At 34.1% G+C, this 144,179-nt stretch overlaps 2 long non-coding RNA genes across 7 annotated transcripts; one reads left to right on the forward strand and one right to left on the reverse strand.

The window, feature by feature from the left end:
• Positions 1–71,580: 71,580 nt before the first annotated feature.
• LOC107904457 (uncharacterized) lies at positions 71,581–101,795 on the reverse strand. 5 transcript variants are annotated; one of them, XR_001686262.2, is made up of 7 exons: positions 101,494–101,786; positions 101,202–101,312; positions 99,444–99,572; positions 99,273–99,331; positions 98,664–98,771; positions 98,111–98,191; positions 71,581–71,933 (listed from the first exon to the last, which is right to left on the reverse strand). It is a non-coding gene; the product is annotated as an uncharacterized lncRNA (long non-coding RNA). The 5 variants fall into 5 exon arrangements; XR_005899744.1 differs by lacking the exon at positions 71,581–71,933 and having other exon boundaries at positions 97,986–98,191; positions 101,494–101,795; XR_005899745.1 differs by lacking the exon at positions 71,581–71,933 and having other exon boundaries at positions 97,986–98,191; positions 101,202–101,279.
• Positions 101,796–115,432: 13,637 nt separating this feature from the next.
• On the forward strand, positions 115,433–121,588 carry LOC107904758 (uncharacterized). 2 transcript variants are annotated; one of them, XR_001686329.2, is made up of 4 exons: positions 115,433–115,673; positions 115,965–116,120; positions 116,238–116,969; positions 120,985–121,588. It is a non-coding gene; the product is annotated as an uncharacterized lncRNA (long non-coding RNA). The 2 variants fall into 2 exon arrangements; XR_001686347.2 differs by lacking the exon at positions 120,985–121,588 and having other exon boundaries at positions 115,951–116,120; positions 116,238–116,753.
• The last annotated feature ends 22,591 nt before the right edge of the window (positions 121,589–144,179 follow it).

Genomic DNA, 144,179 nt, shown 5'->3' on the forward strand with positions numbered 1-144,179 from the left:
CAGAAAGGAGTCTTCGGGACATCTGACTCTTTAAATCGCAACTGATAATATCCGGATCTCAAATCTATGTTGGAGAACACAGTGGCTCCTTTCAATTGATCAAATAAATCATCAATTCTAGGCAGTGGATACTTATTCTTTACTGTTATCTTGTTAAGCTACAGATAATCTATGCACAACTCATCGATTCGTCTTTATTTTTCACAAATAGCACTGGTGCACCCCATGGTGAACTACTAGGTCTTGCAAAGTCTTTACCTGTTAATTCCTACAACTGAGCTTTCAATTCTTTCAATTCCAATGGGGCCATTCTATAAGGAGTAGTAGAAATGGTTGTGGTACCTGGAATCAACTCAATACCAAACTCAACTTTTCTAACAGGAGGCAAACCTAGTAGTTCTTCCGGAAACATATCGGTAAACTCACATACCACAGGAACTGATTCAATTTTCAATTCTAGATCTTTAGTGTTCAACAAAAAACAAAGATAAGCTTCATACCCTTTTCTCAAACATTTCTGAGCAGACATAACAAAAATCACAACAAATGAACTATTTGACTCTTCTGAATTAACCTGAAGAGTTTCACCATTTTCACATTTCAACTCAATGAATTTCTTTCCACAATTCACTATCACATCATGTGTAGTCAACCAATTCATACCAAGAATCACATCAAATTCATCAAATGACAATAGCATGAGATCGATCGGGAAATAGTGACCTCTAATCATCAAAGGGCAATTTCTACATACTTTATCTACTAATACATGCTTGCCTAATGGATTCGATACTTTAATCACAAATTCTGTAGATTCTATAGGCATACTCATACTAGGCATCAATTTCATGCAAACATATGAATGGGTCGAACCCGGATCAATCAAAGCAATAACTCTAGTATCATGGAGAGAAAATGTACCCGTAATCACATCGGGGAGGATGCCTCTTCGCGAGCACGGATAGCATAGGTCCTCGCAGGTGCTCTAACATCTGGCCTCACTGCTGAATCTCTAGATGCACCTCTATTACTTACCCCAGCTCCCAGATTTCTCAGTGGTCTACCTCTGACAGGAGCATTGCCTGATCTTACACTCGGTATTGCTTCTCTTTTAATCATCTCGGGACACTCCCAAATAAAATGGTCTAGTGCACCACATGGGAAACAACCTGTCTCAGTTGCTCGACACTAACCTGAGTGATGATGACCACATCGGGGACACTCTAGTCTGTCAGGCTAAACACTGCCAACACTTGCAACTGAAGTGGTTTGAGCTTTCGGACTCATAAATCTTCTGCCTCTATTTCGGCTAGAATATCTAGCTGAAAAATTAGATATAGTGGAGAACTCTCTAGGCCTCTTAGATGTAGACTGAAATGACTTGCTCATTAGTCTTTTCTTCGTGTCTTGCGTCTCAATTTCAACTTTTCCCTTTCTTTTTAACAGCTCCTCTGCCTTACAGGCTCTCTCAACTAGGACAACAAACTCTTTTATTTCTAGGACACTAATCGACAATCAGATATCATCATTAAGCCCATCCTCAAATATTTTGCACATAATAGCCTCTGTAGACACACACTCTCGAGCATAATTGCTGAGTCTAACAAACTTGCGCTCATATTCAGTCACTGTCATATTGCCTTGTTTTAACTCTAGAAACTCTTTTCTTTTCTGGTCAACAAACCTCTGACTGATGTACTTTTTACGAAATTCCTCCTGAAAGAAATCCCAAGTGACTCTCTCTTTTGGTACAACTGATACAAGTGTCTACCACCAATGGTAGGCTGAATCTCTAAGAAGTGATACAACACATTTCATACATTCCTCAGGTGTGCATGATAACTAATCAAAGACTCTGATATTATTCTCGAGCCAAAATTCTACCTTTTCTGCATCATCATCTTTTGTAGCTCGAAAATCTTCGGCTCTTTGTTTTCTGATTTTATCAACTGGTGGCTTTGCTCTTATAGTCGTACCTATGACTGAGGGAGCTACATGGGTGGTCTGATGATCATGAGGGGGTGGAGGTCTAACAGTTGGATTCGTACGAACGAACTCGGCAAACCATTCATTCATAGCTTGGAAGAAGGATTCTCAAGCCCCTTCTCCCTGACTAACTGTTACGGGCCTTTCACTACTATCTGGTGGCACCGTCCCTTCTGCGAGAGCCGACGCGTTACTCTCTACATCATCTGCACCAGGTTGTTCAAGATCCATAACTGTAAAAGAAAACATTTTAAAATCGTCAGGAGTCGTCACACTATCAACATATAAGTATGGCATGTATAGATAGACTCTTACTCATGCTAAATATTTTGAGAACTGACTAAAATTTTGCTCTGATACCAATAAATGTAACACCCCTACCCGAGGCCGTCGCCGGAGTCGAGCACGAGACGTTACCAGACTTAACTTACTAATTCGGGGAATAAAAAATTGCTTTTAAAATTAATATAGTTTCATTCATCCATTATGTCCCTAAAAAGGGTCCTCGAGACCCTAAAACATGAAATTGAAATGGTTCAAGAACAAACAAGAATCAATAAAAATTTTCCGATCACTTAAACAAATCAAAATAATTTATTTCATCTTTCATAAATAAACTGTCCATCTGCGTCATAGTCACTGAATAAATCATAACTCGAGTTACAAAACTTGAAATTCATATCCATAAATTTTATCTGAAAATAGACTTGTATATCTTTTTACTAGTTTTTTTCCAGAATTTTTGGTCTAGCCAATTAGTACAGTTTATTAGTTAAATTTTCCCCTGTTTCAGTGTTCGGCTGCTCTGACCTCTGTTCACTACAAATTAATCTTCTCCCTATAAAGAATTCAAATAACCATGCCTTTTATTTCTATTAAAAGTAGACTCAATTAAGAATCTATACATATAAATTATAACTCCTAATTATTTTTGTACAATTTTTAGTGAATTTCTAAATTCAGAACAAAGGATTTAGAAATCACTCTGACCTTGTCTTACCAAAATTTAAATATCTCATAAAATAAAACTTCTTTATTTACTCTGTTTCTTTCATATGAAAATAGACACAATAATATTTAATTATATATCTCATTCACTATGTAAATCCATTTCTAATATTTTTAGTGATTTTTGAAATTCACGTCATTACTGCTGTCCGATACTGTTTTAAAGCTAATTTCACCCTTTTCATGATTTCCATGGAATAACTAGCATTTAGGCATACATTGTAACACCCCGAATTTGGGCCTAGAAGTATTGGGCCTTGGGTGCGGGTCCGTAAGGAGGATGTATATAGGTATTTAATTGTGCAATGAAATAACACAATTAAATGTTTGCTTTAGTGGTTAATGGCTTTGAGAGGTGTTGGAGAAATCTTGGGTTCAAACTTGGGCTTTAGCAAAAATTTTGGTATTAAGTGAAAAAAAACCTGGATGCTTAGATGAGGGCCTTTTAAATTATTATGGTAAATAAATGACACAAGGAAGCATATAGTTTAGTGGTTGTGGCGTCATTAAGGTTGTATGGGAGCCTGGGTTCAAGCCTTGGCTCTTGCAATTTATTTTGGTTTTTTTAAGGGAACCTGGACTTTGGCCTTTAGACCCTATAATTAATTAGGGATAAAATATGACACAAAAAGCCTTGGGGCTTAGTGGCAAGTAGCGTGTGGAGCATCTGAGGGGAGGCAGGGGTTCGAATCCCATGGCAAGCAAGGAGCATTTATTTTGCTAACAGGGGGCGGCAAGAGTTGGTGTTGAATTTAAACTCTGATGTTGGAGGGATCCCACATCGGGAAGCTAACATAAGAGTGGATGCGAAGCTGGCTTTAAATAGAGGGAACCATGAGGAGAGTAAGGGTACCTTTCTTGGCTGATCCCTTTCGCTGTATGGCGTGCTCGTTTGGGTTGGGCGTCGGCTAAGGGTGCTCGGAGCGTGGATTAACTCCAGTCGCCAATCAGGTGTGTATTTCTCACTACTCTAGCTGTAGGATGGCTACTTCGGCCCGCGATAGGCCAAAAGGGGCTATGTGGGCCCAATGGGACTACGAGCCCAATTGGATAAGTTGTTTGATTGTGTAGTAAATATTGGACTAGGCTAGGTGAATATCATATTTGTGGCTAGATTTGGGCTAAAAGGGCCACACGAGCGTGTGGGCCCATTTCGGCCGAGAATGGGCTTTAGGACCATTTGTATTGTTATCTCTGTTTAGAATACTTTAGTTTACCAATTATTAAAATGCCCTCGATTTATAGAATTACTGTTTTACCCTCAATTTACAAAATTATCGTTTTACCCTCGATTTCTAGAATTACTATTTTACCCTCGATTTATAGAATTACTGTTTTACCCTTGATTTACAGAATTATCGTTTTACCCTCGATTTACAAAATTACCAAAATACCCTCGATTAGGAAAATTACCAAAATACCCTTAGTTTGTAAAATTACCAAAATACCCCTATTTTGTAAAATTACCGAAATACCACTGGTTTGTGAAATTACCGAAATACCCTCAATTTGTAAAATTACCAAAATACCCCTGATTTACAAAATTACAGAAGTACCCTTACTTTCTAAAAATTATAGAAATACCATTGGTTTACAAAATTACTGAAATACCCTTGGTTTGTAGATTTACCAAAACACCCTTGCAGGATGAAATGACTAAAATAGCCCTAATAGGTAAAAAAACCGTAAAGCCCCTGTAGGGTAAAGTGACCGTAATACCCTTGTATGGTAAAATGACGAATATGCCCTTATGTTCCGTATGACTGATGTGCTTAGGATTTACATGTATTGATATTGGATTAGTTAAGTTTGAGTGACAGGTGGTGGTTATCGTAGGTGATTGATTATGGAAACGTTTCAACTTCAACCCATAACAGGTGTGTACTAACCCTCGTAGTAGCTTAGATTAATATCTGCTGAGAAGCCGAAATGCTAAAATACCGGCATTTCGGGAACTTGTAATGTTGCGTGTGGGTATAGATGCGATAAATACGATAAGATCGGTGTTTGGATCGATGGAACGGGTAAGAACTCAATTTTGTGCATGATGGTAAGTTGGGCCTCAATGGGCAGGAATTGGGCCAAATGGGCTTTTGGGCCCATTTGGGTAAAATTGATAGAAAATGGAATTTGGAAAAGTTGCATGTTAACACGGTTAGTATTGTTGTAAAATTTGGGTTAAGTAGGCTTAGTGGGCTAAATCAGCATTCGTAGGGCCCATTAGGGGTTTTGGGCGCAAAAGCCCGAATTTGATAAGTGGGTTAAAGATCATTGTTTAAACACTCGAAATATTAAAAATTGTAATGAGCATGGAAAACCCTGATTTTTGGTAAAATTACGAAAATACCCTTATAATATGAAAAATGACTATTTTGCCGTTGTGGGCAAGTGACTGACTTGGACTGTGTGGTTGACGGATTTGATTGTGAATATATGTTGGTGATATGAATGACTTGACTGTGATTGTTTGATTCAAATATGGGCATGACATTCTGCATACATGACATGTTGCATGGGATATGGGTTATTTTGATGGAGGAAGTGCTAAAAGGGCTCTGCCCCAGTTTACCGAAAAGGGCTTTGCCGCAGTTTATCAGAAAGGGCTTTGCCCCAATTATTAAAAGAGGCTAGGCCTCCAGTTATATGATAAAGCAGCTATGCTGCCAGTGGAGAGTTTGGTTGGGTGGGTTGAGTTATTCCCCACATGGAGAGCTTGGTTGGTATGGGTGGAGAGTAGCGGCTGGTAGGTCGAGTAGTCTCCCCAAATGGGCTTGCATACATTCATTGACATTACATGTGATATTGAAATGGGCTTGCATACATTCACTGACATTACATGTGATATTGAAATGGGCCTAAGGGCCATACCGTTTACAGTAAAGGCTTCGGCCCAGTGATATGATTTATGAAAAGGCTTCGGCCCAGTGATATGATTTATGAAAAGGCTTCGGCCCAGTGTATGTCAAGACTAAATAGGGCTTTGGCCCAGATTGTACTGATACCGTGTTATTTACTGTTTGTTTGTTATTGGGGTTACACACTGAGTTTTCGTAAACTCACCTCGTTTCTAATTGTGCAGGTAATCCCTAAGCTTAGATGGTTTGGAGCTGCGAGGGACTCGGAGATGGCCACACTACTGTTTCTGTTTCTTTTAATTGCAATTAGATTTCATTTTGGGTTTTTAATTTATGTAATAAGGCCATTGGTGGGTTTTAAGTTTTAATTTGGATTGTGATTTCTTATACTAAACTGCTAGTCTAGGAAAACTCGAGATTTCAAAATGGCACGATTTTTTAAGGAATACGAGCTTCCAACAACAAAGTTTTCAAAATGCTTCCGCGATTTTAAATAAGGTAATATACCAAAGGCAAACAAATTGGTAAACGTTTTGATGGGAACTGTGGTTTAATAATAAATTTAGATTCAGTAATGGATTTTCTCCGGAAAAATCAAATTTGAAAAATGGTTTGATGTGACGCACCAGATTCGACCATAACGTCTAGGTCGGGTTTGGGGTGTTACATACATAACACCAAACATGTCCTTGATTAGCCATTCCAATAGCTAATCATTATCAAGCATTTACATGCCATTCATTAGCCATATCATAAGATCATACACACAAAATGGATACGATGCTATACAAGCCATACTCAAAATGAAACGTCTAGCTATACCAAAATAATCCTTGTGATAGTGTGCCCGGACCTCCAACGTACTTTACGATCCCTGAGTTAGTTTCAAAAAACTATAAAAAGAAGGAAAATAAAGAGGGTAAGAATTAAGCTTAGTAAGTTTGCATGCCAATAAATAACAACATTCATTAGAATTATCTTACTACTTGGCATGGTACTACTTAATGTAACTTCATTAATTGTCATAGACATATTTTAAACTTCTTCACTTACTCACTTACTTAAATACTTACTTACTTAATCAAATTTATTAATACATTTTACTTACCTTTTTCCTTATCAAGCATACATGAACATTATATACTTACCTTTGCTCTTCTAGCATGAACTTGTTTTACCCTTTTTAGTATAACTTGTCTTACCTTACCTTAACTTGACATTCTCTTTAAATTTTCCCTTTGAACCACTTGGAATACTAAGGATACACGGGTACCTTACCATTGCCATGACTTGTCATGGTCTTACGTGGTATCCTTTTGAAACTTACCATTGCCATGTCTCAACATGGTCTTACATGGTATCCTTGCCTTATGAACTCACCAATGCCATGCCTTGGCATGGTCTTACATGGGACCTTTGCCTTATAGAAACTTATCAATGCCATGTATTGACATGGTCTTACATGATATCCTTGCCTTAGAAACCTTACCAATTTCCATGCCTTGGCATGGTCTTACATGGTATCCTTAAATCCTAATGTCATGACATTTGTATCCTACACATTCCTAAGGTTGAACCGGGACTTTCTGAAATTACTTCTCTGTCAATTAATGCTTGAGTCTTCTTTGAATAATTTCATAAAATAAAAATACACATGCTGGAAATTAACAACATTAACATAAAATAATAGAATATTGCATTTATTTACCGCAAACTTACCTCGAAACAAAATATGATCAACTATATCGATTTAGTCCATTATCTTTTTTTTCCCAGTCTAACTATAGATTTCATTCTTCTTGATCTATAATAACAAATTGAGCTTATTTAATACATACATTTATTAAAACAGTCCTTGACTCAAACTTTGGCAAAATTATATTTTTGCCCCTAAACTTGTACATATTTACACTTTCTCCTCAAGGCTCAGAAATTAAAATTAATCCTATTTTCTTATGTTTTATGACATGATGATCATTTTTCCCTTGTATGGCAACATCAAATTCTCACTCTAACATGTACTTATGAACATTAGGTATTTTTACCGATTATGTCATTTTACTCGTTTTCATGTAAAATCGCTTAGAAAAAGTTGTTTAACACAATTTCAAGCTTCATATTTTGCCATAAAACATCAAGAAAAACACATTTCACCTCTGGGTATTTTTCCAAATATAAACCCTAGGTTAAATTATTGCTAGAATAAGCTTAATTAAGTTACCGGGACTCCAAAAACGTAAAGAACATTAAAAACGGGGCTAAAACGGACTTACAATCGAGCTTGGAAGCTTGAAAAACCCTAGCTATGTCTTCCTCATGTGAAATTCGGCCAAGGGGTTGAAGATGGACAAAAATTGGGTTTTAATTTTATTTTTAATTCATTTTAATAACTAAATGACCAAAATGCCCTTAATTAAAAACTATGGTGTTTTATCTTCCTTTAGGTATTTTTGTCCAAACTAGTATAATGGTATAATTACTATCCAAGGAACTCCACTTTAAAAACCCATTACTCACAAGTACTTAGTACCTTTGTGAACTAGAACACACATTTTACAACTTTTGCAATTTAGTCCTAAATATCAAATTGGACCCTCTATCGATAAAATTTCTAATCGAAATTTTCACACAAACATGCAATCATGCCATAGAAGTTAAAATAATAATAAAAAAATTTTTATACCTCGAATTTGTGGTTTCACAACTACTGTTCTGTTTAGGCCTTATTTTGGGAGGTTACAGGGCCAGAGTTGAGTACTGGTTAGAAAACACACAGATAGTTCTAGATAAAATGTTGTGTTTTTCTAAAGATTATTTGAGATGTGCTGTGTCACTGTAATAAGAGGAGGCTTTTCACTGGTAGTTGACTTTAACTACTGTAGTATCGAAAGAATGGGCTAATTGGATTTTTTTCGAATTGAATTGCAAAAGAAATATGTCAGCAAATGAAATCTTGATAAGAAGAAAAAGGAATTCCTCAAGTTGAAGTAGGAAATTGAATCAGTTATGGAATAGGAGCTGGAGTTTATTCAGCTCAGTAAATATGTTCATAAGATGAAGCCAATTGAAAATGAATTATGCATTCGTTTAGAAAATGGATTGAATAATGAGATTAAATGTTTGTGAGTGTAACGAAATCCCATTGGCTCGTAATTTTATTTGATCGGGCTTAGAAAATGGAAGACATTTGTTACGATAAGAAATAGAGTGAGACAAAGGTTTGAGACTTCAATAAAAGAAATGTATCTAGAACGTTTTCTACTTCCTTGCCAAAGAAAATAAAAGAACCGAGTTGTAATAGCCTGATTTAGACCCTAACTGAAACGGTGGTTTCGGGACCACGAATCCGAGTCAAAAAAATATTTAAAAATTATTTAATGTGTTTATTTTGTGTGAATTGATATCTGTGAAATTTTCGTGATTTAATTTTGTCGTTTAGGTGTCCGATTAAATAAAAGGACTTAATCGCGTAAAATGAAAATTTGGTGGTTAATTCTAAATCGGGTCGAATAGTAATTTTTCTTTTAATATGGAGGTTTTATGTTGCAATTAAACCATTTACATATATAGTGGACGGTAATAGCCAAGTTTATAATGGTTTTATATTATATTATAAAGGTTAAATATGTAAATTAGTTAATAAACTTTATTAATTTAAAATCAAAGTTATTATATTCATTATTTGTCTTTGTTCATAAACCGAATAAGAAAAAAAGAAAAGAAACCTAGTTCGGCCATCTTCCAAGCTAAAATCAAGGTTCGTTCCTAGTCGGTTTTTGATAATTTCTACGTTTTTGAGATCGTTGCTTCGAGTACTACAAAACCCATGCTTTAATTTTTTATTTTGATTAATATTTTGAGTTGTGCCATTGTTGAGCTTGTGATTTTTTTTGTTTGATGATGAAATATGAAAGATATGTTTTAGATTAACATGTTTTGTATTGGAGTTTTTGATGATTTTGGGTAATTAGGACTTAATTGCAAAAATAATAACTTGAGGGACTAAAATGTGAAATTAATGAAATATATTGGCTTGTATAGGTATGGCTACCATTTGGCCTAACATGGGTACTTTGAAATTTTGTGTATTTTGTGTTTTGTGCAATAAGGACTAAATTGTAAAAATTGTAAATGTCAGCGGTAAAATGGTAATTTTCCCATTTATGTGTTTTTGTACTAAATTTGATGAAAATATGTTTGAATGAGCTTAATTTGAATATGTTTAGATCAAGAACCAAAGAAATCAGATTTGGATCGTGGAAAAACGAAAGTTGTCGACTAGCAGCCCCGTCTCTTTTTAGAACGTTCGAGGTAAGTTTATAAGCAAATAGACGTATTTAATTGTAGCTAAATGTTAATATTATATGCTGGTATGAATTGTATGAACATATATAAACTATAGCTGAATATGATCAAGCTTGGCTACTATATCTCCGAATTGGTTTCGACCGAGTTACGATGTCCAAAAACCCCGTATGAACCTTAGGAATAGTTACGATACATATGTCATAACATATGATTTTGATACATGTGTGCGAGTAAGACCATGGCATCGATATATGATTCCGATATGTGTTTAATAGTAAAAGCCTGTCTGGGATAGTGGCATCGATATGTGACTACATGTAAGACCACGTCTGGGATGTTGGCATTGTACGATTTGTGTAATTATTCGAGTGTCTTATCCAATTCCGAATGGTTCATCGGGCAAAGGTAAATCGCGACCGAATGCATAAATAAGTTAAAAAGCCAGTATGGTTTAGCTTGTTAGCTATTGTTAATAAGGTATGTGTGAGACTTGAAATTTGTAAGTTTTATGTGATGCAAAGGACAAACATATATGAAATAAACAAGTATATTTGATATGAACAAATGTTATGAATATTATGGAACTAATTTTGGATATATATATGTATATATGTAATCATATATGTGTTCGGCCATACTAGTAGTAAATGTACATGATATTATTAGTTGAATTCTTGATCTTATGCGAATAATTATATACATGTGTTTGATTGTATGGGGATATTTTAACCTAGAAAGTTGATTTTACATTTGGTTAATATGGTTGTGATAGCATTCGGCTATGGTAATATTATGCATAAGAATGCAATCATTTATTTCACTTGTAAGTTTAAAGTTAAGATTGGCATCGTTAATACAATTCAGCTTAACTTGAAATGAAGCAATTATATCTTGGAATTGTTTATTTGCTTTAAACTTACTAAGCTATGCTAGCTTACTTTGTGTATATGATTCTTTGTTTTATAGATTTTGGATTCAAGTTACAAGCTCGGGGATCCTCAGCAAAGTCTATCACACTATCTACAACTTTGTATTTAAATAATCAAACTCGTATTATGGCATGTATAGGCGGGATTTTGTTTTGAAATAATGAACTTTGGTTATGTATAAGGCCATAAGAAAATGGCTTAATTTTATGCTAGATTTTTGGTTTTGGCATATTTGTGGTTTAAGTTTATTTGGTTATTTTCCTATGTGCTATGAATGAATATCCCATGTGTTATGTGATTGTACATAGAAGTTGATTAATGATTTTAGTTGAAGCTTGAAGAAATCTATCATAAGTATGGTTGATTACCTTGGTTATGTTCATTCTAATATGAATTAGAAAGGTGAGGTTGATTACTATGTTTAGCCTCAATTTGTTATGTCTTTAAATGAAACATATTGATAAGCTTGATTGTTGATAAAATGATAATAGAAGTCTTGTATACTTGAGTAATTTATAGTAATGAGGTTCGGTTATGATAGTATGTTTTATGTATACTTAAGTGATAATTAGTGATGGATGAAAGTACACTAGTTAAATAGGTTTGATTATTAAGTGTTAAATGATGCATGTGGTTCATGATTAATTTAATCGACTATTTGGTATGTATTTATTGCTTTAATGTTAAGTGTGGCTTTGGCATATGGGTAACTGCGCACCATGTATGTATATGTGATGATTCAGTTATAAATAAATGTTTGGTTTTACATTGAGTCTATATCAAGGGTGTAGTCATAATACATACATTTATCATGATGATATGTACACTCAGTCATATGGTTCTTTATGAATGTCATTGAGTTAATACAAATTATGAATTTAGTAGGTGTTCATTTATGAATTAAGTCATACACACTTGACATTTGGATTTGTTTTATTAATTAAGTTTCTACGTGTCTTGAATGCATGCAAGGTGTCCATATTTATGAGTGCTATTTATCTTAGTATGTGGCTAAATAAATCTATTAACTAGGTGTAAGTTAAGAATGTGTATAATGATATACATGTATTGACCGATTAAACCAAGAAATATAGTGAGTTGGTTTATAACCTAGTAATTGCTTTTAATAGTAATAAATTGTAAATCATGTGAGATATGTATAGATTACTATGTTAATACCGCATATTTGAAATTGTTGACGCAAATTATATTTTATACTGTTACTTGTGAACGTATGTCTATTTATTTTTACATATGATATGCAATGTCCAAATTTAAAAGTTGTATTAGTTTATGTAAATGATTTGATTTAACTTTCGAGACTTGATTATATGAATAATTATATATATAATTATGTATTTAATTGTTTGGAATTATGTTTTATTCTATAATGCCTTATGACTCTATTCCAGCTACGGATACGAGTTAGAGGTGTTACACGAGTAGCCTTTTTCAGTGCCCTCAAGGTTTCACGTCAGAAATAGAATGAAATAGAGTAATATGAGACCACTGATAAATTTAGTGACCATTGTAGGTATTGTTAGAAATTTAAATAGACCTGAATACAACCATTGCGATCGAAATCACTTTAGAGTGTGTAGTTTGAAAGATGAATTCTGTTTTATTTGTGGATTTCCCTATCAATTTAAGAAAGATTTCCCAAATCGAACTCATTTAAATAGAGGCCAGAATGCAAAAACTTGTTGTTATTTCTTCTAGAGGCAGACGACCAGAAAACAGTGGTACTGCAGGAGTTAGTAGAAGTAAGACTGAGACATAGCAGTTCGATCTGATGCTTAGGCTCCTGAAAGAACTTATACAATCCGTATACACGAGGAGGCCTCAGCTCCTAATGATATTGCTGGTTTTCTATTTTCATATTGCAATATATGCATTAATTGATTCTAGGTTGAGACATCTATATATATATGTACTATGTTAATAACCGAGAGGAGTTTACTGGTTGAGTTAATTGATAGACAATTTGATTTCCTAATAGTGTCTACTAAAAATTTAGGATTATGACTTTCCTAATAATTTGATGTTACTGCATTTTAATGATTTTGACGTTATTCTAGGAATGAATTGGTTGACTGTGCATGATGCTATAGTGAATTATTGATGAAAATGAATTGATTTCTATTGAATCTGCTAAGTTTGATTGTGTTTTGAGTACGATTTCAGTGATACTTGTATAAAAATTGATCTGAAAAGGCTGTGATGCATTTTTATGCGTAGTCCTTGATTCCAGAGTATCTGAAATGAAAATTGATCAAGTATCATCAGTTTGCGAGTTTATAGATGTTTCTCTTTAGGAATTGTCGAGTTCAAAACTAGAATAAGAAGTAAAGTTTGCTATAGAATTAGTGTTAGGGACTGCTCTGATCTTGATTGCTCCGTACGGAATGATTCCAACCAAATTAAAAGAACTAAAAGCTCAGTTGCAAGAATTAATTGATGAATGTTTTATTCGATAGAGTATAACATTTTCGAGCACACTTGTACTATTTTGTGAAAAATAAAGACGGATTGATGAGTTTGTATATAGATTACTAGTAGTTGAATAAAGTCACGATAAATAATAAACCTCCATTACTTTGTATTGAAGACCTATCTGATTAGTTGAAAAGTGCTACAGTGTTCTTGAATACAGATTACTAATCTGGTTATTATCAGTTGTGAGTTACAGATGTGGATGTGCCGAAAACAACGTTTAGAATCTGTTATGGATGTTATGAGTTTTAGTGAAGCTTTACTAATTAACTAATACCTTTACAGCATTTATGAATTTGATGATATGATTTTTTAGCCATATCTCGAGAGACGATTCATTAGGAATTTCTCGATAATTGTACAACTGAAGATGAAGCTATTATAGGAAATCGTTGAATTTGTTTAGTTAAGTCAGACAAACTATTTCAACCTAAGTTCAGAGAGGAATTCATTATTTACTGTAATACTTCACTCTAATGACCTTGAATTATGTTGGTTGATTAATATAGAATAGAGGATCAAACCGTTAATTCTCCAGAGAATTTATGAGATGCAAAGAAAAATATTTGAAAGTGTGTATGAACAATTCTGAGGTTTTATAGGACATCTTACACGAGGTTCATAGCATCATCTATTTGATCTAAACTAGATAGCAGCAAAATGTATAATGACTTGAGATAGAGTTACTGTGCGCAGGGATAAAACGTGAAATTTTAGAGTCTAATATGTCACTAGGTAAAAGCTAAATATTGAAACAACCCGTTTTTGGTCAAATCAGAACAGTGGTTTCAGGACCACAAGTCTGAAGTCAAAATATTTATTTTAATATTATTTTAATATTTTGAGCATGATAAAATGATTGTGTGAAAATTTCGTTAAAAATTTTTATCGTTTAATTGGTCAATTTGATAAAAAGGACTAAATTGCGTAAAGTGCAAAAGTTCTTTTCTATTAGTTAAAGGTGTCAAATAGCTATAGAACCTTAAAGTAAAGGTCCTTATTTGATTATTAACCCATTTGTGAGATAGTGGTTGTAAGTGGAGTGGTATTTGGTGTAGTTCTTAAATATTTTTAAGGTTAAAATTGGTATTTAGTAATTAATGAATAATTTAATAAAATAAATGAAATTATTCTTTCATTCATCTTCTTGAAGCCGAAAACTAGGGTTAAGGGAAGCAATTTTTGGTGTTCAAGCATTTGGCCACTTTATTGCTTAATTGTAAGTTCGTTTTTGTCCCGTTTTTAATGATTTCTATGTTTTTGAGATTGTTGCAGCTAATCTAGCTAGCCCAGGGACTAATTTGAAAAAATGTTAAAGATTTTAGATGTTTCCATTAATGAATAAGCATGTATTTTTAAGTTTCTTGATATATTATGAATGCTTGTTGATAGATATACAAGTTTTGTTAAGTGGTTTTTGAGAAAAATGCAAAATAAGGATTAAATTGAGAAATGTTGGAAACTTTATGGTTAAAATGTGAAATAAATGAAAAATATAGGTTGCTAGGGGTATAATAGTAATTTGGATAGCATGGGTTAATATTTAATTTCATTAATTTGTGATTTTATGAAATAAGGACTAAATTGTAAAAAATGTAAAATATTAGGGGTAAAAGTGTAAATGTTCTGTAAAGTGTGTTTTGGACTAAATTGAATAGAGATATGATTAAATAATTTAATTTTTATTTTATTTAGATCAAGAAAAATGAAATTTGGATTTAGATCGAGGGAAAAATAAAGTTTCGAATTAATCGGTCTATTCATCGTTTTTACGTCCCAGGTAAGTTCGTATATCATAAGTTTTAATATAAATGTATTTCATATGCTTTGATATTGTATAAATTGTGAATACGAGACTATGAATATGATCGATAGTGATTCGACGAAGATTTGACATTCGAAATCCCGGTTAAACCTTAGGAATAGTTTAGGATACTAGTGACATGTCATTAGAGGATACATTGAGTTGGCTTTGGACCATGATAGTAGCACTTCGGGTGCGAGTTATACTGATTTGGCTTTGGGCCATGAATATCGGTTGATTTGGCTTCGGGCCATGATATCAGTACTTCAAATATAAGCTACCTTGATTTGGCTTCGGGCCATGGTATAGGTACTTGTTGTGCTAGGTTCTTGAGTATTCGACTTCTATTCCGAATGGTTCAACGGGTAAACGAAAGATGTGATTGAGTATGAGTGATATAAGATGGTACAGGTACGTACGTGACATGTATAAGCTTTGGTTCGAAGAAAACTTGTAAAGAATGTGATTAATATCATAATTGTGTATATGAAAGGTTTGTTAGCTACTATATGCTAAATGTTGATATATTTAAATTGTTGAATTATAATCTTGAGATTGAATTGAGTTCATTTCATACGAGCTTACTAAGCTTTATAACTTACTTTATTTATTTTCCCGTATTTTATAGTGTTATCAAGCTAGCTCGGATTCGGGGATCGTCGGAGATCGCTTCACACTATCCACCTATCACTTGGTACCTATGAATTTTGGTATTTTAAGTATATGGCATGTATAGGGACTTTGGTCATATTGTTATGTTTTGGTTATGATTTTGGCCATTTCATTTGGCTTGTAAATGTCTAAGGTTTGGTTTGTATATTTGGCCATGTGAGTTGGGTTATTTTGGTTGATTTTGGTTATATTTATATGTATAAAAATGACTTATGTTGTGTGATTGACGATGGATTCATGATGCTTATTGTTAATAGGTAATTTGAATGTCAATTGGTTGATAATTGGGAAGTTATATGCTTGTGAATTGGTGAATGATGATGCATGTTTGGAAAGGTTTAATTAGTTGATTTGAATATGTGAAGTTGGTATGATTGAATGAGTAAAACATGAGATAATAAGCATGTTAAGTTGGTATTGAAATGGTATGTTTTAGCCTTGATAGAGGTTGAATTGGATGTCCATTTATGCTATGAATGAGTACCATTTGAATTGTGTAGGTGTGCAGAAATTTGGGTGGGAAATTGGCTTGGTAAATAGCCTATTTTTGTCCACACATGCAGAGACACGGGCGTGTGTCTCAGCCGTGTGTGACACACAGTTATGTTCCACAGCCTTGTGTCCCCTGATGTTGAAATTGAAATCAAGTCAGTATGCTCCACACGGCCTCACACACGGGCGTGTGACTTGGCTGTGTGGGATAAGTTAGTATTCCCGACAGGTTTGGCATGGCCTAGCATACGACCTGGTACACAGACGTGTATGACCATTTTTAGGGCACACCGGCTAGCCATACGGGTGTGTGTGTTGGCCGTGTGACCCAAGTCAGAGAGTTACACGGGGTCAGACACGGGCTGGGACATGGGCGTGTCTGTTGACCATGTGAGACACACAGCGGGGCCACACGGGCATGTGTCCCCTGTTTTTGAGAAAATTTCTTAAGTGTTCAGAAAGTTGCCAAAGTTATCTGTTTAGTCCCGAACCACTCGCAATGTATGTTTAGGGCCTCGTAGGCTCGTATTAGGGACGGAATGCTTAATTGTGATTGAATTGTTTATGAATTGATTAATTTTATGTGAATTGAATGTTTAAATGGTATATAAGTTCGGCAATGCTCTGTAAACCTATTCCAGCGTTGAATATGGGTGAGGGGTGTTACGAATATCAAGTTGTTTTTTTTTTTGAATTATTACAATATGTTATGATTTCTAAATGGGAACAAGAGTGAGTCACTGTAGCTTTTGAATCAAATTACCTTTGAAGATGAGAAAGGAAGACGCGAAATAACTTGTTATTATCAGGCTGATGAAATTAGCTCATTTTATTCTGGTCTGAACAAATTACTCACTTGAAAAGCTAGTTGAGTTGTATGTATATGAGTTTTACTTCTAGATTCCAGAGTAAATTTCACGAAGCTATGACGCAAGTAAATGGTTAGTCAGAACGAGAAATTCAGATTCTTGAAGGCATAATACAGTGTTATATCATCAAGTTCAAAGGCAATTGGGAAAATGTTTATCGTTGGTTGGATTCGTTTATAATAACAACTATCAATCTTGTATTAAAATGATACCATTTAAAGCTTTTCATGGACGGAAATGTAGAACTTCATTATACTGATCAGAATGGAGCGAAAAAAAGTTTGTTGGGAAAGATTTGATTTGGACAATCGAAGAGTCTTTCAGAACACAGTGACCGAAACTATTTTCAGGTGAGAAATTTTGAGGACGAAATTTTCGTAGGGGGAGAGTTGTAACAACCCATTTTCAGTAGTGTCGAAAATAGTGGTTTCAGGACCACAAAATCTAACGAAAAAGTTTGTAAATATTATTAATTAATATTTATTAGTCAAGTATAATATTATTTAAATTTTGATTTAATAAATTGATTGGTCGTATAGTCAAGTTCAAGTGGTTAATCCCTTAAGTCAAGTGGTTTTGGAAAATGAGGTATCGAGACATTGTTTCTATAAAACAAGCCTGCAAATATTTTTATTAAATACTTACAGAATGATTATATAGGTATATTGAAATTTTAATCCGGAATTTTAATGTTTAGATAGTTAATTGAGTAAAAAGGACTAAACCGTAAAAGATGAAAAAGTTCATATCTATAGGTTTATTTGCATTAAATTGATTTAACACAAGACTTAAGGGTTCAAATTGGTAAAGTTGCCAAGTTAAAATATAGTGGACGATTGTGGCTTGGTTTTTGGTGAAATTTTTTATTATTTTTAAAGGTTATTTTTGTAAATTGGTAAATTAGTAATTAAAACAAAAGATGACAAAACCTATTATTATCATCTTCTTCCTTTTCTTTTTATTTTGGAACTGAAAAGCCTTGGTTAAACCTAAGGAACATTCGTCCAAGCTATATTGGTGTGCATGTAAGTCATTTTAGCTTAATCTAGCTAGCGTAGGGGTCAATTTGTAAAACTGTTAAAAGTATAGGGATTTGATATGAATGAGTTTAAAGTGTTTTTTAATTTTAATTAATAGATTATTAAATTTTGTAGTTAAATAAAAGTATTCTGTTAAGTGATTTTTAATGATTTTAATGTTTAGGGATTAAATTATTGAAATAGTAAAATTTAATGTAAATTGTGTGAAATGAGAAAAAATATTGGCTGTTATAAGACTAAGGGAGAATCTGCTAGCATGAATTTTCATGAAAATTGGTTAAATTGCAAATTTCAGGTTTAGGGACTAAATTACAAAAAAGGTAAAACATTGGGATATTGCAACTTAATTAAAACATGGCCTAGACGTTATGGCTGAATTCGGAGGTGTCACATGAAATGGGTTGGAAAATCATTACCGTTAAGTTAAAATCTTTCCAGTTCATTAACATTATCGCTCTTATTAATTTCAAAGCTCTCTTCTATTTGGTCATTTCAATATAAAACGTGTTTTTAGGGAAAGCTTATAAAATCGTTAAGTTTAGGAAAAACCGTTCGATATTTTTAGAAAACATGTCTTTAGGTAAAACCGACAAAGTAAATATGAAAAGCCAAAACCAAAGCCAAATAGTTAAAACAGTCCAGATAGTTCGAGAAAATACAAACTTTCAAATCTTAGGGCCAAACTCAAATAAAAACTAAAACAAGTAAAACAGTTTTGGCGAGTGGTCACCGTCAAGTCCTCCGCTGCACTGACCCGCCTAACTCTATGGATTACCTGTACAGAATATTAGAAAAGGGTGAGTTTACGTAAACTCAGTGTGTAACCCTACAGAATTAAGCATGCATACAACAGACAATCAGAATCAATCAGATACAGATTCAGGCTTAAGCCCATTACAGGTACAGATACATATATGCATATCAGAATCAGAAATCAGAATCCTACCCCAATCCTCTACACACCATCTCTGACCATCCCTACATACCATGTGGGGTTTAAAACACCAACGGAGCTGTGCTGCTAGATATTAGGCATAATCTTCCTTTCAGAACACTTCCTCTAATATATATATCATCCCACCCCAATCACAGTAACAGTACATGCTTACAGAATTAACAAAAAAATCATGCTTAACATGCTTTCATTAACAGATAAGAGATAAACAATATAGGCATGCTTATAACAGTACATCAGTCTAGCAGAACACATAGTTTTAGGTTTTAGTAAGCCTTTACCGACCCCACGGCAGGCCCACAATCGATTAGGATGACCCGTGCGACCCTATGAAAAATTTCAGTATAATAGGCCCACATGCCCATGGGGCCTACCCGTGTGGGCCCACACGCCCAGATTGGCCCTACCCGTGTGGATTACACAGCCTGACCCAGTTACCACACGCCTGTGTGGCGTGCCCGTGTGGGCCCACACGCCTATCTAGCCCACACATCCAATTTGGCCTAGATCGTGTGGCTCACACGGCCACACTCTGGCCTTCACATGGCCTTGTCCTCTGTATGACCTGACCTTTGTCGATCACACGTTCATGTCGTTGCACACGGCCTATAACACGGCCGTGTGGCATCGACAGAGGGGTTTTCCAGCTTTTGCCGAATCCTTTTTTTTGCGTTTCGGGTACAGACACCTGGTATCGGTTTGATGTGAAAGCACCTCCGAGATCACTAGGACTAAAATTCAGCAATTAAACCCCAGATTAATCTCTTAAACCGATATTAAAGCAAACATATCATAAAAGACACCCTTTTAATATACCAAAACCTTACCTTAGCACGAAAAATGATGCTTACGGAAAATTAAGGCGCTGATTGAACCCCTCTAGCCCCTTGACTTCTCTTGAACAAAAAACAAACTCCATCATCAAAAGTTCATCAACCAAAGAAAGAATCGCACTCACCCTACTTACCGATGACGCACCAAAATGCCAGAATAATGAGACGTGAAAAATTGGTAAAAGGTAGGAAGAAGAAAAATAGAATCTGTGACAAAGAAGTGAGGGTGGAGACGGCAGAGATTAGGAGCAGAAGGTTTCACGTCAGATTCTTGGGAATTTTGGAGATGAGAGAAAAAAATTGGGAAAGAATAAAAAAATAAAGTAGGATATCCCCAATCCCTCAAATTTCTCCCACTAAACCCACTACATCTTAACCAACACAAAATTTCGGTTGAACTAGAACTTTCACGGATAACAGAGAAAAAAGAAACTCCCTTGCCCGCATAGGGATTCGAACACAGAACCTTTAGCAAACCCACACTCCATCTAACCACCAGACCAGCAGGCCCATTCTGGCATGGTTTGAAAAATGATTAACTATATGCCCACAGAATAGAGATAGGGCTTAATTCAAAAAATATACAGAATTTGTTAAAGCTAGGGTTTGAACTTAGGACTTTCCACACTCACCCAGAACACTTAGCCACTGAAGCAGACACACAGTTGTGTCAAACAGTTACAAAAACCAAAAAAAAATATTAGGGTGTTACAACTCTACCCCTAAAAGAAATTTCGACCTCGATATTTACCTGATTAGAACAGATAAGGATACTGCTAATGCATCTAGTCCTTAGGATCCCACGTGGCCTCCTCAGAACTATGATTCTGCCACAGTACCTTCACTAACGGAATAGACTTCCTCCACAGAACCTTAAAATCTCGCTCCAGAATCTGAAACGGTTCCTCCTTAAAGGTTAAATTTGGCCTAACCTCGATATCCTCAACGGAGACTATGTAAGGTGGATCAGATCGGTACCGTCTCAACATCGAGAAGTGAAACACATCATGAATACAGTCTAGTCAGGGGGTAACTCCAACTGATAGGCAACTGGTTCCACACATTTCAGAATCTGGTACAGCCCAATAAATTTAGGGTTTAGCTTGCCCTTACGACCAAACCTCAATATCCTCTTCCATGGAGAAACCTTAAGAAACAAGAAGTCTCCCACAGAATACTCAATCTCATGCCTCTTCAGATCTGCATACAATTTCTATCTGTAAGAAGCCACTTTTAGATGATGCCTAATCAGTCTAACCTTATCCTCAGTCTCGAAAACCAATTCAAGACCCAAAACTCGACATTCGCCCAACTCAGTCCAACATAAAAGAGTACGACACTTACGACCATACAGAGCCTCATAAGGCGCCATTTGAATACTAGCTTGAAAACTGTTATTGTATGCGAACTCCGCTAGAGGCAGATAATCCTTCCAACTACCTCAGAAATCAATCACGCAACTCCGAAGCATATCCTCCAGTATCTAAATCACCCTTTCAGATTGACCATCAGTCTGAGGATGGAATGCAATACTAAAATTCCAACCTTGAACACAGAGCCTCGTGTAATTTCTTCCAGAATCGAGAAGTGAAGTAAGGATCTCTATCAGAAATGATCGAGACAGGAACACCATGTAGTCTTACTATCTCAGAGATGTACAACTTCACTAGCTTCTGCAGAGTGAAATCAGTTCGAACTAGAATAAATTGTACAGACTTGGTCAATCAACCCACAATGACCTAGACAGAATCCTTCTTAGTGGGTGTTAAAGGCAACCCACTAACGAAGTCCATCGTTACTCACTCCCATTTCCACAAGGAGTCTTAACTGGCTGCAACAAACCTGAAGGCAACTGATGCTCAGCCTTAACCTGTTGACAAGTCAAACATCAAGCAACAAAATCGGTAACTTCACACTTCAAGCCTGGCCACCTGTACAACTCACAGAGGTCACGATACATCTTATTATCGCCAGGATGTATAGCATAAGGGCTATTATGCGCCTCCCTAAAAATAGATTCCCTCAAATCCCCATCGTTTGGTACACAAATCCGACCATGAAAACAGAGTATCTCATCATTATTTAGTCCAAAATCCAAAGTGCTGCCACTCTCAACCTGACAGAACCATAAACCCAATAACTCATCCCTCAACTGTTTATCTCGAATCTGATCAATCCAAGTCGACTTAATCAACAACTCGGCCAATAAACTCCTGTCATCAAATAAACTAAGGCGAGCAAACATTGCCCTCAGATCAGTCATTGCCCTACGAATCAGAGCATCGACGACTACATTGGCTTTACCTAGATGATACTCTATTGTGTAATCGTAGTCCTTAAGCAGTTCAATCCATCGATGCTGTCTAAGATTGAACTCCTTCTGAGTAAGGAGATACTTGAGGCTCTTGTGATCAGTGTAGATGATACACCTCTCACCATACAAATAATGCTTCTAGATTTTCAATGCAAAGACTACCCTAGCTAACTCAAGATCATTAGTCGAATAGTTTGCTTCATGCATCTTAACCTGAATGGATGTATAAGCCACAACCTTACCATCCTGCATCAGAGCGCAACCCAATCAAACATGTGATGCGTCACTATATATTACAAACTCCTTTCCCGATTCAGGCTGTATTAGAATAGGAGCCTGAGTCAAAACAGACTTGAGCTTCTCAAATCTCTCTTGCTGTGCATCAGTCCAGACAAAAGATACACCCTACACAAAAGCTTAGTCAATGGCGCCATAATCAAAGAGAATCCCTTAACAAACCGCCAATAATATCCCACCAAACCTAGAAAGCTACGGATCTCAGATACGTTCCTAGGCTGTTTCCAGTCCAGAACAGCCTCAATCTTTCGAGGATCCACAAGAATCCCCCCAGCAGAAACCATGTGCCCCAGAAAAGTCACTTCACGTAGCCAGAACTCACACTTGCTGAATTTCACATAAAGCTGCTTCTCACGTAGAATCTGAAGCACTACTCTTAGAGTATACCAGAATATCATCGATGAAGACCACGATAAACTGATCCAAATAGGGCTAAAATACTCGGTTCATCAAGTCTATATATGCGGCCGGTGCATTCGTTAACCCGAAAGGCATAACTAGGAACTCATAATGTCCATAATGAGTCCTAAATACTGTCTTATGCACATCCACCTCCTTAACCCTCAACTGATGATACCCTGAACGAAGATTGATCTTAGAGAACATAGAAGCCCCTCGAAACTAGTCAAATAAGTCATTTATCCTTGGAAGTGGATACTTATTCTTAATGGTCAGCTCTTTCAACTGCCGATAGTCTATGCACATTCTCATGGTCCCATCATTCTTCTTAATAAATAGTATTGGTTCTCCCCAATGAGACACATTAGGATGAATGAAACCACGGTCCAAAAGTTCTTGCAGTTGAGCCTTAACCTTTGCAAGCTCCTTCGGTGCCATACGGTAGGGAACGATGGACACTAGAGCTGTACCTAGAAGAAGCTCAATCCTAAATTCCACTTCCCGATTTGGTGGTAATCTCAGTAACTCCTCAGGAAATACATCCAGAAAGTCCTTTACTATTCTGATGTTCCCAACAGAAGAGTCCCTAAAATCTGAAACACTTACATAGGCCAAGTACGCCTCACATCCTTTCCGGACCAGTTTCTCAGCTACTAAGACGGAGATCACATGTGACAGATAGTCTCGACGCTCACCAATCATAACCACCTCTGCATCATCCTTGGTCTTCAGAACGACCCTCTTAGAGGCACAGTCCAAACTAACTCGGTGCTCCACGAACCAATCCATGCTCAGAATAAGGTCGAATTCTCCAAACGGAAACTCCATCAAATCAGCCAGAAATATCTCCTTACACCTCTAACAGGACATCCTTATACAGTTCACTAACCTGAACAGACTACCCCAATGGACTTAGTATAGTGACCTCACTCATAGTTCTCTCGATAGAAATTCGTAAAGTCTCAGATACTTTACTAGCTATGTATGAGTGAGTAGACCCTATGTCTATCAAAACCAAATATGGTACGTTAAATATAAATAACATACCAATAATGACATCAGGAGCATCACTGTCCTCTTGACGATGTGCAGTGTAAACCAAGTAGGCTGCCTCGCCCAGGTCTGACCAGCACCTCTGCCCGATGCTCTCTGTCCTTGACCCAAACTACTACCACCCCTAGCCTGCCCATGGCCCCTAGGTGGCTGCTAAACTGCTCTCTAAGGCTGTACAGTACCCAGAGCTGGAGCTTGCATATGATCTGTACGCTGTGGACACTCCCTAATATGGTGCTCAAGAGACCCACAGCTCAAGCACACCCCAGTCCTCCTCCAGCACTCGCTTGGATGATGTCTCCCACAATCACCATAAGGTTGCAACCTAGTAGGAGTAATACAAGCAACAGCAGCCCCCACTCTAATTGGCCCATCAGATCTGACCTTTTTTTTAGGCCTCAGAACAAAACTAGAGGGCTCCAAATCCCTCTTATTCTTACCTCTCTCCTTGTCTCTATTCTGGCGCTAAGCACGTTTAGCATTTTCGGCGATCTTCACCTTCTCCGCCAGTATAGAAAACTCACGCTCCCTGTGCGGAGCAATCAAAACCCTCAAATTATCTCTCAGCCCGTCCTCAAACCAAACACACCTCTTATATTCTAATGCCACCATACCTGGAGCATAGCGGCTCAGCCTCTGAAATTCGGTCTCATACTCGGCCATAGATTGGTCACCTTGCGTGAGGTTTAGAAACTCACGCCTGTGAGCATCTACATAGTTGGCTCCCACATATTTGCTCTAAAATGTAGTCTTAAAGAACTCCTAAGTCAAACGGCTAGGCTGAGTGCCCTCATTAACTGTCAACCACCATTGATATGCTTCGTCGCAAAGTAAGGAGACTGCACCCTTTATTTTCTGGTCAGCGGTACAGTCAAGATCATCCATAATCCTCTCGGTGGCCTCCAACCAGTACTCAGCCACATTAGGGGTGACTTTTGTGACACCCCTAAACAACTCTTCTCCATTAGACCGGAGTCACTCAGTTACTGACCCTTGGCCTTCAAATTCAGAATGGGGTCCAACGACCCTCTTTAATATCCTCAGCATCGCTTGGGACAGTGAGTCGTTCCCAACTGAATGACTCTCAAACCCCGTCTCAATAGCAGGTGACACAGGTGTCTCACTAGTGTCCAGATTCGGCATGCTGCCTAGAGATGAGGACTCAGCTCGAGCCCCCTACGGCCTCTACCTCGGCCTCGAGTACCACATTCTCGGATACCTTGTGCGCTCATTATGATTTAGAAGTTTTATCTACATTAACAATTTTATGCATCAGTTTTGATATTTATTAATAGATATTTTATGCATAAAGAATTAGAAGTTCAAAGTTGTTTTCGCAAGTTTTAGTCTCTATCAGTTTTACTACAGTTTCAGAATGTACTAACTATAGTGTTTCTAAGTAGACTATCAGCAATGCTTTCAAATTTTTTTATCAAAAATCAGAAATACTTACAGGATCGACGCTAAAGACTCGGTGTACCATGTGCTTAATCAAAATATTTTTAAACCATTTCAAAACCAATTCTTTAAAACATATTTTGGAACCCAAAATTCACAGCGAGTTTTGCAACCTGGCTCAAATACCACTAAATGTAACACCCCAAACCTAACCTAGACGTTATGGCCGAATCCAGAGGTGTCACATGAAATGGTTTGGAAAATCGTTGCCATTAAGTTAAAATTTTTCTAGTTCATTAACATTATCGCTCTTATTAATTTCAAAGCTCTCTTCTATTTGGTCATTTCGAGATAAAATGTGTTTTTAGGGAAAGCTTATAAAATTGTTAAGTTTAGGAAAAACCGTTTGATTTTTTTAGAAAACATGTCTTTAGGTAAAATCGACAAAGTAAATATGAAAGCCCAAAACCAAAGCCAAATAGTTAAAACAGTCTGGAGAGTCCCAGGAAATACAAACTCTCAAATCTTAGTGCCAAACTCAAATAAAAACTAAAACTGACCTGCCTAACTCTGTGGATTACCTGTATAGAATAATAGAAAAGGGTGAGTTTACGTAAACTCAGTGTGTAACCCCATAGAATTAAGCATGTATACAGAAGACAATTGGAATCAATCAGATATGGATTTGGGCTTAAGCCCATTACAGGTACAGATATAGATATGCATAACAAAATCAAAAATCAGAATCTTACCCCTATCCTCTACACACCATCTCTGACCATCCCTACACACCATGAGGGGTTGAAAACAGCCACCCAGCTCTACACAGCATATATCAGATATAATGCAGCTGTGCTGCCAGATATTAGGCATAATCTACTTTTTAGAATTCTTCCTCTAATATATATATCATCACGCCCCAATCACCGTAATAGTACATGCTTACAGAATTAACAAATAATCATGCTTAACATGCATTCATTAACAGTTAACAGATAAACAATATAGGTATGCTTATAACAGTACATCAGTCAAGCAGAACATAAAGTTTTAGGGTTTAGTAAGCCTTTACTGGCCCCATGGTAGGCCCATAGTTGATTAGGATGACCCGTGCGACCCTATGAAAAATTTTAGTATAATAGGCCCACATGCCTGTGGGGCCTGCCCGTGTGGGTCCATAGGCCCAGATTGGCCCTGACCGTGTGGATCACACAGTCTGACCCATTTACCACACGCCCGTGTTGCTTGCCCGTGTGGGCCCACACGCCCATGTGGCCCACACGTCCAATTTGGCCAAGCCGTGTGGCTCACACGGCTACACTCTGGCCTTCACATAGCTGTGTCCTGTGCACGGCCTAGCCTTTGTCGATCACACGGGTGTGTCATCGCACACGGCCTACCACATATCCTACAACGCACCCGTGTAGCGTCGACAGAGGGGTTTTTCAGCTTTCGTCGAATCTTATTTTTCTGTGTTTTGGGTACACACACCTGGTATCGGTTTGATGTGAAAGCACCCCCGGGATCACCAAGACCCAAAATTGACCAATTAAACCCCGAATTAATCTCTTAAACCAATATTAAAGTAAACTATCTCATAAAAGACACCACTTTAATTTACCAAAACCTTACCTTAGCACAAACAATGGCACTTACGGAAAATTAAGGCGCTGATTGAACCTCTCTAGCCCCTTGAACTTCTCCTTAACACAAAACAAACTCCATCAACCAAAAGTTCATCCACCAAAGAAATAATTGCACTCACCCTACTTATTGATGATGAACCAAAATGCCAGAATAAGGAGATTTGAAAAATTGGTAAAAGGAAAAAAGAAGAAAAACAAAACCGGTGACAAAGAAGTGAGGGTGGAGACGACAGAGATTAGAAGCAGAAGGTTTCACGTCAAATTCTTGGGAATTTTGGAGATAAGAGAAAATTTTTGAGAAAGAATAAAAAAAATAAAATAAAATAGGACATCCCCCAATCCCTTAAATTTCTCCAACTAAACCTACTACATCTTAACCAACACAGACTTTCGGTTCAACCAGAACTGTCACTGATAACAAAGAAAAAATAAACTCCCTTGCCTACACAGGGATTCAAACACAGAACTTCAAGCAAACCCATATTCCACCTAATCACCAGACCAGCAGGCCCATTCTGACATAATTTAACTAATGATTAACTATATGCCCACAGAATAGAGATAGGGCTTAATTTCAAAAATATACAAAATTTGTTAAAGCTAGGGTTTGGACTTAGGACTTCCCACACTCACCCAGAATAGATAACCACTGAAGCAAACACACAGTTGTGTCAAACAGTTACAGAAATAGAAATAAAAAAAATATTGAGGCGTTACAATAATTTTGTAAGTTTCCCATTAATAATGGTTATAATTTGAATTAATTATATTAAGTTATTTGAATGGTTTGAGCTGAATGAAAATTATTATTTAGATCAAGAAATGAACCAAACAGATTTAAACTGAGGAAAAGCTAAAGTGTTAGATTAGTTGTCGACTTTGTTTTTGCAACTGGTTTTGTTGAGGTAAGTTCGTATAAGTATTAAACCTTTTAATGGATGTTTTGATTGTATGTTAATTAATGTTAAGCTAGGTATAATACAAATTGATAATAACACCATGTTTTGGATATTGGATGGTTTAATAGTCCCGTTTGAACCTTGTGAATACCTAGGATACAAATGACATGTCATTAGGGATTATACAGTTTTGGGTGCTGGTCTTGGATGTCCTACCGATGGCTAAGGTCCTGCATTTGTTGTAGATTCTTGACAACTCGTGTGAGCAACATCGTGTAGATAACATACTGACCCACAGCTCGTGTGAGCATTATGGAGACGGTTACAATTACATGTAAAAGCATACATTGTGTGAGCATTTCCCAAGTGTCCGATGTTATTCTATTTGGTTCACTAGGCAATTAAGGTTTAAAACGAAAAGGTACGTATATTAAATTAGCTATGTTATTGAGAAAATGGAATGGAAAATGTAATATGTGTAATTGGATTGAAAAGGTAACAATTGGATCATTTGATGGATGATTTATATATTGAAATCTTTTTCATGATATGAGCCATGTTTCATTAGTTGATATGTTCTTAAATCTATCTACTAACTATGTGAAGTGTTGTGGATAGGAAAGAAAAAATATCCATATGATCTAACAAGAAATGTTTGAATGGTTTAATCGTTTTATGTTTGGTAAGTTTAAGTTTCCTTTATACGAGCTTACTAAGAACTAGTTACTTATATAGTTGTTTTTTATTATTTTGTTGATCATCAGAAGCTTAATCAGTTGGAATCGCGTCAGAGCATGACCACATTATCTAATCATCATTTTGGTAGTTTTTGGTATGTAATAGGGCTTGATTGTTAACTTGGCAATTTGGTATGTTCGTGTGGTGCCAAGCTTGTGTATGCCTTAATGTTTTTAATTTATGGTTTGTAAATAATGGTAAATAGGTGTGTTGTTGAACACTTATGCAGGCCCATGTGATGATAGGTAAGTTATGGTTGAATGATATATATGTTTGAAATGGTTTGATTTAAGTAGAGTGAATGATCTTGAGAGCTTGAATTGGATTAAGTTTGATATGTGAATTGTGGTGCCTTTGTTAGCATATTGGTTAGGTCTTATAGGATGGTTGATTTGGTATGTTTTTGAGTGTGTTTGAATGTGTTTTGGTTATATGAATGCATTAGGGAATAGTGTGTCTTGATGTGTTAGAATTTGTGCTTGATTTAGCTTGTTTTAGGGGCAACTTATGTTGCACACGACCAGGGACACGGGTTTTCACATGGCCGTGTGCCACACGTGGTCACCCCACCTAGCTGTGTGTCAATATTATTTTAGGTGTAGGTTTTATGTAACAGTCCAATTTAGACCCTAATCAGAATGGTGGTTTCGGGACCATGAATTCGAGTCAAAAAAATATTTAAATATTATTTTTCATGTTTATTATATGTGAATTTGCATGTGTGAAAGTTTCGTACGAAATTTTGATTGTTTGTGTGCTTAATTTGATAAAAATGACTTAATTGCGTAAATTGAAAAATTGATAGTTTAAATCATAAAGACTGAATTGTTAATGGCTTTTTAATATAGGGTGTTTATGTTGCAAATTGCCCATGATATTATGCCTTGGACGGTTGTAGCCTTATTAAATTATGGTTTATTATTTGATTATAAAGGTTACTAAAGTAATTATGAAATATTTTGTACATTAAATAAAACAAACATAATATAGCCATGCATTTTAGTTCATTTTAACCGAAACTAAAAGAAAAATAAAGCTTTAGAAAGTTTCAAGCATTCGACACTTTGGAAGCTTGATTAAAGGTTAGTTTTTGTTCGGTTTTTGATAATTTTTACGTTTTTGAGATTGTTACTTCGAATACTACCTGACCCATGCTTGAATTTTTTATTTCGGTGAATATTTTGAGTTATGCCATTGATGAATATTTGTGCTTTGTGATGTTTGATGATGAAATATCAAAAATATGTTTTAGATTAACATGTTTTGTATTGGAGTCTTTGATGATTTTGAGTTATTAGGACTAAATTGCAAAAATAATAAATTGAAGGCCTAAAATGCAAAATAAATGAAATATATGGACTAGTATGAGGATAAGGAAGATTTGGCCTAACTATGATGTGGTGAGATTTTGTGTCTTTTGTGTTTTATGCAATTAAGACTAATTTGTAAAAGTATAAAATATCAGGGGTAAAATGGTAATTTGCCCATTTATGTGTTGTTGGATTAATTTGAATGAATTTTTGTTTAAATGAGGTTAGTTTGAAATTATATAGATCAAGAACAAATGAAATCGGACTTGGATCGGGGAAAAGCAAAAATAGTCGATTAGCCGATTTATAGCGTTCGTCAATATCCGAGGTAAGTCCTGAAGCAATTAAACACCATTTATTTCGAATATAAAATGATTTACTATGATGATTCGAATTTTGTAGTTGTATAGTTTGTATGAGCTGCATGGAATATTTGTATGATTCGATATATGAACTATTTATGGAATGACTTTATAATAGTGATATTCAGGCTTTGAGCCTAGCAAGCCTTGTGCTGGTGAATTTGATCGGGCTTTGTGCCTAGCAGACTTATTGCCGGTGAATAAATAAGAATCAGACCTTGAGTCTAGCAGGCCTTGTGCCGATGTGTGATTCAGGCTTATGCCTAGCAGGTTTTACGCCGGTGATTTATTTTCAAGCCTATGTATATAAGACTTCACATTGATGTGGAAATTGAACAAGTAAGTTGATCTAAATGACCTTGTATACTTGGCTACATGTGATGTTTTATTGAACTTGTATATTCGGCCATATATGATGATTTATTGAACTTGTATATTCGGCAATATGTGATGATATAATGAACCTTGTGTATTTGGCCATACAAGTAAGTATTTATGAGATGATATGTATTGGATCTTGTATATTCGGTTTTATAGGTAAGTATTTACGTGGTGTTATAATTGACCTTGAATATTCGGCCAAATAGGTGTGTATAAACATGCGATATTATATTTGAATGTAAGCATAATTAAGATAGTATTATTTTGGAAACGTAAAGTTGAATAATATTATGCTAAATGAGAAATATTAGCATTCGGCCAAGGTAACTTATTTGTGTTAAAGTATAACATTAATGATACAATTTGACTTATTTGAAAGGTTTTGATTATTCATTTGAGTTGTTTAATTTGCTTAAGGCTTACTAAGCTAAGTTAGCTTACTCTATGTGTTTTTGTTACTCTATTTTATAGATTTTGGTTGTAAGTTACGAGCTCGAGGATCGTCATCGAAGTCATCCACAGTATCGTCAACCTTCGGTACTTTTAAAAGTCTATTTTTGAACTTATGGCATGTATACTATTCAAAAATTAACCAAATGAATAGTAACTTTTGTCAATCACTATTATGAACATTATATGTGTTTTATGTGATGCTTAAATGTTTAATTTAATATTAAATGAATACCGAAAATAAAATGATCTTTATCAAATGATTATAAGTATTACATTTCGTGTAATCCATTTGTGTTTGGTTATAGTATGCGACTAAAGTGTAATGAAGTCTGTTTATCTGTATGTACTATGAGTTTAAATTAAAAGTATAATCGGCTATGTGGTAGTAGAGATTAAATTGACTATTGAAATTCAAGTACATGTATGTGATCGTTTTAATTTGTGGTCTTGACTGGTAATACCTCGTAACCCTAATTCAGTGACGGATATGGGTTAGGGGTGTTATATTTTATTAGTATTAGAGCTACGGTTTAATTGATTCTAGGACTAACATAGTGTGTGAGAGTCTAGCTATACATGCCATAATTTATACTGCGATAGTGTGATGACTTCTGACATTTGAAAATGTGCTTTTATATAGTAAATGGATCCAATAGAGCTGTAGCTGATGATGTTGAGAGCGTAGCGCCTGCTCCCGTGTATGGGACAGCGCCAGTTGAATCATGACCTATCTCGAGTAGCCATGAGGGGGAGGCTAAGCAAGCCTTCTATCATAGGATGAACGAATGGTTTACTCAGTATATCCGGACTAATCCGGCTGTACAACAACCTCTACCCTTGAATTATTCATCTCTGATACCTGTGGTACCTCCGATGATTGATCCGAGCATCAAAACAATTTCAAGCACAAAATTTGTTTGGCACATCATATTGTCCCCTATTCTCCCCCTCAATGATCCTTTCCTGCTCACCGCCTTATTTCTCCATGTAGGAAGTGACAACATGATAAAGTAACTTTGATCAACATAGAGTTGTTATGCATTAATGATTGAGTTTTCTAATTTTGTGACATTGTTTTTGAGTCACTTTTTACTTTTCAACATGTCTAACTCACAATGCTTTTTTCATTATTCAAATACTTTTTCTACTTGTTTTGAAGTTTTCTGTAATTTTCTTTTGTTCTGTACATTTTAGCTAGACCTATAATCACCATATCACACTACTCCTTCCTATTTCACTTTAATTTTACAAAACCACCATTATGTCTCTACCTGTCCCTCAGTATGTATGGCCAGATGTCTAAATTCATGCATTTCAGGGACCAAAGAAAAAGGGTAAGTACAAGTTATGTTTTGGCTCGGGTGTTGCACAAAGGTTCATCAGGAAGGGTTTTCTAGCTCAAATATGGGTACTAAAGATTGATGAATAAGGTTGTCTTTTTTGGCTCTAGGTTCTATCAAACAATGCCTTAAGCCATCCATATGTATCTCAATATTCACAAATTTAATCAATCAAGCAATCACAATTCTAACCATTTATCATTCACACTAACATGCTTGTTTCCCTATATCAATTACTTAATGCCTACTTACAATGTAATATATAGAACCTAGTAGTCTAATAATTAAAATTTTAAATTCATTCACTATCATGCCAAATTTACACTAAATACAATCAACCTATATACATGCTCCTAACCAATCACTTGTATTTCGACAATCTCAAGCAAACTTTGGAAAAGAAAAATAAAAAAAAAGAAGCCCAAAAATAAAAATGAAACTTCCTATATTACCCTCCCTACACTTTAGATAGCACATTGTCCCTAATGTACGACCCTTAAGTAGATAAAGAACGAAGTTACTCGATTGATGGTGACATTGTCGTAGTCTTATGGTGGGTGCTACCTTCCTTGTTTATTTACACTTGTAATTTTAGTGCTTTCCTCGTATAGGGTTCCTACATATAAGATTTAGAACAAAAACATATATATATAAACAATTGTTACTCCTACTTTTAATCTAGAACAAGAAAATTAAAAATCATCCTAATTAATTGTTTTACAAATCCAAAAATGAAAAATCGTCTTTTAATCATCAAAATGAGGCGATTTCTCCCTTCCATCGAAGCTTTCCCTCTGTTTGAAATGTGGCCCCAAGAGGAGTTTCCACCTGACAAATGTGCATGTTGAGTTGGGTTGCAGATGATTGGCTCTTTTTGCGTGAATTGTTACTGATGAAATGCCACCTCATAATCATCATCACCTTCTCTTGAGAGTTTTTCTCCATCATGTCTTCCTCCTCATCTTTCTCACTTCCATCATCCTCTTCGCTTCATTGCGTCTCAGATCTATGATTGAAATTCATTGGGCCATATTTGTTTGGTGGAAAAATTGGTATTCGCATACCATTTTGCCTTACAAATTCTTATCCAATGGGACCAATTTCTTGCATCCACCTAATCATCAATTCCATGTCTAGGACGTTTCCCTCTAACTTTTTCTGAGACGTTGGTTTTGCTTTTTTTTTTAGTGACATTGGGACATCCATCTTTTCCTTTCGCCTTTTGTTCAAATCCCTATATTTGTTTTCTTTGAAGCTTCGTATACTGCGCGTATAGTGTATCCCTAATGAGACTCTTGGATAGCTTCATGAACTATTCTATTCTAGTAATTGGAACTCCAACCTTATTTGCACAAGGTTATCACTAAGTGAGGGAAGAAAACCCTTACCTTTTGGCTACTAATGCACCTCTTCATGTAGTGGTAGATCCATGTCCCGACATATACCTGTTTTTTCTGCAAAACAACATATAACAAAACCACTTGGAAAGTATTTACATTAGAAACATTTAAAGTAGGAGCAATTTGGGTGCAGAAAAAATGCATCCACATTTCGCAATAGGAAACATAATTGTTTGATTAAAAGAACTGAGAATGTCAGTGCTGGGGCAATGCTTCCATTTACCCTTACTCTGTGTTAAATAGTTTATAATGTTATCCATATTAATATCCTTCAAATATTCTAAATCATTATTTTCAAAAAAAATCTTACTCATAATATTGAGCATTATAAAATTCACAAATTTCCCTAGGGGTAACATGTATATTTATGCCCCGTATGAGTACCATTTCCCAGATAGCATCGTATGGTCTCCAGAACTCCCTACCCCTGAATGATGCATAAAATTCTTGTACTATCGGGATTATAGCGGGGTCTTTCAGGGTTACGCTAAAATGCCCCCATGTATGGTATCGGACCAATGGCCATATCTCCTTACCCAAGACCATCGATGGTTCGAAACCCCTCTCTTGTGTGAACTTTTTCCCTTGAAGTTCTAAGAAAAAAATTTTTGACGTTCGGGTTTGGAAAGTTAGAAGGATTTGCAACCAGTGGTGCCTCCTATTCATTAGTTCACCTAGCTTTCCTAGGAGATATTTTCAAAGCTATTTGACTAGTGAACTAAAGATTTAAGAAATAAGCAAGCAGTGTAACAGTAAAATTTGAAAAAAACAACTCTTAACCTTGTTACACTAGTTACTCTTTATTCCATTGATGAGTTTGTCATGAATGCAACAATAGAGAAAACAAAAAGGAGAAAGAGGGTTTTTGATGTTGAAGAGTTTGAGAGGTTGTAGGGTTAGAAAAGGTTTTGGAATATATTAGAAGTGTTTTAGTTTTTTTTTTAAAAATGATATTTTTGTTTTGAAATGGGTAAAATAGGGGTTTAGGTCGACGGGCTACGCAACAGGTCGACTCGACCCTGAAAAAATTACAACGGTGTTGCGACATTGGGGTTCGATGTTGTGACACTTTTAAATTGTTAGATTTGGGGCAACTGTCTTTGATGTCGTGACATTGGGTACCCGCGTCGCAACGTCGATTGGATTTTTGAAATATTTTAAGTCTAGAATTGGTATTGTGACACGGAGGGGCCGTGTTGCGACATCGGCCCTATTTTAGCTATTTTTTTTTAATTTCAGGGTATTCAATTCAAATATCCTATCCCCACACTATTTTAAATCCTAATTTATCTTAATTATTCCTACTACTATTCAAATGTATTCAAAATTAACTTTACAAAAATTTAACACAAAATTAATAAAATGTTTGTCAATTATCAAGTGTTGCTGTCGAAATCATCCGTCACCTCCGTTAGCTTGTACATGGACGCGTTTTTTTATTAACTTTATATCTTTGTTGTTCCAATGTCTATCATGCCACTCCACCATGCTCTTCTTTTCTCACTCTCGAAACTTGCCTTTTCTTCCTGCACCAATCATAGAGAATACCCTTCTCAAATCAAGGTAGTTAGGGAAATATACAGATATTTTATAACATGTTTTCCTAGGACTTTCCTCTATTACCCTTATTTTGTTGGTGTCCACATTTAAGTAGTTCAGTCTCACCATTGATTTTCATGATTAATTCATTATTTTCTATGTCAATAGTGGACCTAGATGTGGCTAGAGATGGTCTCCCTAACATGATACGTAACAGCCCGTTTTTTAGTGGTGTTGGAAACAGTAGTTTCGGGGCCACAAAATTTGACGAGAAAGTTCATAAGTATTATTATTTAATATTTATGATTCAAACATGATTTTAAAAAGGTTTTTGATATTGTAACAACTCATTTTTGGTCAAAACAGAACAGTTATTTTGTGACCATAAATCTGAAGTTAAAATATTTATTTTATTATTATTTTAAGGTCTACAACATGATAGTACGTGTGTGTGAAATTTTCGTTAATAAATTTTATCATTTGAATGCTTAATTTGATAAAAAGGACTAAATCGCGTAAAGTGTAAAATTTATGTTCTATTAGTTAAAGGTATCTAAAAGCTATGGAATATTAAAGTAGAGGTCCTTATGTTGTAATTAGACCATTAATAAGGTGGGTGGACATTTATGTACATGGTTTATATGAATTTTTAATGTTTTAATAAAGGTTAAATTAGTAAATTATAAAATAACTTAAGTTAAAATAATAAAAACATGGTATCATCTTTACCATTAAGCTTTCACCACCGAAATTTAGGGCTTGAAATACCATTAAAGATTTTGAAGCATTCGGCCATGGAGTTTTGAATGCATGGTATGATTTTTGACTCAATTTTTAATGATTTCTATGCTTTTGTGATCATTGTAGCATAGTCTAGCTAGCCTAGGGACTATTTTGCAAAATTTTTAAAGATTTAGGAAGTTTCCATTGATGAATATGTATGAGCTTTAATGATTGATGATAGATTATGAATGTTTGATTATAGTTATACAAGTTTTGTTAAGTGATTTTTAATGAAAATGCAAAATAGGGATTTAATTGAGAAATATGAAAAATTTGTGGGCAAATTGTGAAATAATGAAAATTATGGGCTGATATGTGTACTAGGAAAATTTGGCTAGCATGAATGAATTTGTGTTTTTTATGAAATAAGGACTAAATCTAAAAGTTGTCAAATACTTGGGGCAAAAGTGTAAATGTGCTTTAATGAGTGTTTTGGATTAAATTGAATAAAAAGAATATTAAATAAGATAAATTGGATTACATATAGATCAAGAAAAGTGAAATTCAGATCTAGATCGGAGGAAAAATAAAGTACTTGACTAATTGACCTATTTCATTTTTTTTGAACCGAGGTAAGTTTGTATGATTAATAAGCTTATTGTATATGTTTTTATATGCTTAAATATGATAACTGTGATATTACAACACTACGGAACCTATCGACAAAGCATTAACACAGTGAGAATCCCATTTGAACCTTAGGAATAGATAGGATACTAGTGACATGTCATTAGGGGTTATTGTGATCATGTGATCTGGATGCTGGTCTTGTATGTCCTACTGGTGGCTGAATATACCGGCATGTGTTGTGATTACTTGATAGCTTGTGTGAGCAACACTGTGTAGCTATGTCTTGACTGACAGCTTGTGTGCGGAGGTCCGTTGATAGCTTGAGAGTGAGCATATATGTGATATGAGATTGAGATAGCATTGGCTATGTATGTGGCACTTCGATGTGAAATTCCCAAGTATCCGATATTATTTTGAATGGTTCAACGGGAAAAGATGATGGTACGAGGATGTAAAAAATGATACGGATCAGTTCAGGTACTCGTGATAAGTTTGGCAAGTAAGTGATAATTGATAAGTTTATATGGAAAGTAAATGAAAGTTGATGAATTTATACATGATACCAATAATTATGGCAATGTGCAAATTGTTGAATTGAATGGATTACTTATGTTCTTTAAATTGTGAATGAGTTAGCAATTATACTTATTATTCATATGAACTTACTAAGCTATAAAGCTTATTTTGTTTATTTTTCCGTGTTTTTAGTGATTTCAAAGCTAACTTGGATTTGGGGATCGTCGGAGACTTCATTACACTATCAAGCTATCGATTTGGTACTTTTGAATCTATGTTTTTGGAATATATGGCATGTATAGGAAATTTGGTCATTTTGGTATATAAATTGATGATGAATTTAGCCATTAGAATTGACTTGTAAATGTTTAAAGTTTGGTCTTGTATATAGCCATGAAAGTTGGCTTAAGTTGGTTGGTTTGGTTGTGTATATATATATGTGTGCATATGGCTTATGTTTTGTGATTGAGGTTGGCTTTGTTATGATTATTGTTAGTAGGTATTGTGGTTGTCAAATGGTTAATATTAGAGAAAATATATGCTTGTAAATTTGAGCATAATGATGCATGTTTGGAAATGTTTACTTAGTTGAATTGTATATGTGAATTAGGTATAATGTAATGACCCATTTTGTGACTTGTGTATATTATGGATAATGGAATTGGGTTGGCATGAGGTAGGCTTGATTTAGTTGGTTTGAATGCCTATATATGCTATGTTTTGGTGCCATTTGGTTTGGTGTAGGTGCATACAAATTTGGGTGGCAAAGTAGCTTGGTAAATAGCCTATTTTTGTCCACACGGGCATGTGTCTTAGCCGTGTGTGATACACGGTCATGTTAGAAGGCCATGTGTCCCCTAGTGTTGAAATAGAAATCAAGTTAGTATGCTCCACATGGCCTAGGACACGGGCGTGTGATTGGTCGTGTGGTTTAAGTTAGTATACCCAACAAGTTTGGCATGGCCTAGCACACGACCTGGTACACGGGCGTGTGTGGCCATTTTTAGGGCACACCGGCTAGTCACACGGGCACGTGTGTTGGCCGTGTGACCCAAGTTAGAAACTTACATGGGGTCGGACACGGGCTAGGACATGGCCATGTATTTCCATTTTGAATGCCCACACGGCCTGTGACACGGGCGTGTCTTTGGCCGTGTGAGACACACGGCCCGGCCAAATGGGCGTGTGTCCCTTATTTTTGGAAAAAAATTTTATGAGTTTCAAAAGTTATTGGTTTAGTCCCGAACCTTCTTGAATGCATGTTTTGAGCCCATAGGCTCGTGACGGTGTGAATGATTTTGATTGATGATTAATTGAATTTAAGAAATGTACGTGAAATGTATGTGTAATTGTATAATATGTTCAGTAAAACTCCGTAACCCTATTTCGACGTTGAATACGGGTGAGGGTGTTACAGATATAGTGATTTTGTTATATAAATGATTTAATAAGTTCAAGTGGTAAGACCCTAAGGTCAAGTGGGTTTAGAAAATGAGGTATTGGTACCTCGTTTTTATAAACCAAGCCATAAATTATTTACGGAGTGTCATTAAGGTGGTATTAAATTATTGTTGAAAAATTATAATGCTTCTGTAATACCCCTAACCCGTATCTGTTGCCGGAATAGGGTTACGGGGCATTACTGAACAAAAACAAAAATACCAAACATTCACATATTCATACAAGTCATACTCATAAATATATTAAGCACATGGCTAATTAAATATTAAACATACTTTATTTATCATATTGCATTTACAAATCATACCTCAAAATTCAACCTAATCTATACCTTTCAAATAATCACATTTTCATGAAAAAATATAAACGTATGCATATACTTTCATTATATACCCAAACCATTATTCAAATTAACAATCAAAGTATATGTATATACGTACACATAATTATTAATTTTGCAAAAATGCATATAATGCTCATGGTGTACTATTACATAAAATCACTATTCAAATGGTCATTTATCAATGTCTCACTTACAAGCATTATTAAACAATATAATCTCAATAATTCACCATTAATAAACTTATAACTAATTATAGTACTTATACATTTTTCCATGCAAACCGAACTAAACTAATCTTTGCATATTCGAATATAGGCATGCCTCATATCATGCATTTCTAATATACATAAAACATGCTAACACCTGAGCTCATGTTTATAAATGAAAAAACATACATCAAAATTAAATTATTAAACCATATTTATTTCTATTTATACATATCAAAACCAAGTGACCAATCACAGCCAATTCCACCTATCATCATTTTCCTTTAAATTTTAATTCATCACAAACAAATATACATTCGTACATGAAAACATATATAAACATCTTATAAGTTACATTTTCTAAACTCATTATCCAAATATATTTTACCCAAACCAAAAACCTAAACCGAAACAAATAATTATATCATAAAATTTATATATATATGATAATCATTACATCAATCCACTTTCAATTTTACTAACATTAACAAACCATTATCAAACATACCACATATATCACATACTTCATTCAATTATAATTTATAACACATCAACTAAAACTAAGCTCAAACCATATCCAAGTATGAACGAATCTATCATGGAAATTAAGCCATTTTCGCATGGCTAAAGTTATACATATTGAAAGTCGAACAAAATACGTATTAGCCTAACATGCCAAAAGTTTGAAAATAAACTTTTAAAAGTACTGAAAGTTGACGATAGTGTGGATGACTTCGATAACAATCCCCGAGCTCGTAACTTACAACCAAAATCTATAAAACATAGTAACAAAAACACACAGAGTAAGCTAACTTAGCTTAGTAAGCCTTAAGCAAATTAAACAACTCAATGAATAATCAAAACATTTAAACTAAACAAATTGTATCAATAATATTATACTTTTACACAATAAGATACCTTGGCTGAATGTTCAATATCAAATACATATCACCACATAATTATTTCCTATATAACCGATTATACAACATCAAATATATTATCACATAGATACTTACATGTATGGCCGAATATAGAAGTTAAATAAAACATCACATGTAACCTATAATTCAACTTCAGTAGAACATCACAATGGCCGAATATGCACATTCAAAATAACTTCACATAAAACCGAATATATAAGTTCAATATAATTCACATGTAATCGAATAATCAAGTTCAATATAAGCTTACATATACTTACCTATGTGGCCGAACATAGACAATGTCATTTAGCTCAATTACACTTGCTCAATATCCACAATAACCTAAACTCTTATAATCATGGACTTGAAAGCAAATCACTGGTATAAAACCTGCTAGGTATAAACCTGAATTTCACATCGACACAAGGCTTGCTAGACTCAAAGTTTGATATTTATTCACCGGCACTAAGCCTGCTAGGCACAAAGCCTAATCAAAGTCACCAGCACAAGGCTTTCTAGGCTCAAGGCCTGAATATCACAAACATAAAATCATTCCATAACATTTCATATATCGAATCATATAATATTCCATGTAACACATACACACTTTCAGAAATTTTGATATCATTCAAATACAACTCAATCACATTAATTCATTGAAAATTCTCATTTGGTTAACATACTAATACATTATAAAATTTGAACCATCATAGTAAATCATTATATGTTCAAATTAAACCATATTTAATTACTTAAAAACTTACCTCGGATATCGACGGACATTACAAATCGGCTATTTGACTATTTTTGTTTTTCCCCAATCCAAGTCCCATTTCCTTTGTTCTTGATCTATATAATTTCAAATTAACCTCATTTAAATATAATTTCATTCAATTTAATCCAACAACACATAAATGGGAAAATTACCATTTTACCCTTGATATTTCATACTTTTACAATTTAGTCCTAATTGCACAAAACACAAAATACACCAAATCTCACAACAACATAGTTGGGCTAAATTTTCAAAATACTCATACTAGTCCATATATTTCATTTATTTTTCATTTTAGCCCTTCAATTTATTATTTTTGCAATTTAGTCCTATTAACTCAAAATCATCAAAAACTCCAATACAAAACATGTTAATCTAAAACATATTTTTAATATTTCATCATCAAACAACAAAAATCACAAGCTCTCATCAATGACATAACTCAAAATATTCATCAAAATAAAAAATTTAAGCATGGGTTGGATAGTACTCGAAGCAACGATCTCAAAAACGTAAAAATTATCAAAAACCGAAACCAAACTAACCTTGAATTTAGATCAACAATGGCCGAATATCATGTGCTTTCTCTTTTTCTTTTCTTTTACTAGTTTCGGTCAAATAAAAATTACTACATGCATGTTTTCTTTTTATGTTTTATTATATTATAACATATTATTCCATTTACAATTTTTAACCTTTTAATTTTAATATAAAATCATTATAATCTAAAGCCATTACCGTCCACTACTCATAAATTTGGTCTAATTGCATTATAAATGCCTCCACTTATAAAGACAACAACAATTAAGCACTTTCACATTTAACCACCAACTTTTCCTTTTACGCAATTAAGTCCTTTTATTTAATCGGACACTCAAACAATAAAATTAAATCACGAAAAGTTCACAGATATTAATTCACACATAATGAACACAGAAAATAATTTTTAAATATTTTTCTGACTTGGATTCGTGGTCCTAAAACCACCGTTCCGAGTAGGGTCTAAATTGGGCTGTTACAGTTTCGGTAGTTAATTAATTAAAAAGGATTAAATTGTAAAAGATGTAAATTTGATCACTATTTGATTTGAGTGACTAAATGGCTTATTGAATAAAGGAAAAGGAACTTAAATGGTAATTAGACCATTTAAGGAGTTAGTGGACAATTATGGGCATGAAATTGGTGTTTTGATTATTTATTAACTAAGGTTAAAATGGTAATTTCATTTATTAAATTAAAATAAAATAAAAACAAAAGGTTAATTGGTTGTCATCTTTTTAGTTTCTTCCTTAAAGAACTGAATGTCCATGAAGGTTTTAAGTTAGGTTCGGCCATGGTGGTTTTCTATTGCATGGTATGTGATTTTGGCTCCATTTTTAATAATTTTTATGTTTTTGAGATTGTTGCAACTAGGTCCAGCTAACCCGTACCATCGGTTTTGAAATTGTTAAAGATTTTGAATGTTATCATTGTTGAACCTTGTGATTTTAGATGTTAAATGATGAATTTGAAATATTAGTTCTTATTTAAAAGTATTTTATTAAGTAATTTTTAATGAATTTATCGATTAGGGACTTAATTATTAAAATAGTAAAAATACACAAATTTTTTGTGAAATTGTTGCAAGAATGGGTTGCATTGGATAGTATAACTATTTGACTGGACTCAATTTTGGGTAAAAATGGTTAATTTGCATGTTTTAGGCTTAGGGATTAAATTGAATAAAAGTAAAACTTTAGGGGTAACTTTGTAAAAATTTCAAAAATAACTAAATTGCACAAAATACATTTTTTTTACTGTCTAAATGAATATATTGAATGAAATTATTAATTTAGATCAAGAGCGGGTAGAAAATTGAGGAGAATAGAAAATTACCAAAAAAACCTTGTACTTTGACATTTCTTTAATTTAGCTAGGTAAGCTTGTAGGTATAGAATTGTACATACCTATAAATATAAATAATGTTAATGCTGATTCATGAATGTATATACTTATATATGATGTTTAAAATGTGAGCTGAAACTCGAAATATTATAACTAAATATAACGTGAGAAAGGATTTATTAGAAAACTATTGAATATTTATGAGATATGATATATATGTGATTTCAACATGATTATGAATTGTTACAGCATATGTATCGAGAAATATGAAAGTGATTAATAGATGATGTTAATCTTTGTGATGGCATATTAACAGTATGAATATATGTATTGATGTTATATCATGTGTATGGAAACCATGAAGTGCCCTTAAATGATAAATATGTTTAAAGGAAATGATTACATGAAATACCCAGTTGAATGCAGTAATCCCTAGGATACGATTGGTGTAACACCCCTAACCCGTATCCGACGCCAAAATAGGGTTACAAGGCATTACTGGATAACACATCTCATTCACATGCATTTAAGCAATCATAATCAAAATCAATTCATATGAATCACGTTGTCCCTTATAACGCTCTACGAGACCTTAAAACATGCTTAAAAGTGGTTCGGGTCTAAACCGATAACATTTACAAACTTTGGGAGACTTAGAAAATTTTCAAACATTTAAGGGTCACACGCCCGTATGAATAGGTCGTGTGCCTCACACGGCTATCAGACACGCTCGTGTTGTAGGCCATGTGAAAACAGGGCATACATACTGACTTGTACCACACGGTCGACCACACGCCCGTGTGTCAAACCCATGTACCTTTCGAAAAGGTCACACACACCTATGTGCCAAGGTTGTGTGATTCACACGACAACCAAACACGTCCGTGTATCTAGGCCGTGCTCAAGACTGACTTGAATCCCTAATTATTTCCCAGGGGACATATGGCCGTGTAGCATGACTGTGTGTCACACACGGCTGAGATTCACACCCGTGTCTCTGCCCGTGTGGGCAAAAATATTCGAAAAGCCAATTTGCCGCCCTACTCTCATACACACCTAGCCATCAAAATGGTATCATTTCAACACATATATAGGTAGCCAAAATATGCCAATTCAATCAGATATCATGCTATCTATCATCAACCAATTCAGATACTAAATTCTATATTCAAACATACCAAATCAACATGCCACAATCATCAAACTCACGTAACTCTTACATGAATTTTCTCACCTTTCTATCAATCAATTCATGCTTTTTAAACATATCAATTCATCATCCTCAAATCACAGCAAAATATACCAAATTCCAAGCAATAATACCACAACATATAACTATCCAAAAGAGCATCGATACAACCATCCTAAACAAGCCAACACTTAGGACATTATATACATCACATAAATATGTCATTTATCAAACATATAATTCAAGCCAACTTAAATGGACATATTCCAACATTGACAAGCCAAATATCATGGCTATAATCACAACTCAAAACATACCAAGATGACACTAGTCTATACATGCCATATACCATATATACAAAGCTTCAAAAGTACCAACGAGATGATCGATAGTATGATGACATTTCCTGACGATCCCCGAGTTTGAGTTAGCTTCAAAAATCTATAAAATAGGGAAATAATACATAAAATAAGCTTTTAAAGCTTAGTAAGTTCGTATGATATAAACTTATCTAAACTTATCTAATCACCAATATATCATTCATTAATCTAAGCATAATAACATGTAACTCATGATTATTAACAAACCTTTCACATTCTTGTACTTATGCTATATGTAAAATTCATGATTTCTTCTTTTTGAATTTCATGCTTTATACGTACATACCTGTACAAATTCATAGCAAACTCATACCTTCTCGTGATATTGTCGAATACTCGATATCTCGCACACAAAGTGCCAAAGCATACCCGAAGCTATTATAATCTCGCACACTAAGTGCCTTTCATAGTCATAGCTATTTCAATCTCCCACACTAAATTCCAAATATAGCCAAAGCTATTCTAATTCACACACTAAGTGCTTTATATAATCGAAGCTATACTGATTCGCACACTAAGTGTTTTATATAGCCGAAGCTATACCGATTAGCACACTAAGTGTTTTACATAATCGATTCATCGTCGTATGAAACCATCACTTCATATATATATTCTGCAATATTAAAGCATTAAAACATAATTGTAACAACTTTTAACACATACGAACTTACCTCGGACGTAAAAACGATGAAACTAGTCGATTAGTCGAGTACTTTGTTCTTGCCTCGATCTAAGTCTGATTTCTTTCGTTCTTGATCTATATATATTAAAAATCAATCCATTTAATCACCAAATCAATAAATTTCATCCACAAACACATATTTAAGCTAATTTACACTTTGGCCCTAAACTTTCACATTTCTTACAATTTAGTCCTTATTTCATAAATACACCAAATTCACAAAATTCAATAAAACCCATGCTGAGCCAAATTCTCCATAGGTCCCTAACAGCCCATAATTTTCATTTATTTCACATTTCAACCCTTCAATTTACACTTTTCACAATTTAATCCCTATTTGACATTTTTGTAAAAAATCATTTAACAAAACTTTAATATCTATCATCAAGCTTTCAAAATTCATCAAAAATCATTCAAAAGCTCAAGAATTCATCAATTTCAACTCACAAATTCATCAAAAATTTTGAAAATTAAAGTACGGGCTAGCTAGAACAAGAAAACGATCACAAAAACATAAAAACATCGAAAACGGAACAAAAACGAACCTTCAATTGATCACCAATATGGCCGAACCCTAAAACTTCATTTTTTTTCTTTCTCTTTTAATTTCAGTGATGATGATGATGATTTAGGCATATTATAACTTTGTTTTATTTATTATAACTTTATTAACCAAATTACTATTTTAACCTTAATTAAAACATTAACAAAACATTTAATGGTTGGCCATTTATATCAAATAACACTAATCATGGTCTAATTACATCATAAGGGCCTCACATTTAATAAGCCATGGCAATTAAGCCCTTTTAACATATAGAATGCAACTTTTGCATTTTACGCGATTAAGTCTTTTTTTTCTCAAATTAAGCTATTAAACGATAAAATTAGCTCACGAAATTTTCACACATATAAATTCACATGCTGTAAGCACCAAAAATAATATGAAAATAATTTTCTGACCTCGAATTTATGGTTCCAAAATAACTGTTTCGATTTAGCTAAAATCGGGCTATTACAATTGGCATGCCAGTAGGGTTAGAATGCACACTTGTAGGAGATTTGCACTTCGATGCCCTGTTTGCACTTCGGTGCCCTTGTATACACTTCCGTGTCTCTATTCAAACTGCGGTGCCTCTATTTGCAGATTTGTGCCCCTGTCTGCATTTTTTGCCCCTGTTATGCATCTGTGATGCCTTTGGTGTGGTGTAGTTACCCGAGTATCTGAGTCAAGTTACTAGTTCATCGGGCTAATTGTGAATGGAAATTATAAAATTATTTTAATGTTAAAGGCTAATGTATAGTTAAGATATTAGAAAATTTTAAATGTTAAATGTCCAATGAATTACTTGATCATATGTGAGTATCATTATATTGATGATTATTCGGTTAAATATTTATGTTTATATACATATATAAATGAGTTTGGGTTGAATTATTATAGTACAGGAAGCATACGATGAACCATTTTCAATACTAAGCTTATAAGTGCTTCATAAACGTATAACAGGTATGATTAATTTATTCATTTAGCTTTAATCTTTTTTAGTGAAAGTAAGAGATTCCTGAATAACATGTTTGTAGGAAAGCTTGAGACAAATGATGAATTATAGAATGATTATTAGTTAAATGTGAAAGAGTTAAGTTAAAATGCACTAGCTTGTGGTTATGGTTGATGTTTATGCTTATGTCTTGTGAGTTATGCAAATGAAACGAGTAAGAATAGATATTGAAATGATAAATTCATAGATGTGAATAAATATGATGAAATAAAAAGAATTGTTGAGTTAAGGACTTATTTGTAAGGAAGGAATTTACTTATGTTGGGAATAGATACATTAATTTGCGAATTGATAACGTAATTAAGCTTATGCTAAGTAAATGGATGATTAGTAAGTAAATGAAATGATTCACCGTTTTAAGAAAAGGTTGATGATTATGTAATTCAGCTTAGAAAACCATATTACGTTATAAATGGAAAGTGTTTGGGATGTTAATGAACATATTCATTTGTGAGATGATAGTTATATAGTTGGATAAATCTTGAAGCATTGGTATAGTTTTATTTATGACTTATAAAGTTCATATTTAAAATGAAATATTATGTTTAAGTTTATTTGAGCTTACTAAGCATTCATTGCTTATGTGGTTGTCTTTCTCTTACTTTACAGATTATCGGATGCTCAATTGGGTTGGAAGCTAGTCAGAGATCCATCACACTATCCATCGACTATATCGATAGATTTTCATGATTTTGAGTCATGGTTATAATGGCATGTATAGGTGTCTTTATTTGATGAAATTAACCATTATGTTTGGCTTGTAAATATGATATTTTAAGTGATGAAATAGTTGTTATGTTGACATGTATGTATGGTACTTTAATGGTTGTTAGTTTGGTATCTAAGTACTTAAATGATGATAGTTGAAATGATGAATATAAAGGTATGCTATGAAATGTTGGTGTGGTATGGAATGAGATACTGCATTGAGTTGTTAAATGGCTATTTTTGCTAGCTTTAGTTGTGTTGGTTTATGGCTAAGTTGCTAAGGTATTGATTGATTTGTGTGAATGGTCATATTGGTGGTCATGAGTGTGAAAATGATATGTGAACATTATGGTAAATGTAGTATATAAGTTGTTCAATTGGTTGATTGATTTATGGCTAAATTTAGCAAATGTTTAGTCAAATTTGATTGTGGTGTTTGAGGTGCCTTTAAGGCATATTGGTTGTATGGATAGATGTCATTTTGATTTAACTACATTATGAATGCTTTAGGTATTTTTTTGAATGTTTGAAATAGGTATGAATGGTTTGTATGTGTGAGCATATTTAGGTGAATGAAATGGCTTGAAAATGGCCAGATTCATCACACGGCCTAAGACACGGGCATGTGTCTTAGCCGTGTGTGGCATTGTAATACCCCTAACCCATATCCGACTCCGAAACAGGTTATGAGGCAATACTAGACTTACAAATTAACAATCAAACATTTCAGGTTCATTTCTCATTCAAATCAAAATCCATTCATAACAATCATATAGTCCCTAATATGAGCTCTCGAGGCCATAAAAAACATTAAAAGTGGTTTGGGACTAAACTGAGTACTCAAGGAATTTTTAGGAAAACATTGAAAATTTTCAAACTGCAGGGGACATGCCAGGAGACATGCCCGTGTCTCAGGCCGTGTTGGCATTCGAATGGAGACACAGGGCCGTGTTCCAGCCCATGTCAGACCCCGTATAACTCACTGACTTGGGTCACACAGCCAAGCCATACGCCCGTGTGCCAGGCCGTGTACCTTCGAAATGGCCTCACACGCCCGTGTGCTAGGCTTTGTGCTAGGCCGTGTGAAGCTACTGACTTGATTTGTATAGAAGTATCAGGGGACACACGCCCCTGTCACCTGGCCATATGTCATACACGGCTGAGACACATGCCCGTGTCTTTGCCCGTGTGGACAAAAATAGGTCATTTTCCAAGCCATATTTCTCACCCAATTTGGTAGCAACCTAAACACCAAAATTTGCATATAACCATGACATATATAGGCATTCAGAACCAACCAATATCAAGCATATAACATGATATAACATCATATACAACCATGACACCTATAGACACCTCAATTAGCCATTTAAACTTATAAATATGCCACCAAAGTCTATCTAAAAGATAAAACACATATATGCAATCTTTGTGCTTATAACTTAACATGTATTCCACATAAATCTCCACTAATTGGTACCAAAAATATCAATTCACAAAACAAGGCATTCACATGACATTCATTCAACTCATACCATGGGCTATTTACATATATACAACAAAATAGATGCCCACATTTCAAGCCAATTCAAATGGCTAAAACACAAAAAAACTTGTAGGCTATCATTAGCCAAAATCACCTATACATGTCATTATAACCAAAATTTATAAAAACCATAAGTACCAAAATAGTTGATAGATATTGTGATGAAATCTTTGACAACTTCCAAACCAAACTAGCTTCCGATACCTAGGTACACAAAGAAATTAACACAAAGTAAGCATGAAATGCTTAGTAAGTTTGTAACTCAAAAATAAAGTTTACCACTTCAATTTATAAGTGTAATCCATTTAAGTCAATCCAACGTGTCTTGGCCTTAGCCTAAAAAAATAACCTTTTAATGTTAAATATCACAATAATTAGCCAATTTATCTCAAAATATCAAGACATAAATACACACTACTTATGTGCATTTATAATTCATACATATGGCTAAACATATTTCAATTATTCATAAACTCATACCTTTCCATACTTCCATAGCAATTCTAATTGAAGCATTTGCCAATCTTTCATACTTCACATACCCATTTAACCATAAATGAAGTAAGTGGAACAAAGTATGTCACAACTCAATTAGGCCCATAAGCCTAACATATAATCATCAATCAAGATAGCCATGTATTCGTATAAAACCAAAAATCACTCTTTCATGATTACAAGTATATTTCCATTTAAGCTTAACGTGGTATGATCCAACCACAACTTAACCAAAGTCTAAGCACATATACACCAACCATACTAGTCAATTAAATTCACCTATGAATCAATAATCATGGATGAACTCAACGATTAATTAAATTTCTATATACATGTAACATCCATATCATGTATCAATACATCATGTAAAATCATTTCCATGTATTTCCTGTAAATACCTGTACTAGTTTGTATCAAACTCATATAAATTCATAATAGAATTGTGTATGAATTTAACAATTATTAAGTTTCATGTACATGTAACATATATACCGTATATTTGTATATCATATATATATACCATTTCCATGTAAATACCTGTACTAGTTCGTATCGGACTTGTATAATCTTTTAATAACACTATGCCCGTTGAACCACTTAGAATATCCTTACATACGCGGGTGGTACACATGAGGTGCACTGAACTGTAATCCACCAATTCTTATACATGTATACTCCTAAGAGTGATAAACGGTAAGCTCTTCTGAGCTAAATATCGGAAAGTTCATATGAGCTGAGTATTAGTAACCTCTCACGAGCTATAAATCGGTAAGCTCATACGAGCTGTGGTGAGTCCGCAACAAATGCAGGACCTCAACCAAAATGGTAACCCTAATGACATGTCATTTGTATCCTACGATATCCTAAGGTTCAATCGAGGCTCGGTATTCTTTGTACGCCATCGGTTATGCTCTCGATAATTATGTATAATAATTAAATCATTCACATAGATAAATTTCCATTAAAGGTTATAAATAAAAATCTAATTATATGAACTTACCTCGAACTCTTACGACGAAAAATGATCGTTTAATTGAAACTTTGTCTTTCCCTCGATCTAATTCTGTACGTTGCTTTTCTTGATCAATTGAGCTTTAAAGATGTCAAACCTTAAGGAGAAAAAATGGCTTCTTTTTCTCGTTTACAATCGGTTGGAGAAGAAACAATAAAAGATGATACCTTTTAATGTTTTATTTATTTTATCATTTATTATTTGTTTACAAAATTAACCTTTACAACATTTAATAATTACACAATTTCCAAGCTAACATCTTCCGCTATCCCATTAATGGGCTATTCACCAAATAATGATTTCCACATTAAAGTTTTATAACTATTTAATACCTTTAGCTATTAGAACTCAACTTTCGCACTTTACGCGATTGAGTCCTTTTTATCAAATTAAACATGCAAACGGTAAAATTTTCTAACAAAATTTTTATACGGTAATACTATCATGTTGTAGATCACATAATAATATTAAAATAAAATTTTGACTTCAAAATTGTGGTCCTGAAACCACTGTTCTGATTTCACTAAAAATAGGCTGTTACAGACACACGGTCATGCAGCACGGCCGGGTGTCCCCTGTAGGTTTTTATAAGTTGCATTTCGAGAGTTACACGACTTGGTATATGGACATGTGGCTTGGTTGTGTGACCCAAGTCAAAGAGTTACACGGGCACGGATAGAGGCTGGGACACGTTTGTCTGTCCCTACTTCGAATACCCATATGGCTGTGTGACCCATGTAGTATGAATTTTTCTATCTTTTGCCATGTAGTTCTGAATGTTTTTGATTTAGTTCTGAATCATTTCTAAAGTGTTTCTAAGGCCTCGAAGGCTAAAAAAATGGACGTTATGCATTTGTTTGAATGGAATATAATGTGTTTTTATAAATGATTGTAATTGAATGTTTCAAGTTAAAAGTTTCTGCTAATGCTCCGTAACCCTATTCCAGTGACGGATACAAGCTAAGGATGTTACACGATAAGGAATTCACGGTCTTCTTCGAAGTCTAGAAATATGAAATCTACCGCGGCTATAAAATTGTGCACTTTAACCAACATATCTTCAAGTACCCCTTTTTGTTGTATCGAAGATCTGTCAACAAACTGTATTGTGATATCTGTATTTCTAAGTTCCCCTAACCTGAGTTCTTTTATAAATTGGAAGAGGCATTAAATTAATACTGGCTCCTAGGTCACATAGGGCCTTACTAAAATGAATGTCCCCTATATCTATTGGAAGAGTGAATCTCCCCAGGTCTTTTAACTTTAAGGGTATCTATTTTGTAATAATCACACTACAGGATGCATCTATAATTAACTTGCTCTCTTGTTTTAATTGCCCTACACCTAGCCACTATTTCTTTTAAATATTTCACGTATTTAGGAACTTTTTCTGTAACACCCCTCACCCATATTCAACGCTGGAATAGGGTTACGGAGTATTACCAAACATATTATACACTTAAACATATATTTCATATACATTTTCATTTCCATACAAATATCATCCACAACAACCATATTGTCCCTTATACGAGCCTACGAGGCCCAAAACATGCATTCGGGGTGGTTCGGGACTAAACCAATAACTTACGAAATTTCTGGAAAACTTAAATTTTTTTTCAAATTACAAGGGACACATGCTCGTGGGCCCGGCCATGTGTCTCACACGGCCAAAGACACGCCCGTATCACAGGCTGTGTGGACATTCGAAATGGGATCACATGGCCGTGTCCTAGCCCATGTCCCAGCCTGTGTCCTACCCCGTGTAATTCTTTGACTTGGGTCACACAACCAGCCCACATGCCCATCTGCCAGGCCATGTGCTAGGCCGTGCCAAATTTGTAGGGTATACCGACTTAGGCCACACACCCTTGTGCTGGACTGTGTGGAGCATATTGACTTAATTTTTATTTCAACACTAGGGGACACACGGTCGTGTAACTTGACTGTGTGTCACACACGGCTGAGACACATGCCCGTGTCTCTGCCTGTGTGGACAAAAATAGGCTATTTACCAAGCCATTTTACCACCCAAATTTGCATACACCTACACCAAACCAAATGACACCAAAACATGGGATAACTAGCATTCAAACCAACTAAATCAAGTGTAATTCATGCTAGTCCTATACCATCATCCACAATACACACAAGTAACAAAATAGGCCATTCCATTTACACCAAATTCACATTCACAGTTCAACTAAATGGACACTTTCAAACATGTATCATTTTCCCCAAACTTACAAGCATATAACTTCTCAAATATCAACCATTCACCACAAGCATTGATATAGCAATTATCAACACAAGACAAAGGCCATTTGCATATATATTTTCATAACCAAATCAACCAAAATAAGCCAACTCTCTTGGCTATACACAAAACCAAATACCTAACATTTACAAGCCATTTCAAATGACCAAATTCATTACCAAACTATATATTAAAATGACCATAATCTAATAAATGCCATATATCCATAAACTTAGATTCAAAAGTATCAAAGTGATAGTTGAATAGTGTAATAAAGTCTCCGACGATTCTCGAATCCGAGCTAGCTTTTGTTTCACTATAAAACACGAGAAAATAAACAAAGTAAGCTATAAAGCTTAGAAAGCTCATATGAAATAAACTTAATTAATCATAAATATACAATTCAATCAATTGAATATATCAACACATAATTCATAACCAACCTTCCATATATTCAAAAATAAAATTAGATGTGAAATTCACAAGTTTCTTCAATTCAAAACTTATATGGTTTATGTACATACTTGTACCACCTCTTGTTAGTCTCATACTCAACCATGTCTTTGATATACCTGTTGAACCCTTCAGAATATTATCGGATACCCGAGAAACTCGCATCCCAAGTGCCACATATATAATCAAAGCTATCTTAATCTCATATCGCATATAATGCTCACTCTCAAGCTATCAATGGGTCTGCTCACACAAGCTTACGGTCATGATGAAGCTACACGGTGCTGGTCAACAAGCTGATGAGTAGCTGCGACACATGCTTGATATCTCAGCCACCGGTAGGATGTATAGACTAGCACCCAAATCAAATAATCCCTAATGACATGTCATTTGTATCCTAATCTATTCCTAAGGTTCTACTAGGATTTTACACTTGCCGAATCGTCGTCGAATAGTTTCGCAAGGTCTTATTCACAATTTATGCAATATCAAAGCATTTAAAACAAAATATAATAATGTTTTGTTACATACGAACTTACCTCGAATGTAAAAACGATGAAACGAGTCGATTAGTCCAAAACCTTGTTCTCTCCCCAATCTAAATCCATATTTCACTTTTCTTGATCTAAATGTAAACAAAATTAAATTATTTAATTATCACTCTATTCAATTTAGTCCAAAATACACATTAAGGCAACTTTACACTTTTGCCCCTAATATTTCACATTTTTACAATTTAGTCCTTATTTCATAAAAATAAAAATTCATGCAATTCAACCTAAACCCTGCTAGCTGAATTTTAGTTAGATCCCTAACAGCCCATATTTTTCGTTTATTTCACAATTTAACCATGAGTTTTATACATTTCACAATCTAATCCCTATTTGGACATTTTACTAAAAATCACTTAACAAATGTTGTTTATCTAACAACAACAATACATTTTATATCGTCAACATCAAAATACAACTATATCCATCAACGAAAAAACCTTAAACCTTTAACAATTTTGCAAAATAGTCCTTGGGCTAGCTAGACTAAGTTTCAACGATCACAAAACCATAGAAATCATTAAAAACGGGACGAAACCACACTTACATGCATAGATGATAGATAGCCGAACCTTGAAACTACTTTAATGGCTTTTTCCTCTTCAATAATTGGTTAGAAAGATGATGAATAGATTAAATGGCCTTTTATTTTATTAATTATCATTTAAATTATCTAATTACTAAATTAACCTTAACATTAACCTTTAAAACTATTAAAAAGATATCCATCTTTGTCCACTCATATTAATAATGGTATAATTATCATAGAAGGACCTCCAGTTTAATATTTCATAGCTATTAAACACCTTTAGCTATTATAACATCACTTTTACACTTTATGCGATTTAGTCCTTTTTATCAAATTAAACATTCAAACGATAAAATTTCTTAACGAAACTTTCACACAATCATACTATTCTGTTGTAAATACTAAAATAATAATAAAATAATTATTTTGACATCGAATTTATGGTTTCGAAACCACTGTTAAAATTTGACTAAAACTGGTTGTTACAACTCTTCCCCCTTAAGAATTTTCGTCCCCGAAAAGCTTACTAGAAAAGAGGTTAGGGTGCTATTTTCTCATAGCTTCCTCAGGTTCCCACGTTGCTTCTTCAACCCCATGACGTTGCCACAACACTTTCACCAAAACTATGCTCTTATTTCTCAATTCTTTAACCTTTCGAGCTAAAATTCTGATTGGTTCTTTGTTATACATCATATCAGGTTGAATTTCAACCTATGTAAGAGAAATTACATGTGATGGAGCTGATCGATATCGTCATAACATCGAAACATGAAATACATTGTGGATCTTTTCTAATTTTGAAGGTAAAGTTAGCCGGTATGCCACTGGCCCTATTCTTTCGATGATCTCATACGGCCTGATAAATCATGGACTCAATTTTCCTTTGCAACCAAATCGAAGAATCTTCTTCCACGGAGATACTTTCAAGAATACTCTTTCACCAACTTGAAATGCTATGTCTTTATGTTTCAAATCTGTCTAAGACTCCTGTTGCGAATTATTTTCACTTTATCTTTAGTGTCTCTGATCAAATCAACCCCTTGAATCTTTTTCTCATTTAATTCAGTCTAGTACAACGGAGTTTGACATTTACAACCATACAAAGCTTCATACGGTGCCATCTTTATGCTTGATTAAAAATTGTTGTTATACGTGAATTCAACCAATGGTAAATATTTCTCCCAGTTACCTTCAAATTCTAAAACACAGCAATGAAGCATATCTTCGAGAATCTAAATTACTCTCTCAGACTGACCGTCGGTTTATGGATGAAATCAGTACTAAAGTGCAACCGCGTACCTAAAGCTTCTTGTAATTTCTTCCAAAATCACGATGTAAACCTCGGGTCTCTATCTGAAATAATAGAAACTGGCATCCCGTGCAATCTAACAATCTTAGAGACGTACAACTCAACCAATCTATCAAGTGAATAGTCTGTACGTATCAAAATCAAATGTTTAGACTTCATCAGTCGATCAACGACAACCCAAACAACATCTTTCTTTTTTGGAGACAATGGTAACCCCGATACAAAATCCATTGTAACTCTATCCCATTTCCACTCTGGTATCATCACAGGTTGTAGTAATCCCGAACGCACATGATGTTTGGCTTTAACTTGTTGACAAACCAAACATCTCGACACAAACTCTAAAATGTCTCGTCTCATGCCCGACCATCGATACAACTATTTCAGATCATTATGCATTTTAGTACTTCCCTGGTGAACAGATAAACTACCACTGTGCACTTTGTGTAGAATTTTCTGAATAAGCTCGAAATTCTTTGGTACAAAAATTCTATCTCGAAACGTTAAACAATCATTGCATTCGATCTGATAGTCTAGATCATTATTTAACTCGCATTGCACCCTTTTAACTTGCAACTCGTTGTCACACTTTTGAGCTTCATAAATTTGTCAAAGAAATGTTGGTTTAGCTTTTAATTCAACCAAAATCGAACTAGTAGCAAACAAGGTTAGCTATGTGTTCATCGCTCGCAAAGCAAATAATGCTTTTTTACTCAAAGCATCCGCGACTACATTCACTTTCTCCGGATAATAATCAATCACTAACTCATAGTCGTTCAATAGCTTGAGCCATCTTCGTAGTCGCAAATTCAAATCTTTTTAAGTCATTATATACTTCAAGCTCTTGTGATCGGTAAAGATGTGGCACTTTTCATCATATAAATGATGTCACCAAATTTTCAATACGAAAACAATAGCAGCCAATTCTAAATCGTATGTCAGATAATTCTTTTCGTGCGGTTTCAACTGTCTGGAGGTATAAGCTATCACTTTACCCTCTTGCATCAAAACACAACCCAAATCATTCAATGGCACGTCGTTGAAAATCACAAACTCTTTACCCGCCTCAGGTTGAACCAAAACTCTCAGTTAACAATGCTTTCAACTATTCAAAACTCTATTGACATTTCTCAGACCACTCGAATTTCACATCTTTCTGCAGTAATCTAGTCATCTGTGTAGCAATCATCGAGAATCCTTTAAGAAAATGTCGATAGTAGCCAGCTAATCCTAGAAAGCTTCAGACTTCTAACACATTTCTTGGTGGTTTCCAGTCAACAACTGCGGAAATCTTACTCGGATCAACACAAATACCTTCCATTGAAACAATATGTCCCAAAAATCCAATCTCTCAAAGCCAAAACTCACATTTGCTGAATTTAGCTAACAGTTGCTTGTCTCTTAAAGTTTGTAGCACAATTCTCAAATGCTAGTCATGTTCAGACTCATCTCGTGAATAGATCAGAATGTCATCAATGAATACAACAACAAATCTGTCTAAATACGGTCTAAAGATTCGATTCATCAAATCCATAAAAATTGCAGGAACATTAGTTAATTTGAAAGGCATAACAAGAAATTCATAATGCCCGTACCTTTTTTTGAACGCAGTTTTCAGCACATCTGAATCTTTTACTCTCAACTGATAATAACCAAACCATAGATCAATATTTGAAAACATTGTTGCTCCTTTCAACTAGTTGAACAAATCATCAATTCTCGGCATAGGATACTTGTTCTTTATCATAACCTTGTTGAGCTGACGATAATAAATACAAAGTCTCATTGATCTATCTTTCTTCTTTACAAACAACACTGGCGCACCCTAGGATGAAGAACTAGGTCATACAAAACCTTTATCCATTAACTCTTACAACTGAGATTTTAGCTCTTTCAATTTTGTCAGAGGCATTCTGTATAGAGCTATAAATATCAGTGATGTTTCCGGTATCAATTCAATGGCAAACTCAACCTCTCGGATTGGTGGCAACCCCGGTAACTCTTCTGGAAACACATCCAGATACTCACAGACTACTGGCACTGATTCAATCCTCAATTCAAACACTTTGGTATCCAAAAAATATGCTAGGTAAGCATCATAACCTTCTCTTACATATTTCTGAGCCGATATCGACGAAATCAAAACAGGTAATCCACTTGACTCATCAGATTCAATTTGAAGAATTTTACTATCTTGACATTTTAATTCAATAGTCTTTCATCTACAATTCACAACAGCATCATGCAGAGTCAACCAATCCATACTCAGAATTATATCAAATTCCTCAAACGATAATAACATCAAATTTGTCAGAAAAAAGTAACCTCGAGTCATTAAAGGACAGTTCCTACAAACTTTATCAACTAGGACATTTTTGCATAAGGGGTTCGATACTTTAATCACAAACCCAGTAGACTCAACAGGAAAACTCTTACTAGACACTAAGTTCATATAGATATATGAATGAGTCAATCCAGGATCAATTAATGCAACTACATTAGTGTCATAGAGAGAAAATGTACTGGTGATAACATCTGGTGATGACGCATCTTTACTAGAGCGAATAGCGTAAGCTCTAGCAAGTGCTCTAGCCTCGGATCTCACAACTGAATCTTTTGTCACACCTTTACTACAGGTTACATTTCCTGCATTTTTATATGGTCTCCCTCTAGAAGCTGTGTTGCTCGATCTTGCATTCTGAAATTTATCTTTCTTAGCTAACACAGGGCAGTCTCAAATGAAATGATCTTGTGAGCCACACTTAAAACAACCTCTATTATTCAGCCAGCATTCTCTAAAATGTCATCAACCACACTGTTGGTACTCGGGTTTATTGTTTTTGACACTGCCAACACTTGATACAGATGTAGCTTGCGCTTTAGGGCTCAAGTATTGCTTTCCACGATCTCTATTTGAATATTCCACTGGAGCATTCAGATGACTAAATGAATCTCGTGATTTCTTTGACGATGACTGATATGGTTTACTCATCGATCTCTTTCTCGAATCTCTAGCCTCGAAATATGCCTTTCTCTTTTCTTTGCCAAGTTCTTCGACTTTACGAGCTCTGTCAACTAGCTTTCAACTTTAGAATCCCGACTAGTAACCTGATATCTTCGTTCAACACATCTTCAAATCTTTTACACATAATTGCCTCAGTTGAAACACATTCTCGAGCATACTTACTGAGCCTCACAAACTCACTCGTACTCAGTCACAGACATACGACCCTGTTTCAGCTCCAGAAACTCATTTCATTTTTAGCCGATAAATTTTTGGCTGATATATTTCTTTCTGAACTCAGCTTGAAAGAATTCCTAGGTGACCCTTTCTCTCGGTATTCCATCACTGATACACAGTGTCTTTTATAAGTGAAACGACACATTTTACACATTCAGATGGTGTGCAGGAAAGCTTATCAAATACTCGAATCATTTTTTCAAGCCAAAACTTGACTTCCTCAGGATCATCATCAACAGTAGCTCTGCACTCTTCTGCACCATTTTTTTGGATCATATCAACAGACGATTTATGCAATCATAAAAGTTCCACACCTTGAGGAGGTACAGGACCTGGTTGGGGATTGGGTCGGGTGGAGGTTGCTGAACAGCTAGATTTGTTCGAACAAACTCCGTAAACCACTTATTCATCATCTGGAAAAGGCTTATTTGGCCTCTCCTCCCTGACTACCTGATACGGGTCTCGACTCTGATTGTGCTACCCTGTTAACGAAGGCTAGCGCATTACTTTTAACATCATCAGCTACAGCTCGATTGGGATCCATTCACTATATGAAAACACGATTTAAAATTGTCAAGAGATATCACACTATCACAGGTTATATATGGCATGTATAGCTAGACTCTCACATACACTATGTTAGTCTGAGAATCAACTAAACCATACCTCTGATCCCAATAAATGTAACACCCCTCACCCGTATTCAATGCCCAAATAGGGTTATGGAGCATTATCAAACCTATTATACAATTAAACATACATTTCATATACATTTTTATTTCCATACAAATATCATTCCCAACAATCAGATTGTCCCTTATATGAGCCTACGAGGCCCAAAACATGCATTCGAGGTGGTTCGGGACTAAACTAATAACTTATGAAATTTCTAGAAAACTTAAAAAGATTTTCAAATCACAGGGGACACATGCTCGTGTGGCTCAGCCGTGTGGACATTCCAAAATGGGATTATATGGTTGTGTCCCAGCCCGTGTCCAACCGCTTGTAACTCTCTGACTTGGGTGACACGGCCAACCCACTCGCCCGTGTGCCCTAAGAAATGGCCATACACGCCCGTGTGTCAGGCCATGTGCTAGGCCGTGCCAAACCTGTAGGGTATACTGACTTATACCTCACATCTAAGTTACACGCCCGTGTGCTGGGTTGTGTGGAGCATACTGACTTAATTTTTTTCAACACTAGGGTACACACGGTCGTGTAACTTGACTGTGTGTCACACACGGCTGAGACACGCCCGTGTCTCTACCCGTGTGGACAAAAATAAGCTATTTACCAAGCCAATTTTCCACCCAAATTTGGATACACCTACACCAAACCAAATGGCACCAAAACATGGGATAAATAGGCATTCAAACCAACTAAATCAAGCCTAATTCATGTTAGCTCTATACCATCATCCACAATACACACAAGTTACAAAATAGGCCATTCCACTTAGGTAATAGCCCAAAATTGGGTCTAGTTGGAGCAGAGGTTTCGGGACCACAAAATCTGAGATATAAATAATTATTTTATGATTATTTTAAGGTCTATGATATGATTGCATGATTGTGTGAAAATTTCGTGAAGAAATTCTATGCATAAAGTGCTCAATTTGAAGTTGGGGACTAAATTGAATAAGTTGCAAAACTTACATTCTAGAAGTTTCTAGTATGAAATTGATTTGAAATATTAATTAGGAGGTCTTAAATAGAAATTTTACCAATTTCTAAGTGATGGACAAAAATTGGACATGGATGGAATTTTTGAAAGTTTAGTAAGGAATCGCATTTTGGTCATTTGGTAATTAAAAGAAATTAAAACGGAAAATAAAGCCAAAATTGACTCAACTTTTTCATGGAGGCCAAAATTAGCATGGGGGAAGCCATGGCTAGGGTTTTCAAGCTTTTCAAGCTCAATAGTAAGTCCGTTCTAACCCCATTTTTCAAGTTCTTTACGTTTTTAGAATCCCGATAATTTGATTAAGCTTATTCTAGCAATAATTTAAGCTAGGGTTCATATTTGGAAAAATACAATAGGTGAAATGTGTTTATTTTGCTGTTTTATGATAGAATATGAGATTTTAAATTATGTTAGAAAACTTGTGCTACTTGGTTTTGAGTGAAAACGAGTAAAAGGGCTTAATTAGTAAAAATACCTAATAGTCATAAGTATATGTTAGAGTGAGAATTTGATGTTGCCATAGAAGGGAAAAGTGATCAGCATTTCATAAAACATAAGAATAAGGGATGAAGTTTAATTCTCGAGCCTAGGGGAAAAAGTGTAAATATGCAAAAGTTTAGGGGCAAAATTGTAATTTTGCCAAAGTTTGAGTTAAGGAATGTTTTGAATATTACATTAATTAAATAAGTAAAATATGATGTTTTAGATCCCGGAAAATGAGATTTGAACCTAGAATGATAGAAAAATCGAAAATTGGGAAAGTTGGTAAAATGGCCGTTTTAGTATCGAAGTAAGTTCATATGTATAATAAGCATTAATTTATGCATGTTTCAATGTAAAATTGATATATTTATTATAATTTCTGAGGTGTTGAAAGTATGTAAGTTGGTATGATAATAATACAACAATAATGCTGTAATTTATATTTGAAAGTTAAATTTAGTGAATTAATTGAATTATGTTAAATTAAATGATTATGGTGCCAAGTTTATGAATTGGTTTAAAAATATGTCTATGGTACATGAAGTGCATTGAATTATCATACATAAATGTGATTTCTATGATTATGGATATTATGGAAATTGTAAGTTCATATGATTTTTAATGTTATTGCCTTGATATTAAATGAGATGTAAGTTTATATGTAAGTAATACATCAATATTACTTGTATTATGATATTTTATAATAATATTGGAAATATGTTTATGGATAATTACTTGATTGGTGAAATTGCTGGAAAAGAGAGAGAAATCCCGGTTGAACATTCGGAAAGATTGAATAATATAGATGGAACGTAGCTAGGTCACATATATGGTGCTGAGTGCACATCATGTGTATAAGAGAGCTACAAGACATTATGATGTAGCTAGGTCGCATGGGTGATACTATGTGTAAACCATGTAAACAAGAGAGCTACGGGATATATGTAGCTAGGTCGCATGCGTGGTTCCAGGTGAAGGACACCATGTAGACAAGAGAGCTACGAGATAAATTGGCTAGGTCACATGGGTGGTACTGAGTGTTCACCATGTGTACAAGAGAGCCGAACTCTATGATGGGTGGAGCTATGTGTTGAAACCACCAAGTATCGACGATTGATCCGAAGTATTCAACGGGAGACTCTCTATGTATTGCTTTGTGAGTTTTGTGATGAATAAGTGTAGGAACTTGGTTATGTGAATGATGTGTTCATTAAGTGACCAAGATGTGGTAAGGTTATAAAAAAGTAAGTTATACATAAGGATGATTTTATGGTGACCTTGTGATCATGGTCCTGTACTTGTGATGTATGAAATGTGGTGAAAATGATTTGTGATATGTATGTTAGAATAAGGTTAATACAAAGAAAGTGTGAAAGAGTGAATTAGCAATAAAACTGTTTTGGACAGTAGCAGTGACGTGATTTTGAAAAATCACCAAAAATAGTAGAAATTGAATCAGAGACTGAATAAGATATAAAATTAAATCTTAATGAGTCTATTTTCATATAAAAGAAATAGTGCAATAAAAGGAGTTCTATATTTTGAGATATTTATGTTTTTGTGAGACTGGTTCAGAATGATTACGTGCTCCCCTGTTCTGACTTTGGAAAATTACAAAAATTTGGATAAAAATAATTAGAGGCTGAAACTTATATTTTTAAAATCCCTAATGAGTATATTTTAAAGATAAATCAACAAGAACATTATCCGAGTTCTGTACTGTGAGATAATTAATTTTTAGTGAAAAGAGGTCAGAACTGTCAGAAAGTGAAATAGAGGAAACTTTAATGAATAAACTGTACTAATTGGGTAAACCAAAAATTATGAAAATTTTATGGTGGAAATATATGTGAGTCTAGTTTCCGGTGAAATTTACAGATTTTAATTTGGAGCTCTATAGCTTGAATTATAAATAAGTAAGTGACTATGACTCGTGTGGATAGTTTGATGTGAGCATTTATTGGTAAATTGTGAAATCGTACTTACAAGAATGCTATATAAATTAAGGATGTGGAATGGAGAGGAGGAGGAGGAAAATAAATATATGTGGAATACATGGAAACTATGGTATATGAAATATTGATATAATGAAATAAATGATATGTGTTTATAAGAAAACAGAAAGAGAATGATATGTATCATGACATGTATATATATGTATGACTAGTCTCAATGTAATGCTTGTTGGGTATGGAGTTGAATTGAAATGTTTCAAGCAAACATGTTATTTTGCGCATCTGAATTGTGGTATTTTATAAAGATATGATCTAGTTTTAATTATGAATGCTTGATGATTAAGCTGAAGATATTTGGTAAGATGATAATCTTGGTATAAATGTATAAGTGGTACTATAATAAACAAGGTAAAATGAGTATGAGAGACACATGTATGATGACATACAAATGCTATGTTTGTGGTTTAATTGGGAATATTTAATCATTAAATGAATACCATGTTATATGCTTTTGATTTTGTATAAGTGTGTAAGAGATTAAGGTTGACCAAAGCTTGGAAAACAGCCTAGGTATGTTCCACACAGGCAGAGACACGACCATGTGTCTCAGCCGTGTATGGAACACGACTTTGGGACACGGGCGTGTGGAGCCTTAAAGCATGAAATTTCCAAGATTGTCGTAAGTTCTCGGTTTAGTCACGAACCCTTTCTAAAGTATGTTTTGGGCTTCGTAGACTCAAATAAGGGACTATGTGTAATTGAATGAATGTTTTGAAATATGAATGAAATTTTATGGCTCGTATTTTAGTTTAATGTTTGTATGTTTGTCCGGTAACGCCTTGTACCTTATCCCGGCCTTGGGTATGGGTAAGGGGTGTTACAACTTACACCAAATTCACATTCACAATTCAACTAAACTGTAATGCCCCAAAAATCCCGAAACCCAAAAAAAATCCAAAAATCTCAAACTTTCTTTGTTTTCGGTTTTGATAAAAATTGTGTTTTATGTTCGTAGCCATGTGATAATTATAGTTGGTCTTAATTAAGGTTTGAGTTCAAACTTAGGAATAAATGAAATTATAGTTTAATTATTAAAAGAATCATGGTTGGCAAGTGGTTGGGCTTTTAAATAAAAATAGGGGAAAAATAGCATCAAAAAGCCTTATGGAGGAGTGGCTAAGTGACGCCACTTAGGGAGTAGGGAGGTGGCGTTATTAGGTAGCAAGGAGATCCAAGGTTTGAATCCTAGCTTAGTATTTTTAGAAGTTTAATTTTGGCCTTCTAGAAGGATGGAAGTGGCATGAAGATGGACTCCAAGGGGAGTGTTCAAAAGAGAAAATTAAGGAAGAGATCAAGGGGTTATTAGGGAGAAAAATGAGGAGATGAGAAGGGAGAAGTGATGGAGCCGAATTGGGAATTGGGCATGGAAAATCCAGCTATAAGGGCTATAAATAGGGGTCGAATACAAGGTTTCCAAGCTACGGCTGAAATTCTTCTTCACCTTATTGCCAGAAACCCCTTTCTTCAAAAGCCAAAAGCCTTTTTTCTTTTCAAGACCCAAAAAGTCGAAAACCCTTTTATTTTTCTTTCTTCTCTTCCTACTGACTTCTATTCTTCTCTACATAATTTTCTTTGTTTCACTTAGTCGATTTCTTCTTCTACTCTTCTTCTTTAATCTGTACCAAATAAACCTTATTAACCATACTAAGTTTGAAAAGTCGAAAAGTCGAATCTCCGAAGGACTGAATACTCTTTGACTGAATCTAGTGTAAGTGTTGCTCTTCTAATCGACTTTCTTTGCTAGGTATCAATTATTGTCCCTCACTCTTTCAATGAACTTTAGTAGCGAATTAGTATCTGATCTTGGATCTTAGCTCTCTACTGAATTGCTTTTTAGGTGTTTATGGTTTTGGTAAGTATTCCTCATCCATTGGCTAAGGTTGGCCGAATAGCCATAGTAAGGTAAGGGGACTTGTATTGGATACGAGTCACCTATTATTCTAGTTTTAATAGTTACGATTGGTGCAGATCTAGGAGTTGATCATGGTTAGTGAAGGGGTTGTTATACTTATCGTGCAAGGTAAGGTTAAAGTGAGATTCTGGCTTTTGGTAAAGTATTCGATAAGTATGTAAGATTAATCTTTGAGTGATATCGATTGTAGGTTTGGGCTAAGGAGATCGGATCACGTTTGCTTACCAGGTGTGCACATACATTGCACACACATTATGTATCGGCAAAAGCCAAAATGCCAAAAAGCCGAAAGTTTGGCTACGGTAGTCTTGCGAGTGCGCGAACACATGTAAGGGGGAGACTGATAGGTTACCTGAGGCCCACGGGCGATTTCATGGACTTGGGTTGTGATTTGGCCATATGGGCCGAAATGGGCTAAATGGGCCCGATGGGCTATAGGGCCTATAATAGGCAAAAACTGAATGTGGATGCTATGTGATAGGAACTTGTATACGAGCATGAATATGAATGTGACTGGGCCTAACGGGCCATATACAGGTGATTTGGGCCTAATGGGCCATATCAATATGATTGGGCTTAATGGGCCAGATACAGGTATGTGAAATTGTTTGGGCTTTGTAAGGGTTTTGGGCCTAGTATATGATATCCACATAAGACTTAATTAATATATTGCGACCGTGGGCAAGTCAAAGGATTAAGGTGTGGCAACGGGTATATGCATGTCTAGGATTGGATCTAGGGAGAGTTTGGTACTTAAGCGGTCTTAATGACTCACCTCCTCTTCTCTGGAATCCTACCTGGTTCATAGTGTTCGTCATCTTATCTCACGGGACTCGTTAACGGGCCAAGGTAATTAAAAACCTTAATTATGGGAAAATTACCGAAATGCCCCTAAGGGCAAAAATGACCAAAATACCCCTAGGTGTACAATGTAAGTTTTATGGATGTGACATGCATACATATGATATTCTGCTTAGGTTGCATATGGGTGGGAATTATGGAACAGAGGAAGTATATGAGGATCGCATGGTTGCTTGACAATCGTGGATTCACTGACGGCTTTTAAAGCCCAATATGTAAATGAAGGTAGTTCCGTAACCGGGCTACAATGGTGTGTGGGCTGGGTGGGTCGATATTCATATCCCCACATGGCGTGACGGAGGACGGAGATGGTGTGTAGCGGATGGATAATTTGGATGGGATTACATTGCACGATTGATGGATGATGTTTTTTTTGAATGCTTGTTTTTGCCGAGGGTTGTACACTGAGTTTGCGAAAACTCACCCCCCTCTTTTATTTTATTTTCAGATGATGCTCAGTAGAAGGTTCGATGTTTGGAAGGACTCTGGGTGGCCGACTAGCAAGATAATTCAGACTTGGTTTTTTAAGCATTTAAGTTTTTATTTCTTTTTAAATGTGTTTAGATCAGATTGTAATAAGGTTTCCATTATGTTATTATTACTTGAATTATTATTGTTATTTTCATTGTAATTATAAGAAGTTGAACATGGTTTCTTAAACTATAGTATGTCTTTTCTACGTTTCCACAACTAAATTTTTAAGTGACATGTTTTCATCAAATCTTATGTTTCAAACAAGTGATAGAAAGGAGTTTATTTTTAAGATGTTCTTTTATTTTAAGAAAGGTTTTCAATGAAAACACGATTTTTGCTAAAACACTTCAATGTAACACACCAGATACGGCCATAACGTCTGGGCCGAGTTTGGGGTGTTACATAAACAGACACTTTCAAACATGCATCATTTTCTGCAAACTCACAAGCATATAACTTCTCAAATATAAACCATCCACCACATTGATATAGCAATTATCAACACAAGACAAAGGCCATTTGCATATATATTTTCACAACCAAATCAACCAAAATAAGCTAACTCTGTGACACCCCTAATTTAACCCTAGTCGAAAAGTGGTTTCGGGACCACAAAATCGAGTCATAAAAATAATTAACTGTCATATATTATGACTATTATATGTGAATACGAATGTGTGAAAGTTTTAAGCTTTGATTTAGTAAATTGCATGTGAATTTAGTCAATAGGACTTATGTGTGACACTTTTGAAATGTGATAGGTCAAAACATAAGGATCTATTAGTGCATGAAATAAAAAGGGTGGACTTGCATGTCAATTTTCCCCCCTAATTAGTAGTGGCCGGCCATGAGCATGAGAGTGGACAAAATGTTATGGGGTGAAACATGTTGGAAACATGTTGTGTTAGTGTGTTATGGGAGAAAGAATATAATAAAGGGTTAGTAATAAAGAAATGAAAAGGGAGGGGTGATGAGAACAAAGTTGTCTCATCCATGTTCCCCCCCATTGCCGTGACTTGAGAAGGAAAGAAAAGAAGAAATCGGTTCTTCTTGGCCGAAATGAAAAGAGGAAGAAAGGAATGAAGCTAGAAAGGAGAGGGCAGCTGCATGTAGTGGAAAACCATGAAATTTGTTTGCTTAGAAGTTAAAATTTTCAAGTAGAAGGGTAACTCTTCTAAACTCTCCCTTGCCCATAGCTTTTCGTTGACAAATTCTGGTTGCATTGTTGATTTGAGCTTGACGAATATGTGGGAGAAGAGAAGATTTTCTTTTCTAGTTGCAAATGTTGCATGTCTAGTAGATGAAGAGTTTCTCACTTGTGTTAAAAGAATTTAGTGAATGCTTGTGTTGTTATAATCCATTTTTGTAACTTTGGGGTTGATTGTATTTAGCTAACAAGGTAGGAGAAGGTTGTAGTAGAAAAGGGAAAGAGCAAATTGAATAGGTAGAATCGGTGTTGGGAACCTTAGTGAGCTTTCCTTGAACTTTTATTCTCTTGTGTTTGACAATTGATGAAAATGTTAAATCATTGTCCAAATTTTACCTTGTTGGTATTGTTCATTGCTGCCCTGCTTATGCTATCTGATTGTGGTATTGATGCTGTTTGAATATTGTGTTGTTAATGACGTTCAAATAGTGGTGTATTTGTGTTGTTTTAAGGACTGTTGTTTAGTGTTTTAATGCAGCAAAAAAAAATTGTTGTTTAGACGAAAATTAATGTTATCTAAGTGATTGTAAATTTATATTAATAATGGTTGAAGTTGTTAATGAACAAATGATATATAAATGAGCTATTTAGATGTTAAAGAATGTTGTCTAAATTGGTGAAGACTATGATGTCTAAAACTGCTATTAATTGTTTTACAAGCTGAAATTTAAGGGGATTGAATGCCGAAATTAATTGTACATGAAGGTTAAAGTTTTTGTATCCGATGCTTCAATCCAAGCTGAGTGATGGTGTTCGAAAGTGCTCTGCGGCTTTAGCTTAAGAGCAAAGAGGATCAAAGTCGGATAGGGGAAAAGAGAATGTAAACGAATAGCCGTGGATATCTAATCGTCGACCACTTCCGAGGTAAGTTTTAAGTGATCAAACGTTGAGTAAATTCAATCAAAATAGGACATAATGAGTTGAGTTAATAAGATATGATGTGGCCATGATATGTCTTAAACTCAAAAGGTAAGTTCATAAGTGTTTGGACTTGGAAATTTAAGAGCAAATTGTAATAATTTGCTTTGGACAGCAGCAGTAACGTGATTTTAGAAAATCACTATAAATTGTTGGCGTGGAATTATAGGCTGAATAAAATATTAATTAAAGCTTAGTTAGTCTAGTTTCTTATAAAAGAGACCGTGGAAGCAAAGAAATTTCCTATAAAGAGATATTTAAAGTTGTGTGGGACTGTGTCAGAATGACTCTGAAATCCCTTGTTCTTTTTTTAGAAAATCATTATAATTTGTACAAAAATGGTTATAAGATAAAATTTATATGCTTAGACTCCTTAATGAGTCTAGTTTCAAATTAAATCAAATAGAACACATTTTGAATTCCGTACAATGAGAAATTTGATTCGTAGTGAAGAGTGGTCAGATTAGTCAAACAGTGAAACAGGGGAAACTTTAAGAAAAATCTGGTATTGATTGGCCAAACCAAAAATTCTGAAAATTTGCTGGAAAAGATATGTATGAGTCTATTTTCAGGGAAAATTAACGGCACTTCATTTTGAGTTTCGTAGCTCCATTTACGAATAATTTAATGACTGTTGCTCAGGAAAAACAGCTTGTGCTGAATTTGGGATTTTGTTGTAAACCTTAATAAAACCATTTGAGTTGCTTATAAGCTATCGATTAAACATTGGTAATCAAAGTACCAAATCCGTATTAAAGTGAAGCTATAAGCCACAAATGACTAGTATACCTAGTCAATTTTGTTATGATGAAATTGATGTACAAGTATATATATGTGATAGGGCCGAGTGGCCAATGTGATGAATGTGAAAGTATATATATATGTGATAGGGCCGAGTGGCCAACGTGATGAATGTGAAAGTATATATATATGTGATAGGGCCTAGTGGCCAACGTGATGAATGTGAAAGTGTATATATGTGATAGGGTCGAGTGACCAACGTGATGAATGTGAAAGTGTATATATGTGATAAGGCCGAATGGCCAATGTGATGAATGTGAAAGTGTATATATGAGATAAGACCTAATGGCCAATGTAATGAATGTGAAAGTGTATATATGTGATAAGGCCGAATGGCCAATGTGATGGATGTGAAAGTGTATAAATGTGATAAGTCCCGAAGGGCATTTGTGTCAGTACTATATCCGGGTTAAAACCCCGCAGGCTTTATGCCAGAATATTATCCTGATTAATGTCCGTAGGCTTCGTGCTCGTACTATATCCGAGCTTTAAAGACCCGACGGCTAAATGCTAGGATTCAAGTAAGACTTTGATATTGAGTATCTGCATTAAGTTACCATCAAATAAGTATTATGTATTTAAGATGTTCAGGTACGTATTACTTACTCATCGGTGGAGTGATTTCGAGGTGAATTATTGGTATCAAAGCGGTAGGTAAATGTGATTAATATTATAACTCCAAATATGAGAATGATCTAATTGGTAATGGTATGTTTGTATAATAAAGTATGCGATGAAATATTCTTATGAATTAGTGCATATTCTGCCCAAAAGCCTTATGATTTGAGTATGGGTTGGGTTGAGCTAGATGTGCCAGTACAAGGTAAGGATTATGATTTGTAAGCTTACGTATATGTGATAAGGAATATGTTTGGTTCTTTATGTGCCTATGGTAATTTAGTACTTGTCATGTTGAAATACTTAAAAGTATGGATGTGATTATGAACAAGTGGAAAGGATTATTGAAAGTTGAAAATCGATGAAGAATGTGCTTTGGAAATATTTGACCATCTAGGTCATTATTATTCGAAAGTATATATGTGGCAGCCAAGTGTTGCGTTTAATGATATTATAGATCGAGATGAAGCTCTAGATTAACTTCATCGAACAGTTGAAATGAATGACCAATGATAGTGATTGAGAACACTTTGTTTTGCTTAAAACTTACTAAGCATTAAATGCTTACTCCGTTCTTTGAATCTCTGTTTTATAGATTTTGGTTCGTCAGCTATCGGACTCGGGATTATTGAAGTCGAAGTCGCCCACACTATCAAAGCCCTTTTGGTTGACTTTTGGTTGAACTCTGAAAATGGCATGTATAGGACTACCCTTTTTGTTGTTGGTCATGTATCCTTCGGTTTTGTGTAAATTTGGATAGCCATGCGAAAACGGCTTAAATATACTTTGATCATAGCATTAAAATCGTTTTGTATGTTGTTTATCGAGAGGTATGGAAATGTTGGTAACGGTTAGCCATGGGAATGGTCATTCATGATCACTTTTGGTATATGTACGACAAACTCTAGTTGATCCATGGAGGATCATGAAATAGGTAAAGTTTACCTTAAAATAGATGCTGATAGCAGCAGTGACGTGAATGTGAAAAATCACTAAAAATAGTAGGAATGGAATTAAATAGTGAATAAATTATGTAATCGAACCTTGATGACTCTATTTTCATAGGAAAGTAACGAAATGATCATATGAACAGTATGTTAAGAGATATTTAAGTTTTCATGAGACAGGGCCAGAACGGTTTCTGGATTCCCTGTTCCGACTTTGGAAATTCATTATAAATTAACCAGAGATAATTATAAGTCCTGCCATATATGTACAGATTCATTTTTGAGTCTAGTTTCTATAGAAACAAACGGCATCAGTATTGAAGCCCAGTACAGGGAGATATCCAAGTCGTAATGTGCAAAGGTCAGTGTAGTCGAACCCTGAAACAGGGGAGACTTTAACTAATAAACTGTACTAATTGGCTCAACCAACAATTATAGAAAAAAATCTGTAGATGGACATGTGAGTCTAGTTTCAGGAAAAAAAATTACGGAACTGATTTTTGAGCTTTGGAACTCAAGATATGATTTTTAAGGTGACAGTGACGCAGTTAGCCAACTGCCTGGAAACTTTTAAAAGTGGACTGTGTAAGTAAAATAATTAAGTCGGTTAGCACCTTGTGTTCGACTCTGAGAACGGTCTCGGGTACGGGGTGTTACAAACTCTCAAGGCTATACACAAAACCAAATACCTAACATTTACAAGCCATTTCAAATGACCAAATTCATTACCAAACTATACATTAAAATGACCATAATCTTATAAATACCATATATCCATAAACTTAGATTCAAAAGTATCAAAGTGATAGTTGAATAGTGTAATAAAGTCTCCGACGATTCTCGAATCTGAGCTAGCTTTTGTTTCACTATAAAACACGAGAAAATAAACAAAGTAAGCTATAAAGCTTAGAAAGATCGTATGAAATAAACTCAATTAATCATAAATATACAATTCAATCAAATGAATATATCAACACATAATTCATATTAGCTAACCAACCTTCCACATATTCAAACATAAAATTAGATGTGAAATTCACAAGTTTCTTCAATTCAGAACTTATACGGTTCATGTACATACTTGTACCACCTCTTGTTAGTCTCATACTTATCCATGTCTTTGATATACTCGTTGAACCCTTCGGAATACTATCAGATACCCGGGAAACTCGCATCGTAAATGCCACATATATAGCCAAAGCTATCTCAATCTCATATCACATATAATGCTCACTCTCGAGCTATCAATGGATCTACTCACACAAGCTGACGGTCATGATGAAGCTACACGGTGCTGGTCACACAAGCTGACGAGTATCCACAACACATGTCAGATAACTTAGCCACCGGTAGGATGTATGGACCAGCACCCAAATCACATAATCCCTAATGACATGTCATTTGTATCCTAATCTATTGCTAATGTTCAATCGGGATTTTACACTTGTCGAATCATTGTCGAATAGTTTTGCAAGGTCATATTCACAATTTATGCAATATAAAAGCATTTAAAACAAAAATTTAATAATGCTTATTACATACGAAATTACCTCGAATGTAAAAACGACGAAACGAGTCGATTAGTCCAAAATCTTGTTCTTTTCCCAATCTAAATCTGTATTTCATTTTGCTTGATCTAAATGTAACTAAAAAGAAACTTATTTAATTATCATTCTATTCAATTTAGTCCAAAATGCACAATAAGGCAACTTTACACTTTTGCCCCTAATATTTTACATTTTTACAATTTAGTCATTATTTCATAAAAATACAAATTCATGCAATTCAACCTAAACCAATGCTATTCGAATTTCAATTAGGTCCCTAGCAGCCCATATTTTTCATTTATTTCACAATTTAACCATGAATTTTACACATTTCACAATTTAATCCCTATTTGGACATTTTACTAAAAATAACTTAACAAATGTTGTTTATCTAACAACATCCATACATTTTGTATCATCAACATCAAAATACACCTATATCCATTAATGAAAAAACCCTAAACCTTTAAAAATTTTGCAAAATAGTCCTTGGGCTAGCTAGACTAAGTTGCAATGATAAAAAAAACATAGAAATCATTAAAAACGGGACGAAACCACACTTACATGCATAGATGATAGCTAGCCCAACCTTGAAGCTATTTTAATGGCTTTTTCCTCTTCAATAATCGGTTAGGAAGATGATGAATAGATTAAATGGACTTTTATTTTATTAATTATCATTTAAATTATCTAATTACTAAATTAACCTTATACATTAACCTTTAAAACCATTAAAAAGATGTCCATCTTTGTCCACTCATATTAATAATGGTCTAATTATCACATAAGAACCTCCACTTTAATATTCCATAGCTATTAAACACCTTTAGCTATTATAACATCACTTTTACACTTTACGCGATTTAGTCATTTTTATCAAATTAAACATTCAAACGATAAAATTTCTTAACAAAACTTTCACACAATCATACTATTCTACTTTAAACATTAAAATAATAAAAAAAAATTATTTTGACCTCATATTTATGGTTCTAAACCCACTGTTTTGATTTGACTAAAAATAGGCTATTACATTTTCAATTATCTATTAGAAGCAAATTAACACTAAGCGATTTGAATAAGTTTAAAGAACTTACAAAATCCACTTCATCTTGTTTCCATTTTTCCTCTAAGCATGAGTATAATGGTACATTTGTAAGTACACGTTCTATGTTCGGCTCAGCTTCCGGCTCAACAATTTTTCTAGTTTTCGTTCAGCATTGTTGTTTCAAGGGGTTTCTTCTTGAAGATTGTTGGCATCCTTCTTATCCTTCTTTTGAGTTGGGTTATTTGGGCTACTTAGTACTATACCAAATTGAGTGTTATTTCTTTCATGTACTCCTTCACTTCTCTCCGAGGATTATTTTCAGTGTTACTTGGAATGCCCGTGCCAATTTTCCATTTAATGTCTCCCATAATGCTAATAAGTAAGCTCATTTGGTCTTCGAGTTTTTTCAATGTCTTTTTCGTTTGAGTACACTTAGACTGCACATGTTTTACTTATGTTCACATTGATTGCATCTCTCCCTGAATTCGATCCAGTCTTTGACTATATATAGTATGGTCATTGAGATTGGTCCTTTCCTAATGTTTCTGTAAATATGAAGGTTGGTAATTAATATATTGTTTAATTAGGTTAGAATTGTTACCTCTTCTTTGATTACCACTTCATCTCAGATTTGGGTGATCTCTCCAGCCGAGATTATAAGTGTTAGAGTAGGGATTTCCACCCTTATTCTTGATATAATTTACATTCTTAGTTAGATTCTCAGGATACTAGCCATTTGGTCTCTCTTCATCATATATTGTGGATGTGATGGATGTTGACTCGATCTGGGTAGGTCTATCCAAAATTTGTTGATACTTGTTTTCTTCATGGACAGCTTTAACCATGGGCGGTCTCTAGCAATAAGTAAATCGCTCATTTGGCCACTGGCAAGAATTCATCGTTATGTTTTCTATAAGATCATGCTCATCCTTGTATGTTTGGTTCATTAAGGCTCCTCATACGGCTCCATCTTGTCCTGATCTCAATTGTACATCTAGCCTATTATAAAACATTTGTAATTGTAACCAGTAAGGTAGACCATGGTGAAGGCATCTTTGTACCAGCGACTTGAATCACTCCTAAGCTTTATGTAAGCTTTCTCCTATTTGTTTAAATGTGACAATCTCCCTCAATAGTTGGATTGTCTTACTAATAGGAAAGAACTTGTATAGGAACTTCTCTGCAAGTTTGTTCCATGTCGTGATGGATTCTGGTGCCTAAAAGTCTAACCAAGAGAAAGCATTATCTATTAAGTAGAAGAAGAACAACTGAAGATGAATAGAATCATCGATGACCCCGTTAAACTTAAAGGTATCACAAAGTTGGAGAAACTGTTTCAAATGCTATTTTGGGTCATCCATCTTAGTTCCTCTTAACTATAGGTTATTTTGAATCATTTGGATCATGACCGGGTTAATATCAAAATTATTTGCTATTATAGCTGGCCTTGCGATGCTACCTTGCAATATGTCAAGGGTTGATAGCACGTAATCCCTCAGTGTACATTTCTCTTAAGCCATTGGTCATTCGGTCGGTAGCTTTGGTGGTGTTCGTGGTAGATCTACTGAATAAGGTTTGTCAAAAAATGAATTTTCGTGTGGTGGATTGGTAGCAACAGGTAGGTTATTCTACACCCTCTGCTATTACTATTGATGATTTCTACAAATTATTCTCTCTGGATTAGTGGTTGGTTCTATGGGTGTGCCCCTACTTTGAGTCATGCACTAAAACCACAAAGAAAAAAAACATTAATAGAGAAAAATAAAAGTAAGTAAAAACAAAAAATTAAAATAGTTCCTATAATTTTTAAAAAAAATCCTAACTATCCTATTAAATGTTAAAATTAAAACTAATTCAATGGCGTTGGCTCCCCGACAACAACGCCAACAATTTGACTAGCTTCAAAAGTACTAACGTTTAAAGTGTAAACCTTACAACCAAATATTATCGTTAGGCAGTTTTTGCAAGTATACAGGTTAGGTTGTAATATAAATTTATACAACGAAGTATTGGAGTACTCCTAGGATCGTACCCAAGGGAGGCGAGACTAAACTAATTCTAACTTCTACATTAGCAAATCTAATTAGTAATTTAATTAAACTATATTACGGTAAATCCTAAGGTGATGAAAAATTATATTTTATAAAAATAATTAAGATGCATAAAAATAAAGACGGGAAAATAATTTGTATTCTTTTTCAATTCTAAGGATGAAAGACTAACTTGCTTTGGTGGTCATAACTAACTCCCGTTTTAGGTTCTATTTAATCAACCAATCATTAACCTTGCAGGATCTCTTAATTTTCCACTAAGTTAATGAGTCAGCAAAAACTACTTATCTCTCAACCTCACAGTCCAGACCAAATTGGGGTAAGGTGTTCACGGATAAGCAATACCAATTTTGGGTTCACTCCCAACTAGATGACTTCCTTAGGTTATCAAGCCTACGGTTTTAAGTTCTTTCTATCTCAACCAGTTGATCCGTTAACAAAACCGCACATAGAAGTTAATTACTCCCACATCCATACGCTTATCTCCCATAAAATGATTAGTTCATCGTGGATCTAATAAACATCATAATCTTGATTAAAAAGATAAACATAAATAATAGATCAAGAATAGAGTTTATGAAGAATCTTGATATATATTAATAACTGCATGAACAATAATCCACGAAGAGTTGATGAATCCACAAATTGAGTCCACCGATAAAAGAAAATAAAAACTAGAATAGAATTACAAATGAAAATAAACCAAAGCACAAAATAAACTAAAGAGAACTGAAAATTAAAACTAAATGAAATCGTTAACTAAAACTTGAATAAAAAAAATGTTTATGAAGTGTTTAAAGCCATCTATTTATAGGCTTAGAGTTGGCCATCGTCTGTTGGCCATCGTCTATTGACCTAATTCGACTGAAATTTTTTGCATTAAAGTTTGTTGTGCGGATGAAAACTACCTTGGCTCATTAATTCTCCTCGTCAAGGCGCTGTCGTGACACCCTCTGGCTTATGTTGTGACACTGATGGCAGTTTATGAGCTGAGGCTTGGTTATAAGGTTATGTAACGACATTGAAGGAAGTTTTCTCCTTTTGAGTGCTTTGCTCACTATGTTGTGACATTGACACTCCGTGTTGCAACATTGCGGCCAGTCTCATGTTCCCATTCCTCCAAATGATGTCTTGCACTCTCGCTGAATACCTTAGCCTTCTATTAGGCCTATTTTGGCCCCTAAAGTCATTAATGGCTCAAATCACACTTTTTATTATTGATGAACTAAAAATGAAAATTAAGGAAAAACATAACTAAATTGCTTTTATACGAGCTCTTTAAGTATGAAAAATGGATTAATCTGCTCAATGAATTGCAGCAGATTAATTTCTAATCTAAGACGACTTTGATTTTATCAGGTTCCACCTTGATACTGTTCACAGAGATAACGTGGCCTAAAAAGGTGACTTCCTTGGGCCAAAATTCGCATTTGCTGAAGTTGGCATACAGTCAGTTCTCTCGAATGATATTTAACACCACATGAAAGTACTCTGCATGCCCAATTTCACTTTTAGAATAAACCAAAATATCATCGATAAAAACAACTACAAATCAATCTAAATAAGGTTGAAAAACTCTTTTCATTACATCCATAAATATTTTTGGTGCATTAGTTAAACTAAAAGACATTACAAGGAATTCGTACGTCCATAGTGGGTGGTCTACCATAATTTATTATTAGATTAGGCCTAATTCTATACTTAACGAACTGGTCTTATAGCAAATTAATATAGTTTTTATTAAATTTCCCTTTTTAGGACCTAGTGAATAAAATGAGCACTTTTTGTGTTTTATGACCTTTTAGGCCAATCTGGGCCTAAGGGAATACTACCATGTTGATGAAGTGTTCAGGATATCATTCAAAGGGAAAAGATAGTGGACTGGTCTAGATGTTGCAACACGCAACTGCATTTCGAAACACAACAATCAAAATACCCAAAAGTCGTATTCTGATAATGTCATGACACTAGCTAGACGGTGTCGCGACACAACCCTAAAGACACCAAAAATAAAGTAAACTGCCTTCAGTATTGTGACATAGGCTTAAGGGTGTTGTGACACAGTTGCAATGAGGCCAATTTAATGAGCAAAGTTGTTTTAGTAGATTAGGCCCAATCCTATAATTAACGAGCTGGTCTTATAGCAAATTAATATAGTTTTTATTAAGTTTCCTTTCTTAGCACATAATGAACAAAATGAGCATTTTTATGTGTTTTATAACCTTCTAGGCCTATTTGGGCCTAAGAGAATACTAAGATGCTGATTAAGTGTGCAAGACATCATTCGAGGGGAAAAGACAGTGGATTGCTCTAGATGTTGCAACACGCAGCTGGCATTTTGCAACACAACAAGCAAAATACCCATGAGTAGTCTTCAGAGGATGTCGCGACACAACTCTGAAGACACCAAGAATAAAGCAAATTGCCTTCGGTGTCGCGACATAGGATTAGGGTGTCGTGATACAGTTGCGACAAGGCCAATTTAATAAGCAAGGGCATTCTCGTCTACACAACCTAAATTAACATGCTCAGCCGTTCTTACTTGACGTAGTTAGGTTATAATACATGTAATCTATAAATATTCGCTTAGAAAAACACATTGGGGGATTGATTCTTAGGTTTTTATTTCATTTTTAGTTTTTGCTTAGTTTACATTATGTTCTTGTAATCAGAAAATCCTACTCCGAAGTGAGACTATAGCGAGCAGAGATTGTTACGGAACCAGTTTTCATCGATAAATCCATGAGCATTTCTTTCTTTTATTTTATTATTTATATTTCTTTCATTAACATTGTTAATTGAATGTTTGTGTAAAGATTATAATCAATTTATGCTTTTTACATATTTCGCATGTTTCAACTGTATTAACCTAATTAATCAATTTAAAGGTAGAGTTTAATTTGGATGGTTGGATCTGGTTGAGTGAAATTAAACCCTAGGATTGACGACCCTAGGAAGTTATTTAGGTAGGAATTAACCCATAATTGGTATTGCCTACCAAGCATCACTTAGAAAATTAGTGGTTAGGGAAGGAAAACTTAAACCCTAGGCCTGACGACCCTATCAAGTCATATAGGTTGAAATTAAACCGAAATTAGTATTTCCTATCCATGAAAACCTTACCCTACACCGGTCAAAACTATGTCATCAAGAGGTGAGTAGTTCTTTCCGAATAGTTAGGTTAGTAAAGTGTTGAGAATCCCTGCTAGGTTAATTACTAACCAATTATTTAGAACCCTACATCAATAATTAATTACGTAAAATAATTGGATCTAGGCTGAAGGAACTCATGTAGTCGAAACAAGGGATAGGAGAAGTCGACACATGAACTTAGGAATAGATTTAGATTTAATTCAAGTTATTTGGCTATTATTATTATCATCTTGCTTCCAGATTAACATTGCTAATTTGTGACTTGAGTAGATTAATAGTTATTTTTGGTAATTGGCTTAATAGTAGTTTTCCCCAAACTGCAGTCTCTAGGGTACAATCCTCTAAATACTTACCAAGTGTTTTGTTGTAAACAAACTATATTACAACATGATCTATATACTTGCGGAAGTTTCCTAACTCTTAATTTTTGTTGCAGTATTCATACTCTAGACATTAGTACGTCTGGATGTGGTCAATTTGTTGGCACTGTTATCAGGGATTGCGATGGTGCTAATTGTTATTGAATCAATTACTTTGTAGATTATTATTAATCAAAAGATGAACGAGTTAGATAGTTTGCTAATTTTATTAATTTATTATTTTGGCTTTATTTTCATTTTTATTATTTTTGTTATTTCATTAATTTCCTTATTGATTAAGCAAATTTAATCATGAGTGTAATTAATGATAATTACAGTTGGTATGAAGGCAAGATGTGGGAAAATTTATACGATGACGTAGAATCAAGTTGGTTGATTGGAGCATTGATTGATCAATGGAGTTTGGATAGCAAATGTGAAAAATAAGGATCCTCTTATGAATCTTTGTATGAGTTAGATGGCAAAAAATATTGATATGCTTGAATACCCAACAGTCTCTTTTTAATCCACAAGAGATATTATCATGTGAAAAATTGAGCTTGACAAACCTTCAGCCCAGAACATAGATTCACACATGGATAAATTTGATGATGATGATAGCTAGTCTAAGTAGGATGGGTTTTCCTTTTGGTATGAAAATTAGAAAAAATAATGAAGGAAAAATTTTGTTGAACGGAGCTTCGAAAAACTAGTACAGTAATAACAACGAATACAATATGCTCGAACATCTAGACGAGCTACCTTACAATACGTATGGGAGTTAAGACCATGAAGATAAAAGAAAATATCTGAAGGAACCCTTACGTTAGTTGAATAAACATCCATCTGAGTGGGTTCAAATCTATCAACTAACAACAAAACATCCAACATATTATAAAATCTTTTAGATAAGATGACACAAATTATGACAATGCTTCGAGAGATATCAGAGGCATTACCTCCATGAGAAGAGGTCATACATGATGTTCTCAACTGTGACCATGATTACCATTGTATTCTCAACAATCGTTCAAACTTAGATGATGGAAATCATCAAGAGTTTGGAATCGAGGACTGTGATGACAAATCGAAGAAAACCAAAGGTGTCCTCCATCTAATTAACGTGGGAACAAACATAATAGTAGATGTAGCAATTGACGTAAAAATAAATGTAACCATGATCATGGAGCTTAAACTGACCTTGAATGAAAGTGTAGAAAAGCCAATACACTTTATATCCATGATAGAGAAGGTGCCAACCGAAGAGGTCGATGAGTTCGATTCATTCTCACCCGACAAGGGCAATAAAGCTCGAGTGACCAAAAATTCACGCGACACAAAGAGGAGGAAGCTCTATGCAATAATACCTTAGAAAAAATTTGGGGTTGGCTCAGATTTGGTACCAAATGGCTCGTAATATGGACGTCGCATCGGTAAAAAATGACGCAACATCACTAGAATCAACCGAAGGGGATGGTTCATATATTGTAATCTCCTAAACCCGGCCTAAACATTATGGTCAAATGGTGAAGGCCACATTGGACACCTTAATGTCGAACCTACCCTAACGATAGTTAAAAACCTTCAAGTAATCCCTTTTATAAAACCATGGTTTTTATTGTTAGCTTTGGAAAAACATTCATTTACTTAGTCCAACCATGTCTGGGTCGAATTAGTGAATTAGGTGAATTTTTATAAAAGCCAACTGTCAGCGTTGCCTTCAAAACATCATTTTGTTATCTTCTTAGCAGCAGGACTGTACCATTACTAGTCAAATTATTAATTTAGTCATATATCATGCATGGTCCATTTCAAAATATTTATGAAAACCGTGTATCTATACAAAATATGTGTCATGCATGCCTGAAAAACCCCAAAATCTCAAACAGTCCCAAACCACAGTTTAAAGAAACTACAATCCAAAATCGAATAATAATAAAATAACCTAAAAATATAATTAAAATAAAATAATATGACGAAGTAAAGTTCGTAATCCGCCGTACATTCGCATGCCAATTCCGATCCTAAGTTCGATCATTACTTGAGAAGTTGAGGTAATGGGGTGAGCTTAACAAGCTAAGTTTGAGACTAAACAAGCAAGTATTAAGCATTCATACAAGAAATTTCATAGAGGTAACAATAGTACAATCAAACATTAAAAATAATAATTTCAAATGCACATGTGAGATCCTACCCATATTATTCACTACACACCACAAGTTCCCTAGAACCTGTCCGCCAAACTCCAAAGTATGTGAGCAAAGCTCGAAGTGGTAAAACCACCAATAACCAATAATGCAGTGAAACTGCCAAATAAATAATGTGATATAATCACCAATCCCCTCGGTACTCCAAATGCAGTACACTGACTACAAATATATGCAAACTTAATCTGCCGCTAATACTCCACAGAGCTCCTCCGTCAACCACAAAATCTCATCCCAATGCACATGCAATATTTCATACAAATTCATACATAATCATATTTCTATAATTTTCACATTTATTCGACATGTTCAACATGTCCTTAGTAATCACATACTTTCAGTAAAAGGAAATAGTGTTCCAATTTTCAAATTACCATTAAAATGGTATCTATTAATATCGTTCAATTTGACACGACCACACCTCTCAAGTTGCCAGCTGCCAATGTAGATCCTCTCGAGTTACCCGTAGGACCAATTACCCGAGCCCGAGCCAAGAGGTTCAAAGACGCAATCTCAGCTCTAGTTGATCGAGCTTGGGCCGAATCTATCACCAGCTTACTCGAGAGTTCGTGGACTAGCTCACTGAGTCATCCTCGTAACTTATTCCTAGCTTGTCCAGCTCACAACCAGCTCAGAAAGCTTAGTTCTAACTCAACAAGTTCACATCCAGCTCAATTCCAGCTCATGAGCTTGTTCTTAGCTCAACTTCAGCTCTCAGGCTCAGACTTAGCTCGAATTTAGCTCACGAGTTTAATCTTAGCTCATGAAATTATTTATTGCTTATTATATTAGTGTTGACTCTTTACTTGAATAAGTTCATTTATTAGCTACTATAAATTAACTATGTTTTTAATTAAGTTCACATTAGTAATTAAGTTATGTTTTATATTACATGTTTTAATTATATAATAACCGAATTAATGGTTGGAATGTTTGCTCACATTTGTGCCGAATTTAAGGTGTTCACATGGGATTTAATGAATTGATTTTAATTCATGTAGGTGCATGCACGGCTTGGTTCAATAGATGGGAGGATACATGCACGACCAAATTCAAGGCCTTAGAGGATTCATGCATGTCTTGTTACATGCATGGTGGCTGATTGTTAAGTTTCTCTAAGAAACTATTCGGCCAAGGAAGAGTTGCCTCTTTAATTCCCCAAGTTGGTCGAATATCTTCTCAAGGCACCCATCAAGGCGTTCACATTAGCCAAGCTTCCTTTCACACCTGTTGTCCATTTAGTTTGATGCATTCACATTCAAGAGACCTTTCAACCATGATGTTCACACCTTTAAATGCTTTTAAACTTCCCCATTAATACTCACACCTATTCGGCCAAGCATTGCAAATTGAATGACTCCATTAAGCTCATGGCTGAACCTAGACATGTCCAATCAACTCCTCATGCATCCCAAATACGTTCAGCTGAATTCCTTCATTAAGAAACAGACTTGTGGCGTCCCAAAGGCTGCACATGAACATGGAAGACTTATGGTTTTTGTTCTAGATCATTCTAGTCTCTTCATAGCCGAATTTGCTTAATTCTTAAGCTAGTCTTTTGTCCATTCGGCTAGTACAAGTTAGGCTATAAATAGTTTGTTTATTTCTTTGTAAAAGAACTTTTGCCAAATTATATAGTTGAACTTTTGCTCTTGAGAGAATTTTGTTCTCTAAGTCTCGTTTAAGATTTTGTTGGCTTATCTACCTAGTAGTGGCGTCAACCTATTTCTTTTGCGAAACCGAACTTATCACTAATTTTAGTATGGCATTCAAAACATTTTATACCGAGGTTCCTATCTGCCTAGATAGTGGGTCGAGGTCCATTTTGATTGAACTGTTCCATCTTAAGAACTAATAAGTCTCGGGTCGATATTTGCTAATATCGGTTCAACTTGTTCTTAGGACCAACCTTACCATATTTCGTCCATTTCCCAAATATTCCAATTCAATCGAATTTCATTTCTTTCCCGAACCATAAACAACCTACCAACTATCCTAACTTCTTTCTTTCTTAAACCTAAACTTAATCACCCTTCTCGAACCTAAACTTTGACGTCCAAGTCTTTTTCAAACCCGAAATCACTTCTCCATTCCATTCTCATCAACACCTTCTCGTAGACGATCGGGCAATCTACATACGAGTCAACTCAAGTCGAGGCGAGCTCGTATCATTTGGTATCAGAGCTACCTGAAACGAGAAGTTTAGACATTTAGACGGAGCATTCCTAAAGTAGGTTCAGAAAAAAAGAGTAAAGAAAGAAAAAAATTTTACTTCGTGAAATTCAAGTATTATATTGTAATTATCATTTTAGTCGTTTATAAAAAAGTATATACAAAAAAATTCAAAAAAAATCGAAAAAAAGAAAAAAAGGGTGTTTTATGCAATTTGATTGTTATTTGAATATCAAAGCCCTTGATTTGATATCGTTCCCGATACACCTTCTATTGCGCCACACTTTCTACCCAATTCCCTATTCTTTCAGCCAACCCTAAACCTGTATGCATATCTATTGTTTACCCCATTTGAAACCGATTCCCAAACTAGAAGATCAAGCTTAGTAAATACTTTACGAGGTTATAAGAGAAGAAAGGTGTGGAAAAAGACACAAGTGAGTGAGCGCATTCGAGGGGAGGTAAAAGCCAAACGAGCGTAAACACGAGTGTGAGTGCCATCATTCTTTCTTTCTGAGAGATCTTGTGAGGTTTGTGGTGAGGTTGGAACATGTCGCGAAGTCCAGAACGTAACATGAATGAAGGATTACCAAGACAATCTGTGAGGAACGTGGCTCTTGGAGGTGGAGGAGTCCCTGATTTAGGCCAGCAAGCCCTCCTAAGGGAAATCCAACATATGTTCCGCAATGAACTTGAATCCATTAACGAGAAACTAGACCGAGTTGAAGAGAGAGGGCGACGAGAAAGAACGCCTCAAGGCCTTAGACGTGAAAGAGGCCGAGCAAGGCCGTTCGAAGATGAGATGTATGACCCAAGTGATTTAGAAAGCGACCAAGGTTCAAACCAAAGTGAGCGACATTGAGACCAGCGGAATCGGGGTCAAAGGGATCGAGGTCGAGTTGATGATTTGAAGAACATTAAGCTCTCCATACCACCCTTCAAAGGCAAGTCTGATCCGGAGGCATACTTGGAGTGGGAAAAGAAAATAGAATTGGTGTTTGACTGCCATAACTACTCAGAGGCTAAGAAAGTCAAGTTGGCAGCAATCAAATTCTCCGACTACGCCATGGTGTGGTGGGACCAATTAACAACAAGTCAAAGACGAAACGGAGAGAGACCAATCTCAACATGGCAAGAGATGAAGGCGGTGATGAGAAAGAGATTTATCCCGTCTTATTACCATCGGGAATTATACCAAAAGTTGCAAAACGTTACGCAAGGCCATCGAAGCGTGGAGGATTATTTTAAAGAGATGGAAGTAGCAATGATTCATGTGAACGTGGAAGAAGACCGCGAGGCAACCATGGCTAGGTTCTTAGCCAGGCTAAATCGAGAGATTGCTAACGTGGTGGAGCTTTAGCACTATGTCAAGGTGACCGACATGGTTCATGTTGCAATCAAAGTAGAAAAACAACTCAATAAGAAAAGCTCCGTTCGAACCTATGCCAACCCTGCAAACAACTCAAAATGGGGACAAGGTACGAGCAAAAAGGACTTTCCTGATCGCCCGAAGGAACAAAACAATCCTACAAAGTTTAACAAACCCATTGGTGAATCAAGCAAAGGCAAAGAAGTTTCTAATCCAAATCACAAAAGGAACATCAAGTGTTTTAAGTGCTTGAGGCGAGGGCACATCGCTAGTTAATGCCCTAACCGAAGAACAATGGTTATGAGTCCAGTGGCGAAATCGAGTCAGAAGATGAGAAAGAAGAGGAATCTGACACCCCTATCAGTGATGAAGAATGTGATCTTGAATATGCTGTCGAAGGAGAAATCCTTGTAATCAAACGCAGCCTAATTTTACAAAGCGCGAAGAATGAACAACAACGCGAGAATATCTTCCATATGCGCTGTCTTGTACAAGGCAAGGTGTGTAGCCTTATTGTGGATGGCAGGAGTTGTACAAACGTCGCTAGTACGTTAATGGTGGAGAAACTTGGTTTTGCTACAACGAAGCACCCTTGTCCGTATAAACTTCAATGGCTTAATGATGGTGGAGAGTTGAACGTGACAAAACAAGTGTTGGTGCCATTTTCCATCGGAAAATACGACAAAGTTCTTTGCGACGTGGTCCCTATGCATGCCAGGCACCTTTTGCTAGGCCGTCCATGGAAATTTGATCAAAAGGTGGTACATGATGGCTACACCGACCGATACACCTTCAAGCATTTAGGCAAGAACATCACTTTAGCGCCTTTGACACCGAGACAAGTATACGAAGATCAAGCGAAATTACATGATTTAATTGAAAATTTTAAAGAGAATGAAAAGAAAAAAAAACAGTGAAAAGGTGTGTGAAAAAATGAGTGAAAAGAAACTAGGGAAACAAGTTATAAAAATGAGAGAAAAGAATAAAGAACAGGAAAAACAAAAGAGTGAAGAAAAAACGAGTGCAAAAATGAGTGTTTATGCAAAAGGGAGTGACATTCGAAAATCCTTCATGTTGAGGCAGCCTATACTTGTACTCATGTACAAGGAATCATATTTGAATACTAATGAATTAGATGCTACTTTACCTTCTTCTGTTGTCTCTCTCCTGCAGGAATTCGAAGATGTATTTCCTGACGAAGTTACGAGTGGCTTACCACCAATTCAGGGAACAGAACATCAAACCGAATTCATTCCTAGCGCGTCTATACCAAACCGACCGAATTATCGTAGTAATGCCAAGGAGACCAATGAGCTGCAAAAACAAGTGAATGAACTCCTTGAAAAGATATTCATCCATGAGAGCCTTGGTCCGTGTGCTATTTCAGTTTTATTGGTGCCGAAAAAGGATGGGACTTGGTGCATGTGCGTTGACTCGCGCCGTGAACAAAATTATGATTAAGTATCGTCATCCAATACCGCACCTAGATGATATGCTCGATAAACTAAGTGGTGCTCAGTTGTTCTCCAAAATTGACCTCAAAAGCGGTTACCATCAAATACGGATGCGTGAGGGAGATGAGTGGAAAACAGCGTTTAAAACTAAACACGATTTGTACGAGTGGTTGGTAATGCCATTCGGTCTTACTAATGCTCCTAGTACCTTTATGCATTTAATGAACCATGTTCTACGTGCTTATACTGGTATATTTTGTGTGGTTTACTTTGATGACATTCTTGTTTATAGTAGGTCTTTAGATGATCATTTGAGGCATTTACGAGTTGTTCTTGATGTATTGCGAAAGAAACTTTATATGCCAATCTTAAGAAATGCACATTTTCTTCTAACAAAGTTGTTTTCTTAGGATTTGTTGTCAGCTCACAAGGACTCGAAGTCGATCAAGAAAAGGTGAAAGCCATCCGGGAGTGGCCTAGACCAACCAGCATAAGCCAAGTACGAAGTTTCCATGGCTTGGTGAGTTTCTACCGTCAATTTGTCCCAAATTTCAGCACATTGGCCGCACCTCTCACTAGCATGATAAAAAAGAATTCGGCCTTCTTTTGTAGCGAGGAGCAAGAAAAATCCTTTATTTCACTTAAAGATCATTTAACTAATGCCCCATTACTCATATTACCTGATTTTGACAAAACATTTGAAATTGAATGTGATGGCTTAGGTATCGTGATTGGTGCTGTGTTGACCCAAGAAGGGAAGCCCATGGCGTATTTTAGCGAAAAGCTAAGTGGCGCACCATTGAATTATCTCACATACGATAAGGAAATGTAAGCTTTGATCCGGGCATTGGAAATGTGGCAACATTATTTGTGGCCGAAGGAGTTTGTCATCCATTCGGACCATGAATCGCTCAAGCACATCAAAGGCCAGCACAAGCTCAACAAAAGGCACGCAAAATGGGTAGAATTTCTTGAATCCTTCCCTTATATTTTATGGTATAAAAAAGGTAAGGAAAATATTATGGCCGATGCACTATCTCGACGTTATACCTTGTTAAATCATTTGGATTCAAAACTACTTGGTTTTGCGTTTTTGAAAGATTTGTATAACTCTGATGCTGATTTTGGGGATGTATATAAATTGTGTGAACATGCTGCTGTTGATAAGTTTTTCAGGTTCGATGGCTTCCTTTTTCAAGAAGGTAAGCTTTGTATCCCGCAAAGTTCCGTGCGAGAGTTGCTCGTACTCGAGGCACATAGTGGTGGCCTCATGGGCCATTTTGGCATTGCAAAGACTTTGGCCATGTTGCAAGAACACTTCTTTTGGCCACGGATGAAACGGGATGTCGAGAAAATATATTCGCGATGCTTGGTTTGTAAGAAGGCAAAATCGAAGGTTAACCCACATGGGCTGTACACGCCTTTGCCTATCCCCGAAGGGCCTTGGGTTGATCTTTCAATAGATTTTATCTTAGGTCTACCGCCAACTCAAACCAGAAAAGATTCTATTTTTGTTGTAGTAGATCGATTTTCAAAAATGTCACATTTTATTCCGTGTTTGAAAACTGATGATGCTGTTAATATTACTAACCTTTTCTTTAAAGAAGTTGTCAGGTTGCATGGAATTCTGAAGACAATAGTGTCCGACCGCGATGTAAAATTTCTTAGCCATTTTTGGAGGACACTTTGGAGCAAGCTAGGCATGAAGCTCTTATTCTCCACGACATGTCATCCCCAAACGGATGGACAAATCAAGATGGTGAATCGTGTAATATCCAATCTACTACGGGCCATTATCCACAAAAATCTCAAGTCATTGGAGGAGTGCTTGCCTCACATAAAGTTTGCTTATAACTGAGTCGTTCACCCTATTACTAAATTCTCTCCATTTGAAATAGTTTACGGTTTTAATCCTTTATCTCCTCTTGATTTAATTCCATTACCTAAAGATCAAATTGTTAATGTAGATGCCAAGAAGAAAGCGGACTATGTAAAACAGTTGCATCAAAAGGTTAAAGCTAATATCAAGGCTAGGACGGAGCAATATGTGCGCAAAGCCAACAAAGGTCGAAAACAAGTTATATTTGAACCCGAAGATTGGGTGTGGGTTCATATGTGAAAAGAAAGATTTTTGGCTCAACAAAAGTCAAAGTTGTTACCGAGGGGAGATGGGCCGTTTCAAGTTTTGGAACGAATAAATGATAATTCCTATAAACTTGACCTCCCAGGTGAGTACAATGTAAGTGCTACCTTTAATGTAGCTGATCTGTCTTTTTATGATATAGGTGACGATTTGGGGGCAAATCGCCTCGAAGAGAGGGGGAATGATACGACCATACCTCCCAAGTTGCCAGCTGCCAATGTAGATCCTCTCGAGTTACCCGTAGGACCAATTACCCGAGCCTGAGCCAAGAGGTTCAAAGACGCAATCTCAGCTCTAGTTGATCGAGCTTGGGCCGAATCTATCACCAGCTTACTCGAGAGTTCGTGGACTAGCTCGCCGAATCATCCTCGTAACTTATTCCTAGCTTGTCCAGCTCACAACCAGCTCAACAAGCTCAGTTCTAGCTCAACAAGTTCACATCCAGCTCAATTCTAGCTCATGAGCTTGTTCTCAGCTCAACTTTAGCTCTTGAGCTCGGACTTAGCTCGAATTTAGCTCACGAGTTTAATCTTAGCTCATGAAATTATTTATAGCTTATTATACTAGTGTTGACTCTTTACTTGAATAAGTTCATTTATTAGCTAGTATAAATTAACTATGTTTTTAATTAAGTTCACATTAGTAATTAAGTTATGTTTTGTATTACATGTTTTAATTATGTAATAATCGAATTAATGTTTGGAATGTTTGTTCACATTTGTGCCGAATTTAAGCTGTTCACATGGGATTTAATGAATTGATTTTAATTCATGTAGGTGCATGCACGGATTGGTTCAATAGATGGGAGGATACATACACGACCAGATTCAAGGCCTTAGAGGATTCATGCATGTCTTGTTACATGCATGTTGGCTGATTGTTAAGTTTCTCTAAGAAACATTTCGGCAAAGGAAGAGTTGCCTCTTTAATTCCCCAAGTTGGCCGAATATCTTCTCAAGGCATCCATTAAGGTGTTCAAACTAGCCAAGCTTCCTTTCACGCCTGTTGTCCATTCGATTTGATGCATTCATATTCAAAAGACCTTTCAACCATGATGTTCACACCTTTAAAGGCTTTCAAACTGCCCCATTAATACTCACATCTATTCGGCCAAGCATTGCAAATTGAATGACTCCATTAAGCTCATGGCCGAACCTAGACATGTCCAATCAACTCCTCATGCATCCCAAATACATTCAGCCGAATTCCTTCATTAAGAAGCTGACTTGTGGCGTTACAAAGGTTGCACATGGACATGGAAGACTTATGGTTTTTGTTCTAGATCATTCTAGTCTCTTCATAGCCGAATTTGCTTAATTCTTAAGCTAGTCTTTTGTCCATTCGGCTAGTACAAGTTAGGCTATAAATAGTTTGTTTATTTCTTTGTAAAAGAAGTTTTACCAAATTATATAGTCGAACCTTTACTCTTGAGAGAATTTTCTTCTTTAAGTCTCGTTTAAAATTTTGTTGGCTTATCTACCTAGTAGTGGCATCAACCTATTTCTTTTACAAAACCGAACTTATCACTAGTTTTAGTGTGGCATTCAAAACATTTTATACCGAGGTTCCTATCTGCCTAAATAGTGGGTTCAGGTCCATTTTGATTCAACCGTTCCATCTTAAGAACTAATAAGTCTCAGGTTGATATTTGCTAATATCGGTTCAACTTGTTCTTAGGACCAACCTTACCATATTTCGTCCATTTCCCAAATATTCTGATTCAATCAAATTTCAGTTCTTTCCCGAACCATAAACAACCTACCAACTATCCTAACTTCTTTCTTTCTTAAACCTAAACTTAATCACCCTTCTCGAACTTAAACTTTGACATCCAAGTCTCTTTCAAACCCGAAATCACTTCTCCATTCCATTCTCATCAACACCTTCTCGTAGATGATCAGGCAACCTACATACGACTCAACTCAAGTCGAGGCGAGCTCGTATCACAATTCACATACTTTAAAATTTTCATTGTGCACCAATAACAACCTCACATATATATCATAGTAAATATTTCATGCATTTAAATCATGCATAAACCTAATATCTCAAAATTTCATACTATTCAATCAAACATTCTCATATCACATAATATAATTATGCATAACAATCTCAATTACACATTCATACAGCCAAACTAGCAATTTTTCCAACACAACAATCTTTTAAGGCTCAAAACGTAACTCGTTCGGCCACTCACAAGACTAATATTTTGGCTATTAAGTCAAACCAATAAGCAAGCTAATTTATCAAATATAATATGAAATTTATCATTATCAAAGAAATTTTACAAGTTTAGGACCCAAACCTTATTTTTCGCTTTCTCGCAGCACCCTAGTGAATCTTGAAATTTTTCTTAATAAACCTTTTTACGATCCTAAACCAAAATTCAATATAAATTCAATAAATTTACCATTTAACAAACTCCCAATTATCCACTTATGGGTTCAAACCAATTTTCAAATTAATAACTATTTTACGAATTCAAACTAGTTCAATTCCTTACACTATATCAATGTGAACCATATGTACGATCATTCTTTGGCATTACAGTTGATTAGGAACGTTTGAGTAAACACATAATCAATAATATACTGGAAAATTAGTAGTTAATAATGATTAAATTCCTTCATTTGATCAATCCATAACCTTTACCCTACAACTATGTGAAAACAACAATTAATTTTACGCTTAATTACATTTACGCTTCCCGATTTGTGAGTTTTGAATGCCCAAATGATGTAGAACGGTTTTTCCTAGTTGACATGGGTTTAATAGCTGATTAGGAGGATTCAAGAACTCAAATTATGGCTGGAACTAAATGGGAAAGACTCAAGAAACAAAACAGCCCCCTGTTCTACACATATGCGCACGTACCACCACCCATAGTGGCTGAAATTGGGGCTGAATTTTAAAATGGTTTGAGACCTCATTAAAATCTAAAAAAATACCTAAAACATTTAAAATCTCCAAAATTCTATATTAAACAATAATAGAGAGAAAATAGATCTTACCCAAGCTAGTTGAGAGAAAGAACAAATTCACCTTCTTGGCAATGTTTGGGATCGATTTTGGAGTTCAATATTTCCTATTTAGGGCTATTTATTTGGGGAAAATTTCAGTAATATAGTAAAGGAGACGGTGTAGAATCTTGATGCAAAAAGCAAAATAAGAAGACGGTGAAAGGAGAGGTGTAGGAAACGACAACAATGGTGGGAAAGGAAAAAGAAACAAAAAAATAAAGATGAAGAGAGAGAGGGGGGGTTAGGGGGTTAGAGAAGGCTAAGGTAGAAGAAAAAGGGATTAAAAGGCTGATTATTTTGATAAAAAATTGTATTTATACCTAGGTTTACTAGGCTTGGACGACAACACATGAGAAAAATAAAGGAATTTGCAAAAATCCATTTATTTTGTAAGAGTTGAGACTTGAACTTGGGCTATTTATTTGGGGAAAATTGCAGCAATATAGTAAAGGAGACGGTGTAGAATCTTGATATAAAAAGCAGAATAAGAAGATGGTGAAAGGAGAGGTGTAGGAAACGACAACAATGGTGGAAAAAGAAAAAGAAACAAAAAAATAAAGATGAAGAGAGGGAGAGGGGGTTAGAGGGTTAGAGAAGGCTAAGGTTGAAGAAAAAGGGATTCAAAGCACTACAGCAAAACAGACTTTTAGCGGCGTTTTTTTTTGTCTTTAGCGGCGCTTAAAAGTGTCGCTAAAACTATTAGCGGCATTTTCACAAGCGTCGCAAAAAACGCCGCTATGCAGCAAAATTTTGTAGCGTTTATTTAAAAAAAGTCGCTAAAGACCATGACCTTTAGCGGCGCTTCTCCCAAAAACGCCGCTAAAGACCATAACTTTTAGCGGCATTTTTTCGCAAACGCCACTGTATAACAGGCCTTTAGCGACGCTTTTTTCATAAACGCTGTACAACAAAGACATGATGTCCCTTTCTCCATTTGACTTAATCACCCACATTCTCTCATACCCTTTCTGCCAACAACAATTGTTCAAGTTCTTCTCTTATTCTCTGTATTTGATGAGAAAATTAATTCATAGCTGTGATACTTTCACAATATTGGCCTGAAATACCCTACAAATCAATACCATATTGTAAAATCTCCAATATTCTTATCATGTTAAGGTGTTTATTGATAAATTTCTTAAGAGAAATGTTAACCAATGCCATGTAATTAATGCATCACTTTTTTCTTAAATTCAGTTAAAGTAAGTAATGTATTAAATGTTAGAAAATATCCTTAAAATGAATTGTTCAAGACTCCTGAAAGGTTGTGGGTTCAATAGCTTAACAACAATCACTTGTAACGCACGACAAGAATGGGTGATACGAGTCACAAAAGCCCAAATTCTTGAAGGCGAGGCCCAATAAGCAAATTCCCAGCCCAATCAAGAAATCCATCCATACTTAGTTGAAAATCAGGCCAAATTGTCAAAGTGGCCCAAGTTGTAAAGTTTTATTTTTATTTATTTATTTATTTTACTTAGTTTAAATTTTTATATTCAGTCCAAGAGTCCCAAATAAAAGACCCTTGGCCGAATTTCCATATTAAAATAATTAGGAGTTTTTTTTTAGTTTTAGTTTTAGTGTTCTAATTAAATTAGGAAAACATTTGAAAGGCCTATTTATATGGCTTGGCCAGCCACCCTACATTACATTACAATTACATTGAAAATTTCAGATTTGATTTGAGTGAAAATTCTCTTTGAGTTCTTCAAGGATTTTCTCTTGAGTTTTCTTTAGAAGTTGTTTTAACAATCTTTTTGATTGTGGGAGCCATCTTCAACCTTCTTCTTGCCATTGATATTCTTTGGAGGGGAGATTAGAGCCGTTTGAAGGGAGTTGTGAGATCTTTCGAGATTTCAAGGCTTCTTAGGACTTATCTTTTAATTTCTTACTGTCAATTCTTTCTTTATTTCTACTTGTGCTGAATCATTATCTAATCTATTTTCTGTTCTTATTGTATTTTCAGCCTTTTTCTATCTTAAGGAATCAGCCCAAAAATCCCCAATTTCTAGGGTTTTTCCACTCTTTTTGGGTGAAATTAGATTGTCAAAATTTGGGGAAAACTATCTTGGTGTTCAATTAGGCAGAATCACAATCTCCTTGACTAATACTTGTACTTGCTCTGTTATTCTGCCCAAGCCTGGCTGAGGAAGAGTTACGGGGCGTAAAACAAAAAAAATATGCTTATTTTGTTTTGACCGGTAATACTATATATAAATATAAAATCGAAAAGTAAATATACGATAAATAATAAATAAAAGGCCACTCCATTTCGGCAAAAGACCCACGCCCAAGTTCCATAGCTTTGGGTCCGCTATCCCGATCATGATTTTCCTACCCCCAGAGGGAAGGGTTTCAAGAACCCTAACACTTATTTCTATTCTCAATTTGATTCTTTGCTGATTTTGGGGATTTTATTTCAGATCTGAAAATTCAAAAATTTAATCTTTTAATTTTCTGTTTCGTTTCAGATCTAATTGTTTAGGGTTTTCGTAGGAGTTTCTCGTGACTTGGCAACTCGATCTTGGTCCGCGCGCAACCCCGTATCATTTGGTATCAGATTTTGGGCGTTTTGGGTGTTCTTGGTTGATTTCTAAACTGATCTCTATTTTTTAAAGCATAAACGGCAGTTTTACCCAGAAAAATTGTTCAAAAAAATTCATTTGAGTGGGTAAACGTTATCCGATTGATCTGAAATTTTACATACATGTTTTTGACACTGTGATTGAATATAAAAAATTATTCCCGCAAAAAAATCAGTCAAAAAAGTCAAAAAAATAAAAAAATACTAAATTCAATAAAAATTTAAAAAAAGATTTAGCGGGTTGAATTTGGTGCCCAAAATTTCCAGATCAAAAATTCAATATATAAGGACACTCCAGATTTAATTTCGTAATTTTTGGAGATCGGGAACACCTCGAACGAAGTTGTCAAGTTACTCCGCAGTTTTTCGGGTTTTCTGTTTTCAGCAATTTTTATTGATTCTTAGCTGTAGGTTTTCATTTGTTTCCCTTTATTCTTCCTTTACATTATCTAACACCTTCTTGTTTCTTGTGTTAGTAGGATTTAAACGTGTGCACAACTTCTTCCTCGGTGCAACACGAATCAATTGGTGTCTCGTCAGTTTTTAGCATCCTAGTGCAAATTAGGATTCTTTGGTAGTTTGGTTCACACTCTCTAATTGGTTGATATAAACTCTGATAAAGAACTCACAAGATTGAATTCGACCTCATTGAGAATTTAATTTTTTCTTTTTGAGTGATTAACAGTGAGGTTTGATAACTTTTATTTTTGAGTGTTGAGTGTTTTGCAGGTTTTAAAAAAAATGTCTACAGGTGATAATACTAGTGACATATTTAAAAAATTCCAACAACAGTTGGACGAACAGGCTGCTGCACTTCGAGCGTTGACTGCTACTATCAATGAGGTGCGGTTGAATCAAGAGCCTCAATATCGAGATCAAATTAAAGACGATGTGGATAACCAGCCTCCTGCTCATAGGCGCGCTCCTCGGCGTGTCCCTAGAACTGATTATGATCTTCATGATCGTGGACAACCCTCTTTGGCAAAACCAAAGAGCGAGCAGGAACGAGAACATCTCTTTCATACTCGCTGCCATGTACAAGGTAAGCTTTGTAGAGTTATTATTGATGGTGAAAGTTGCTCGAACGTAGCCAGCACGACGATGGTGGAAAAGCTTTGCTTAACCACTACCAAGCATCCACGACCTTATCAACTACAAGGGCTTAGCAACGAAAGCCAATTTAAGGTCACTCAACAAGTGCGCATCGCCTTTTCTATCGGTAAATATCAAGACAAAGTCGTGTGCGACGTAGTACCTATTCAAGCCTGCCATTTATTGCTAGGAGAACCGTGGCAACTGGATCGAAAAGTCACTCACGATGGTCGTACCAATAAGTATTCTTTCAAGCATCAAGGAAAGAAACTCACCTTAGTGCCGCTCACTCTGGAACAAGTCCATGAGGACCAAATCAAACTGAAAAATTCTGTTAAAACAAGTGAGGAAAAAGAAAAAGAGAATGAAAAAGAGCAAAAAGAGATTGAGAGTGAAAAAGAAATTGAAGAAAGAAGAGAAAATGAATTAGAAAAAGAAACAAAAGAAAAAGACGTGGAAAGGGTAGTGAGGAATGTTTCCACTAACCAAGATATGAATTTTTCTTGTGTTGCTACTTTTCAGGTTCCCGAAAGATCGAAAAATAACTTTCAACTTCAATACCTCTCAAATGAAAGACGCTTTCATACGATCAATTTAGGCAAAGATGAAATCACACTACATGATCCCGAAGGTAAGCGAGGTAAGGAAATTTTAGAAACCGAGTCCAGTGCAGATTTGAAAATTATTGATAAAACTTTTGGTGACTTAGTTATTAAAAGATCCCTTCATTTTGATCCGATTAATTGTTACTCTTCGATTGTGGTTGATAAAGTCATTACGAAAAGAAGCGTGATTTGTTATTCTCTTGATTTACCTTGTGTAAAATCCTCGAATTTGTCCAAATCTGTTTTGGAGAATAAGATAACGAAATTTTCCAAATTTGTTTTCAATTTATATTCGTGCCTTAAACAGTTTATGTGGTTGTACATGAAGTTTGAGTTCCATTTGACAAAGGTTAACTCAACAACGGAGATTCGACTACACTATGCCCCCGATGAGCGAAGGTTTGTTTTAAATGAAAAAGGTAAAATCGACCCTTATTCTTCTGCTTATCGAGGTAAGATGCTTGAAACCTTTGAAACACTTTTGTACTCCTCGGATAGTGATAAAGATCGTGTTGATGAACACTTAGATCGAAACGTGCTTGACTGTCTTATTTTATTTATTGATGATCTATCTGTTTTGATGGTTGATAAAAAGATTCTTGTTTTTGATAATGCATGTGAGTGAATCTATAGACCGTCGATTAATGCATGGTATGATTATGCAACTCTGTGAACCATGTGAATCTTTTCAAATACCTACTTGTGACGATTATGTTTACCATTTGATTTATTACTCGCAATTTATTCATGGTTTGTGGAAACAATGTGAGACGACTGAATGCCTTAAAACATGTCCATCTTTGTTTCAAATATTTGACGAGGCAGTGGTAAGTAAATTAGATTGTTTGCATGGTAATCTGAATCTGTCCATTCACATGCGTTATACCTGTTCCATTATGCTTATAATTGGACTACAAGCTTGTTTGTGTTGCTATTTACTATTTCATGGCTATTCTTTTCAGTGGACTCAATTGCCATTACTCCCGTTCAATAGAGGAAAGTCGAGTTCATTTGATTTTTCAGATTCGAGGAAGAATCTTTTTGAGGAAGGGGGGAATGATATGAGTCACAAAAGCCCAAATTCTTGAAGGCGAGGCCCAATAAGCAAATTCCCAGCCCAATCAAGAAATCCATCCATACTTAATTGAAAATCAGGCCAAATTGTCAAAGTGGCCCAAGTTGTAAAGTTTTATTTTTATTTATTTATTTATTTTACTTAGTTTAAATTTTTATATTCAGTCCAAGAGTCCCAAATAAAAGACCCTTGGCCGAATTTCCATATTAAAATAATTAGGAGTTTTTTTTTAGTTTTAGTTTTAGTGTTCTAATTAAATTAGGAAAACATTTGAAAGGCCTATTTATATGGCTTGGCCAGCCACCCTACATTACATTACAATTACATTGAAAATTTCAAATTTGATTTGAGTGAAAATTCTCTTTGAGTTCTTCAAGGATTTTCTCTTGAGTTTTCTTTAGAAGTTGTTTTAACAATCTTTTTGATTGTGGGAGCCATCTTCAACCTTCTTCTTGCCATTGATATTCTTTGGAGGGGAGATTAGAGCCGTTTGAAGGGAGTTGTGAGATCTTTCGAGATTTCAAGGCTTCTTAGGACTTATCTTTTAATTTCTTACTGTCAATTCTTTTTTTATTTCTACTTGTGCTGAATCATTATCTAATCTATTTTCTGTTCTTATTGTGTTTTCAGCCTTTTTCTATCTAAGGAATTAGCCCAAAAATCCCCAATTTCTAGGGTTTTTCCATACTCTTTTTGGGTGAAATTAGATTGTCGAAATTTGGGGAAAACTATCTTGGTGTTCAATTGGGCAGAATCACAATCTCCTTGAGGGTTTCAAAAACCCTAACACTTATTTCTATTCTCAATTTGATTCTTTGCTGATTTGGGGATTTTATTTCAGATCTGAAAATTCAAAAATTTAATCTTTTAATTTTCTGTTTCGTTTCAGATCTAATTGTTTAGGGTTTTCGTAGGAGTTTCTCGTGACTTGGCAACTCGATCTTGGTCCGCGCGCAACCCCGTATCAATGGGTTTTTACAGTTCATTTGTCAACTTAAGAACACTTGATTATAATGTGGTAAAAGAGGTTTGAATATAAAAAAGAAGCATTCAGAGTATGACTAGACCTCCAATTGATCAAACAAAAGAATACATAAATAAGAAATCATCAAGGCAAGATGTAGACCAAAATGCCAGCTTTGAACAACTCTCATAGCTTACCTCCACATCTTGAACTGCTTGTTCCCTTGTAATTTCCTTTTGCTGGCGAGAACATTTGAGAAAGCCAATGCATAAGATTCCCTGACAAATTATTATCAGTACAATCAAGGAGTAAACATAAACTCAACTCAAAATCACAGTTCTGAAGCCTTTGCTCAATTCCACCCCAAACTATATTTTACCTCCTACTGTTGTTTAACGTTATATAGAAATTATTCTTTAGTTCCAATATCTAAAATTACAAGCACAAAAGCAATATCAAGGTCTGATGAACAGTTAGATTTGACTAAAAATACCAGTAAATCCAATAAGCCCTAATTATAAATCTAAAGATTTAAAATCTAACTTTGGAACAAATTATAACACAAAACTAACAACAAAAAAATACAAAATAGACAAACAATCACGCAACAAAACTAGAGCAAATACAAGAATTTAAAAAAAGAAAAAAAAAAGATGATAATAAAGGACAATAGCTAGAAAATTCCAACATGAAAATATTCAGTATGATTCAGTATGATTCAGTATGAATAGTAAGAAACAGCTTGCCTACCTCAGCAGCTTTCAAACTTGAAGACAGGTACTAATAATAGTAATGGCACAAGGCATCAGGCACAGATGTTAGCGAGTTTGCCCAAACATCAAGGTTCTGATCTGTAACCTGAGGTTAAACAACAAATTAGCTGTGAAATATGCAGATTCACCAGCTTAGGCAGCTGCTTCATACCCCTTCAGGGCCTCAAAATGTATTTGTCCTAGAGAAAGATAAAGATATACCACAAAGAAAATATGAAAATCAAATTCTATGAACTCTATAAATTGTTAAAGCTTGTCTTCTGGCCAGAAAATCAAGAAAGAAGATAACTTGGGTTCTAACATCAAATGCAAATAACTCCCAGTCAGGCTTTTCTATTTTTCAAACTAACTTCATGTTCAGAAAATATAAACCCTGGTGTTGTGGGGCAAGAACTTCTCTCTTCTTGCAGTTCCCAAATAATAATTCAAAATTTCCACAATTTTCAGTTTATTGAGTTTTGCATCAAGCTTTTAGCATAGGACGATCAACCCTTATAGCTATATAGGTCCTTAATGCTAGCTAGTGCAGATTTACAGAATAAAAAAGCAGTAACAAGACGAAAACACTACTGAATGTTACAGATACCTCTTCACAAAATGTCATTGCAGTTAATCGATATCCATCTATCAGCAAATATTCCTTTACTGCACAATTCAGATCTTTACGTTCATTAGCCTTTAATGGGCCTAAAGTAGAGAAGGGAACATCTCTCATGGGATGTGAAAAGTAAAAAAGAAAAATTTCCTCAGTGTTTACCTTTACCGCAAGAACCTCACCAATAGTAAACCTATATAACCAGGTAGCAATCTTGACCATTTTGGTGCTTCTAATGATTCTTAGAGTCATAAATAGAGACTCTTTCAATCGAACAGCATGCTAAAAAATCTGTCATACAAGGAGATCAAATTTTCTCTTAAAATATCATTTACAAAATGGAAGAAGAAGAAGAGTTTAGTTGATTATTTTGCTATTTGTTCCATTTTTTCTTTTCAGTAAAAAGAAAACAAAAAGAAAAATGAACAGAAAACAAGAGACAAATATCAAAAGTGTCAACCAAAGAGAGATCAAGTGCATCCATTCAAATATCAAATAAATAAGAAAATTTACTACTCAATTTATCCCGAAGGAGATCTACTTTCCTTTGTAACTCAGTCTTCAGTTTCATAACATCTTCTCGAGCTAACCGTAATTCATAGTCACTAAGTGCTAATTTTTCTTCTATTGCTTCTTTCTCTTCTAGCAAATTTTGAGGGTCTACAACTGAATTTCAAGAACTATATTAGATGAAACCATCAGTAAGATTCACTTATTCCAGATCTAAATTGAAAATGGACTTTTGCTCTAGGGCTTAGAGCATTGATAAATGGGTAGAAACATGCAACACCAGCAACCAACGATTATTTCTTTAAGCAGATACTTTAATCTCACGCTCTAAGCACCCCAACCCCCAAACTATCAGAGGTGCAATCTAATTTCTGTATTTAATTGCTTGATTTGATTTCCATGTCAACTGGAATTAAGAACTATTTCCTTTTCTCCTATCTTGGATGAAGTTTTCATAATTTGCTATTTTCTGCTTGTACTTCCAATATCACCGGAACCTATAAATTCATTTGGTAATCATAATAGTTTACATAAAATGCTACTTTCTGGTTGTAGTTCCAACATTACTGGAACCATAAGCTCATGCAGTAATCATAATCACTAATTAAGTAGCTACATCTCAGCATAAGAATTCTTTGATATATAGAACATGTATTGCCTAAAATGATGGTAAATGCCTTGACAAGTGAATGCAATACAACACACGTATACTGTGAGAGGAACCATTTCATATACAAAAGAAAACATTTCAATACCAAGCAGAACCTTGATTTCTTTACCTTCTCTCAACTGCCAAGAGAACAAATTTAAATTTCTTTACCTCATAAATGTAACTTCCATTAGTTATTAATTGTATTACCTTTTACTTCCTAAGAAGTTTATATAACTAGTTTAAAGAGTAACTAAATACTACAGTAATTTCAATGTAATTACTCTATTATAAAAAATAAAATCATAAGTTTCATTCTTCCAAAAAAGATGATTTTTTTTTACTTATCTTTTGTTGATATCCGATCAAGATCGAGATTTTGGTGAGCTTAGTTCATATACAGTCTCCCTCTTACCCTTACCCTACCTAACGTCCTTCCTAACACTCTCCTACCGTCACATTTCCTAATTTCCTTCTTATCGCTTTTCTACCCTTACCCAGAGCCACCCCGAAACCTGCATTTAGCACCGTCACCTTGACAACCGGCATCAACAATTTTTATAAGGTTCCATTCCGTTATTACTTTTACAAAACACTGCTGGAATCAGATTTTCTCTACATGTTGATCTAACAATAAGTAACACTAAAAACACAGTTCATATTTAAACCAAAAAAAATCAAAAGAAATAAATTTATATGTCTAAGTCATTCCCGATTTCATACTTGAAAAAGAAAAAGGAATTAAAGAAACACAAAAGTACCTCCAAGAGATTTGTGGCGAGAGATCTGATCAACAGGAAAATGAAAAGGATCAGCGAAGAATTCCTTTAGACGCATAGCTTGAGCATCACGACCATAATCAACAGATCTAGCTTAGTCAATCAAAAATAAATCTCAAAACCACAAATACCCATAAAGATCTCAATGAACACCAGATCGAAACATGCAGATAAATCAAAAGGTAAACAGAAACCCAAAAACCCAGTAAGAGATCAAAAGAAATTTTTTTATTGAAGAAATAAAATCTAAATAAAAGGAATAAAAGAAAGGTACCAAATGACTCTAACAAACACTTTCTTTCCCTTCAAATCAGCTTCCTTCAAGTCCCCAACGCTCTTCTTTGTAGCCATGGTAGTAGCATTTCTTCAACAAGATGAGAAGAAGATGAGAGTATTTATTTAAAGTGAGACTACTTACGAAGATGAGAGAGGCGGATATATCTAGACAGTGAAAAGAAACGAAGGATCGAGAGAAAAAGATTTAGGGCGAGCGACATAGATGAGAAGAAGAGAGAGTAACGAGCGGGTAAGCAAAAGTTATTTTTTTACGAGTGAGCGGGATTTTGATTTTCCTTTTCTTGTTTTGTACAATAATGGCCCTTCGCGGCATTTTAAAAAAAAAACGCCACCACTATAGCTTAATTTTTTTTGGCTTTTTGGGACAAACGCCACTATTATTTAATTTTAATTTTTTTTATTTTTTAATATATTTTTTTCTATTTTTTCTTTCAAAATTTTTGTGCTAAGATTATCATTTTTTAGATTTTTTTTAATTTTGAATATTGAACTTTTTTAACTGAAATGTGGACTAAAATATTAAATGTTAATTTTTAATTTTTAAATTTTAATTTTTTTATAATTTTTAAATTATCATATAAAATACAAAAGGAAACTTTAACAGAAATAAAATGAAATCGATGAATTAAAAAAATATAAAATGACACAGCAATACAAGCATTATTCTTTTAAGTATGGTTCGCATTAGTTGTTTAGATTTTTATATAAATGGAATTCAATTATATGTATACACCTAAATTTTGATAGAGATACATCTCAGAATTATATATGAATTTCGGTTTAATGTGTAATTCTAGACGTGAAATTCTAATTGTGGTTTAAATGTATAGTTGAAACTTTAATTTTGATTTAATCATACACATTTTAAAAAATAAATACATCAATATATTTTTATATTGAATAAATATAAATATTTATGTATGCAATATATAAATATAAAATGATGTTATATCAATAATTGTGTTAATAATTTATAAGAACTGGATCAAATTAAAATTCATGTATATAATTGCACACTAAACCATTGTTCATGTATGCTTTTAGGATTTAACCCATTTTGATATATATATATTTTTTTAAAAATAACTTATATTTATCTTATTTAGGTTTATGTTATAAAAAAATCAAAGATACACAAGTTAAGGGTTCACCATATTTACCTCTAAACACTAAAAAATAAACCCAAAACACCAAATCCCAAACCCCAAACCATAAATCATAGACTATAAACCTATATCCTAAACCCTAAATATATATATGTATTACAGTGGACAAAAGAAATTAAAAATAATCTTATTGCTTACCTAAACCCTAAAATAAATTAATTTTTTATCATTTTATCAAAAACCCTAACCCTTAAACCTTAATATCCTAACCCCTAAAATAATGAATAGTACTAAGACCCTAACTATAAAACAATAAATCATAAACCCCAAACTCTAAATCGTGAACTCTAAAATTAAAACTCTAATCACAAAATAATAAACATTATATCATAAACCCTAAAACCCCAAACCATAGACATTAAACCTTAAATTCTAAACCCATAAACCCTAAATCATAAAGATAATCTCTAAACCCTAAAAACCTAACACTTAACCCCTAACCCATAAGCCTTAAACCCTATCCATTAAACCATAAACCATAATCTTTAAACCCATAATCAATAAACCCTAAAATAGTAACTCATACACTTTAAACCCTAAACCATGTACCTTAAACTATAATGATAATTAATTCGATATTTAAGATTAATATTTTAAACCCTAAACCATATACCCTAACATATAAATTAAAAAACAATCAGTCATATACCAAAAATCTTTAAAATTATTTTAAATAATAGTATTTTAATTTTTTTCATTTTTAACAAATATTTTTCTATGTTTTTACTTTCAATTTTTTTCTATGTTTTTCAAAATTCTTTTGCGGCGTTTTTAAAAAAGCGCCGCTAATACTCGATCTTTAGTGGCGTTTTTAAAAAGCGCCGCTAAAGCCATTAAAAGCTCAATACAAAACTACGGTGTTTTGCAAATTTTTTTGCGGCGTTTTTATTGAGCATTAGCGGCGTTTTATAGAAAGCGCAGCTAAAGGTGTACTTATAGCGGCGTTTTTAAAAAAGCGCCGCTAAAAATCAATCTTTAGCGGCATTTTTTTGAAAAGCGCCGCTGATGCTCGTTCTTTAGCGGCGTTTTCAAAAAGTGTCGCTAATGCTCGTTCTTTAGCGGCGTTTTTATTAAAAAACATCGCTAAAAATGCCGCTAAAAACCTGTTTTGCTGTAGTGAAGGCTGATTATTTTGATAAAAAATTGTATTTATACCTATGTTTACTAGGCTTGGACGACAACACATGAGAAAAATAAGGGAATTTGCAGAAATCCATTTATTTTGTAAGAGTTGAGACTTGAACTTGGGACCTCCAACTAACTTTCGTGCTTTCACATTAAATAACTAACCAGTGGGTCAATTCCCTATTTTTGATATATTTCTACATTTTTGTGGAACTAAATTTGGGATGTTACAACTCTACCCTGCTTAAAGAAATTTCATCCTTAAAATTACCTATTTCGAAAAGATGAGGATACTGAAGTCGAATTGAGTCTTCCAGCTCCCAAGTAGCCTCTTCGATGCCATGATTTCTCCACGGCACCTTAACAAGAGGAATTTTCTTTTGAATTAACACTTTGATTTCATGTTCTAATATTCAAACCGGTTCCTCCTCAAATGATAAATCCGGTCTAACCTCTATCTCCTCAACTGGAATAATATGTGAGGGATCAAATTGATACCATCTCAATATCGATACATGAAATACATCATGAATAGGATCTAACTCAAGTTGCAAATTGAGTTGGTAAGCCACAGGACCAACCCTTTTAAGCACTCAATGGGAACCACTGAATCTAAGGTTTAACTTGCCCTTTCGACCAAATCTCAAAACTTTCTTCCATGGAGAGACTTCAAGGAAAGCGAAATCCCCCACATTGAACTCAATATCATTGAGCTTCAAATCAGCATGTGACTTTTGTCTATCAGAAGCTGCCTTCAACCTTTCTTAAATTAATCAAATTTTATCCTCGATTTTCGTAACTAATTCTAGACCAATCGACTTCCTTTCGCCCAATTTAGTCCAACATAAAGGTGAGTGACCATAAAGAGCTTTGTAAGGTGTCATTTGTATACTTGACTGAAAATTGTTATTATAGGAAAATTATGCCATCGGTAAATGCTCCTTCCAACTGCTTAGGAAGTCGATTACACATCTCTTAAACATATCTTCCAATATTTGAATGACCCTTTCTGACTGACCATCAGATTGTGGATGGAAAGCCGTACTGAAATCCAATTGAGTACCCAAAGCCTCGTGCAACTTCTTCCAGAATCGAGATGTGAATCTAGGATCCCGATCTGAACTAATTGACACTGGCTCACCATACAATCTCACTATCTCAAAAATATAAAGCTTAGCTAACTTCTGGAGAGAGTAATTGGTACGGACAGGAACAAAATGGGCGGGCTTAGTCAATCTATCAACCACAACCCAAACCGAATCTTTCTTAGTAGTTTTCAAGGGAAACCCACTAACAAAGTCCATTGTCACTCTCTCCCACTTCCACTGTGGAATTCAAGTCAGTTGGAGCAACCCTGATGGAAACTGATGTAATACTCATTAAGCTCGAAATTTAAATTTTAGTATGATAATAAAATATTATATAAAAAATTAGTCATTAGAATAAGATATAAACCTATCATTTTGTTATTTTCAAATTTCAAATTTTAAAATTAATATAAAATATATCATTCATTAAATATAATGTAGTTTATCATTAATATATATTGATGTTTTAGAATATTTTTACTTATTCTAAAAAGAAATAAATAAACTTTGTTTTTTAGTTTTTTTTAAAATTTTGTTTTTTCGCCTATTAGATCTTAATTTATTGTATTATTCATCCATTCATATTTACACGTTAATGTTAATTTAATATATATTTTAAGGCTTATGATTTTACAATCATATCAAAATTAATTTTTTAAATAATATATTTTGAATAAATTTCTACATTTATTTATTAGCAAAAAAATTATACATTTATTTTAAATAAATTTATTCTTTTATTAAATAGTATATTTTATTAAAGGGCACAATTTTTATATATTTATTATTTGTAGTTTATTCTTTTTAATTTTTCATTGTTTTCATTTTGTCATATTTTTATCTAGAAGTTTTGTATATATTATTGTAAGTAGGGTAAACTACCAAAATAGTCACTTTTGTTTGTCTCAGGTTACATTTTCGTTACTTATGTTTGAAATTTTATGTTTTAGTTACTTACGTTATTGTTTTATTACGAAATAGTCACTGAATTGTTAATGACTATTAATGGTGTAATGTCAATTTGACATGACCCGTTATTTCATCACATTAGACTAAGATATTAGGTCAAATTACACAACTAATCCTTTTAGTTTTATATTTTTGAACAATTTAAAATTTTTTCTTTTTATTTCTTTATTTTCCTTATCCTCTACTTCCCCTTTATTTTTCTCTCTTTTCATATTCTTCATTGCAGAATATTGTGTCTAAAGGTTAAAGGTTAAAATTAAAATTTTAATCAAATGTCAATTCATTACTGCAGAATCATTTTTTTTAATCTAAAGTAAGAAATTTTAATAAAGCTCTTTGATTTTTTTTCTACCTTTTCCTCTTCCTCTTCCTTCATTATTCCTTTGATCTTTTTTTTTGAATGTTTCAGTTCATGTCTATCTCACCTCATAATCTCTCATTTTTCCTTTCAGTTTTCTAGAAATTTCAGTAGGGTTTTCTTTAGCTGGGCATGTAAGGATATTACTTACAACTCTTTTACAAAGCATCATTTTTTTTTGTAAATTTCCATTCTTTTTCTCGTTTGAATCTTGTGTTATTTCATCTTTATGCATCGAATTAGAATCTAGGTTTCTCATAATTTGTTATGTAAGACCTTCATTTGATCTTAGCAAAGTTAGTGACATTTTAATTTGTTGCCTAGCTTTCTCAATTTAGATTTTATGGGTTTTTTTAGTCTTAGCTTTCAATCTAGCTTCATGTTCTTGCCTGCTTACTTATTTCTCTTCTTTCAACTTTCAGTTTTTTTATTAATATTCAAGATTAAGTTTTGATTTAGCTTAAGAATTTTCTGTTGTGTGTAGTTATTAATTTCACTCTAAATTTTCTTTAGCTACAAAACATGGGGATCTAATACGCCAATTGAATTTAAAAGTTGTTAAATTTTAACATGATTCATTAAACTGTAAGAAAAAAATGGTATATATCTCAGCACCTCAAAAATTGAAAAATTCTCTGAAGATGGGGAGAATGATAAGGTTAAAATTTAAATTTTAAGCTTTAACCTTTTGACAAAATATTATGTTTCTGTAGTGAAAATTGTGAGAAGAGAGAAAAGTAAAGGGAAGAAGAAGAGAAGGAAAAACAAAGAAAAAAAAGTTAAATTGTTCAAAAAAATATAGGGCCCAGTTGTGTAATTTAATCTAAAATTTTAGTCTGATATGATGAAATAACAGGCCACCTTAGATTGTCATTACACCATTAACAATCGTTAACAACTCAGTGACCATTTAGTAACAAAAGTATAACGTAAGTGACTAAAACGTAATATTTCAAACATAAGTGACTAAAATGTAATTTGAGGCTAATAAAAGTGACTCTTTTGATAATTTACATTACTATCACTTTATATTTATATATATATGCAAAACATCATTTTTTCAATTTATAATTACTTTCATGGTATCTTTAGTATTTTGCTTATAATTGTCATTATAAAGTATTAAAGCATTTTATGATTGCTCAATAAATATTTTTTTTTATTTTTCATTTTTATTAATATTTTAATTTACTTAAATTAAGTTAATAAATGATTTTAAATTTTATTAAGATAGTATTTTAGGACAATATGTCTTATTTTATTTTCTATACTTTTATTTATTAATAATTTTAAATGAAATATATGTTTCATTTTTATAATTTTAAAATTTTAAAAACATATTGATTGTAACAATCCAGTTTAGATCCTAGTTGGAATAGTTGTTTCAGGACCAAAAATTCAAGTCAGAAAAATATTTTAATATTATTTTTTGTGCTTATAATATGTGAATTGATATCTGTGAAAGTTTCGTGTGAAAATTTGATCGTTTGTGTGCTTAATTTAGAAAAATGACTTAATCGCGTAAAATGTAAAAAGTGGCTACCTATTTGTTAAACGTACTTAAGTGCTATGTCTTATTAAAGGAGAGGTCCTTATGATGCAATTAGACCATAATTAAGGTTAATGGACATTAATGATCATCCATTAAGTGATTTTATAATGGATTATTAAAGGGTAATTTGGTAATTGGTATATTAATCATATATTAAATAAAAACAAAACAAAAATAAGCTCATAATATCATCTCTTTCACCGAAAATTAAAAGAAGAAGAAGCCAAAGCTAGGTTTTGATATTCGACCCTTGTTCATCTTGATTGAGGTATGCTTTGAGCTCAGTTTTTGATTATTTTTACGTTTTTGGGATCGTTGTTTTGTATTCTATCAAGCCCATGCCTAAATTTTAGAATTTGTTGATGATTTTGTGATAAAATTTCAGAATTTGTTGATGATTTTGTGATATTCCATTGTTGGTTTTGTGAGCTTTGTAATGTTAATTGATGAAATATGGAAGCTTGATGATTGATAAATATATTTTGTGTTGGGATTTTTGATGAATTTGAGTAATTTGGGCTAAATTGTGAAAATGAGATTTTAAGGGACTAAAATATGAAATAAATGGGCTTATATGAACTATATGAATATTCGGCCAAGCATGTGTATAAAGAAAATATGTGTATTTTGTAATTTTATGGATTAGGGACTAAAGTGTCAAAATGTGCAAATGTGAGGGCTAATTTGTAAAATTCCCTAATTATATGTTTTTGGATGGAATTGAATGATTTAGTGAATAAAAGAGTTAAATTTGAATGTGTATAGATAAAGAACCAAAGAAAAAGGAATTAGATCGAGGAAAGTCGAAAGTGGTCGAGTAGTCGGTTAAATCCGTTCATTTCCGTATGAGGTAAGTCTAGATACAAATAAATGTGTTTGAATTGAATTATTCATGCTTATAGGATATTGAATTGTGATGAATGGTTATAGAAGCCGAATAAGTGAAATTGAGAAAGTTTCGATAATTTAATGACGTTCGAAAAGCCCCGTACGAACCATAGGAATAGTTAGGATACGTATGTCATGCCATAGGAATTCCGTATAAGACCACATCTGGGACATTGGCATCAATTTGAGATTTACGTGTAAGACCACGTCTGGGACATCGGCATCGTAATTGATTTCATGTAAGACCCTATCTGGGACAGTGGCATTGATATTTGATTACATGTAAGACCACATATGGGACTTTGGCATTGTACGAGCTTTTCGAGTTATCCGCGTATCCTATCTGAGAAATATGTGATTGAATGAATGACTAACCGACTCAGGTACGTAGAGAAGTGTTCAACATTTGTTAATGAGAAGTAAGTATATGTGCAAGTGATGATATGTGATATAACTATGTGAAATTATGCTATATGTGCAATGAATTGGAAATATGTGAAAGGTATATGAATTATGTGGTTTGTAATAGTGTTTGGCTATGGAGTATATGTGTTTTATGATGCTTATATGTTTAAAATGATATGTTTATTTGTATATGGCTTACTAAGCTTTTGAAAACTTACTTTGTATGTGTTTGCATTGTTTTATAGATTATCGAAGCTACCGAAAGTTCGAGGATCGTTAAGGATCATCACCACACTATCGAACTTAATTTTGGTACCTTTTGAAAATGTATATATCAAAGCATGGCATGTATAGGCTAGAGAACTTTGGATATGTTTTGAGATGTGCATATCTAGCCATGTGATATGGCTTGGTTATGGATGAGATTATAAATGAATTTTTGGTATATGCTTTGTGTTTAAAAATGGTATGTTTTGATGTGCTCTTTAATGGCCAAATGAAATAGTCAATTTTGGTAAGTTTCATGGTTGATTTAGGAAGTTAATATGAATTATATGTTTATGGTATGATTTTGGTAAATTAATATGTTTGAGTTAGAATTGTGTATCGAAGTTATTAGTGATATTGAAGCATAAATGATGCTTGATGTGGTAATGTTTTGGTTGCATTTTGGTTGTGAATTATGTGTCATTTTGAGCTTGTTGGTATGACCCAAAATGGGTGGCAATTTGGCTTTTCAATGGCCTATTTTTTGTCCAGACGGGTAAAGACACGAGCGTGTGTCTTAACCGTGTGTGAGACACGGTCATGTTGCACGACCGTGTGTCCCCTAGGGTACCCTACGATTTAAAGTCAGTATACCTTACAATTTTGACATGGCCTAGACACACGGGCATGTCTATTGGCCGTGTGTGGTACACGGGCTGGCACATGGGCGTGTGGTCAGCCGTGTGACCCAAGTCAATTTCGACCACAGCCAAGGCACACAGGCATGTCTCTGGCCTTGTGGGACAAGTCAGCATGTATGCCCTATTTTGCCGCGGCCTAGAAACAAGGGCATGTCTAATGCCATGTGGGCACACGGTTTATTCATACGGGCGTGTCTAATGCCGTGTGGGCACATGGCCTATTCACCCAGGCGTGTGACCTTTGTAACTTAGAAAAATTGTAAAGTTTCGAAAAATTTTGTATGTGTTCAGTTTAGTCCCGACCTTTTCCTAATGCATGTTTAAGGTCTCGTTGACCCAATGATACAATCTACGAGATAGTATGGTTCAATTAGATGGATATCTAACTAAATAAATGAAATAGGCTCAACTGGGATTAAAAGATCAAAAATAAAATGGCTAATTGGAAAGGGAAAATATTTGGTTATCAAATAAGTGGTAAAAGTTGATTATGTTTTGGATATGGTAAAAGGATGGAAAGAAACGATTCAAGAAGCAAGCAAGAACCAACACTAATTAGTGTCGACCCAATACTTATATGCTTTTGAAAAGGTTTGTAAATTCGGTCAAAAACCTCGACCCACTATCAAGAAAGATAGGAACCTCGGTATAGGGTTCGAATGCTACACTTGCGAAAGTGATAAGTTCGAGAAAGGCAAAGAACGGGTTTACACCACTAGCTTTGTAGATAAGCCAACAAGTCTTTGAACAAAATCGGAGAAAATTATTTCTCACCAAATGAGTAGAGTTTCATTAAAATGTCCAAACGTCCTTCAAAAATGGCTGGTTACACATATTTGTAGGTATAGAAAAACTAGCTGAATAGTCACATCTTAATGTGCTAATTAAAACTGAAATTAAACTCAAGTCTCTTGGCATTCTTGTAACAATTAACTCCATCCTTGAATTCTCTTTAATTCAGCTGAAAAAATATCTTTGATTGCTTGAAAAATGTCACTTGAGATGTTCCTTGGCTAGCTGAAAAGACACCAGCTACTTAATGGTGTTTTGAATGCTTGTTTTAATATTTGAAAAAACAAAATCAGCTGGTAGGTGAAGAGGTTGCTGCCGAATTTAAAATGGTGTTAAAATGCTCCTTAAAACTCCTTAATTGATGTATGAAACCTCCCTTGTAACAGCTCCTCCCTTGTAACTGAAAAAAAAAACACTTGAAAAGTCACTTCCATTAAGTTGTAACAACAGCCTTGGAATGTAACGGTTGTGAAATGAAAGGACACCTACAATAAACACATTAAAATGATCTTTATTAAACACAATTAATCACTAATTAAACTCAATCACATTAAACACTTGACTTCAATAAATGAACTAGAAACAAAGGCATCAATTAATGCAGCAACTAGTTTAATTAAAAGAAGCAAAATTAAATAAACTTGAAATCATGCTTCAACAAATTATCCTAGTAACTAGATTAATTAAATAAGCATCTTATTAAATGAAGTTCAATAAAAACTCAAATAAATAAACTAAGATATGTTGAATTAAAACCAGTAACTCATTTATTAAACTTAAGATGAGTTTATTAGAATTTAAATTCTACTTGCAATAAATTGCAAGTAACACCTATAGGGTTCATCCATGCATGATTAATGGGTTCGACTTCTTATTCTTCTCAAACTTGTTCCACGTAGCTTGCCAATGTGTCTTTAAATTTCTTAGCTCGTGACCTTGTAATGACCTAAATTCAAGGTTATCGGAATAGTGGTTTCATAACCACAAATCTGATTTAAAGAGAAATTTATTTTAATATTGTTGCATGAAAATTGATATGATAAGAAAATCGTATGAAAATATTGATAAAAAAATTTTACCGATTTAGTGGTTAGTTAGAAAAAGAAATTATTGAAGAAATTGGGTAAAATAAGGTATCGGGACCTCTATCTCGTAAGACCGAGTCGAAAATAATTTTATAAATATTTATAAAATGTTAGTAATGTAGTAGTAAAATTTCGTTAGGAAATTTTAATGTTTGGGTAGTCAATTAAATGAAAAGGACTAAATTGTAATAGGTGTAAAAGTTGCTAGAAGGATTAAATAGCCTAAGAGTCTAATGAGAAAGGATTTAAAAGGAAATTAGACCCAAAATTTATTTGGGCTGGACGGAAAGGGCATGAAATCAATAGGAAAATTGATAAATTAAGGGCAAAATTGGAATATTGCAAAATTAACTAAATAAAGCTAGGACTAAATAGGAAATATCTAGATTTCTCTTCATTTCTCTTCAATTCCAGCAGCTAAAAATGCCATAGGAGGGTTATATAAGCTGGTATTTCATAATTTTTGCACCAAGTGAGTTAATCCTTGCCTTTTTCTTGTAATTTTTGTGTTTCTAAGACTTTTACAACTAAGTCCTACTATTAAATTCATTAGTTTTTGATTTCATGGATGAAATTGAAAGTCACCATGGTTGAGTGCTGTAAGTTTATGATAAAATAGAGTGAAATTAAAGCTTTAATTTGTTTATGAGATGATTTTATTAGGTAATTTCAATAGAAATTAATTTTTAGGACTTAATTGTGAAAATGTTTGGAATTAAAGTCTATTGCTGAAATTTTGATTCCTAAAGGTTGTAAACTAGTTTAAGGTGATAGAATAAAGTGTTAATTGAGAAAAATCAGCTCAATTGAGAGGCTAATTGAGTAGGGACGAAATTGTTATTTATTAAAAGCTTAAGAGAAAAATGGTAATAAACAGCTTGCACTAAAACAATATTGGACAGCAGCAGTAGACTAACTTTGAAAAATCACCATAAATTTTAGGAATCGAATTAGAAGATGAAAAAAATATTAAATTAAAGCTTATTGAGTCTAGTTTCTCATAGAAGAAACGACATAAGCAATAGATCTGTAAATCATGAGATATATTGAATTTTGTGAGACAATGTTAGAATGAATTAGAGTTCCCCTGTTCTGACTTTTAAAAATCATAAAAAAATTAATAAAAATAATTATGGGCTTAAATTTATATGTATAGAATTATGAATTAGTCTATTTTCAAGATAAATAAACGAGAACATCATCTAAATTCTTTATGAAGAGATAATTAATTTTTAGTGAAGCAATCCCAAAGTTTCTTTTTTTTTCAAAAAAAAGAAAGAAAAAAATAGTCTTTTTTTTTTCGTACTCTTTTATTTTATAACATAAATATTGTTATAAATATTGTTAATAGCCTCTGGTGTGAAAAGAAAAAAAGTTTGTGACGCTGAGATGGGCCCACGAAAGCTAAGATAAAATTGGAAATGCCCTTTCTCTCATACTACTCTTTCGATACAAAATCTAATGGTTTGAAAAAAGAAGAAATAAAAAAAAATATCATATCGAATTCGAAGTGCCATGCTATGAAGGGTCAGAACTGTCAGACAGTAGAACAGGGGTGACTTTAAAGAATAAAATGTACTTATTGACTAAACAAAAAATTCTAAAAATTTTATGGTAAAAATATATATGAGTCTAGTTTCAGGTACAATTAACAGATCTTAATTTGGAGTTTCTTATCTCGAGTTATAAATAATTTAGTGGCTATGACTCAAATAGACAGCTTTGAATAAACTATAAATAATAATAATGAAATTATAGAAATTGTTGCATATGAACATGAAATGTATTAAATTGATAATTAAATTTATTTATTTAGATCCAGAAGATTCAAATACGAAGTTAGATCGAGGAAAGGAAAAAGTTCAGGATTAGTATATTTTTGTACACGAACAAGTATCAAGGTAAGTTCGTGTAACTTGAATTATATTCTTAAATGCTTGAAATGCATGTTTTTGATATGAATATGATTTGAATGTTCATTATATGAAATTTTATGAAACATTGACATATTTGATAAAAGAGGAAGAAATCCCGGTTGAATGAAAGGAAAATTCGATGGATCTCTGAAAAGGAATTGACGGTAAAAAGGATCTAGCCCGGACAAGTGATCCTATCCTGATATAGCCCTCCCGAAGAATATGTGGAAAATGGATTTAGCCCGGACGGGTAATCCAAATTAGGGTATGAATTTAGCCTGGACTAGTAATTCAGATCCAAGCTCATTAGAGTAATTGTCGTTGCAGGAGATTTAGCCTGGACTGGTAATCCCGACAATACTCTATGAGTTTATATTGCAGGGGATTTAGCCTGGACTGGTAATCCCGCTGCAAGGTTCAGGTTCGCGGGAGTGTGCTATCTGAAATGGAAATGTGCGCACATGAATATGATTTGACGGACCCGGAATTGTACACTAAAAGTGTACCTCTGAAAAATCCATCGAAATTCTGATAAATTCAATAGGATAAATATGGAAAAATAACAAGGAAATGGAAATCATGGTATATATTATTGGTACATGGAAATTATTGTACTAACTTGAATGTTGAGTTTGTGCATGTTAGGGTAATAATGCATTGAATGGATATATGAATGTTTATTGTATTGTATTGAAAATATTAGGTAAGTATAATTCTTGTTACATGAGCTTACTAAGCACAAAGTGCTTATCCTGTTTCATTTTCCTCTGTTTTGTAGTGTTAAGAGCTCGGAGGTCGGATTTGGTCGGAGACACATCACACTATTAACCTCAAGATTTCGGTATATAAAGAAACTTATTTTGGAAATTAATGGCATGTATAAGCTAATAAAGTAAATGATTCTATGAAATGAATGTAAGGTCAGCCAATAGTATGGCTAACAAATCTTGGTTTTGGTATGTGATGATGTTATCTTATAAATATGTGTGAATCTATATGCGTTAATCTATCTTGAAAATATGTTGAATTGGATTGGTTGATGTGGATTGATTTTTTTAGTTTAAAATTGCAGGGAAGGTTAGATATCTATAAAATTCGTAAACTCCGATAATACCTCGTACCCTATTCCGGCAATGAATACGGGTAGGGGGTATTACAGATCTAGTAATAGGCCCTTGTGGCAACTCAATGGATTCGGTAGAGACATATCGAGCTAAGGTCGTATCACCTAAGAAAAGGACTTTATGTTGATATTTGACTATGATATGATGATGTATGACTTTTTACTGTGAAATGATTTCAAAATGTTCTTATATGTCTGGTAATGTTTCTTAACCCTAGTCCGGCGACGGATACGGGTTAGAGGTGTTACATTGATTTTTATTTATTTATTTTAAATTTATTTTTTATGATTTTATTTTAAATTGATTTTAAATTTTAATTATTTATACATTTTTGAAAACACATTTATATAATTTTTTTGAATGAATGGTCTGACTGGATTTATAAATAAATAAAATACATAAAAAAATAGAGTTTGGGCTACGGTCCAAGAAAAAACATAAAGAAAGAAATTAAAAACAAAAAACCAAAAAACTACTAGAACAAACGGGCCTAAAACAAACTAACATAACTAGCCCGTCTCATCCGAATGCAACTAAACTAAAACAGAAAACAAATCTTATCCTATGCCAGCCAAATTTAACAGCTGGATACCAATATCTTGTGTCTTTTCACGTCAATCACCCCAACCATTAACTATAGCAAGTTTTCAAAAATTGAAATGAATTCTTATCTACTACCATTTGTTTCCCAACCTTTCATTTCTTCATTTGCTTAGTCCGAAGGCTTTAGCCGAGGGTTCTCCAACACTTGACGAGCCGAATCTGGAATTCCTCCCATCAGGTAAAAACTCTCTCTTCTCTTAGGGCCTCCTTTGCGATAACATGTGCGCAGATATTCTCTGCTTTAGGGAGATAATAGAACTCGATCTCCTGGAATCTATCTTTTCTGCTTTGAATATCCCTGATAATGGCTCCAATGACCGATTTATCTATACTAGTACTCTGGCATTTCTTAATGACAGTTTTCGAGTCCCCCACTTCTTTTATTTTATTTAATCCCATATGAATCCCTAATTTTACTGCCTGTAACCCTGCATATGCCTCTGCCATGAATGGAGTTGCTGTTTCGTAGTGTATGGCTGCTTTTGATGCAAAGATCTCTCCCTCCTCATTCCGTACAAGCAAACCCGTAGCCGATCTGGACGATTAACAGTCAAATGCTGCATCAAAATTAACTGTGACCCTTCCTCTTCTACATGCCTGTTGGGTATTTTCAGCAGATTAAAGAGTAAGTTTTCTCTCTTTTATTGTATCCAACTCTGCGATATAGTTTCGAGTTTGCCTTGCTATTTTGATTCTTGTCGTATTTCTTCTTTCATATAGTAATCGGTTTTTGCTGAACCAGATTAACCAGAGTCCACAACAAAAAGTCAGATTTGCTTAGTAGTCCCTTGGTCGAAGATCCAGTTAAACCATTCCCATATATTCAGATTGTTATGGTTTAATACCCATGTTAGACTTAACTGGTTCCATACCTCAACTATTGTAGGGCACTGTTGAAAAATATGAATGCTGTCTTCTTCTCTTTGGCGACATCTAGGGAATTGAGCTTCCACCACAACCTTCTTGAGCCTTATATTGACAAGGGACGGAATGAAGTTCCATGCAAATCACCATACCGTAATCCGTATTTTTGAGGGGATGTATAATTTCCATAGTTTCCTATAAAAGGTTTTAATTTCAGCATGTAAAGTAAAATTATTAGGATCCAAGCTAGTTTCATGTAATAGTTTATAGGGACTCGTAACGGAGAATTCCCCTGTCAACTCCCCTCTCCATACTTGAAAATCCTCGTGTGTTGTCTCTGCTAGTGAAATCTCTAAGATTTTTTTTTCTATATCCATTCAAAAGGTATTCCTTACGACCTTTGTTTTCCAGCTTCTATTATTGGCTTCTATTAGATCCGACACTAACTTGATATTTTCAATGTTATCTTGATACGGTACTCTATCTTCTTCGTTTCTTGATATCCACAAATCATCCCAAACAGATATTTGATCACCTCTCCCAACCCTCTTGCATAAGCCTTTCTCCAAAAGCCCTCTCGCGGCCCAAACACTCTTCCAGGTGAGCGAAGGTAAATTTTCTAACCGAGCTTTGTAGAAATTTGAATTAGGATAATATTTTGCCTTCAAAACGTGAGCTAATATTGAATTTGGATAATTAACAAGACGCCATCCTTGCTTTGCTAATAACGCAATATTAAACTTCGCAAGATCTCGAAAACCAAGGCCACCTTCTTCTTTTAATAAGCATAGATCTTTCCAAGCACACCAATGAATACATTTCCTATTACGACCCTTTTGCCACCAGAATTTGGCTATTATCCCCTCCAGTTCAGAACATAGAACCTTAGGAAGTAAAAAGCAAGACATCGTATAAGTTGGGATAGATTGGAGTATAGCTTTGATAAAAACTTCCTTCCCTCCCTGGGAGGGATATTTTATACTCCAATTGTCAATTCATTATTTAAATTTATCCATCAAATTTTGAAAAACGACCGCTTCCTTCTACCCACCATATTGGGAACTCCTGGATATCGTTCCGGATCAGTTGATTTTCTTACTCCAAGAATCTGTGAAACTACAACCTTTTCCTTTTCTTATGTATTGGTACTGAAGAAAACAGACGATTTATCATAATTGACACATTGGCCTGAACTCATATCATACTCATTCAAGATTTGTTTTAGAGAATGTGCTTCCCTTTCAGTAGTTTCTGCAAATAAGATACAGTCATCGGCAAAGAGTAGATGAGAGATGGCTGGCCCACTTCGACTAGCTTTAACTCCTTTAAGGATGTTTCTTGCTTTTGCAAGCCTCATTAGACTTGAGAGCCCTTCCCCACAAAATAAAAATAAAAACGGACTTAAAGGGTCTCCTTGTCTAAGGCCTCTAGATAGAAGAAAAGTTTCTCCTATATTTCCATTTAAAACTATAGAATATGATACCATAGACACACATTTCATTAACAAATCAACCCATCCTGGATCAAATCCCATTTTCTTCATTACCCCTCCACAAAATTCCATTCAACCCTATCATTGGCCTTACTTATGTCCAGTTTCACAGCCATAAGCCCTTTTTTCCCTCTCTGTTTGTGTTTTAAAGTGTGCAGAATTTCATATGCTAGTAGCACATTATAGAAAATCAGCCTCCCTGGAACAAAAGCACTTTGTGCTGAATCGATACATTTATGAATCACTACCCGAAGCGATTAGCAATGACCTTAGCTATCAATTTATAAAGCACATTGCATAAACTAATTGGTCTAAATTGTGAAATACTGGAAGGATTCGTAATTTTTGAGATTAACATAATATTTTACTTTACAAAAATTTATATAATTTTAATTACAATTAAATAGTGTAAAATTTCAAAATTATGAATATGGAATAAGATTTTTACTTTACAAAAATGAAAATAAATATTTAATAGATAATTCTTTTAGTATAAATATATATTTAATGAATTTTTAATAATTTATTTTTTAAATTTTGTACATATAGAAAAAAAAAACTTTTCTATGACATAGTTCCAGTATTTTAATTTATTTTTCTTATAACTTTAAAGTATATTTTTTAAATATAATATGAAGGTTAAATAAACTAATGTAATTTTAAAACTTTAAATAATAAATATTTTTAATTATTGGCAATTTAAATTTATTTTGATCATTAAATTAAATTTCTTTTTAATTATTTTAAATTGTTTCAAAATTGTACCTATTTCTTTTATATTTAATAAATAATAGCTTATTATTAAAATTTTAAAAGCAAATAATCATAAATTATTAGTCACTTTTGTTTACCTCAGGCTACATTTTAGTTAATTACGTTATCGCATTGTAATATTTTAGTCACTTGCGTTATCGTATTTTAACATTTTAGTCACTGAATTTTTAATGGTGTAACGGTAAGCTAATGTGGCACGTTAAATCATCATTTTAAACAAAAATTTTAGGTTAATTTATACAATCGGTCCCTGTATTTTTTCGTTTTAAGCAATTTACTTTTTTATTTTATGTGCTTTTAACTTTCTTTCTTTTTTTCTTTATTTTCCATTCTTTTCTATTTCTCCATCTATTTTCCTTCATTCTCCATTTCTTTTAACGTAGTTTTTCTATGTTTTCCATTTGTTAAAACTAGTCCCCTATACTTTTAGTTTTTTGAACAATTTAATTTTTTGAGTGAGACAAGTTTGCGAACTAGTTTTAACAAATGAAAAACATAGAAAAACTACATTAAATGAAATGGAGAAGGGAGGAAAATAGAGGGAGAAGCAAAAGAGAATGGAAAATGAAGAAAAAAAAAGAAAGTTAAAAGAACATAAAAGAAAAAAATTTAAATTGCTCAAAATGAACAAAATATAGTGACCAATTGTAGAATTTAACCAAAAATTTTCATTTGAAATGATAATTTAACATGCCACGTAAGCATACTGTTATACTGTTAATGGTAATTAACGACTCAGTGACTAAAATGTTACAACACAATAACGTAAGTGACTAAAACATAACATTTCAAACAAAAATAACTAAAATGCAACCCGAGGCAAATAAAAATGACAATTTTGGTAGTTTAACCTTTTATTTATATGGTTATTTATATATATATTTCTTTTTTATTATTAAGTTATATTTAAATATGTTGGTATACTTAAATTAAGATTTAATAATATTTATAATGTCTTTTTGTTGTATTAAAATTTATTAATAATAATATTAAATTATAAGATAATTATTTTATTATTTATTAATATTTTAAGTAATTAAAATTTTTGTGTATATATTAAATAAATAAAATGCATCCCATGGGTAACAAGCTAATATAATAGTATATTATAGTAAAAGCCTTTGATAGAATCCTATAATGATGACAAAAACTCTTATAGGTATATTTTACTAAATTAATTAAAATAATGAAGGTTAACATTTACTTATTATTATTTTTGTTTACCTTATCTCTGAAAAAAAAAGTAATAAAATTTTAATTCCATAATTGATATATGGAATAATTTTTTCGCCAAATTTTCATTTATGAATATTGAACTTTTAAAATGCTTTTATGGAGAAGATATTCACCTTTAAATTTCCATAATCTATAATTTGCTTAAGATTTATATTTTGATCTATATGTATAGGTTTAATATCAATGTATATTAATTTTAGTACAATATAAAAATTACTTTAATATTACATATATTTTTTAATATATTATTTGTCAAATACTTTAGTTTAATTTCTTACTTATATTATTTTTAAACCGCTTAATTTTAAAAATAATAATATGAATTAATTTAATATATTTTAATTATTAAATACAATAAATTTTATTTAATATTTTAGTTATAGTGTAAAGGCTAAATTAATTATTAACCATTGAGTTAATGCACCATACTATCATTTTGTTAAGGGGTAATGAAAATTAATGGATGAGTGAAAAAATATAATAATATAATAATACTGGTGACCATTATATATATAACTTTTGAATATTGGTTAACCCAAATATAATCTTAACTTTAATCAAGTGACCATTTCAATAATTTACCATTTAAAATTATAAAAGAAGAAGAAGAAGATAGATTTGCCCAACTATATAAAAGAGTCAAGCTGTGACATCATCATCATTTTTAAAATATATATATAAGCTGAGTTTTTGACGAAATTTGGAAAAATTGTTGGCCAAATGACTAAAACTATATATTTAGAAAAGTAAATAAAAATAAAAATATCAATTTATAATAAAAAAAGTAAAATAAAAAGGTTCTCTAAAAAATTTGACCCACTGAAAATTGCTACAAATTTTAGGCCATGGAACAAAATGAATGTACCTGATAATGATTGTTGCTTCTAATCTTAAGTAAGAATACGTAGGACTTTCGTGAGTGGGCGTTGTGGCTTGGTCCCTTATAAATCTATTCATGGACTGGGTAGGGTTATTTATGGATCGGCTAAGATGTTTATCTTACTAGGTCTAAACTAATATTTACATAATAAAGTAGATTTTTTTTTAATTTTTCATCCATTTTAAACTTATGTATAATATTTATTATAGAATTTATCTTTTAATTTTTTTTTGTTTCAAACAGGCAAAACAATCTATCCGAACCCAGCCCATGTTTGGTCTCAATAAAGTCTAAAAAAGAAAAAAAGATCTTTAAACAGTTGGGTGTATCCTACTCAATGTTCAATGCGAGAGAAAGAGATCATACTTTCCAAGAGTTCAATACAATAAGAGGGTAAATTGAAGGGTTGCAATGACGAATGAAGATGATGGAACAACACGAGGATGCTTAGAACACAAATAGAAGGCAAAATGTCAATAAGCACGAAGCTGAGGAAATTTCCCAAGCATCACACCTCCATAGGTGTAATAATGTTTCTCCACTTCCATTTCCACGGCAAGATAATATGAACGATTTAAAGAAGAAGAAGAAGTCGATTTGCTTTGTAGATACAGTATTCCATCCATATTTGATGTGCTATTTTGGAATACGATATGCCCACTAAACTTGATTTTAATTATTGAAATCCAAAGCCCATAAAATATTTCATATGTTGGAATTAATCATGTTTTGGGATAGTCTTTGGTTTGGGCCTGATACGTTTATTGAACTCGTTCTATCAATTTTGCAATTTTATTTTCATTGTTTTGGGTTTTATGGCCCATTAATTTAAAGTTTTATAATTATCTATTCTATTGTTATTTTTTGTTTTATTTTTTATTTAAAATACAAAATACATATAACAAATACAAAAATTGAAAGATAAAAAAAAAAAACTAAGAGTGCACATAGGTCATGTGTCCTTGCAATCTCGCTCAACCCTTAGCAATGTTATTCAAAGTATCATAATAGTGCACAACTCTACCACCTCTTATTGGTGTTAGGTGTTTTGATTTTAATCGAGCTAACTGCACAGTCTTAAGTTGAGAATTCACTTCAAATTGCTTGAGTCAAACTGAACATTTAATTTGAGAATCCTAAAGAATGTTCAATGACACTGAAGCTAAAAAGCTACTAAGGCGAAAGAGTGAAGAAAAATAAGAGCACTCAACAAAGCTAGAGTAAATTGTCTTAGTGTATCAAATAAGTTAATAATGAATGGCACAAATGATGTTGGGGGAGACCTTTATTTATAGTTGAGTCCACTTTAAATCAATAATAGAAATTAAATTACATCAATGAATTAAAATATATAGACTCTTTATCATCTTCATATTTAGAATTCAAATAACCTAGTAAATTACAAGTTACGAGAGTGTTTATGGAGTCACTAAGCTTTAAATAGACGGGCTAGAAAATATTCCAATATTAGGCTAGTCCTGATAAGTCAAAATACGCCCAAATTTACCTATAAGTACAACTTAGGTCAGTGGTGCATGCCTCAGTTATGGGCTTTTGTACGAGAGTAGTGGCATTCTTTTCTAGCTGTTCTAGTGACACCCTTATGGTATATACAAAATGGGACTAGTATATCTTATCTTAGAACTATCATAATGCCTCAACTGGTTCCCAATTGGCCTCGTTGTCAAGTAGTCCCTTCTAGTGGACAAGGTACTCATGCCTTTGCTTGTACTTTTATTGTCATACAATTAGATAAGCCGAAATACATTGAGCATCTTAGTCATAGGAGACCTTCACTCCTAATGGTACATTGAGCATCTTGGTCATAGGAGACCTTCACTCCTAATGGCAACGTTGCAACTTTCCTTAGTATGGATCCTTCTGAATGTTTCTTTTTCATGTTTGATTATTCTTTATGGTCCTCACGGATTTTCACTTAGGCATAACATTGAACGAGGGTCAATCCAATTCAATAGAGCTACACTCAATTCAATAATCAACCAAACAATTGTAAATATATGCAGATCTTGTAGATTGAGTACTTAACTGATTAACCTCAGGCAAGACCTAACCACAATAAGCGTTTAGTACATTATGGAATTAAGGAGATAAATATAAAAGATAGAAAGCATCAACTCAATATAAACAAGAAATGTAAGTTAGATAATTGAACCATAAAGATAATCCAAATCTCAAATAGCATTCAAGTTGTAATGACCATATTCTAGTCAGTGTCAGGAACTTCGATTTTGGGCCAAATTTTTAAATTGTGTTAACACCCCTAAAACCACTATGCTATATAAGTAGTACTAAATTGAAAATGTGCATAGTGGATTTCTCGATTAAATGAAATAAAGCATGTCAATGATAGTAGAGAAGGTTGATGGATGCTTAAAGAAGTTGAAACAATTAGTGTGTTAAGACATATTAATTCGAGGTATGGACTAAATTATAAAAAAGTGAAAAGTAAAGGGTCAAATTATAAATATTCAAAACTTGAAGGAAAAATAAAAAGTATGAAAAAGTTGAAGGACCAAAGTTGTAATTATACAAAAATTTGGAATGGCTTAATTATAAATATTAAAGATTTTTAAAGGCAAAATTGTCATTTTACAAGTGAGATAACTTTCGAGTAAAATTACCAAAACATCCTTGGACATGTGTATTGAATTGAGTCATTGGATTTGCTTAGTAATTAAGGATTTAATACGGGCCATTAGATCAAAGATAAATATCTTTATTATAATTATTAATTTATGAAATGTTAGGTCAATATGAGCACTTGTATTTTGGTGAAAAATGAGATGAAATATTAGTCATTGGATTAAAATTATTATTATAAGATATTTTTATATTATTTTATGATTATAAAAAGAGAAGAATGAATAATTTTATTCATTCTGTAAGACCCCAAATCCGGCCTAGACGTTATGGTCAAATATGGAGATGTCACAAAGAATGAGTTTTGAAAACGGATACGTTTCGTTAAATATTATAGCTTATTAGCCCATATTCATTTATATAATTGTTACAGAAAATGTTATCCAGTTAATTTATTTGCCAAAACATAATTTACAGTGGAAGTTTTTAGAAAACGTTATTTTTATTTGAAATACCACTAGTAAAGTTTGGAAAACCTTTGTTTGCATAATAACCGTCGTTTTCAGAAACGTTTTGTCGAAGCATGCAAATTATCAAACAAACAAAAGCAAAATCAACAGTTAAAAATCTGTACAGTCCAAAGAGTCCTAGAAATTACATACTCTCAATAAATCTAGAATTTAATATAAAAACCATAAATTAATAACTTTAAATAGTTTACGGTCGAGTGGTCACCGCTAGGTCTCTATCGCACCGATCCGCCTAAGTCTGTGGATTACCTGAACAGAACAGACAAACATATGTGAGTTTTCATAAACTCAGTGTGTAACCTAGTAGAATTTGACATGCAAACATACAGAACCCCACACACAGTCAGATACAGATACAGATACAGATTCAGATTCAGATTCAGATTCAGATAACAGAAATAGATATGCAAAATCCTATCCCCATCCTCTACACACCAGCTCCGGTCATCCCATCACACTATGTGGGGTTAAAAAAATCCACCCATCCCTACACACCATATCGTGCCATTATGACACATATAAGATAATATGTAGCCAAGCTACCAGATGATAGGAGATAAACGTCATACAGAACACTTCCTCCACATATACAAATCCCATCCCAATCAGATATACATAATCAGAATAATCATGCTTACATGTTCATATATAGTGATATTAAACATATACATATATCGGCCTAAACAGACATACATAGCAGTATCATACTCAGACCAGAACGTAAAACTATCAGATCATATAGTTTTAGGGTTTTGGTAGCCGTTACCAACCCTACGGTAGGCCCACAGTCGATCGGAACGACTCGTACAACCTTAGGAAAATTTTCAAAATTATGGGCCTACATGCCTATGAAGGCTAGCACGCCCAGATTGGCCTTGCCCGTGTGGCCCACACGGCCTAGCCCAAAACCCACACGGCCACACTACTTCACCACACAGTTGTGTCTTACGCACGGTCGCCCTTCGTCAGACACACGACCGTGTCTCGCACATGGCCTACCACATGGGTGACCACATGCTTGTGTGGCGTCGATAGTAGGCAATTTTGGCTCTCACCAAAACCTCGTTTTTCGCATTTTAGGAGCACACCTGGTATCGGTTTGATGTGAAACTACTCTTGAGCCTATTGAAACCTAAAAATAGAGTATCCCACACCTTTTAGCAACCAATTCACAAGTCTAATACGATTACTAAACTGCGTAAAATTGACTTATCGCTTACCGAAAATGACCATAACCTCGAATCAAGCCGTTGAAGTGAAAATCGTTGCTTCATCGTCTTTACCTACGCAACAAAATTCATCGATTACTCACCAACTATCGGCTATCATAACATTGCCCACAACTCAAAACCCAAATGTTAACAATAAACAAATCTTCACTTACTAAGCAGATTAAAGAACTCAGAAATAGCGACACTTTGAACGAAGAAAACGATAGCAATTCAAAGAAAGAAACGAAATTTGAAAGTGGGAAAAATAATGGAGGAGAGGAAAATCGTCAGAGAAGAAAAGAAGTTTTTGAGAGAAAGAACAAAAATCAAATTAGAAATCTGATATTCCTCCTAATTTTACTCCCACTAACCCACTAACTCATAACCACATCAGAATTTTAGCTCAACCGAAACTCTATCAAATAACCAAGCAAAAATAATATCAGGGACTCAAACATAGGACCTCCAACATACTAATTCCCTTACCACTCGCACCAACAGGTTGATTCTGATATGGATTAACAGACAATTTTATATAAGCCCACTCAACAATGGTAAGGCTTGGATAAAAAATAACAAAATTTGACAAAAGTGAGAATTAAACCCAAGACCTCTTATACACACCCAAAACACTTAGCCACTGAAGCAGATACACAATTATGTCAAATAATTACAGAAACATAAATAAATTATTCAGGGCATTACAACTCTACCCCTACTAAAAGAAATTTTGACCTCAAAATTTACCTGATCAAAATAGATGAGGATACTACTGATGCATCGAAACCTCAGATTCCTACGTGGCTTCCTCAGTGCCATGATCCTGCCACAAAACCTTTACCAATGGAATGGACTTTCTCCTCAAAACTTTAATATCATGATCCAGAGTCTGAACCGGTTCTTCCTCAAATGTCAAATCTAGTCTAACCTCAATCTCCTCAACAGAGGCAATATGGGATGGGTCAGACCGATACCACCTCAACATCAAAACGTGAAACACATCATAGATACGGTCTAACTCTGGAGATAGCTCCAATTGATAGGCGACCGATCCCACACGCTTCAGAATCTGATACGGCCCAATGAACCTAGGGCTCAACTTGCATTTACGACAGAATCTCAAAACTTTCTTCCACGGAAAAACCTTAAGAAAAACGAAGTCTCCCACAGAGTACTCAATATCTCTCCTCTTCAAGTCTGCATAGGACTTTTGTCTATCAAAACCCGCCTTCAGATGATCCCAAATCAGTCTAACCTTATATTTGATCTCAGAAACCAACTTAGGACTCAAAACCCGACGCTCACCCAACTCAGTCCAACATAGCGGAGTACGACACTTACGACCATACAAAGCCTCCTAAGGTGTCATCTGAATGCTAGACTGGAAACTGTTATTGTAGGCGAACTCAGCTAGAGGCAGATAATCCTCCCAACTACATTAAAAATGAATCACAAAACTTCGAAGCATATCCTACAGTATTTAAATCACCCTTTCAGATTAACCATCGATCTAAGGATGGAACACAATGCTGAAGTCCAATCTCGAACCCAGAGCCTCATGCAATTTCTTCAAGAACCGAGAAGTAAAGCAAGGATCTTTTTTAGAAATAATCGAAACAGGAACCCTATTTAGTCTTACAATCTCGGAGATATAGAGCTTCGCTAGCTTCTGCAGAGAAAAGTCTATCTTAACCGGAATAAAATGAGCGGACTTGGTCAATTGATCTACAATGACCAAAACAGAATCCTTCTTAGTGGCTGTTAAGGGCAACCCACTAACAAAGTCCATCGTTACCCATTCCCATTTCCATAAGGGAAACTTAACGGGTTGTATCAAACCCGAAGGTAACTGATGCTTAGCCTTAACTTGCTGGCACGTTAGAAAACGAGCAACAAAATTTGTAACCTTATGTTTCAAACCTGGCCACTAGTACAACTCACGGAGATCTTGATATATCTTATTACCACCGGGATGCATAGCATAAAGGCTACTATGTGCTTCCCTTAGAATTGACTGTCTTAGATTAGAATCATTCGGCACACAGATCTGACCTTGAAAACACAAAACTCCATCCTTATTCAGCCCAAAATCTGAAGCACTGCCACTCTCAATCTAATGAAACCGTAAACCCAGAGATTCTTCCCCTAACTGCTTATCTCGAATCTGATCAATCCAAGTCAGCTTAACTTGCAACTCGGCTAACAGAGCCCCATCATCAAATAGACTAAGACGAGCTAACATCGCTCTCAAATTAGTCATTTCTCTACGACTTAGAGCATCGGCCACCACATTGGCCTTACCAGGATGATACTCTATCGTGCAGTCATAATCTTTGAGCAGCTCAATCCATTGGCACTGTCTAAGATTCAACTCCTTCTGGGCAAGGAGGTACTTGAGGCTCTTGTGATTAGTGTAGATAATACACCTCTCACCATACAGATGGTGCCCTCAGATTTTCAACTCAAAAACTACCGTAGCCAACATGAGATCATGCGTCGGATCATTCCTTTCATGTGTCTTAAGCTGACGGGACGCAAAAGCCACAATCTTACCATTTTACATCAGAACACAAACCAAACCAGCATGCGATGCATCACTATAGACCATAAACTCTTTACCGAATTTAGGCTGTATCAGAATAGGAGCCTAAGTCAGAACAGACTTGAGCTTCTTAAAGCTCAATTGTTGTGCATTAGACCAAACAAAAGGAACACCATTGTGTAAAATTTTAGTCAAATGTGCCACAATCAAAAGAAACCTCTCGACAAATCACCGATAATATCCCGCAAGGCCTAGAAAATTACAGATCTCAGATAAGTTCTTAGACTATTTCCACTCAAGTACAACTTCAATCTTTCTCGGATCAACACGGATCCCCTAAACAGAAACCACATGCCCTAGAAAAGTTACCTCTCGTAACCAGAACTCACACTTGTTCAATTGGCATAAAGCTACTTCTCTCGAAGTATTTGGAGAACTACTCTAATATGCTCATAATGCTCATCCTCGATCTTAGAGTAAACCAAAATATCGTCGATGAAGACCACAACGAACTAATCCAGATATGACTGAAAGACAGTTTATTAAATCCATGAATGCTGTCGGAGCATTGTCAGACTAAAAGGCATAACTAAGAACTCGTAATGTTCATAACGAGTCCTAAATGCAGTCTTATGAACATCAGCTTTCTTAACTCTTAGCTGATGGTACCTAGAATGAAGATCAATTTTTGAAAACACATAAGCCCCTCGAAACTGATCAAATAGATTGTCGATCCTTGGAAGTGGATACTTATTCTTCACTGTCAGTTTATTCAGTTGCCGATAATCAATACACATCTTCATGGTCCCATCTTTTTTCTTAACAAAAAAAACTGGTGCCCCCATGGAGACACACTAAGATGGATGAAACCATGATCTAAAAGTTCTTGAAGTTGAGTCTTAAGCTCTGTAAGCTCCTTCAGTGCGATTTGGTAGGGAGCGATGGACACCGAAGCTGTACCCGACAGAAGCTCAATGCCAAACTCAACCTCTCGATTCAGCGGTAAACCCGATAACTCCTCAGGAAAGACATTCGAAAAATCCCTCACTGTTCTGATATCCCTGACAGAAAAGTCCCGAAAAATAGAAACACTGTCGTAAGCCAAATACGCATTAACCCTTTTTGAATCAGTTTTTCAGCCACAAGAGTGAAGATCACATTGGATAGATAATTTCTGCACTCACCAATCACAACCACTTTCTTATCATTCTCGATCCTCAGAATGACCCTCTTAGATGTGCAGTCTAAGTTAACTCAGTGTCCAACCAACCAATCCATACCCAGAATCAAATCGAACTCCCCAAACGAAAGCTCCATCAGATTTTCCAGAAAAACAGTCTATTGCACCATTACCGGAACACTCCTATAAAGTTTAGTAACCCGAATAGATTGGCTTAACAGACTCAGTACAATAATCTCACTAGAAGTGCTCTCAACAGAAATCCCTAAGTTCTCAGAAACAGAGCTAGCTACATAGGAGTATGTAGAACCTATGTCTATCAAAGCAATATAAGGTATATAAAAAAATAAAGAACGTACCGATGATAACGTTAGGGGGGTCCCTATCCTCTTAGCATCGAGCGGCATAAACCAATGCAGGCTACCTCACTTCTATCTGATTAGCACCCCTACTCGATGCTCTCTGCCCTCGGCCCATACCATTACTACCCCTTACCAGTCCATGACCCTTAGGTGGCTACTGAACTACCCTATGAGGTTATACAGAACACAGTCCTGAAGCTTGCATCTAATTTGCCCGCTGTGAACACTCTCTAATATTGTGCTCCAAAGACCTACACCTCAGACACGCCCCTATCCTCCTCCAACACTCACTCGGATGCCACCTACCATAATCTCCACACGGCTGAATCCCAGTAGGAGCAACAGGAACTCCCACTCTAACTGGCCCATCAAGTCTGACCTTTTTCTTAAGCCTTTGAACAAAATTAAAGGGCTCTGACTCCCTGTTATTCTTACCCCTCTCACGGTCCCTATTTTGGCACTCCACGCGCTTAACCTTTTCGGCGATCTTCGCCTTATCAACTAGAATTGCCAACTCTCGATCCCTTTGCGGAGCAATCAGTACTCTCAAGTTATCCCTTAAGCCATCCTCAAAACGGACGCATTTCTTGTATTCAGATGCTACCATACCTCACGCGTAGCGGCTTAACCTCAGAAACTCGACCTCTTACTTGGCTACTGATCTTTCACATTGTGTGAGATTCATGAACTCACGCCTACGAGCATCTACATAGCTTGCGCCGACATACTTTCCCTGAAAGGCAGTCTTGAAGAAATCCCAGTTTAGACGATCAGGCTGAGTACCCCCCTCAACTGATAACCACCACTGATATGCCTCGTTGCGAAGCAATGAGACTGCACTCTTAAGGTTTTGCTCGGGAGTACAGTCTATATCAGTCATGATCCTATCAGTGGCCTCCAACCAATACTCGACCATAGTAGGGTTGACTCTAGTGATACCCCTAAACAGCTCAGCACCATTAGACCAGAGTAGTTCAGTTACAGGCCCTCAGATCTAGAATAAGGTCCAACAACCATCTTCAATTTCCTTAACATGGCTTGGGACAATGCATCATCCCTAGTCGAACGACTTTGAGACCCAGTCTTAGTAGCATGTGAAACTGGTGTCTCATTCGTATCTAAGTTTGGCATACTGCCCAGAGAGAAAGACTTAGCTCGAGCCCCCTACGGCCTCTACCACGGTCACAAATACCACGTCTGTGAATTCCACGAATGCTCATTGTATAATTCAAATTTATCTACATTATAAAATTTTATACATCAGTTCCAATATCTATTAGCAGGTATTTTATGCATAAATTATTAGAAGTTCAGAGGTGTTTTTAGAAGTTTCAGTCTCTAACTATTTCAGTACAGTTTCAGAAAGTGCTAACTATAGTGTTTTTAGAATAATTCTAAGTATAGAGATACTTATTCAAATTATCCGAATTATTTAAAAATTAGTTTTTTTTAAAACACAATTTTGGAACCCAAAATTCACAGCCCGAGTTTTGCAACCTAACTCTGATACCACTAAATGTAACACCCCAAACTAGGCCTAGATGTTATGGTCAAATCTGGAGATGTCACAAAGAATGGGTTTTGAAATCAAATACATTTTGTTAAATCATTACAACTTATTAACCCATATTCATTTATATAATTGTTATTGAAAATGTTATCTAGTTAATTTATTTGCCAAAACATAATTTACAGCAGAAGTTTTTAGAAAATGTTATTTTCTTTTGAAATCCCACTCTTAAAGTTTGGAAAACCTTTGTTTGCGTAATAACTGTTGTCAAAACCCTTTTTTTATTTTGAAAAACAGGAATCAACTTTAAAACGAAATATGGAGTCGCCACCAATCCTTTTTGTTTAGGTGTGGTCGGATCACCTTGTAAAATATTTTATTTTATTAAATATCAATTTTGGCCTATGAAATTTTAGAAAACGGGTTCGAGAGTCGGTCACGTACGAGGAAGGATTAGCACCCTCGTAACGCCCAAAATTGGTACCTAATTGATTAATTAATGTCCTAATGTCTAAAATTTAAAAAGATTTTAAAATACAATTTCTTTTAAAAATATTTGGATAACTCGAATTGGAATTTAAGCTTCACTCGTTCTGAAGGAACAAAATACCATATCCAGTACGTTAGGATACGATATTTTAAACCTTCAAACCCAATATCACCTTATGATTTCCAAAACATGCAATCAAAAGGATATTTGGCTATTTGGCCAAACAAAAAAATCAAAATCCAACACGTTAGGGCACGATTTCTTGAATTTCCAAACACGAAATATTGCCTTGTTTTTTAATTTAAGAAAACATGGATGAAATTTCGAAAGGATATTTAATTATTTGGTCAAACGGAAAATCGAAAAGCATGTTAGCGCACAATCTCTCGAATTTCCAAATATGAAAGATTACCTTGTTTTGAGAAGTTTTTTAAATAGGAGCAATGATAAAAACAGACTTGAAATACATTTATTTGGTTTATTTGAAGTAAAGAAAATGAAATAATCAATTTTAGGAAAATAAGTTGACAATCTCAATCATAATTCAATACACGGAAATGAATAACAAAGTAACAAATATAAAAAATATACATGGATAACATATTATACAGATTATTGACAGTAATATAAATATACAAATATGTAGTCAAAATACACCTTATGGTAATAATCTTACAACATACACTATTTAACATTTCTAAATAAAGACTAATGAAAAATAAAAAATCTATTTCAACAATGAAACAAAAAACTTTTAAAAGGTAATGAGCAGTGTTAAAACAACTAATGAAAGGAAGATAAATTTGAAATTGACAACGTAAAAAACAAAACAATTTAAAAGTAAATTATATGTATATAAACAAATGACACATGCAAGAATTTGAATAAGAATAAGTAATACATAAAATATAAAGTTCAACATATAAATGAATTTCAAAATAAGTATCATAAGAAGAAATTTAAAATTAATGTTATACAAAACAATTTAAAACTAAAATAAATAAAAATATAACATAAATTATGTACATAAAAATAATAATGCATGTCCATATAAAATTTTAAAATAAATAATGTACATGTTAGAAAGTTTTAACATAAATGAATTATATAAATACAACCATATAAAAATATACAAAGGAATATATATATGTATATATATATGTGTGTATATATATATATGAATAACAATCTATATAATATGAAATCAACGATCATACAAAATAATTTGAAACAAGATTTATTAATCAACAATTAATAATATACATAAGGTGAAAAACTTAATATAAATAATGTATATATAAAAGAATAATAATATAAGAAAGTGTTTGAAATGGATATTATATAAATTTTTAAAACAAAGAAATATAAAAGAGAATTTTAAAAATAAATAACTATAAATAAACAATATATATATATATAAATGAAAGTATAAAAATAGCATACTAAAACAATGTAAAATCGATAAAATAATTCAAAATATGTTAAAACAACTTTTAAAATAAATAATAATAAATTAAAAGAACTAAAGAATTACATAAACTAAAATGAAAAAAAAAACTCAATTGAAATGAATACAAATTAAAAGGGGTAATTAATAAATAAAATAAACCAGTGGAACCGAATTGAGGACTTAAACACAATGCGCACAAATCAAAGAGGATTAGAAATGCAAATCAACCAAATCCCGAAACGAAGCGTTCCAATACACGCATTTAAATGGTTCAAGGACCAGATTGAAACAAAAATTAAATTTCTGGGTCATACTAAAAAATAAAAGAAAATTTTAAATAGGACAAAATTGCATAGCAAAGAAAATGCAGAAGGACCTAGGGAGCAAATTTCCCTTTTATTAAAAACGCGTGGATCCTCCCCGGGTCGGGTCACTCGCGCGGATCCTCCTTTAAACGACGCCGTTTTGCACTTTAAAAGCTTAAGTGAAACGACACCGTTTCACAAAGGCTATTTAAACAATTTTTTTTTGTTTTAAAAAAAAATTCATCCTTCAAAATATAAAAAGAAAAAAAATTCTCTCCCTTTTTTCCTCTACCTAGGCGATTTCCGGCCTAGCTCCGATATAGTCCACCACCGCGCGCACCACCGTCGGCGCCACCGTATACACAGCCAGATGGCCAAAAACCTCCATTTTTAGGCGAATCGAAAGGTAAAATTCTTCTTTTTATTGTTCTTCTTTTTTTTGAATATATATATAAAAATCAAAATCAAAATAAAAGAAAATCAAAATAAAAGAAAATCAAAATAAAAGAAACTAGATGAAATAGATGAAATCCATAAAAATCACCTTTAATCTTTCCGAGTATATTTCTTTGGTATCGTTAAGAAACAATTCAATGGTTGGTTTCGGCCTTTTTATAGCCGAATAAGGAGAAAAATAAAATAAAATAATAGAAATCCTTTTTTCTTTTTAGATCTTTCTATTAAATATTTGTTGTCAATTTGCTGTACATTGTTGCTCCCCTCTTTGTTGTTATTTTGTTTCTTTTGTAGGTGAAACCACCGTACGGAGGAAGAGGCCATTCGTGGTGATGTGGAGGCTTATTTCCTGGCTAGTAGGCTGCGGCACAAGGGGAAGAAACCCTAGGGTTTCTATTCCTAAAACATCTTGTGCCGTTTGGGCCTTGTATTTTTTGGGCTAGGTCTTAAGTTGGGTCTGGTTTTATTTGTTGTTGGGTCATGGACTGTTTTTGGATCTATTGTAACAAAGGGACTTGGACTATTTATTTTATTTGTTTTTTGTTGGGCCAAAATTGGACTATTACAATCATCGTTTTCAAAAATGTTTTGTTGAAGCATGCAAATTATCAAACAAACAAAACCAAAATCAACAGTTAAAATTCCATACAGTCCAGAGAGTCCCAAAAAATACAAACTCTCAATAAATCCAAAATTTAATATAAAAACCATAAATTAATAACTTTTATGGTTGAGTGGTCACCGTTAGGTCTCCGTCGCACCGATCCGCCTAAGTCTGTGGATTACCTAAACAGAATAGACAAACAAATGTGAGTTTTCATAAACTCAGTTTGTAACCCAGCAAAATTAGACATGCAAACATACAGAACCCTATACACCGTCAGATATAGATACAAATTCAGATTTAGATTTAGATAACAAAAATAGATATGCAAAATCCTACCCCCATCCTCTCTACACTAGCTCCGACCATCCTATCACACCATGTGGGGTTAAAAACACCCACCCATCCCTACATACCATATTGTGCCATTACGACACATATCAGATAATATGCAGCCAAGCAATCAGATGATAGGTGATATATGCCATATAGAACACTTCCTCCACATATACAAATCCCACCCCAATTAGATATACATAATCAGAATAATCATGCTTACATGTTCATATATAGATATTAAACATATACATATATAAGCCTAAACAGACTTACATAGCAGTATCATACTCAGAGCAGAACATCAAACTATCAGATCATATGGTTTTAGGGTTTGGGTAGCCCTTACGATCCTAGGTAGGCCTACAATCGATCGAAACGACCGGTGTGGCCTAGGGAAAATTTTAGAATTATGGGCCCACATGCCCGTGTGGCCTAAACGTCCAGATTGGCCTTGCCCATATGACCCACACGGCCTGGCTAAATGACATTTGGTATGAAATGATAATGTAAAATGGTATATTGTGTATATATATGAAATGTGAAAAATGATAGCATGTGAAAAATCATGCGAAGCAGTTAAAATGAGCCCTAGGGGACGATATGGATATGAGCAAATCAATAGATTCGGGAAAGAATGAGATAGTGCATAAATTTGGTATACAGGACATGAATGGTGAATTGAAATAGTTGAAATTAGATTGTGTATTGATTGTATTCTTAAATTTGTGCATAAGTTCTATAGATCTCGAGGTTCCGAGGAGTGAATTAGCATTTAGACCGCTACTCTCGACTCAACAATGTTTGTATAGTTTATTTATGTTTTCAATATAAGCCATGTATCTGCAGTTGAGTATATTTTGTATTGTGAATGGTCATTTTAGTACTTTCGATAGTAAATGTTAGATTGAATAAAAATAAATGAATTGTTTAAGGTATGTTTTTAAGTGGTATAAGGCTTAAATAAATTTAGTTATGCAAATAATCATATATGTTAAGTTGTTGTGAATTAATGCTCAAGAGATGTTGTAATTCCAGTAGGTGACATCGTGACTATAGTCCCTCATCTTAGTGATGAGAGCTCGTCAGTAAGTGATGTCGTGACACAATCTCCTCGACCTCATGATCTAAGTTCGACAATATGTAACATATCGATGTCCCTTATTCCATGGTCATGATGACACTTATTGTTTCTCAAAGTCATGCTGAAGCTGCAACGATGAGCTTCTACCTTTAATGTTGCAACGTGGTTCCCCCTAAGGTTGTGATGTCAACTTGGTAAACTTGAAAATTTTACAATTTAGTCCTCTGTTAACTTCGATTTATCATAAGTGCTTTCATAAGCTTGTTTAAAAATGCGAATTTGATTAAATATCATCTTGTAACTAAGAATTGATAATAATGGCTTACATAAGTTGTTTATTTTATGCAATTGAAGTCGTAGTTGCTCGGGCAACGAATGTGGGATATTGCATCTCTGACCTGAAGGTCAGGTTGGGATTATAGTGTTACATTAAGACACTTGGCTTTGTTCCAAAAAAAAAAAGTGGATCTTATTAAGTCATTAATGACCAAAAAAATCAATCAATTAGGTTCTTCTATTAATAAAAACCACTAATTAATCGATTTGACCTTTAACGATATTGACATGACTGGCGATGGCCACCAGGAAATGACACGAGGTATGCAATGTCGAAAGATATTGACATGGCATCCCACATCAGCAAAAAGTTTATAAAAATTAATTCTTGAAAAAATTATAAAAATTACATCTAAAATAAACCTAGACAAATGTTGTCCCTGTTCATTGGAATCTAAAAAACCATTAGTCCACTTTCATTCTAGATGAGTTCAAAATTATAAAAAATAAAAATCATAAAATATTAATAAATTATTTTAAAATATAAAAATAAAAATTATTAATAATTTATAAAATTATAAAATTAATAAAAATGCACCTTTGGAATGAACTTGGATAAATGTTTGTCCATATTGATATGAATCTAGACAACTATTTATTTAGATTTATTTTAAATAAGTGCAAAACTATAAAAATTTTATAAATTATAAAAAAACAATAATTTAAAAAATATATACATATAAAAATCTTATAAATTATAAACTCATTTCACTCACTATTAATTATGGTAAAACCTAAATTATATTTTTATGTCAATATCAATATTATCAATTTGCATGTTTGAAATTCGAACTACTTAAAAATGTTTTTTATTTTTTAAATTTTTTGTGTCATATTTGAATTTTTTATGTCAATATTTTTATTTTTTAAAAAAATTCTCATATTTCAATTATTTATATTTTTAAATAATTATTAATAATATCTATTTTTTATACTTTTAGATTCATCTAGAATAAATAGAGACAAATGGTTGTTTAGATTTAACTAAGCTTTTATTTTAGATGTAATTTTTATATTTTTTTAAAATTATTTTTTAATTTTTTGTTGCCACATTAGTATCCTTCATGCCATTTGTCATCTCCTGGTGACTACTGTCAACCATGTCTGTGCCATTAATGATCAAATTAGTGAACTCGATTTTCGTTAATAAAAAGATTTAGTTGATTTTTTTATCATTAATCACTTAATACAATGCATTTTTAAGGGTTAATTGATTTTTCAAATTTTTAAAAAGATTTTTGACACTTAAGCCTCTGTTTTGTTATATTCAAAATATAGAAAGTAAGTTGTAATAATTCTTTTATCCCTTCCTAATGCAAAAAGAGTTGTTCTTGAGTTTTTATTTAAAAATATGTATAAATTTATACATTAACAAAATCATTTTAATTTAAGGTAGTGTTTGGTGCTTTTTCATGTTATAATTTTAATAAAATGTGATTATTTGGAATGTGACTATTAAAAATGCAATTGTCAGGAAAGTTACTTTACAACATTTGATATACACTGACATGTATTGATTAAAATATCAGGAAAGCTAAATTATCATGTTTGATTCACAAATAATTTTTTAGGATGTAGCGACAATTTATGACTTTACTCTTATTAAATAAAAGATAATATTCATGTATTTAATTTTTATAATAAATTTGAATAGTCATATATACTATAAAAAATTTTGAATTTTCAAGTAATATGGCAAAAAGAAAAGAGAAAAATAATAGAAAATAAATATAATAGGTAAATAACTGAGAAAGTTAAGTAGTAAAAAAGAGACAATAGTCTTTTTATGTTTATTAATAGAATAATAGCCTAAACCAATATAAAATAAGGTTAATTTTGTCGTAACTTTTCAATTTACATGAGAAATTAATTTTTTACATTTTATCATGGGACACGCATTATAGTATTAATGGAAAAGGAGACGTTAGATTTCAAAATAAATAAATAAATAAATAAATAAAATCTCACATATCAATATTAAATCACTTTTCAACTTATCGAATTCAACCATAACAAACACTACCTAAGTACATGAATTATTCTCATTCTAAGCTGTAAAGTGCAAACCAAAAGTTAGGCGAAGCTGCAAAGCTGATAAGCAAAACATTGATTTGGATATGAATGTGTCTAATTTAGATCTTAATCTAGAACAGGGAACCAAATGACTCGATTTCGGACCATTGAACTTAACTGAGAATTGTGAAGTGTTGACTTGGATTGCTATATGTCGAAATTAAATGTATGTACGATGCACATATAATTGCCAAAATTATTAGAACAAATTGTCTTGCATTAATGCATGTTACGACGAAGATCCTAATTCAACATTCATTTGCCATACTTGGCAAGAATGGAATGTGGGATCTATAAATGTTTTGAAAGGAAAAACTAAAGCGGAGACAGTCGACATGATATCTAGCCACCATCATATGATGGAAAGTGGCCTGGTTGTGCGTATGGCTAGAATTTATGAAAGGCTCAAGACTTGTGAGAAACCATAGGCGGCTGCGTCAATAGGAGTTTTAGCGAAACTTCTTACCTTGAAATTTAAGAAGCAAGCAGGTCGACTTGGTGAGTGGTCTAACCTAGCGAAAGCAAGTCGGTGAAAGGCAAGAACAGCTGCAATTCATGAAAACCATAACCACTCTAGCCTTTGGGCTTTGACTATGGCCATTAATGTTAACCTCCATTTAATTTTGTGAGTTTGTTCAGACCCACTTGGCTTTCCTGTAACTTATACAGAAAATTTAATTTGACATTTTAATAACAAATTTATCTTGTTAAATACTTTCTTATTGTTAAATTTATCTTGGTCTAGTGTTCAGATTCTTTTTTACTACGGCTATTTAAAATCCAATGTTGTTTTGGATTAGTTAGGCAAAGGTGGTCCAACACGTATAGGAGGCGAGTTGGAAGATGAATTTAGGACTGTTACATTAGTATTCTCCCAATCAAATCTCTCTCGATTATAAGGGTTTATTTTTTATTCACTGCAGGTGATATAGGATAATTTTTGGCTGAATTGTTGACAGTTGAAGAAGCATTTTTATTGGTTTTCGTAGTGTTGGTGTGTGGATAAAAAATAAATTAAGGAAGAATTAATAAATATTTTTTATTTTAAAGTGTGTATCAATGTCACTTTATTTAAGGTTCTATTTGCTCCCACCTATATTATGGTGTGCAAAAGAGTTATTGATAAATAAACCTCTAAGATAAAATGAAGCACAATAAGTGTCGACGTTTTACATTGACGGAAACAATCCACTAAGCATTGAGTGAAGCATAGCAAGAATATCAATTTAATCTATAAATATAAAAAAATTGTGGGGGAATAGAAAGAAACTTTGTTTCTACGTTTCTTGAGTGTGTCATACAAATGAAAGTTTACTCTTATTTATAGGAGATCTCATGTCTCTTCATAGGGATATAACTACCCATATGGATATTCATATTTTTAGCAATAAACATAATTATTCAATAAATATCTACTTGATGAATAAAATATCTACTCGAATAATTATGACTATTTGTTAATAATCAAGTCACATAATTTTTGAATTTAAGAGATATAACTCATTGCTATAAATAGTGATAATTTTTGGTTAATAACCAAGTGACATAACTTTTGGTTATATATAATTTTTCATTTGCAACTATTGGAACATTATATATTTTTTGAAAAAGTTCCAACAATCTCTCCCCATTTTCAAAATATTCTAGATTTTGATAATCTTGGAAATCAACAACATATATGAATGTATCTAACGATTGAACCTTCATTAAGTGAAAACATGTTAAAGTTAATCGAAATTGCATGGTAGACCATGCTTTGAACCAACTATTCCATTTAATTAACCAAACATATCTCACACAATGGTTTCAACACCAGTCAATGCACATATCTAGGGACACTATTATGACAATGTGTCTGTAACCTCTTTTCATGAGTGCTGTCAAAGCCAAGTCCTTGAGCTCCTAGAAGTAGTCATAGTTCCACTCACATAGGTAGATCCCATCGAGAGTGTTCTCATAATTATAGCACTCCAACATATTTATGTTATGGGTCTATTGAGAGTATAATACTCATCCTTCCCTTTATCATTACAAGTATCTAAAACTTTTTACCTTAGGATGATATATTATATATTATTTTATAGTGATGGCCGTCACATATTGATGATGTACTTTGCGTCATTGAACTCAAGACTTGACGTTATACCAAACTTTGAGATGATTTTCATCATGGGTGACTCAAATCTTATAGGCTTGTACCTCATCCCTAAATTTCAAAAATTTCAACATAACTATGTTAATTACATATACCACATGGTGAAACTTTTTATTTATTTGTGTCTTAAAATCCACAAGATTAACATCCTCACCATGTTCAATTACCCATTCTTTCACAAAAGAATGATATTAAATATATCCTTTCTACTATTGTCAAATTACAATGATCACTTTATCTTTTCTTATTATGACAATTTCATATTTAGCTACTTTATTTATTTTTTGATATCGAAGAAATTATTCCACAATCACCAAATATATGAAATCATACATCATGTCTTTTTCACCAAGTAAGTTGTTGTAAACAGGCCTCGAATCCCTTGGTAAAACTAGACAACATATTTGCTATTTGTTATAGCTTCTTTTCAAAGTCAATACATGTCTGTAAAACAATTTTTTGCATTCATAGTCAAATAACATTATTTTTCTTAACGCACTATATATATACAGGGGTGTAACATATATAGTCATATTAGAGGACCATTAATTATCCAATCAAGTGACTATAAAATTAGACATTTATTCACCCTTCACCATAGGCATTATCAATTATTTTTGAACTACAATCAAAATCATATCCATCACCTAAATGGGTCAAATAGCATTCATATTGTTATTTTTATACTCACGAGATATTTGATTCATGGCTTCCTAAGTAAATTTCAAAATTTACTACATCTCAAAATTTTATAGAACCACGAGATTATAGATCATATCCAAGCCATATAAAAATCATATGCACCATTGTAAATATGCACAGTATGATCTTGATTTCGAATATATCATTATCATGTTATATTCTCACTAGAAGATTTTATGCCAAAATACTTATATTATTATATAAGCTAATGTTTTCCACCATTTTACATTGACTAGACAAATTAACCATAGATATGCATATGACTTATTTAATTTCTAGTCAAAACCACTCCTAGTCCAAACAACCAAAATTAAATATGCAATCATATATAAAACTCATTTAGCTTATGGTTATTTAATAAAAACAACAACCAAAATTATTTATATTATATGATCATCTACAAAATTTAATTTTTAGCAATGAAAATAATATTTCATCAATATCATCCAAATACTAGTTACTAATATCATAATTCAAAATAAACAAATAAATTCATATATCAAATTAAATATATATCATAAAAAAAAGAATACTTTTGTACTAAAATTTTCACTCAAAAATTTGAATGGAATGAATTAAATTTCAGTTCATCAAACTTATTTTCTATTTATAAAACATTAATAGGTGCCTAAGTGGCTTTTTAAAAACATATCACTTTTCAAGTTGTACGTTTTGGTTTCAAGAAACCATTCCAGTGCAACCTTTTAGAAGTATTCATTGGATCTAGTGACGCAACTTTTCGATTTGGGAAGGCTCACTTGAATAGTCATAATGCTTATGTTGGAAAGAAGCATGTTCTGTAACACCCTAAACCCGGCCCAGAAGTAATGGCCGGATCCGACATGCCACATCGAAGCGTTCAAAACATTTTATATTATTGGTCCAGAAAAATTTACTTAGTGTTTTAAAAGATAATTTCATTATAGGTTAAAGTGAATGGAAGCTGTGCACCAGGTAGGAAACCGGAAAAGAGGTGGTGAGTCCATCGGACTGCTTAAGTACCAAGCTCCCTTCGGATCAAATCCTAGACATGCATACCGCCATTGCCACACCTTAACGTCATGGATATTTCTAGGAAAACGATTTGATTAAGTCATTTTTAGGAAAAGTGATTAATTTTGGAAAATACTTTCATTGCGGAAGCTTTATTTGTTGTCGTGTTATTTTGAAATCAATTGTTGTTTTTGAAAACGCGCCCTAAAGCTATCCAATTTCAACAGTTAAAATAAGTAATACTTATATTAGTAATACATATTAAAACCATAAAAAATAATTAAGCGGCCTTATTACATTTAAAAACCCAAAACTTCAAACGTAAATAAAAGGATGTCCAGTTCACCAGAAGAAAATCAAACTTTCAGAACGGGTGGCCACTCCGAATTCCCTCACAGCTTCAAGCCCACTATGGTTGGGGATTTCCTGCTGGATGAAACTAAAAGGGGTGAGTTTGGGGAAACTCAGTGTGTAAGGAAAACCCATTCAAAGCCCAAGTCAGCTCAAGCCTATTGGGCCTAAGCCCATTCAGGTAACAGTGGTACTGGGCCAGAGCCCTTTTCAGATTACAATAAACTGGGCCTTAGCCCCTTATTCAGATAACAGTATGGCCCATAGGCCCATTTCAAAATACATGCAACATCAGTAAACATATGCAAGCCCATTTGGGGAGACTACTCAACCCACCAACCACTACACTCCACCCGTACAAGCCATACACTCCATGTAGGGAATAGCTCAACCCACCCAGCCCAACACTCCACAGTTGCAGCCTTGCTGCTCAGTTAACAGTAAATTGAGGCAAAGCCTCCAGTACGTGGAGAAGCCACTTTCAGTACTTCCTCCGTCAATACCCCAGTCCCATGCATCAGATAATAACAACATGGCATGCAGTAAATAACAACAGTCAAACATGCATTTAGGTCAATTTAACCCTAGGGGTATTTCGGTAATTTATCTCATAGGGGTAAAACTGTAAATTTTCCACTTTTAAAGTTATTTCAGTAATTTATCTATTTTAGGGTTTTTCATGCATATTCCTACCTTTCATGTACTAACAGAATCACTACCGAGGGTTCTTACCGAATTGGGCCCGTTGGCCCATCATTCCAATTTTGGCCCATTAAGCCCAAAAATATCGAGGGCACAGAAATCATGCACTTTGCAGTCCAAACATTGCAGCTTACCTAAAACATTAATCGATTTACCTCACGAGCATTCGCACACTCGCAAATCTACAAAATACCGGTTTTCGGCATTTCGGCTTTTCGACTTTTGCCGATCTAGACTAAGAAAGAGGGTGTTAGTTACACACCTGTTTGCGAAGATATGCTGACGTGATCCACACACGGACCGCCTACAATTGGATTACTAACACGTTAATCTAACTATTCAAATACAAACTACAGATCATAATAAGCTTATAAGAAATCAGTAAGCAACTCATTAACAAATTTTTGTCAATGTTTACCACATAATCATAATTTCACTGCAAGCTGTCTTCCTGAGCAACAGTCACTAAATCATTTATAACTGGAGCTACGAAACTCTAAATCAAGTTCCGTTAATTTTCCCTGAAAATAGACTCATATATCTTATATCCATAAAATTTTCAGAATTTTTGGTTTGGCCAATCAATACCAGATGTTTCTCAAAGTTTCGCATGTTTCACTATTTGACTAATCTGACCACTCTTCATTACGAATCAAATTTCTCATTGTAAAGAATTCAAAATATATTCTCATTTATTTCATTTGAAACTAGACTCAACAAGATTTAATTACATAATTTATTCAGCTTCTAATTCATCTCCCACAATTTATGGTGATTTTCCAAAGTCACGTTACTGCTGCTGTCCCAAGCAGATTTATTACCAAATTGACTCTTTCACACATAACTTGCATGCATGTTATTTAAACATGTATATCACCAATCAATCATCACATATCTATGATTTTACTTAAGTATAATCTCCATTTCATCATTTTAAAGCACAACATATTAGCCGATTTTTCCCCTTAGCATCTAAGCACATGCATGCTCATTTGTTTGGCTGAACTTCACATATCTTCCATTTTTCATCAAAAGAACATGAAACAACAACCATTTCCTTCATTTTAATTCATGACCAAATGCTCACAACACAACCAAAAACCAAAATATGCTTCAAGAGTTAAGGTAGAATTAAGAAGAACTCATGAACATCAAGATAGAAGCAAACTACCATGAACTTACCTTCAATTTTCTTCCCCAAGTGACTGAACATTCAAGAGCTTTCTCCTCTCCTTTCTCTTCTCTAACTTTAGGCTATGATGAACAAAGATGGACAAAACTTTGTTCTTTTCACCCCTTTTTCTTTTAATAAAATTTCATATTTCATCCATTTAATTCTTTAATACAAAAGACATGAAATGCCCATCATGGAACATTTACCTAAACCATTATCATGGAACATTTACCTAACCCATTATCATGGAATATTTTCCTAATCCATTATCATGAAACATTTACCTAACCC

The sequence above is a fragment of the Gossypium hirsutum genome, chromosome A08, assembly GCF_007990345.1.
Source record: "Gossypium hirsutum isolate 1008001.06 chromosome A08, Gossypium_hirsutum_v2.1, whole genome shotgun sequence".
Taxonomy (NCBI): Eukaryota; Viridiplantae; Streptophyta; class Magnoliopsida; order Malvales; family Malvaceae; genus Gossypium; species Gossypium hirsutum.